Source organism: Cygnus atratus, chromosome 17 (assembly GCF_013377495.2).
Source record: "Cygnus atratus isolate AKBS03 ecotype Queensland, Australia chromosome 17, CAtr_DNAZoo_HiC_assembly, whole genome shotgun sequence".
NCBI lineage: Eukaryota > Metazoa > Chordata > Aves > Anseriformes > Anatidae > Cygnus > Cygnus atratus.
The window spans coordinates 13,961,069-14,083,576 of NC_066378.1; the positions used below are offsets into that span (position 1 = coordinate 13,961,069).

General features: G+C 50.3%; 6 protein-coding genes across 7 annotated transcripts; 4 read left to right on the forward strand and 2 right to left on the reverse strand.

Moving 5' to 3' along the window:
- The first annotated feature begins 22,829 nt into the window (after window positions 1-22,829).
- On the forward strand, window positions 22,830-48,955 carry MYO1H (myosin IH). The gene is made up of 32 exons (XM_035565772.1): window positions 22,830-22,904; window positions 27,257-27,415; window positions 27,978-28,093; window positions 28,883-29,081; window positions 29,535-29,615; window positions 30,051-30,230; window positions 30,560-30,658; window positions 30,996-31,109; window positions 31,413-31,484; window positions 32,147-32,266; window positions 32,599-32,666; window positions 33,422-33,527; window positions 34,171-34,251; window positions 35,015-35,106; window positions 36,449-36,543; window positions 37,144-37,190; window positions 37,734-37,814; window positions 38,278-38,383; window positions 38,610-38,727; window positions 39,013-39,126; window positions 39,716-39,792; window positions 40,412-40,480; window positions 41,129-41,213; window positions 41,763-41,922; window positions 42,814-42,897; window positions 43,360-43,453; window positions 44,307-44,362; window positions 44,966-45,101; window positions 45,666-45,733; window positions 46,131-46,228; window positions 47,037-47,136; window positions 48,080-48,955. Exons 1-32 carry the CDS (start codon window positions 22,887-22,889, stop codon window positions 48,101-48,103), a joined length of 3,117 nt encoding a protein of 1,038 aa, XP_035421665.1. The 5' UTR covers window positions 22,830-22,886; the 3' UTR covers window positions 48,104-48,955.
- Window positions 48,956-49,243: 288 nt separating this feature from the next.
- On the reverse strand, window positions 49,244-60,552 carry KCTD10 (potassium channel tetramerization domain containing 10). Of its 2 annotated transcripts, none has more exons than XM_035565775.1 (7): window positions 60,434-60,552; window positions 59,180-59,393; window positions 55,717-55,886; window positions 55,318-55,404; window positions 54,672-54,724; window positions 53,774-53,969; window positions 49,244-53,173 (listed from the first exon to the last, which is right to left on the reverse strand). In XM_035565775.1, exons 1-7 carry the CDS (start codon window positions 60,434-60,436, stop codon window positions 52,955-52,957), a joined length of 942 nt encoding a protein of 313 aa, XP_035421668.1. In that variant the 5' UTR covers window positions 60,437-60,552; the 3' UTR covers window positions 49,244-52,954. The 2 variants fall into 2 exon arrangements, with proteins under 2 accessions (XP_035421668.1, XP_035421667.1); XM_035565774.1 differs by having other exon boundaries at window positions 55,318-55,407; window positions 60,434-60,524.
- On the forward strand, window positions 56,776-59,129 carry LOC118257622 (uncharacterized). Its single transcript, XM_035565773.2, has 3 exons — window positions 56,776-57,739; window positions 58,341-58,491; window positions 58,757-59,129. Exons 1-3 carry the CDS (start codon window positions 57,150-57,152, stop codon window positions 59,006-59,008), a joined length of 993 nt encoding a protein of 330 aa, XP_035421666.1. The 5' UTR covers window positions 56,776-57,149; the 3' UTR covers window positions 59,009-59,129.
- Window positions 60,553-60,997: 445 nt separating the features above from the next.
- UBE3B (ubiquitin protein ligase E3B) lies at window positions 60,998-81,303 on the forward strand. The gene is made up of 27 exons (XM_035565776.2): window positions 60,998-61,049; window positions 61,465-61,634; window positions 61,726-61,846; window positions 62,931-62,990; window positions 63,332-63,436; window positions 63,547-63,643; window positions 64,167-64,252; window positions 64,925-65,007; window positions 65,723-65,828; window positions 66,504-66,624; window positions 66,969-67,146; window positions 67,527-67,696; window positions 68,425-68,592; window positions 69,284-69,455; window positions 70,216-70,334; window positions 70,904-71,018; window positions 71,454-71,553; window positions 72,153-72,272; window positions 72,606-72,782; window positions 72,871-72,981; window positions 73,297-73,434; window positions 73,859-73,924; window positions 75,679-75,737; window positions 77,740-77,922; window positions 78,262-78,373; window positions 78,744-78,836; window positions 79,293-81,303. The coding sequence occupies exons 2-27, from the start codon at window positions 61,474-61,476 to the stop codon at window positions 79,482-79,484; spliced, it is 3,213 nt and encodes a 1,070-aa protein (XP_035421669.1). The 5' UTR covers window positions 60,998-61,049; window positions 61,465-61,473; the 3' UTR covers window positions 79,485-81,303.
- A 5,362-nt stretch (window positions 81,304-86,665) lies between these two features.
- On the reverse strand, window positions 86,666-91,154 carry MMAB (metabolism of cobalamin associated B). The gene is made up of 9 exons (XM_035565702.2): window positions 91,013-91,154; window positions 90,504-90,556; window positions 90,335-90,428; window positions 90,192-90,249; window positions 89,249-89,321; window positions 88,778-88,875; window positions 88,381-88,445; window positions 87,633-87,692; window positions 86,666-87,238 (listed from the first exon to the last, which is right to left on the reverse strand). The coding sequence occupies exons 1-9, from the start codon at window positions 91,090-91,092 to the stop codon at window positions 87,151-87,153; spliced, it is 669 nt and encodes a 222-aa protein (XP_035421595.2). The 5' UTR covers window positions 91,093-91,154; the 3' UTR covers window positions 86,666-87,150.
- A 77-nt stretch (window positions 91,155-91,231) lies between these two features.
- Window positions 91,232-103,015, forward strand: MVK (mevalonate kinase). The gene is made up of 10 exons (XM_035565777.1): window positions 91,232-91,376; window positions 91,455-91,602; window positions 92,386-92,533; window positions 93,722-93,877; window positions 96,393-96,496; window positions 97,356-97,401; window positions 98,129-98,219; window positions 98,670-98,786; window positions 101,222-101,375; window positions 101,489-103,015. The coding sequence occupies exons 1-10, from the start codon at window positions 91,299-91,301 to the stop codon at window positions 101,638-101,640; spliced, it is 1,194 nt and encodes a 397-aa protein (XP_035421670.1). The 5' UTR covers window positions 91,232-91,298; the 3' UTR covers window positions 101,641-103,015.
- Window positions 103,016-122,508: the final 19,493 nt, after the last annotated feature.

Consider the following 122,508-nt stretch of genomic DNA (forward strand, 5'->3'; position numbering starts at 1 on the left):
AACCTTTCTTATTGTACTTATATGTCTTAGAATTATGCTAAAGTGCTAAATGAAGCCATGCATTTGACAGGTAATTTCTTTTGAGGCTGAAATGATCTCACTGCTGTATTTTTACAGAGCACCTGAAAGAATGGGCCCGGGGCTTCTAAATGCCACGGTAACGCAGATAATACAGAGCCATTATTATATGCACTTTAAGAGCTGGCAAAACCACAAAAATGGGCCCACTAGGAAATACAAACCCTGCCAATCTGTTCATAATTTATCCACTTAAGGCTAAGCATAGCACAATTATACCTGTGTGAGTGGACTACGAGAGTATTTTGCCTTGATACATATCTATTTGGGGGCAAAACGTAGTTTATAGATAGTGTAATTGTGCAGTACAATGGTTGTTATATACAATATTATGAAGCAAGTTTTGTGACAAGAGATTTCTGGTTGGCTGGCATGTGTTCCACCACTTCAAATGTCCAACATAATTGCCTTTATCGCTGTCTGTTAGCAAATTTTAACCTTCAAAATTTCATTAACAAGAAAGTGATCTCTGAGAAATGTAGTTTCAGTGCGTATCTTAATAGCCTCCAGCAAAATAGTTACTTTCAGAGATATAGCATCTAATACAAGCATAGAGAAATGAGAAAAATCAGGATGGAGGCTAAAACGGCCTCCTCGAACCATTCTGTTGTCTGTAGATATGACGGTGTGGATAACAATTAGCACCAGCATGTGTGGAAGGTGGCATCATCTGTCCTTAGATACATGATGAAAATCTGTTGGTGTAAATGGTTGGGATTAAAACGTATCGTTACCCTGACTTTTGAACGTCATTTTGTTTCAAATAAAAAATAGCACCCGTAGAATGTCAGGGTAGCACCGTAAGTGTGTAAAGCTCAAATACAGCATGGTAAAGGACTGAACATTTGATATCCATTTTCTTCATAGCTTCTGCAAATCTTACGTGAATATATAAATACTTCTTTGCCTGTGTTGTACCTCATAAAGCAAATCCACTTTCCTTCCAGTCATTGAAGAGCACTGGCTGTTTTCTGGCATTTCTCATTCTGGCTATGTGAGTATTTGCATAACTCTAACTTTACAGGTGGAAGTATTCTGCAGAAACCAACAGTGTGCTAATTCCTATGAAGTCAGTGAGACAATCCACATGAGCAAAGATAAGCACGTACATATTTTTCTAAGGATCTAAGACTGAAAATGTATAGTCCCTTCCCTTAATAAGGCCATCATCAAATTACCATAACCGCGAAGTGGTCAGTTCTGTTATAAATAGCTTCTCTGGCAGGTGTCTTGCTACCTCAGCATCTCTGTTCTAAACAATATCACAGTGACACAGAAATCTAATTAAACCATTTCTGCACCTTCCCTGACCAAAATTTAAAATTTCAGTAATTAGAAGAGCCCACAGTACAGACACGCTGTTTCATCAGATTTTAGGCTAGGAGACTTAAAACTAACATTTTCAAAAGCATTTCATGGTTTGAAAGAATGGTCAATTAACCTTCAGTTTCCTGTGGGGAACCCTGCAAAGAACTGTCAACAGTTCAGTTTAGAGAGATTTGTCCAGTGACCTACAAGGCCACTAAGTTCATGAATGCATGTAACAGTGTCATCATAGATTTGTTTCCTGGGTTACTATCACAAGAGAATAAACCGATTGTTTGGCAGTTTCTGCTACAGTACGGAGGTGACCAAGTGAATGATGGGAGGTGCCCCAGAGCTATGATGTACTCCAGTATAGCCTGTTCAAAACTAGAACCACTCAACAGGAAAAAAGAAAACCTCCGGTATCTTCAAGATGAATTGTGTGTCTCTTTCTCTTTCCTCTGTAATGTTTTCTTTTTCTTTTTCTTTTTCTTTTTCTTTTAGGATGGGGCCAGGGGGAATTCATCGACAGCCTGCTGAGTTTCTTTGTCTTTTGAAACCTCTTCAAGTGCCAGTGTAAGATAAACGTTTGATTATTCTAGTGGTGACAGTCTTCAGATTTAAGCGATAACAACATCTCACTTTTTATTCCAAATTAAGGGCATTCTGTGGAGCATCAGAAATCGATTCTGAAGATGCACCTGCTGAAGAAAGTCAGGCATATGCACTCTGAGCCCCTTAAGAAAGATTATACCGTCAAGCTACAGTGAGCTGATTTTATTGTGAAATTGAAAAGAAACCAAGGGTCTAGTCCTGGCCACTGAAGTCAGAAGAATCTCTGGTTTCATGAGGGAGGCAGAATTAACCATAAATAAAACTATCTTTTATATGGGATTTGATACATGTACATTGAAATCTGTCAGATGGCATTTGGCTTTGCTTTTACTTCAGTGCTGTATAAACATGTAGCACCATTTTGCAAGCCAAAAAGAAAAGTGATTTTTTTTTCTTTTACTCAGCATCAGAATGTTATGCCTGACCAACCTGCCGAATGGAAGTTTGATGTATTCATTCTCATCCCTAAGAACTAAGAATTTCCACAAAGTTTACAGACTGTCTTTTAGTGCATCATACTTGGGTTTCATTATCTCCATTTCAGGTGAAGATTTAGAAAAAAGAAATCTAATCCGAATGCCTTTTCTCCTCACCTTTTTCATTTTCTTGGTGTTCCCCATGCATATTGAGTACAGGTGCACTGAGGGAATCAGATGCTTTGTTCTTTCTCATTGGTTTTACGTTCTGCATGGGAAAAGCGATCTTAGAGAATTTAGGCTATGGTCATTTTGAGGTCTCCAGTGTGCAGCAGCTCAGAGGCGCAGGCTCTCCTGGGCCTGGCTGTGCTGCAGGCTCTGATCCCACAACATCCCCTGTTGCTTGTTCCAGGCTACTGCAGTAGCCACGTCCTGTGGGATGCCTCTGCTGCTTGTCCTGCTGCAAGGGTAACTCGGGACAGCTGGGGGAAAGCTGCTTAGTGGGAAAGAAAATGAGCTCCTGAGTAAAGAGAAACTGGAGGAAAAACAAGTCTTTAAACTAGTTTATTATTATTATTATTTTTATTTAAATGATTGCAAGTAACATAGCACAAATACAGTTCTTTTCCTGGTGCTGTCATAGACCATATGTATAGCCTTGCACGGTCACAGATTTTCACATTTTCTTAAGTATTTACTAATACTGTATGTCTCTGCTAATTAAGTTAGTAACTCATTATCAGCACATGTCAAAAACTGCTGAATACCAGGCTTTGAATTGAACCAGACACCCAAGGTAGGAACAAGAAAACTAGAAACAGATTTACTGCATGGTGTTAAAAACGTGAACTTCAATTCCTGAAAAATATGTTATTTGGAATTACTCACTGAAGTATCTGGTTAGATGAGTTCTGCAACATAAAAATAGGGAGCAGCATAACGTGGTGAACTGTGGCTTGGCTAATTCTTCTGTAAAGCAGCTAATGCCTGTTATTCTGTGCTAGGACTTCATTAGCTTTTTATAAAATTTTCAGATACTTTGATAGAAGAGGCTGTAGAAATTCAAATATATCAAAAATTTGCTGTTGCAATGAAGGAAAAATAAAATAAATTTCCTTACAGCAAAAAATGATAAATTCAACTTGGCTTGCTTCCACAAATCCTAATGTTAACACTTAAGAAAACTAGGCTTTGACTTTGAAATGTTGCAGAAACTGAACTGTAAGAAACCTCTTCCAGATCAACAGCTTGGGAAATACAGCATCTTTTTGTTACGAGTGCTTTGAACTCCCTTCAAAGTTGGGAATTAAATTCAACTAGATATGAAATCTTCATACTTCAATATGCTAACCCACTTTAAATATCTGACATGATGAAGTGAATTTCATTGTTACAGTTTTTCATGGTGCTTAAACTTGTCTTTCAAAGGTGTTTTATACCTGTGAGACTCGCAGGATGAGAACAAGACAGAGGAATATGAAAGTTTCACGAAATATGCCTCCTGGCATTGACCAAAGTCATAAGGCTCAACTGAGAACGAAGCTAGCAAAACATCTGATTCTTCCAGCTGAAGGGTGCAACAATAAATGGAGGTAATAATGCTTTCTGGGGGTTAAAATGCACACATACATACATGCCTATATGTACACACATGTATACAAATGCATATTTCCATGACATGTTGCCTGTGGAATACTGACAGCTTCCTGAGGTACCTCTGTGTACTCCGAAATTCCCAGCAGAGAGAAACAGCTGTGTGTCCTAAGAGCAGTTTGGGAACTGAGTGCAGGTGATGTGTATTGCTACGAGTAACAGAATTCTCCAGAATCTCTGTGCTTCTGTTTTCCCATGTGCTGCGTGACATGAGCTGGTATGTTGTTGTTTTTGCCTGTTTGTTTTTACACTATATCGTTGCTAAGGATTGTCATTGAAAACTATGCCCAGTTCTTTCAGATGTTACACGGGTGCAGAGAGGGCCGTGGTGCAAGCTCCAAAGATCTTCCTGCCTATGTTAATTCCCATCTGGGTATAGCCTTTGAGTAGTGAACACATGTATGGACCAAGTTAGGGAGGTTGTCACCCAGAGCCTGGGGTTGCTGCCTTTCACTGCATTTAACCAAGAGAAGACACTGGAAGAAGGAAAAAAAAAAAAAAAAGGTCCTTTGTATTGCCAGTAGCTCTACACTGTGTTATAGCAGTGTGTTTGTGGTGTTCTAATGTGGCCGTAGAGGGTCTCTTCTCGATGTTCTTAATATACAGGAAGGGAAGCATAAAGGAAAATAATGGATCAAATTATAAATTTGTGCATTCTTCCAGCACAAAGAGTAAGGCTCATTGTGGAGAAGCTCAAATGCTCAACAATTCTTTCTTCAGAAGTCACAGAGAACAGATTTAAAATGCAAAGCATGACTTTGCAGGCCTGTACATGTAAGGGGGGAGGGGACCAGAGGATAAAATGCCATCGGCAGCATGTTGCACAAGCATCGTTAGACATTGAGAAAGATATCATTAGATTAAAAAAGTGTCTTCACAGAGAAACAAAAGGCGAGCCAAGGCACAGCACGTCAGGATTGCCCAACGCGAACTTCAGAGTCATTGCTGTTGACAATAGATGCACAGGCAAGCTTTGCCTCAGAGAGGTTATGAATTCCAGGCAGGGTAAAAGTGGTTCTAACAGACGCTGACGGTCATTGTAGCCGAATAAACAGTCAACAGTACTCTGCATCTCCCTCTCAGTTCAAGATTAATTACTCATCTAAAATGACAGCTACTGTCTAGTGCCTAAAAGTTGTCAGGGGCTGTATCATCCATTCATGTTTCTTCAGGGACAAATGGCTTCTTTGCTCTCAGGCACATTTTTGAATTTGCCTGACTGTTCAATGACATCTTGGGAAGTGCTTAGCGAAAGCTGACATATTTTTCCTATTTTTATGGCTGAGGCTGAAGAGGAAGTACTCTGTTCATCATAAGTAACATCTATCAAGACAGCTAGGTTTCTTAGTATATCCAAATTAACTTTCCTGGTTTTATTTTTTATAATACATAAAATAAAAGCTCAGCCATTTTAGTAAAATCTTTGGTACATCATATAAAAATATTGGTCCTTCTACACCGTTGAAAACTGGTACTGGAATATGAAGTTAGGCATTTATTTTTGCAGTTTTTCTTTCATCTTGTCAAATAGGTTTAACTTTTCTGCGATAAATATTTTGTTCGGGTAAAGTGGGCAGTTTAATGATTAGATGAATTGCAATATACGTGTATATAACAGAAAAAGAGAATCTGTTGGGGTTATTCATGTGCTTTTGGATTTGATTTACTTCCTACTTCCTTATTTAATAACTGGGTTCCTTAAGACTCCTTAAGCTTGAGTGACCCATGTTTTGTTGCCAGGTCTATTCCAATGACCCCTGCCAAGACCCCTGCCCCAGTTCGTCTATCAGACAAAAATGAATCTATTCCAGGAACTATCAGTTCCCATTATCTCTAATTGAGCCTGACAGTTGGAGACAGGCCTCATTATTTTTAATTGGGCCCTATAGTTCTAGAGTTAAATTAAACACAATTTAATGCAGATAGCCCATATGCATTGGTATGGTAGAGTCAAATTGTATTTTAAGTTTAATGAAACAACAGTTTTTGTTTCCAGGCTTCACTTTTACATCGTTTGATTGGTTTGAGCTCTACATTATTTAAAACTTGCATATTGCACGATGATATGTAGGTTAATTAGTATCTGACCTGAACAAGCACCTGTTGTACCTTATCACTACATATACTTTTATAGGGAAATTGAAAATGTAGGCATGAGGGGCTGATGAACAACTCTTTATTCTCCTATAAACTCAGCCCTTTTGGTGATAGCTTCATATAGAATGGTTAACATAGTTCTAAACAGATTTTCAGGCACTGGTCATGCAAATACAAGAAAATACCGAAAGTTTCCCCAAAACTCCTAAGTGGAAATTTTATTTAGAACTTTAAAATTAAGATATCTGTTTATACCTCAACAAAGGCATTTTTACCACTTCATAACAGAGAATCTATTCTGTTTCTGTCATGAAGCCAGTATTTTTGTAATTATCAAGTAGTGTTTTTCTGTAAGGACACCCTTGAATAAAGAAAGACTTAAACCATCCTGTTACACAGGTGCGTGATACTCTAGATATTATAAATGATTATGTACTGAATTTTGGTTAGGAAGGAACATACCAATCCACACTGAAGAAGGGGTCAGTCTCACAATCCTTACTCTAGTAGTCTTGAGTCATACAAGAGTTTGTAAAGTCCTTCTCTGTGCTCTTTCTTAGCAGCATATAGTGAGTCAACAGTGGAATGCAAGACGTCAATTTTTACTGAATCTTTAGCTTTGCCAGAATACGTCACTCAAGCAAGTAATCCACCAATGATACTCCTCTTTGGATTGAAGACTTTGGAACCAAGTTTCCTAGTTACAGAAGGCTTTGATTAAATATTGGATTTTCCTTTAAACAGGTGAGGTTAACAGATACTTCTTTCTAAGTACATTTGCAGTAATATGTTTGCATTTGCTTTAGCTTCCTCTTCAGGTTTGCTTGAAGGACAAATACATAAACTACAAAACTCCTCTAATAGGATGTGCCAAACATAATCAAAATCAAACTGGACACTTTTTTCACAAAATGTGTAGGTTTAGGAATCCAAGACAAGTATCCATCTATTTGGGACAGTAGTGACTAGACTTCTTAAGAGCTCAGTCATCTTGCATTTAATAATTATATATTGTGTGTTTAATTAACAGATACTTAGTCATGGAAATTATGTCATCAAGCCTATAGGCTGAGTTTGTCCTAGAGAAAAAGAACAAGGATTACCCAATGTTTATATAGTCACTGCACCATTCTAACTGCTTTTCTTGGCTTGAGTGTAGGCATCCATTCCAGAACAAATGTCAATTATGCCATCTCTTAGCTGTCTCTAAAATTTCTTCTGAAGCACGTTATACTTGGAGCATAAACTAACATCTGAATGAATACTTTTTTTGTCTATTATACTAGACAGAACCTCTAGTTCTTTTTCCCTGCTCTGCTTTTTTCAAACAATGGTGCCATCACACATGAAAGGTCTACTCTACCTTCATTCCTCCTATGGAATGCATCTCCTTTCTGCTGTTAGATGCCGTTAGAGTTTTTAATTTTCATTTCAATTTATTTCATTTGCAGATATTTGAGAGCAACAGTAGGGAATATTTTCCGTGCTGAAAGTCTGATGGGAATCTCAGGTAACATTGGTGGAAGGACATTGGCGTAGTTACTACTGTTACACACTTCTCCCCCTTGCAGCTCTTTAGAGAATGCTCCTCAGCTGCAGTGCACACATTGCATTCCCAAACCCCAGCACACAGTGTGTCCTAATATCCATCAGCCTCATACGGCTTCATGCTGCCACATCTCCCTACCCCATACACCCCAAGACCCTGTGTCATGGTGCTCCTCGTGGCTGCACGCACAAGTCCGTGTTATCTGGCCTTCCTGTGCACTGCTGCACCCTTGCAAATCCAGCAGCTGCTGCAGCACAGCATTTCCAGCATGTTCAGTTCCTCCTCTGCCAGGACAGGAGAGGGCTTCAGTAACTCCACTTCGCAGCACGTCCTTCTGTGGCATAGCCACACTGCATAGAGCTCCTCAAACCACCTTGTCTTCTTCCCCCCTGAAGTTAGTGGGCTAAATTGGTGGGAAGTTGGCTTAGATGGGTGAAAAAATTTGGTACAGGTGAGAGGGATGGAGGTTATCAGCAGGGAGAGAAACCAGTGCTAGCAAGTGGAAGGGCAGAGCAGAAACCTGCCAGACATAAGGCACTGACAGTGTTTAGGCAGCAGGGCAGAAGTTCCCTTCCCTCTGTTATAGGGAGAAAATGGAGCTGGTGGTTGTGTATAATTTCTCCACAAAATATTTTTAATTGAAGTAAAAAACATATAAAATAGTATTTTTTTAGTCTAAACAGTCGTCTGAAAGCATATCCAATAGGATCCCTGGAATTAATTTTTCATGCCCACATTCAGTATGCACAAGCTACTTTAGACATAGCTAAATGCATGAGCTTCTCAGCTCCTCTACTCATTAGGTATTTTTGTTAGCTTTAGCTTGGCCAGCAAAAAAACTCTCTTTTCCTAGCACTGCAGGAGGTCCCTGCTGAGACAGGCTAAAATACCAAAAGATACAAGGGGTCTGTCATATGCTGTTGTCCTTTTGATTGAACTTGGAGAGAAAAGGCTTTTGTATAGCTAGTGGCCAGTTAGCCAGCACACTCCTAATATTATAGGCACAGATTTAGTGACCTGTGTGAGAAGTGAGTTTGGAATAGATTTATTACAGCTTTATGTGCCCCTAGAAACCTTATGTCTATCTTTGGCATTTTTAATGGCTTCCTTATACATTGGCATTTGGGCACTGAGCAACAATTCACATTTGAATATTCACAGCAGCCATGCAAGGCAGAGGAAGTATTGTTAGTTGTGTTTTACAGATGTGGAAGTGAAGCTTTCAGGGTGTGTTTGTGTGATACAGCACAATGCTATGGACAGACCGAGATGAGGTAGACCCAAGTGGCTCAGATCCTGAAAAGCAGACCAGTTTCTGTGTTGTTTTTTGTTTGTTTGTTTGTTTGTTTTTTATATACATATGCTTGCTTTGTGCTGCATTGTAGTCATAGGTGCAGTAGGCATAATGACCCCTTTCAGCTACAGAGCTAAAATACTTCACGTGTCACCCCCTCCGTTGCTAGCAGAAGAACAAAGCTAAAAAAATTGCTTCCATATTTGTCAGGCTAATTACCTTGTGTATGTTTCAGCACTACAGTCAAGCCACGGCATTGCTTATTTGGTATATTTCTGTCTGAATGCTTTCCAATTTAGGGTGAAACTGAATCCTTGGTCTAAGAAATTCCCCCTAATTTCAAGTTTAAGCAGAAGGATCTGTTTATTTCAAAAGAAGTAAGTAAGAAGGAGGGTTTATTGTACTGCATGGTGCAATGAAACAGGTATAGACAGCACTTTGTCAGACATGATTTTATCTGTTTTTCTAGATTGCCAAGTCCATGAAAAGACTCTGAGACCCAGGCCATGAGGTGGTAGGTCGTCCTGGATTTTAAAGCTTCCAAATACCATTCTGAGCAATGGCAGTAAGAATTCAAACGTAAACCAAATCCCATTTAACAGGTAGGAGAACTGAGGCATTCGGTGAATTGCTCATTAGGATGTGTCATACTTGTATGGATTTCTCATTTGCCTTGTGAAGATGAAGGTTTTTTTGGGATATGTTTCACAATTCCATTGCTTGCACAAAACTACCCAGTTGCTCCATAAACTTCATGGATTGTCAGGACCTTGCCAGACTGATACTAAAGAATTGCGAGAAAAAAAAGAAAGAAAAAAAAAAAGGCTTCTGTTTGTAACATTCTCTTTTCAGCAGGGCTTTAAAGGTTAAGGCCTTCTGACTGTCTGAGCGACTGCCCGAGCTCTGTCAAGTAGCACTGGGTACAGACAGCACATCTTCAGCTCAGCATTGCTGAGGTTGCTGGCTGCACCTTGGGTGCAATGTGAAAATAGTGTGTGTTGAACTTACAGGGATGGACGAGTCTTGCACCATGAAATATTTGATGTTGTGTGATTGTAATATTAGTGTCAAAATGAAGCACATTTAAAGCACAGAACAGGTGTGAGATCTCACAGAGAGAGCAGGCTTCAGTTTTGCTATGTGTTACTGGGATCAGATTATCTCCTCTTTGTTTGTTTCCTCTCAGCTGGCTTGAGAAGAATGCGGGTTATAAACAAAACGTGTTGAGGATTTAATTTAGCTGATCAAAAATACTATTTTCAGATGTTAAAACAGGCTGAAAGAGAGGTCTGAGCTGCTGTTTTGAAAGGACAGGACTTTTTTCTCAGTGCTCTTCAGCCGTCATTGGCCCAACAATGATGGGAGAGACTCAGGGCCTGATGGATCTGCCCACACTACCGTCTGACATCACAGGACTCCCGTACCTTGTCTGCCAGCCTGCTCTCTGCTTTAAATAATACATACAGGAAAGAGCCGTATAATTCACTCAATAGTTTATGGTTACATAGAGAACAGATTAAAAGGGAAAATGAAAATAATTTGGGGATTTTTAACAGAGCAGTAGAGCAGTCCTATTTATACTTGTGACGTTTGGAGTTAATGAGCTCAGGGTGAACAATTGATAACGATTTTAAAACAAGCAAGAATTCAATTAAATATGAACAAGAGGAGGCTGAGCATGTGGTAAAGAATTTCTCTTTCCCTTTTGACTGCAAACAATCCTTTTAGATCTGGTCACTAAAGACAACTGGCAATGAAATGGGTGTGTGAAAGAGGAGGAAACCAGATATTATGTTACTTAAAAGTCATTCATCATGTCACAGGAAGGCAGCAATCTGAACTCCTGAAATAAATAATCGCTGAAGGTGATCTCTCTACACAAAGGTACTGTAGCATGAAGCCACTTCCAACTGCTAAAATATTCCTTCTGTAATGAGGCCAGTTACCCAAGTGCACTATGTCCAGGGAAGAACAGAACATATTAAAATGATTTCCTTTGTGAGATATCTCCATGAACTATCTGTAGGCACGGACTTACTGCTCTATTGTGCAAGTGGGAATGCAGTGCAATATTCTCATCTCTATTTTTACCAGTATGAATGCTGAAGGAATGCAGGATTCTCAAGACTAAGTTGTAAAAACTGTTTTCTTCCTATTGAAGAGCCCCATTCCTATCTGCCTGTCAGCACATTGATTCCAAGTAAAATTAATTGTCATTTTGCATTTGTCAGCAGAGAGTAGTATTTCCTTCTGTCCTACAATTCCGTGTCTGCTTTATCCTACTTTGTGTGAAACAGTTTTTCAGCATTTCTTACCAAGAATGGATGGCTTGAAAACGTCTATTTGATATTATAGCTGGTAGCAACGTTGAAGCTGTAACTGTCTGAAAGAGTAACGATGCTTTTGTTGGTGGTCAAGGTAACAGCACCACTGCACATTAAAACAAACACTCAGTACCGTTCTTCTGAAAATGTACTGTCTTGTCTTTGTGAAGACAGTGACTTTGGGATGAGGATGGGCACAAAAGCTTTTGTCAGCAAAATAAGTGATTGCAAGGGATCAGTAGTTGTAAACACTTGCTTCTAAGAGTTTAGAAGCACAAGCATTCTTTGTTTTTCCATCTCTTACAACATGCAGTGATACACTCAAGTTCACTCTGACGTCTAGCCCAGCATAAACTGAGGAATTTTCCTAAGTGGTTTCTGCACTGAAGTCAATAATGCAAGTTCATATGTTTTTCATCTATGTATTATACTGTGATACTATATTAATTTTCTATTTCCCTTTCCCTTTCCTGGAATGTGCTTGAAGATCTAAATCGAGTGGCTTTGCAGCATTTATCAGTATTTCCTGTGATGCAAATGTACACAGAAGATACAGAAGTTAGTCAGGACTGTTAGCATCACCTTTGCTGCTGCTTAGTTTTCTGACGTTAGTACTCATCACTCCTTCTTCTACATAGCTATGCACATTGCTGCTTTATTGGGGGAGCATGGACACCACATAAATATGCACATGCACCTTAGATGCTCCATGTGATAAGTAATAGGGAACGGGCTAGATAAACCTGAAAAAAATAATAATTGTTCTCTCTGTCTTTCTCTTTATCTAAGCAGCTGTAGAAATTGATTGAAGCTCAAGGTCTGATTTTTCATCCGCTAATACGTGTGGGACTGAGTATGAGGACAGTGCTACAAGGATGCCAGCAGAGGTAGGACTGCCTGTCCTTAGATCTGGTTGCAACACATCAGGATCCTGTAGAAGAAAAAGAGAGAATACAATATGTGAATGTGAGTGTCAAGTACTCATTTATTATAACATTGTTTTGATTCTGTTCTATTTAGGGTAAGTCTGTATCCACACCTGTGCCCTGCACATTATACAGCAGGGTTAAAAGATCACAGAGGTTGCAGTAATGCAGGAAAGTTAGTGAAATGGACTTTCTGAGTTGGAATCACATTAAAGATTCATGTGTAGTCTTAGCATCTGTTCCTCCTTTGTAGGATATCTGCACTTTTAATTTTTAAGCATGTCTTAGCCTCAACCTGGGAAGAGAGATACTATAACAAAGGGATATACATTATTAACCTTAGAGCTTCCAGCTTCAGTCAGCTCCTACAGACTGATGTTCAGGGTTCTGGACAAGCAGATGAGCACCCACCAGCCAGTCTGCAACACTGGCATGGTCCTGGATTGGGCTGACTCCGGGGGCAGTTTTAATGGAGCAGATATATGCAGTCACTTATTTTGGTAGTTGTAATTAACAGAAAATGTTTATACTGACTAATCAAAGATCACTGGTGTCTGCAGTGTAACCTCAAGGAAGATACAGTTTCAAGTTCTTATCTTGGAAAAGTGGCCACTATGCCTATGCAAGTACCCTAGGACAAAGTCCCTGACTCACAGCGTAAATTATTAATGGTATTCTGTTCAGGTGAGAACGTAGTCTCCTACCTAGCTGCACAGTGTTACGAAGGACCATAAACAAGTTCAAAGCACCTTTTGAATGGTTTAGCTGGAATAATTGTTAACAGCTGAATTTAACAGCATTCAGGATGGATACCCAGGTAACTTTAATTATTAGTGGGTGTAGTGATAGATCTGTTAGCAGCTAGAGATGTAGTTCCGATTTCTATTAACTGCATTAGCAAATATTTGAGTAATGCATTTCCACAGGCTAGGTGATGCTATAATGATTTTGAACTAATATTTTTATAAAGCACACAACTATATAATTCAATCACAAATATCTAGACTCATTTCAAAAACTTTGTGGTGCAAAAGTGAGTGTGTGTTGCATTTATCTTGGACGATACGCCTTCAGCAGTAGGAACTACTTTCAGCCTCGATACCTGTATATTCATAAATGTGCCCTTTCCCTCTCTGCTGGCTAATTTAATTTAGTGGACTTTGACAAAGAAATTTCTTGGAGGCTGTGACTGGGGTGACATCTCACTTGCGTGCTAATGGGGTCTTGACAGAGGAGATGACAGATGGAACTCCAGGATCAAAACAGCTACTTTTTTTTTCCAGCAGGATATTAACATTCAAAGGTTTGTAACAGCTCTTACAATTAAGTTGCACGTTTCTAGGTATCTGCTGATGACTTTCTCTTGACATAGATTGTAGCAAAACTTCTAGGGAAAATTCCGTAATACCTCCATAGATGGCATGCGTCATTAACACAGACTTTTCTTAAATAGTCGAGTTTAGTTTTTCTAAATCCTTTGGAAGTTCTGAAGCTGACCTGTTCAGACAGTGGTCACAGTCTTGATGTGGCACTCTTTGCCTCCAGCAATCTCCATCAGATCTCATCACAACACCTGGTGATGGTTTTTGTAGGACAGACCTCCACGTAACCTTGACATTCTTGGTCCAGAGCTTGTAAGCAAGTGAATGACATTGTGAAATTCCTGTGATCTGCCTGGCAAACATTCCACTTGCTGCAGAATAACTTTGTTAATCCTCCGTTTATTTATTGCGCATCGGTGTGTTGAGACCTGCTCAAAGGGAAAACGATGCCTTTGCACTTCCTTTTCTCCTCTTCCCTGTAGAAAATGGTTCTCTGTGTTTGACAGGGACAATGAGTTCACACTCAGGAAATGTCTCGTGAAGGTCAGTTGTGCAGCAGAGGTGGTGTCCGAAGAGGAACTGCAGTTGGAAAGCTTCGCAGAGAGCTGCTCCATCAACTGATTGGGCTGGAGAGAGTCAGCTTGGCACACGAGGGGAGGGAGGCCCTTGCAGGCTGGGGGGACGCCTGAAGTGAGGAGTGGCACTGAGGCGCTGGGGAGGGATGCTGAAGTGACGGTGGTCAGCTGCGAGCAGCAGCACGGAGGGAGCAGAGGTGTGAGCCGGACTGGAACTGTGCAGCTGGCCCCGTGAGGACCAAATGACAGAGCTCGATGCCGAAGCCAAAGAGAAGTAAGCAAATTATTCCCGAATAAAAGGTGACGGAGGCAGAACGTAACAGAGCATTTAAGCTGCATATTCTGAGACAGAGAGAGAAATACAGTAACCAAAGGCAAGACAGAGGATTTAATTTTTAATTAGCCGTAATTAATTCCTTCCCCATCTTATGTCTGGTGAGAACACACAGTGAAAGGAAGTAATATCAGTTTTGCTTCGATGTGTCATAGTACCATTCAGAGAGAGAGAGAAAGGAATGCATTTTGGTCAGTTGAAGTACTGCCTGCTAAACTCAGAGGTGATGTGGTTGTCTGGCTGTGCAGTGATCCTGTTAAATCTGTTGGGGTTTTGCTTATTGCAACACTGAGAGCTTTTTACTTTCCATGGGATTTTCAGGGCTGCTGCTCCATAGTGCATAGTCTACGTGAATGTGAGACAGCTGAGCCCTCGTTCGGTGATCCAGATTGGCTTGTACTTAAGTGTAAATATAAGGATAATTCATGGGATGTGATAGGTACCTTGCTGTTGAGGTTTTGAACTGATACAGGAATGAGGGAATTTCTTTTTAGTAATAGTTGTAGAAGGCTTGACAATAATTCCTCCCCAGGGGAAAAAAATATTAATAATAATTTTTCAATTAAAAAAAAAAACTTATATTTCCTAGTTAATGTATATTTGTTGGACAGATCCAGACTTATGAACAGCTTTTAGTAGCTGGGGCCTTTTGGAACTGTTGTGAGAGTTCTCCTTTCCACTCTTATACTGCTTGACAGGTATTTGATGTAAATTACAGTTATCAGACAAAAAAAAACAAAACATGCTTGAAAGAAAAATCATTTGCTCATGTCAGATAACCCCGTGCCTTTTCTTTGGCCCTACTGATGTTAAACCTGCTTGTTCTTTATTCATCCTAACCAGGAAAAAAACAGGCAAGACATGCATTTCTCGTTCAAAAAAAAAAAAAAAAACCAGAGCAGAATACCCTGCTCCTTCTTCTCAATTTGTCCTTTTGAAGGTCAGCTTTGAGGACCGTAAAATCAGCACAGTAATCCTAGCGGTACCCCTGAGTAATTCCTCAGGCAATAGGCTTTGTGTATCCTCGTCCTGTATTTCACAAACTCCTGAGCTCCGGTGTTGTGACAGGGCTTGCAGTGTCCCCAAGCCCTCCTGGCATGTCGCATCCTACTTGTTCCTGGAACAGTTCGTTAACTGGCTGTAATCCACCGGGGACAGGAGCAGCATCTTCCTATTGGATAACCATTTAACTTTGGGGTTGCAAAAGAGCTGCAAGGCTGGAGGAATTTCTCCTGTTGAAAAAACAAGCTTTCTGTCCTCTCTGCCTGGCACTGACGAGCTCTGGGCTCTGGTCTGGTTGGACAGGTAGCGAGCGAGGCGGGTGCGGGCGATGCGCTACGGGCTCCTTGGGGGCACTGCTCTAGTGTCTGGGGGAGGGGATGTGGCCACCTGCCACGGAAAGGGAGATTTTACAAACATAATGAAAGGCGAAACAAAGAAGACATTATCTGCCATGTGAACTGTTGAGGACCAAACAGCAACTTGCATATGGTTTGAGTTTGGCACAGCCTTTATTTGTATCCTCAGACAGGGCTCCCTATCTAGTTATTTACTGTATTAATGGCAGGAGACAGAAATACAGCAAGTGGGCTGAGCACGTTCATTACTGCGATAATTGTCGTTTCATAGAAGCCAGGACAGCTGAGCACTGTACAGAGCCCGGACTCTGAGCACATCGATGGCTGCAGGTGGAACACAAGAGCAGATTTACTTTTCAAGGCAAACAGGAACATATACTTCAGCAGTAATACTTTCTGATCCAGCCAAGTGTGTAAATCCAAGAGTTTCGTGCCATCTTATAAAATGCAATAGAGTAAAATACAAAAGCACCTGCTGATATATTGGTCTCAAGTTTGTTAGCCTGCAGTTATGTTACCATCTCACTTCTGAAAGCAGTCATACTATTCAGTTAGGGTTTATTTTTAAAAATTCAAGTATTCTATACAAAAATCTGCTTGTAGCAACCGCATTTTTGCATATTCTTTCTTCTCTTATCCCTGTTAAGCACAAACAAGATAAATCCATATAGAATATATCAAATTTTCCTTTTCTATACTGTTGGTTTATTAAACCAAAACCTTCCTTTCTTCTTTTCTATGGGAGGAGAAAGGAGTAGGTTTTACAGCAACTGCACCCTAGTAGTCATTTTGTAAAGGATCGAGGCTAAGATGGTATTAATGTTTTGCTCCTTTAACACCTACCTCATCACTTACCTATTTTAGCAGGTTTTCCCTGTTTCAAATGATTAAGTTTCCTCATGTCAGGCATTAAGTAGCCTTTTAACCATAACAGCCAACACTTCTCCCTGCAGCCTGTACTGCTGTGGGAATATGCAATGTAGTCAGAGAGGGTAATCTTCTGTTTCAGAAGGTGGGGGTTAATTTTGTTCCTTTCCTGCTCAGCTTGCTTTAGGCTACTTTTTTGTAGCAATACGGAGGAAGTGGGGGTAAGTTCAGAGCTCTTTGCAAGGTTTTATGCTAATATGTGCTTTAAAATGAGAATCTCCAGCTAAATTAGGAGGGACGGCTATCCTGGCAAATTGGGTGCCTGGTTTGTGTTGTGTAGGGGGTAATTATTTTCTTCCTTCTCAAAGGAAAGGAAGTAGAACTGTATCCAGGGTTATTTGGGGTGATTGGTGTGGCCAAAGGAGGAGGGAAGGAGCTAACTTTCACCTGCTTGGAAGTAGGAGGAAAAAAAGGAATGTTTTTCTGATCGGTAGAGAAGGGGACTTGCAACATCTGTATGCACACCAAAATGCCTGGGAACTCGTATGTGACTGCTTGAGGAGCCCTGACCTTTATTTTAATAACAAAACCAGCATGGGAATAATTGCCCCTGGATGGCCCTGACCTGTGGGTCCCGCTGCACACAGGATGGGGGAGACCTCCCCCCACTTCTGTACCTAGCGCAGAGCAAAAGGAACTTAGACCCTCTACGGGGGAAGGGGGGGGTCACAGTACTTCTTCCCTTTCCTTCCCTGTCCCCATCTTGGTAGCCAGTCAACAACAGAGCCCTGTCCTTTTCTCTCACTTGCTTTCAGAGCTGCAAGCAGCCATGGAAGCTCCTCGTGGCTGCTGTGCCCAGATATTTCCTGTTGTCAAAACCAGCTTTCGTGCACTGCAAAGTACCACGAGGGGTAGTAAAGGGACATCTTCTGAAGATAACCCCATTTCTTTCCTTTAGAGAAAATTATTTTGTATTAAGTCTCACCACACTGTTGCTTAATGATGCAGGTGGCTTTGAAGCAAGTCTAATTTGTTAACCTTTCTGCTAGGTGTTTTGGCTGGTGGAGTGTAAAAGGCTCTCTTGTGGCTTCAGGTAGTAGCTTCCAGAATGAAGCAATTATGTGGCCCATTGATAACGTCTTCGTGCTTGACTACTAAATTGAAATGCTTGTTAGCTAAGTGCTTTGTGCACAGAGAGGTCCAGGAAAATTAAAAGCAACAGGGAATGTCTGATAAAGATGTTTTCTGAATCAATTTGAGGGAGGCTTGCTGTTTATTCACAGGAACGCTCCCTTGCTGCACTGTGGCTGCATCTCTAGGCTCTGTTGAAATATTACTCTTGCCAGTAAATCTGCAGCTAGATAATGAGTCTGTTTGCAGCCTCTTCAAATAAAGTCTCTGAGCTCTTCCTACCTGTGTACAAAACTGCAGCCTTGGCATCTGATGCTCCTTCAAGCCTGACGAGCCAGGCCCAGAGCAAGCGCACGTTGTAAATTAATGTGAGCGTTTGGGTGACCTTTGCTGTAATTCACGTGAATTAGATCCCGCGCTGCAGCCGGTGCAGGTGACTGTTTTGCAGGAGTTGTCAAAGGAACCCCTGATTTTTCTTGGCTCTGGTGCAGGGATGAAGACTGCCTTTTGCTGTGGGATGACGAGACAAAAAGCTTGTTTTGGATAGTGATTTGTTGTCCCAGACATTGCTCAGCTTCTCTGCTTTCAGATTCTACACCGATTTGTCACCTCTTGAGAGATGTGATTGTACAGGCCAACGTCTCTTTGCTTTCTGATGTTCAAAGGGTTTTATCATCGGGGCTTGTGTTAAAATGCTTCTATAGGAGATGTGATATCAACGTTCATTTCATCTATGGCCTTCTTGCTGTGTCCAAAATCGTGTGTTTGCATTCAGCTTTCCTCTAGTTCTTTTTTGAAGACTTGCCCCTGTAATGTCACGACCACTTGCTAAATGCCATAATAGTGTGTTCATTTTTTAAAATAAAACAGGACTGCAGCGCTGAGCGATCATGAGGTTTTTGCTATTTTTTTTTCCCATCTGGAATTCTATCCTAAGAGTGAAGATAAAAAATGGATTAGACCTCAAATTTGCTTCTCAAACTGATTTTGACGTATTTGCTAGTGGCTGCTGATAGTAAATTGCCTGTCTTTGTAGATTTCATTAGCCTTCGGAGATATGGCTACAAGTACTTAGCGGAATGGAGTACAGAAGGGCTGTCCGCAGCCCTGGGAGCAGTATGCTCCTCATCACTCGCTGTTCAGACTACAGAAGGAACAATTTGTGCTGCTTGCCATTTTGAGGTATGAGGCTTCTGGCAGCGGGGAAGAACGTGACTTGCTTTTTTTTTTCGTGATTGTGAAAAACCGAGTATTCGAGCTGTGAGAGGAGGAGAAGGTGCCTTTGGTTCCCAGGTGTCTGCGCAGACCTGCAGCCCGGTCGGAGGGCCGGACCTCCTGCCCGCAGCACCACGCAGCTGAGGAAGTCACTCCATCACTGTTCCTATGCCACGTAAGGATAGTGGCGTGCTTGTTCTGAACAGCCAAACTCCTGACTGAGACCAAAGCAAGCAATAATGGTAAATACAGAGGGACTGCAACCTAATCCAGGCAGAAAAGGTGCTTTTATATCTTCCCTGTAGTTTATTTTACTTTTTGAAAACTTTCCAGAAGCGCCCCTGTCCTGCTATGTGTTCTTTGTAGTTACCAGAGTGAAACTGAGGTCTGAGCTGGGCTCTGGCTTACACAAAAAGCATCGTAGCAAGCAAGGCATCTCTTTCTGGTTATCTGCAAGACTTCTAAATACTTCGACTTACTGTTGCTTAATGCTACCCTGTACCATACGGACTGTCAGATGCTCAAGGACTGTCCTTGTCTTTCGTAGAAGCTGAATAAATCTACTCTCCCCTCTTTCCAGAAGTTTTAGCTTTTGAATGTTAGCACTCCACCTGGAAATCCTGTGCTATGTTACCTAGGGAATACATTTTATGGGGCTTCCCAGCAGTTTGTGCTTTCTGAAAATTTGTTCTGTTCTGCAAGTAATATTCAGGATTCGTTAAGGAGCTGCCTCCGGTCCAGCAGCAGTAGATCCAAGAATGTCAGTGCTGAAGAAATCTCTGGCATTTTTATCTAAAAAAGCCACAACAGAGAGAGAGAGAACACGCAGTTTTAACTGTCAGTCTTCTGTCCTAGCAGGATTTGTAGCTTGCTTTCATAGAGGCTTCCATTTCCCAAGTGAGGTGCGATTGCTGTTTCTTTCCTAGCTGATCAAGTTAGCATGTCTGGGGCGAGCTCGCAGAATATCTCCTGAATGCAGAACAAGCTGATAAAGCAAAACAATAATTTCTAGCAGTTTTGTAATGTTTTTGTCGATTTAAAGGTTCTGAAGAGGTGTTTTGTGTTGGAAGTCAGGTAGCCTTAATGCAGTGGTGACTGCTGGCAATGCTGCAACCTGGAAACGCCGATGTTTGCTGGAATTCCTGAGGTGAACTGGGAATTTTGGGGAGAGAAGGGCTGCTTTTGCTAACCTGGCTGAGAGGAGCGGGATTACTGGCAGCAACCCAAAATTCGAGCTGCTCATATTAACCCGACAGGCAATTGTTTTATTAAAGCTGACACGCTGAATGGGACTCTTTTTAATGATATTCTTTACCTGTCTCATTGTGTTAAAGTGGGGAAAGGACAAGGGGGGGACGAGGAGAGAGCAGGCCGAGGGAGGGCGAGCGATGGCAGGTGGAACCGGGTATCAGGACCGGTTTCGTGCATTGAGCCGCCCAGCTTAGCCGATGTAGACCGCATAACAAGAAAGAGTTGCTAAGAACAAATCTCTATTGTTCCTTGTCATCTTTAAATGAGTGTCAAAGTAGGCAGGGGGGCTTTGACCGTTAACCGCACAATTTAGCCTGCCCGTTGTGTCCAGCAGCCCCCACCTCCTTGGAGTTTCTCAGATTAGAAAAGAAGGCCTCAGTCCCTTATAAATGGGCCAACTCTTCTCCTTTGTGTGCAGACTGCCCAGTGTGAAATCTGCAGTGACGTTAAATGTTTTCTAATGAATAATTACTGAAAGGAAATGGAGGAATATATGTGTAATGGATTGTAGCGCATTAAAATGTTTTATTTTGCGCACAAAAATGTTGTCCTTCACAAGCACCACGATTGTTTCAGAAAGCCTTTTGTGGGGGTTTGATTCTCAATGGATTATCTGTGAGCTCTTACATTTCAAATAGAAATCAAAAGGGTCCTTTGGCAAACTAATGTTTTTCAAAATGGCAGCCATGAAGCCCATTTAGTATTTAAAGTTTGGGTTTTAAAGAAATGTTTGAACTCTGGAGATTTTCTCACTTTTTTTCTTTCTTTTGATTTATGAAAGTGAAGTAGTTCACCTCGACCTCTCTTCTATTGAGAAAGACAGACAGTCACCCTTTAACAAGTCTATAGTAGGCTATTCCCTGGATACAGACAAGAGGCCTTAAGAATTGTTGGCGTTTCCCTAGGCTGTTGATTAACCTTAAAACCCTCTTACTCTGTATTCTTTTGAGAAGAAATTAGGTTACAATGTGTAATTTTTTCCACAGTATAATTGTATTTATGAATTCTGCTACCTTGAAAAGTGTGTACAGTAGCTCAAGATGTCCTGAGTGCTGCCTTACAGACCCGCAGCATCACTCTTCTGCAGTGCCTCTGTGTTTTCAAGCACAGTTGATGTGTGGTGTTTCAGTTTCTGTATAAATGTGGAAGAGGCTTCCAGAGATATAGGGGCTGGTCTAACTGAAATGTCTAAAAAAATAATAATAGTAATAATCTTGGGCTTTTTTTATGGTTATGCTGCAATCAGACCAACGTAGCATGGTCACTTGATATAGATCTGATGTGCTTTAATGGGTTTTATATGCAATTCTGGTTTATCTGAAAGTTACTCTGAACGGATTAATTCTTACGAGCCACACCGAAGCTCCCACAGTCGGAGGGAAGCATTTCCCTGTTGCCCTGGGCTTGCCATTATTCCAGGGCGGTAACGCACTGCTTCAAGCCTTATTGTCAGGTGTACGGCAGTACCGGCTCCTCGATGGTCACCGAACCCGAATTCCCTTTGGGGAAGGCAGGACGGGGTCCGGGCTGCTCTCGGAGCAGATGCTGTGCAGGCAGCTGCGTTCAGCCCCGCGGCACGCTGTAATCCTGACCTTGAGGGTGCTGCCAGGGTTGAGGGAGGGCACATGATTGCCAGGGCCCGTCCTCGCCCTCCTGCTGACCTTGCCGACGGGGCAAGCAGGCTGTGCTTTCAGCAGGGTTGTCTGTCTTGCAGAATGTCTTTTATTTTCTTCTATTTTTTAACTGCTTTTTATAATCAAGCTCTGTCACTGCCTTTTTGGACAGCCTCTTCGGAGAGCCTTAGGTGGAGGAAGGTGGAGCGCAGCCTAAGGAGTTTCCTTGGTGTAATTCTTGCGGTGCCTCCGTACCGTTTTGAGGAGCCTTAATGAGCAAATTCCTGTTGAGCACAAGGGGTGCAGGCCTGGGTCAAGGAGCGCTGCCCGTTGCAGTGAGTGAGTATTTCCAAAACAGAGCTCTGACGTTTCTAAAGGAATCTGTTAGCAGTGCTGCTCCAAGTCATCTGTCTTGGGCAGACTCGAGACTCATTTCTATTTTAAATCAGATGGCTCCAGAGATGCCTGCTTACTGCGCGGCATTCTTGTGGCATGAGTTGTATTTGCTTAGATCTCAAGGGTGTAACAACAGAAGAACAGGCAAAAAGGTCATAAACGTTTGGCATCACAATAGATTTTCTAGAATGCCAGCTGGAAACAGAGTTGAACAAATAGACTGAAGTGTGCCTCAGGATCCTTGTGTCCAGCATTAAATAAGGCTCTGATTTCTGGTGGGGGTGGGAAGCCTTATTGCTGAGACTGTAACACAAGTGTGCTCCTGTCAGTAAGAATTATCTTTTGCTGTTAGCAAAAACTGATTCCGTTGGGAAATGGATGGTTTTAAATAAACTGTCTGTTAAACAGGTGTCTTTCCGCTTGTCTATTAGAAATATAAATGACTGAGGTTTTTAATTTTAAGTCTTGAACGTTCCTGTTATAATCAGCATTTACTAGCTGAGGACAAATCAGAAATGTTTTTGCCCTGCTCAGCTCCCCAGATCCTACTGTTCAGCTTTTTCCTCAATGACTCCGAGCCATCAGGTAAGTCCTTTAACTTCTTAACATTGCTGTAAGAGACCAGGCAGAGATATTCTGTGGTTTGGGAAGGGTCCTTCCACTTCTGTAGACCCTTAGGTTGCTCTGAGTTCCTTTCGAAGGACGCCTTTGTTATTTGGTGAGGTTGGGCTTGGGTGTGAAGCTTCTCAAATACAGAGCTGTTACAGGATTGTGGTTGAACAGAAGCGAGAGGTCACTCTCACGGCTACTTGTGGATCACTGGCTGCCCAAATGGAGGGATTTTCTGCTCACCGTTGCTTATGCAGAGGAATAATCATGGGGAGATGCTTGTTGATGTCTTTGACAGGCAGGTAGAGGAGGGGGAGGGAGGGAGGGAGCGAGCAGGCACCGTGTGACAGTCAGCACTGATCACAGTCCAGGCTGAAAAGTCATTTTGGGGTGGCAGGGTGGGGGGGTCCTGCCGGATGCATGTGAAAAAGGGGAAAACCTGTAGAAACTTCAGACAGCAAAATAAAATGGGTTTCGTAGTGACCTCTAGTGGGGAGCGAAGCTGGCAAGGGAAGGAGCCGGGGGTGGTGTGTTTTGTACTCGGCTTTGCTCACGTTAACCATCAGAAGGCTGGAGTCTATTGCCTTGCCTTCAAACTCAGACTTCTGCCCCTTGACAGTATCTTGCAGTACCATTTGATGAGATTTTAAGCATAAACCTCATCACAGCTCGAGCGCTGCTAGCTTGTTAGATAATTCATTAAGCAGCGAGGGTGTTAGGATCTGTGCCCAAGGAGGAAGGCGAGCAGCCAGCGGACACACGATCCCGGGTATCAGTGGGCCTTACCTTCAGCATGTTAACTCTTCATGGCAGAAGAGCATTTTGGAGAAGGAGTTGGCAGGAGATGGCACACTGCGGCTTGGGTGGCAGAGGTAAAGTGGGAAGGAGGCACGTGGGAAGGAAAAAGACTTCTGAATTTGTAGGGCGGTGTTAAGGAAATTCAACGTCTTGGGCAGGTCGGGATGGCTCGGGGGTGAGCAGCGGAGTCCTGAGAAGATTTTCTGCTGTTGCGGTGGGAAGTGGTGTCCTTGCAGACGGACACAATAAATCTCGAGTTTGGTGGCTTGTGTGACCCTTTTCTAGAGGTACGGGTGCTTGCCTGACCGAATGGGTATGAGGACACTCGAAAGATGCTCTGGGACAGATAGTGCCCAACTAAAGCTCTGACCTCTTCTTGTGTTTGCATGGGCAGCACGTAGCATGGTGTGTTTCCTCAGTGCTCCCAAAATAACAGGGGCATCATACCTGATCCCCTTCTTCCCCTGTACATTGATCTCTTCAGTTCAATGCCAATCAAAGAAACAACAAAATTAACTCAGGAGCCTGTCTTAAAACTAAATTCTGAGCCTCTGGCAAAGATAAGTAGTAATTTTGCAAATTTTGCTTAGTTTTCCTTTTCTTTTTTTTTCTAATTTCTTCTTTAATAACTGTTCCTTGCCAGAACTTGTTTTTTTGTTAAAAACCGGTACAAATTTTGTCAAACAAACTAGCCTGTTGCTCCTGACCTTGTTTTAGCTCCTACTAAAGGGCTGCACATCTCATGAATTTGTTTTGATACACTTTAGCTCCTGGTAGCTCTCAGTGTTGATAGACAAATCCCCGTGTGAAACAAAAAAGCCCTCACCGTAGTTAGGGATAGGTTTTCTGGTAGAGGTTGTGTCTCAGTAGGCAAGAAAAAACTCTTGACGCTTACAGCTAAGTGATGAGGAAAGGAAAATAATCCTTTAAAAAGAGCAGTCAGCAGTGTCTTGCTGGTGTAATGCGTACCGATGAGTCCTGCCGAGGTATCTGTTACTGGGGATAACACCAGGTAAGCACAAAACTTCCAAAAGTCTGTCGGGGGGGGGGACAGGGTGCTAAGTAGTGCTGCGATAATAAAATTGTCTGACCTCAGCGACAACAAATGCTCAGAAAATCTGAGCACAAAGTCACCCAGAAGAGAGTATGGGATTTTTAAGAGGGAGCAGTGTCACTTACCCATTAACATACGAGTGAAAGAATTAGGTTAAAGAAACCTGATCAGCTAGATAGCTGCTGTGGTTTCAGCCTTGTTCTTTCACGTTTCCAAGCTTGGAAAGAAGGTAAAATTCTCTTGTTCAGTTTGTCCCCAGTGCTTGCTCAGGACAAATCCACCTGAAGTGCCAGCAGGCATTGTGTAGGACATCCAACAAAATGATAAACTCTAACCTTGTCAGGCAGCCACTGTGCTATGACCAAATCGGAGTGAAAAAGTGAGTATCAACATTTAAAGGGAAAAAATAAGGGAAGTAGCATAGGCTATGATATTGTTGGTTCTGTAATTCCTTAGGTGAATCTTAGTTTAGAGCGTTCTGTTTAAAAATCTTTGCTTGGCCTGGTCCGAGGTATCTGTAGGGGAAGGAGGGTTTCAGAGCATTCTTATTTTGATTAATGCTGTACATATATTTTGAAAGCGTTGAAGCTGTTCGAGTGTTCTTTTTGCTAGTAATAACTCTGTCAAAGAACTGCTTTACCCTAGGACAAAAATCAGGTAGCTTCTTACTCAGACTGCCAGAAATAGCTTGCAATAGTAACTCCCAGGTGAAGGAAAGCAATGTTGGAGGAAGGTAAGAGACTTCGTATGCTATAAGCCCTAAAAGAGGTAGTGTGGGATACTCCAGATGAGAGTGCTCCTCCCGTATGTCGCATTAATATCCAGCAGTTGGGTAGAAATGTCTGGATGGGTCTAATTCAGGACATAATGGCTTCGGTGTCCTGGTACTAGTGGTCTGGTCTGGTACCAGCAGCTGCTTACTGACTTGCCAAGCGTGCCACGTGTGCTTTCATTGCTTGCTGGAGAGACATACTGGGAGTACGGAAGGCTTATGCTGCAGCAGCCAGGCCAAAGCCTCTGTTTTAAAAATGGATTTGCAATTAAATGCGTAATGCTTATGCACTGAAATTTTGCGTCTAAATCGAAGTGTCCCAAGTGCTGTCGTCTTCCACCAGTGCTTATGCTGAAAGCCTGCCTCCAAAGTCAGGGCTTGCCAAAAGTTAGCAGAAACATTTTGCATCCTGCCATCTCTGTCTTTTAATACGTGTTCAAAATCTTACGCACTATCTTCTTGAGCAGTGGAGCAGCAAAAAAAAAAAAAAAATCCAATGTCATGAAGGGCAATATGAGAATAGCAAATGTGCTGGGCTTATGTGCACCCTTCTGGGTCTGAGGAACTGCTGTGTGTGTTCAGCTGAGGGTTACTCAGCCTGTTTCTCTCACTTAATTTGCGAAGCCCAGGAACTCTAAAAGGTAAGTTGCTCAAAACATTAACTGCATTTTTGTCATAAGGAAAGCATTTATTTTATGCCGTAGAGCAGGAATTATTCTATGAACTGTGTAATCTCTGTCTTTTAAAAAATACGTTATTACTATAGAACAAAGAATATCCTATTTGCCTGTTTGCTAACATGAAATTATCAGCTTGGTTTAATTAAAAACAACAAATATAGAATTAATTTGTATAGCCTTTGAAACAAGAGCTGGATCCACAGCAATATTTTCAATATAAAGTCAAATTTCACGATAAAGAATTGGAAGGGGAGCATGCAAAGGGATTATGTTTGGTCACTGATCTCCTTTCTGCATATTTCAGCCTTTTGAGAAGCAGGTTGGGGACGCTAATAAAGATTTAGCTGTTTTTATCCTAAATCAATGTTCGATTACTTTTATCAAATCAGCGGAAATGGCTTTTCACATCACAGATCTCTCGCTGGTGTGTGGAGACACCTGCTGCCCAAATCTGAAAGCTGACTGATCTGCTTCTGGAACCCATTTGTAATAATGAAGCAGTCTTGTTCAGTGTTTTGTAGGATTCATCTTTGCAGTTAGAGGTCTAGTCAAATGCCACCTTTTCAGGAGATTCTCAGTTTTCATAGTTACATCCGTGTACAGTTTTTATCTGTGTAAAGTAGTTTCTACACCACCAGCAAGTACGATATCTTCCACTGTTCCCTGCCAACTTTGTGCTTGCAACTGCTTTGTCTAGATTGAGTTAATGAAGTGTCCCCGATCATACTCAGATCTCTGGAGCTCGGTTTGTTTCAGACAACTATTCTAATAGTGAGGGCTTCCTGGAAGCTTTGGTCTTCCTCTCTGATCACAGTGATGGATCTCTGACTTCTTGACTATAAAGAAATTAGAGCGCAGACTTGTGTGGCATGGAATTGCTGTCTTTGGGAAAGGTGTTAGTAACACCGTGCTGTTATCTGTGCAAGCTTGATTTGGCCCTGTGGTATGGGGAAGGACTTAACTGACCTCTAGGATCCCTACCAGCTGTCTCCTAAGCCTGTATCACACCACCTTTGTGTTGCAGAAAGAAGAGGTGGAAGATAATACCGACGCAAACATGGAAGGGGCTTTGATAGCCCGGGACAGAGTTGGGGTGCAGGACTTTGTGCTTCTGGACTCCCACACCAGTGAGACCTCTTTCCTGAACAATCTTCGCAAGCGATACCAAGAGAACCTCATCTATGTAAGTACGTGGTCTAGTGCGAGAGTTGGTCATGTGGATTCATGCAGCCTGTAGTAGGTTGAAGGGGGGGGTGTGCATGTGTATAGCCCACCTAGATAGGATTTAAGCTAATGCTGCAGGGGCAGGAAGAACTATCAATACAGAGAACACTGAGCACACTCTTCCAGCTTTGGTTTCATTGAGCAGAGAGACAATAAACCTTGTTAGGTGTCGGTAGTAACCAGCAGAGTGGTGATATAAGGCTGTAAACTTGCTTTTGTCATTCTACTCCACTATCAGTGGGGTAGGCTTTGGAAGTTCAGTATTGACTTCGAGGTTTGGAAATGGTAAAGCCAGTAGATGAGGGTTTTCTGTTTTTGGTTTTGTTTTTTTTTTTTTTTGGGGGGGGCAGAGAGTGTGTTTAGGGGGAGGGGGGAGGTTGTTGTGCTTTTTTTTCCCGTTCTGTGCCATCTTTTTCAGTTGTTTTTACGTAATGTCCTAATGTACTTGACTCTTCTTTCAGGAGCTGTCATTCTAGTGATGGTACAGATTTCCTACCTGTATATGGTCTTTCTCCCTGCAGACATACATTGGTACTCTTCTTGTATCTGTCAACCCTTACAAAGAGCTGGATATCTACACAGTGACACAGATGCAGCTTTATCGAGGGGTGAACTTTTTTGAACTGCCACCACATCTGTAAGTAGAACCCTTAAAATTTCAGCTTATATTAATATATTGGATTTCCCCTGTGATGCTGTGTACTAGCAACAAGGATATGTACCCAGAGTCACTAGGTCTGGTGGATGCTGATATTTTTATCTTTCAGTAGGTAAGGTTGTATTTGCTTCTGTCTTCTAGCTGACTGTGAGAATAAAAGGGGAACAGAAGGACTGCAGAAGTGATATTGGGGGAACTGTAGGAGACGAGACACTGAGATAGTCCTGTGCATGCCTTCGAGACTAGCGTAATGTTCATGTACAGAATCTCCTTGGGCTTCCCCGGAAGGGGGAGGAAATCTGAAATTCAGAATTCTCAACCAGATTTTTTTTTTGGTGTTTGGAGGTTGTCAGGTGATTTGAGTTTTTTGGGTTTTGTTTTTGGTTTTCCTCCTTTTTCCTTGCTAATTAGCACATATGATGAAGGCTCCACTACTGGTTATTTTTTTATCTGTCTCTATAAGCAGAAGTTGGGATTTTCCCTCTGCTGGAATCAAAACTCTACTTTAGAAGAGGGAGTCTTTACTGCCTGTAAACTACATTCACCATAAATACATGCAGCCCATTTAAATCCTATAGCAACAGCGGAAGAAGAGAACAAGCCTTGTCTATCCCTCAGAGACTGTTTTTACTGTGAGATTCTAGGTTGTAGACTCTTGTTTTGAGCTCTGCTTTCCCATCACATCCAATGCCTGTGATGTTAACTGAGGCGTACACACCTTTCTGATGGATGCTTTCTCTCTGAATACTTCTTGTGATCCTCGTTCAGATATGCCATAGCTGACAATGCCTACCGGGTGATGTGCAGTGAATACAACAACCATTTCATCCTCATCTCCGGGGAGAGTGGAGCTGGAAAGACAGAGGCTTCCAAGAAGATCTTGCAATACTATGCAGTAACCTGTCCAACTACAGAGCAGCTGCAGATCGTCCGTGATCGTCTGCTACTGTCCAATCCTGTTCTGGAGGTAAAAACTAAATGGACATAATGAAGAAGAGTTGTTGATGGCCTCACTCCACAAGACTTTCATGCCTGTCTATACACTTGCTACCAGGAACGGCCTCTTTGTAGCACAATGTCTGAGAAAATGCTTAGGATTTAATGTCATTTAATATTTAGAAATTTTAAACTTGGTTTAATACTGGAGAATAGCTGAAACTGGGAGTATGAAGAAACTGTACACCATACAAGAGTTCCTTGTGGCTTCAGTTACAGGTTACACTAGAAAGAGACATAATTTGTTTAGCTGAGTTCCAGTTAAAGCTATGGAATACATTAGTTCATGTTTCTTTAATCCCTCTAGATTCTGTAGCGAGTCTCAGCTGATGCAGCAAACCTTTGTAACTGGAACTCTGTCCTATTTTGGGTGTCAGGTTCTCGATAAGATGAGAAGTGACTCAATTTATCTATTTATCCATAGGCTTTTGGAAATGCAAAAACTCTGCGTAATGACAACTCAAGTAGATTTGGGAAATACATGGATATCCAATTTGATTTTAAGGTGAGAACAAACTTAATGGACCGCTATTAAAGCAAGCTGTATCAGTGAACCTCTTGGACACTTACCAGGCAGCAGAGGATTTATTAAGGCTTACTAGCACTGCAGATTTCTGGCCTTATTTTTACAGGTCATGCATTTTGTAAGTAAGGTGAGTAGTTATATATCCTGAAAGCTTCTTACTTTACTGGCAATGCTGCTGGTACTCAGTGGGAACTTAATATATATATTGCAAAGCGTAAGTTGCACTAGAAGGACAGAAAACTCTTTACATACAGCTTGTACTGCTGTTGGATACTAACAGAAAAAGATAGCAGGTAAGTAACAGCAGTAACATGCATCTCCTGATGCTGCTGCTTCCTCCTACGTGTGGATAAACAGCCATCTCAGTGATGTCACGTAGCTTCTGGTGTTGATCTGACTGCTCTGTTTTGCTAGGGAGCTCCGGTAGGAGGGCACATCCTCAGTTACCTGATTGAGAAATCCCGAGTTGTCCATCAAAACCACGGAGAGAGGAATTTCCATATTTTCTACCAGTTATTAGAGGGTGGAGACAAGGACCTTCTTTGTTGGCTTGGGCTGGAGCGCAACCCTCAGAAGTATGCTTATCTCATACAGGTCAGTGACAATTTCTCTCTCCCCCACTTCTGGAATTGTAGGGATCTCCAAATGCAGCTTTACTCACTTACCGAGACGGTGCTCTGCAAACCACTGAGATCATCTCCCTGTTTGTCACGTTAGGATGAAACTCAGAGGCAGATTGTTTGCAAACATCTGCTTTTGTAGCAGGAACTGTTCTAACTGTGATGGCCTAAGGGTGCAGACTGCATCTATACAAGCTGAAGAAAAGTGGAAATGAAAGTATTGTGGCCAGGCTGTGTTTGTTGTTGATGATAAAATTGCTTTACCAACAAATTTTATTAATTTATCTTTCTTTTAATGTGTAGGGTCGATGTGCCAAAGTGTTTTCTATTAATGACAAGAATGACTGGAAAATAGTCCGCAAAGCTTTTTCTATCATTGACTTTACTGAGAAAGATTTAGAGGTAAGAAAATTAAAAGGGAACGAGCCTACTAAAGTGAATACAATGTAAGCAGTGCAGTGTTCTCTCTGAAAGTGATGGAAGCAGTCCTGCTTGGGGGATGTGTTAAGGATGGAATAGGACATCTTTTTCGAGGGGTGAGGTGGAGGGTGGAGTGAGTAAGGAACATTATTGCTTGGTACAGTGTGATACTTTTGGTGGTAGCATATCTGAAACAGATTGTCAGACTCACCTCCTTCAGCCTAGCCATACTCTGTTTATGAGCACGTGCAGGGAAAGTTAGTACCATTCCATGGAGCTGTGGCAACCTGTTTTCTAATGGTGTATTTCTCTTTATTAGCATCTCTTTGGAATTGTGGCTAGTGTCCTGCACCTGGGGAACATTCAGTTTGAAGAAGATAGCAACGGACATGCCATCATTCGCAATGGCACTCAGATCAAATGGATTTCAAAGGTATCTCTCACTTCCCAGGTAGTGTTAGTATTACAAGTGGTATGAAGAAAGACTTAACCGTGCTGTTTCTTTATCTCTTTGGGTCTGTTCCCCAAAGCAGACAGATAGCTACATAAAGACCTGCCTAGGTCTTGCTATAAATGCTCTCCAACTGTAGGGCCCTTTATTTTTTCCCCCATAGCACAGCGTGCGAACGCTTGAATGGGGGGGTGGGGGGAGACGACATATGCCCTAACAATCACACAATACTGTTTAAGCAATCTCCTGTTGGCCATCCTGAGAGCAATATTTATTCCTTTACAGCTACTAGGTGTCCACTTGTCTATTCTGCAAGAAGCCCTCACCCACCGGAAGATCGAAGCCCGATCCGAAGAGGTACTGAGTAGTCCTGTGTAACCCTAGCAGCTGGGAGCCACTGCAGCTAGTGGTAGTGACAGATGAGGAGCTCTGTTCTCAGCAGTGTGAAAACATAACTTTGGATGTCCTTTTCACCCATATTTCCTTGCTGTTCTAGTCTGAGACTTTAATACTAGGAATATATATTTATATATATTTAGTTTTGAATTTTACTGCTGAATGGAGTAGTAACTATTATTAAGCTAGGACAAAACATATGCAAGCAGTGTGTATTTGAGCCAATCTCCTTTTGTTTTGTCCCTGAAGTGCTTCTTGGGAAACTAGACTACATGAATAGAGGAAAGCTCTGATGTAAAGTGTTCTTTAAGCATTTTGTACAGAGTCTAATAAAATAAAACTAAAAAGAATTAGAATACTCTTCCTCATTTTTCTATATTTAATACTCTCTGAAATGTAGTATCATGGTCCTGCTGGCATGTGGAGATGTACCATACTGAAATAATTGAAATAATGGTAGTAGTAAATAAAGATTTAGGTAGTCACAGTTCAGATATGCTGCAGCTTGGTGTGCAGCTTACAACAACTGTTGGTTCTCCAAGCCAGAAATGTGAACTGGTTTTGCAGAAGTTTGCTCTGATCAGTCATGTTATTTGTTGTATCTGGCAAACCTTTATTTTTAGGTCCTAAGCCCATTAAATGTGGATCTGGCATTCTATGCTCGCGATGCAGTTGCAAAGGCAATTTATGGACGGACTTTCACTTGGCTAGTCAACAAAATTAACGGCTCTCTAGCCAACAAGGTTAGTAACTTGTCTAGTGTCCACCTAGACACTGAGTAGAGTTCTTCCAGTGGGGCCCTACAGTGCTCGTTACCAAATATCTTGGGCACTTTGTAATTAATGTAGAGGCATCCCACAGCTCTAAGCTGGAAAACTGTTTAGTTAAGTGTGAAGTGTGGAAGGTGGTATGTTAAATAGTTTTAGCAGTTAACTACCTGCTTTGATGTGGCCACTCCATTGGCGTGTGACATGAAGCTCTGAAAGTGAAAGTTTAAAATTTACATGAAAAAAGAACAGGAAATCATGCAAAGAAGCATCAGCTAAACAACAGTTACAAATGGTGTCTTTAACAGGATTCAACTCGGAAAACAGTTATTGGCCTGCTGGATATCTATGGTTTTGAAGTGCTGGACACAAACAGGTAACAACAGTTCCTGAGACCTGGGGTAATCTGTCCTCATGGCAGGAGCATGTGCTGAATGCTACAGGGCTTCTTGAGCACAGTCTTGTCCCAGCAAAAACACACTACAGGTGTCTGCAAATGCTCTGGATTAGCTGATCCCCGTAGTGAAAGCTTTAGCTAAGTCTGCTTGCCCTGATTTAAGCCATTGCTATAACAGTGTAGAAAGAGTGTATGCAGTATGTACACAGGAGGAAGTTTTAAGGCTTTAAAAACTACAAGCACATTAAAAAGTAGCTTTCTGAAGTCAAATACAGTTCTGTTTTTCCTAATCACTTCAGGCCCATCATAAATTTTCAAGTGAAGGAGTGCTGTGGAGATGCCAGCAATACCAGCTGCCCAAGTTCTAGGTTTTTGTGACCTAAATGAGCTCTCTGATGCCCAGCCTAGAGTCCTGGGTAGGTGCAGGACTTCAGGTTTGCAGCACAGCTGATAAGATTCATTTCTAGTGTAACAGAGGCAGGCCTGACCAATTCTTCCCTCTGTCTCCCCACCCGCACAAGACCTCTAATCTGGTTACAGTGTTAAGGAGCAGGTAGATGAAAGGGAGCAGTTACTTCAAAATAATTAAATAACTTGTTTTTCATTAAAAAAACCTGTGGGGTTTGATCTGCTGAGGAGTAGAGTTTGACTGGGAAACAGTAGGTTGTGGTGTGAGAAATAAGATTGTATTCATGAAATAATTAAAAACTAATTCTCACTTAACAACTCTGAAGCTTTGAGCAGTTCTGCATTAATTACTGCAATGAGAAACTCCAGCAGCTGTTGATTGAGATGACCTTGAAAGCAGAGCAGGAGGAGTATGAACTGGAAGGAATAGAGGTAATTTATTATTCCCCCACCCCTCTTATTCCTTTGAACAGCCGTTACACAGAACGCTTTTGATCATCCATGAAGAAGGCATCTTGCTCTAATCGTCATGTTTCCTTCTGCCCACATGGAAAACTATTCTTTTTGTATATTTATATACTCATTTTAAATACTTCCCCTGTAAATCTATTCTGCTTCAGTGTGTACCTGTCGTTCTTTCACCCAGGAGAAGATTCGCAAATCTGGACAGTTCATCTGTGCGTTGGTCATGTGAGATGTGTAGGATAGCCATGGATCCCATTCTGTAACCATTTTTGTAGTGTAATTCAGCCTAGACTTAATTTGCATCATCTTTGAAAGGAGTAGGATAGTGCCCCAAACTCAAAAGGTTAACAGGCACAATATCCTTGTAGAAATGAACTCCACAGTGCAAGACATTGAAAGAGGGAGTGCACTAACATAGAGAATAAGAGGATTGTCTAGGCTGCTGAGAACAGGAAGACTGTAATGTGGGGGGAATGGATTGCTGGGCTTGGTTCTAATCTGCTATACTGATCTTCAGTGGGATCAGAGCCTGGCCCTAAAGAACTTAAAAATTGCTAGGAAAAGACTTCCCTCCCTATAAACCTTTTATTTTTTCTCCTTTTATTTCCAGTGGGAACCAATTCCCTATTTTAACAATAAGATCATCTGTGACTTGGTTGAGCAGAAGCATAAAGGAATAATCTCCATTCTGGTGAGAACAGAGTTTGTGCTACTTAAATTATCGTGCCTGCCTGTGCTCTATTGTAATGGTTCATAATAACTTTTTTTTTCTAATTATGTGATGGTTCTGCATTATTCAGAACCAAATGAATAACCAGACTTTATCAAAGACCCCGAAGCAGAATATCCACTTGTTAAAAAAAAATTGTGGATTTTAAAAGAACTATGCTGCTTCCACAGCAACTTTCTCTGCTGGATAAAAGACCTAGATATCTCTCTCTCTCTTTCTCCTACCTGAAGCCAGCTATCCAGACTCTTGTAAAAGTGAAGGACAATTCATCCCATTTACGTGCTTATGTGACTTGCTAGCCTTGATGCCTGATGTTTCAGAAGGGCTCAGGCAGGAAGGAAGAATGCGAGCTGCCTTCCTCCTCCTGAGCTCCTGGTCTTGCTCTTGTTTACTTTCCCTTCTGTTGTTACTGCTCCTAAACTGCTGATCTGAAGGAGCCACCCTTTGTGCCTTCGTAGGGATGGCAGGAGAAGTAGGAGAGGCTGAAGGGAACTCTCCCTGGAGTTTTTCATGAGGATCCTATTTTGCAATACCAAATAACCCTTTTCATTTCAATTACTTGTGCAGCTCCACATGGAAGAGACTCGAGCACACAAGTTACTATGATGATGATACTTTCTTGAATCCAAACCCTAATTAGTGAGAAATCCAGTAACCCTCCTGTTGAGTCATATAGCCAAGCTTGAAGTGAAATTAGCACTCGATCTGTTGCCTGCTGTTTCAGGATGAAGAGTGCTTACGACCTGGTGAAGCAACTGATTTGAGCTTCTTGGAAAAGCTGGAAGAGAAAGTAGGAGATCACGCCCACTTCGTGACGTATGCATTTATGCTTTGTATCTTACCACAAAGGAAACTCTTTCCATCTCTCACCCATAACAGAGTACTGGGGAGGGAACATTTTTTTTATACTGGAGAAGGTCAAGCAGCCTGTCCGTTGTCTCCAACTGTAATGCCCTACCCTGGTAGGGTATGATCTTTGAATCTTGCTTCATTCCATGTATGCGTGTACTGCATTTAAAAAGAAAAAAATTAAAAAAAAAAAAAGACCCATCTTGTGGATATTAAATTAGTTTATCCCAAGCTGACTTCAGGGAAAGTTGAAGGTATTGTGAAGAGGAGGAGCCTAGGACCCCAGGCTATGAGGTGTACATAAATGCTTTTGGAGAAGTTCATCTTTGTGTGTGGTCTTTGGATTCGAAGAGAAAAGAAACATGTCCCTGCTAGAATCTCCCAAATGAGTGGCATTTTAGTTAGTACTCAATTTGTAATGTTTGTAGATTTGATTTTGCTGGCTGATTAACGCATGCACACTAGGCTGTTCTGGCAGATTCTAACAGAAGCCTACTGAAAGGTTTTCACTAGTCATCAGTTCAGAGTCATGCTGCTGAATTGTCACTGTTTCTAGATCTCTGATCGTTACAGCTAAGTGGAAAATTTGTAGCCAACTTCCCTGTCACCACCATGTGCCTTAATACTGCTGTGCCTGATTAAAAGCTTTAAATAGAAGTGCTAGAGCTTCTTAAACAGAATCTGTACTTGGTAATGTTCTTGGAAGGAAACTTTGATGCACTAATGTGCTATTGTGACACACAATTCTGTGCTGTTAGTGACTGCTTACAAAGCTGAAACTTAAATTATGAAGTTGCTCTTTTTTTTTTTTCCAGCCCTTGCTTACTAAAATTTTTCTGCTGTTCTCGAAAACTGATTCCTCCTTTGTATTTGTGCTCTTGTTCTAGGGCAAAATATCTCAAACAATCCTTCCCCTTTGGTTTCGGCTTGAGACTGAGGAAGCTGGTGATCTTTTTAGCATGTAGGCAATGAGAATATATTTAAATACATGTTATAAGAGGAAATCTTAATACCATCCAGAAAGGGTGATCATTGCCAAATGGCAATGGATGGGTTGCAGGTATTTTCAGTAGTGTGTGGTAGATGACTCCCATTTTCCAGCACTGGCTTCTGCTATTAGCTGTTAAGAATGAAGAGATAATCTTTTGATTATGGGCCATAACTGTATAATCAGAGCCATGTTGATAGGAACAGACACTTAATAGACTTCCAGCAGTCATGCAGCTGGTTTTTGTGCAGGTCACTTTCTACAAGCTGAGGAAATCTGTTTGCTGCTTTTTCTTTTTGTGTGTTTTTTTTCTCCCTGTAGTCGCAAGCTTGCAGACCAGAAAACACGAAAATCAATCGATTGGGTGGATTTTCGCCTCCTTCATTATGCAGGAGAAGTCACGTACTGTGCTGTTGGTGAGTGAACAAAATGCCAGACTAGCAGTTACTTGAGCATTTAAGCCAATATGGTAGATAATAACTCCACCTGAAAATGAATTACAAAATATCTGAAGATACTGTTACTGGGAGGTCTTAAACACAAATGCAGTGTGAATTCCCAGGATGTAAATTTTCAGAAGGAAAATAAAAATGAATTTATGTTCTCCTGCTACAGAATCTTAGCACTGCAGAGACGATTTTCATAGGAGATGACTTTCATATTCTCACTTACCTACACTGAGTTGTGGAAGGATAAACTCAAATGTGTTGGCCTGTGCTCCTTGGGCAACAGGCTGCCACTGATTAGAGTCAGACTCAGAAAGTATCTGTTGAACTGGTGTTTGGTAGTGGTTACAGCAGGAAATAGCACTATTCCAGTGGCTTAATAAATAATGTTCACCATCATATTCTAAGCAGACCCACTGAGACACAGGGTGGCTGTGGGGAGGGTACCAGGACTGCTGGTATACTGAGTTCTTGCCTCCCAGCAAAATCAGGTCTTTTCCTAAGCTCTTGAAACTTTAGCACAGAAGTGCATAGTCTTCAAACAGACCTAAACCTTCTTTTTCTCTTCAGGATTTCTGGAAAAGAACAATGATCTCCTATATAGAAACCTGAAAGAGGTAAGAGTGAAAAAGGGCGTGCTGTTCTTGTACGCTATCTTGCTTAAAACAGATGTTTTGCAGAAGGTATATTTAATCTCTGTAGCAAACAAGAACATGAATTCCTCCTTTGTTCTTCAGGCACTTACATGAAGCCTGTCTAGATAGAAGAGGGTTATCCTCAGATGAAATCAAAATCAATTGAAAGGCTCTTACTGAATAGATCCGCAAGACAGATGCAGCAACTTTGTGCTGGACCCATAGGTGACCTGATGACTTAAGAGGACTTGAACTTGGAAAGTCAGGCCATAAACTTTGTAGATTGTTCTTTAATATAGAACGTGCTGTCCTTCTAATAGATACATAACTTCTAGCAACGATGCTGTACGTGTGAAGCAAGTCAGATAACTGCAGGGGTCACTTCTACTTTTGACTTTCAGCACTAGAGACTGTCGCTTGAAGTTCTCTGTTAAATATCCTTACAGCCATGCTGCTCAAGCTTAGAAGCATCATAGTTAGAGCATTCATGCTAACTATAACAGTTTCTCATTTGTCCTCTTTCAGGTGCTGTGCAACTCTAAAAATGGAATCATTAGAGACTGCTTTTTACTGTCAGAACTAGACAACAGGAGGAGGCCAGAGACTGTGAGTTCAATGTCTAGTTTTAACTTTGAATATAAACTTAACTTCCCAGGTCTTGATTTAACTGCTGTTCCTGTCCTTAGTCCTGATTTTTTTTTTTTCTTTCTGATGTTATATTCCTGGTAACTTCCTGGTAGTTCAACAGTGATGTTGCTGAAATAGCAGCAAACAATGTGACAGACCTTAATGTTGTTATTAATGCATCATTCTAAAATGAGCTCTGTGCACAGCATCAGTTTCTGAAGAGCTACCTTGCGTGTCCAGATGTATGGCAAGGATTCAAATATTCCAGCTAAGCACTCTGTCCAGTTAACCGATGATTAACTATGCTTCTAAAGCTTTGTGGTACTAATGCATATGTCAGCCTTTTACTTAGTTTTAAGAAGTGTGCAGTGAATAAGTTGATTTCATTGACTGCAGTGCTTGAGTTGCAAAGCTAAACAAGCTTTTTTTAATGTCATCTTAGGTTGCAACCCAGTTCAAAAACAGTCTGATGAGTCTAATAGAAATCTTGATGTCCAAGGAGCCTTCTTATGTGCGCTGTATTAAACCAAATGAGAACAAGGAGCCTGGTAAGGCATTAAGCTGAGCACACAGCTGAGATAATGGAACAAAGAGGGGGAGGCTTTAGCTATTGCTAGGTACAACATGCACATATTTCTTTAGTTAAGATAGCAGCTAAGATGTCGCCTTAGGTAGTTGTGGATTTAATTTTTCCGTATCTGTCCCAATAGATGACTGTGTGAGTGAGCTTTCACAGACAGCATTTACCATTGAATATATCTGTTCATACCACAGGGAAGTTTGATGATTTCCTGATCCGACATCAGGTGAAATACCTGGGACTGATGGAGCACTTGCGGGTGAGACGAGCTGGCTTTGCATATCGGAGGAAGTATGAACTCTTCTTGCAAAGGTAAGTGGGGCTGTTCTTCCCATTAGCCAGGTACAATCTGCCCTCCCATAAGGGCTTTAGAGCAAGGATTGTTTAAACGTCATGTCCCCGTTATGAGATGCAGAGGTATCAGTTTTTCACTCTGCATCAAATTTAACTTTCGTAGGTGCTTTTTGACTATATCCATTTTGATCTGCTTCAGTATCTTGTGCCTTGAGTGAGGAGTAGAAATTGGTGTAGAGGTTCTTCAGTGAGAAATTCCTCGAGTGTCAATTAATTTATGTTGATGTCTTGCTAATCTTTCAGGTATAAATCCTTGTGTCCAGCTACGTGGCCACACTGGCATGGGCCAGCAGCTGAGGGTGTGGAGAGGCTCATCAAGCATATTGGTTATAAGCCTGAGGAATACAAGTTAGGGAGGTAAACTTCCTTTCTCTAGCTGTCATCTGTGCTGGTCAGCTGCATGGTGCTTGCCATTTCTGTTTGTCTATTCTGTCTGTGACAACAAGCCACCACATTATCCTTCCAGACAGCTGCAAGACATGGTAGTGTGAACAGATCCCTTAAGCTTGGCTCTTGCTTACCATGTGAACTGGGCAGACCTACCTGGATCTGCAAACCTGAGGGCTACTGATTAGTGACTTTAAAACAAGTAAACTTAGCCAAAGACATACAGAACACAGGGCAAGGGGATAAATAAGAAGCCCAGATGCATAAATTTCCACTTTATTTTCCCCTTTGTATCTCCATGGAAGCTTGAATCTAGCCTAGTTGCCTCCATCTCTGGGTTATGAGGGATGGGCTGCCTTGGTTCAGCTCCAGGCCTTCTTGCTTGGTTGAGCAGCCTGAGGCAACCTGCCTGCCTTTTTCAGGATGTGCCAGCTAGACAAATGAGGAAAGAGATTAACTTGTCAGTACTACAGCTAGTTGGTGGTCTGAGCCTGATTAGGGCAGCTGAAATGATGGCTTGCTATGAACAAACTGTCTCTTTTCTTGGTCTCTTTTTCAGAACCAAAATATTCATTCGTTTCCCAAAGACTCTGTTTGCTACTGAAGATGCATTTGAATTCAGAAAGCACCTCTTAGGTATGGCTACAGTTCCCTTTATCATATAGTTTGATGGTTGGACCGAATGATCTTGGAGGTCTTTTCTAACTTTAATGATTCTATAATTCTATGACTAAAAAAAGCAGAGCCTGAGTGGGCAGTGTTTCTGGGCCCCAGATCCATGTAGCAGATGAATATGATGAGAGCTGAGACCATCCCTGGTCTGCATAGATCTGGAGATTCCAAGGAAAACTCAGTCTTAACAGGGTGTGGACAAGTCAGTAGCTCTATTGCCTGAGTCCTGGGTATATAACTCCTTTAGAGCTACTCCCCCACTTCGGCCCTACCAGTGATGCTGTTGGACAGTGCCTAGATGCGCTAAGTCCCTTTCCCCAGGGATTGGGATGCCATGGGTCTTTGATCCCAGTATTGCCTGTTTGTACCCGCTTGAAATGGGTGGGACTGCCTAAGGTCACGCTTTCCTACACAGGCTGCTTTTGTTCCTGTTTCGTTGGTCTTTTGGTACCTTTGTTCCTGTGCACAGTGAATGCGACAGACACAGGAAATCCTGCACAAGGTGTTTAATCACTGTGAGATTGAGAAGTTCCTAAATGCAGTGATTCTGTAGATACAAGCAATGTCTCTGCTTTTTTGCCAGTTTCAAGACTACAAGCCAAATACAAAGGATGCCTTGGGAAGAGGGAGTACCGGAAGAAGAGAGAAGCAGGTATGGGCTCTTAAAATCAAGGATTCTCTTCTTAGGGCTATGTTTTCCAATAGGAGTTGTAGCTTTGGGAAGTCTTGAATCCATTTTGCTGTGAGTAGCACTCGCAGCTTCCCCACAGGTCTGTGAGTGTTAGGTTCAGATGCAGGTGATAACTGTGTGGAAAAGTTAGAGGTCCCTTTAGTTCTGTATAGCTCCACACACCACGTACTGCTCTTGGCCTCCCCCAGGCCCTAGGTATTAGCTGTGCAGCAGCAGCACCCTCTGCTGTGCATGTGGGAATGGGTTTTGGGTGCCAAGGGATTGCTCATCTAACTGCTAGGGGATTAAACCTCCTGCTCACAGTGGACAGGCTGCTGTATAATACTAGAGGCTCAAAGGCCAGCTTTCTAAGATGGTCTGCGTGCTTTGCACAGGGTACAGTGGGAGCCTGAATGATGGCAAGGTCTGACACTGCTTTGATGTTGAGCTTTGTAGTGCTGGATCAGCCAGTTATTATGGAGAATAAAATGTTCTCGGCTTCTTACTGTAAAGATCGGCTTATGGGAAGAGCTGCCAAAGAGACGGTTATAATTCCTGCTCTGTGAATTCACAAGGTAGCGTTGTGTAGGACCTCTGATACTAACATAAGTGACTGACTAATTCTTTCAGCTATCAAGCTGGAGGCTTGCTGGCGAGGAGCACTGGCACGGAAGGAGGCCAAGAAGAGGACGTGGGCTGTTCAGATAATCAGGAAGTAACTATCACTGTGTGGTTGTCATGGGGAGGGCTACAGGTGATGGGTCATAGTTTTGACTATCCCCATGCTATCTTCATACCCATTTCTAAGCTATCACTGTAGTTAGGAGTAGAGTTGCCAGCTAGGCTTGATCAGTAAATCCTGTCATCTTTTCATGAATTCTCCAACTTGCACAGATTGCTGTTGTTCTGCTTGTAGTGGTACAAAGGATCTCCAAATTAATCCTTTGCATGCTTATCCTTTCTCTTCAGGTATCTCACCACTTCTTACACGACCCTGCCTCTCCGCACCCTTAAACACCACTTCTGAAGTGGTGTTTATCTTCCTTTTTAAATCCAAGGCACTGTTTTTTTCAATGAAACTTGGAAAAACATGTTAATGTTCAGCATGTTACAGTGCTTAAGATCCCTCGCTATCACTGTAACACATGTGATAGTGCATGTGAATGTCAGTGATCTATTATCCCGTTACGTGCCTTTTATGACTAGCCTAACACTCCCATTGATTTCTGAACATAATGTGTAAGTGTTTGGACGTTTTCTGTAGATTCATAAATGGCTTCATCAATCGGAAGAAACCTCTTTGCCCAGAGAACATTGAATTTGTGCGTCTTGTGCAGTACAGCTACTTCATGAAGCTCAGAGACCATGTTCCAAAAAATGTTTTGGACAAGAGCTGGCTCCGACCTCCTTCTATCCTGGAAGAGGTGAGGTTTGCTGTAGGCTTTGGGCGTGATAAAGATGGCTGCTGTTCTGTGGTCATTTGAGAGTTCACTTCACGTAGGAAAAGAGCAGTGATCTGCTGGCTTGTCCTCTGTTCAGGCAGGGTGGCAGCGCCTTCAAGAGACTTTGAGATCCTTTGTATCTGGGGGAGGATGGGAGCGGGAGGGATGGCACCGTCACTCAGGTTTCCAAGGGGAAGGAGGGAGCTTTGTTTTAAGCGGTAGAATGGAAGATGTACTAACAGAAAAGTGAACTTACAAGCTCTATTAGAAACAAAACATCATGGGATTAATTCTAAAACTGTCAGCACAGATAGATTCGAGGCATTTCATCTTGTGTTTGGGATTTGGCAGGACAGGTATCCACAGTGCGTGAATTGGACAAACTCTAATAGCTTCCAGTAGAATATTCATTTAGAAACAGCTGCTGATATTTGTTACTGCCTCTTTGATCCTGCCCTCAGTCTAGCTTGGGCCCAGAACAGATCACTCCCACCTGGTTGTGGCCAGTATGCAGCAGGGCGGGTGGGCACAGGAAGATAAAAAGCTAAAACTAAAGGTAATGTAAAGAGTAACGCTAATGGCATGTTACCTGCACAGCGCTGCAGTCGGGTGTGGGTGACAGCTGGCGTTTGCTGCTTTCAGTAGCTCTGGTAATAACTCAGCCACTTGGTGTCCTGTGTCCTTCAGCTGCTGTGTGGGCAGTGACCTTGCTCTGGTAATAAAGGTGCTCTGTAGGTCGGGCTGGGGGAGCAGAGATGGATTTGTGACTGGATATTAATAAACTTGCCTGATCCAAGCTGTCTTTAGGACTGCAGGAGCTGTTATCGGCACAGCCTCACTTCTTTTTTTTTTTTTTTTTTTTTTTTAATGCAGACATCTGAGATGCTAAAGAAAATCTGCATTAGGAACCTAGTAAGAAAATACTGCAGAGGTGTCACTGCTGAGAGGAAAGTGCAGGTAACTAATACATGGAATGCTAACATGCAAGTTGAAACACGCTGTGAACACGTGATACGTGCTTGCTGGTGAATTCTTTCAAATGCAAACTGTACTTTCTGACAGGCCACTGTTCCTTTTCTGAGCAAACATTTCTGAGAATGTAATTAAATGTTTCAGTGGCACGTGCAGTGTACAGTGCAGTCCTACAGATGCACATCTTATGGTGTTAAAACTGCATTTCATCGAAATAGAATACATCCATAAATAAGAAAGGATCTGTAAGACTCTTTAGTCCTTATTAGTTTGCTCCTGTGTTATACCAAATAAAAAGGTAAAGATTCTGGAAAAAATGCCACATGAGCCAGGTAGATATTGCATAAGTGAAAGAATGGTGGTGTTCAGTATTGCTGTTTACATTATAACTGCTGATATTACCCGTGGACAAACTCTACAGGGTAACGGATGTTCTTCTCAAAACAGTTACAGCAAAAAGTTGTAGCAAGTGCCGTTTTCAGAGGGAAGAAGGAAGGCTACCTGCAGAGCATAAACCAGCCTTTTGCGGATACTCGACTGAGTGAGTACACACCAAGCCTCCTGAAGGACTTGGCCCTGTGGTCCTTGGTCAGGAAAATGTTGACAAAATAAGTTTCTGTGAGGAAATTCCTGCCTGACAGAGGCACCATCTCCTGCTGGGTTTGGACCCAATCACTTGAATTCCCTTGCCCTGTCATGTTTAGTGGTCACCGGCAATCAATCTGCCAGACTTTGTTCTCTTGCTGGGCGTATCTGGAATATCTATTGGTACACAGCCATAAACCCAAGCATAAAAGCTGGGATCTATTCTCACAGTGTGGAGTGGAGCAGAGAAGCGGAGCTGGATGCTGTAATGCAGCACTGCCAGCTGTGGGGATCAAATCCCAAGGACTGGAGCTGCTGGGGAAGGAGAGGAAGATGAATCTTGGGGATGATTTGTTGGCGTAAAGCATGTTGAAGTCATGAGAGGAAAGCCTGCGTAGTACATTGGTAGGGGAGGGTTCTGGGAGTGTGTGTAGGGGACAGTGGCAGTGGGATGTGTGTGAACTGCTGCGTTCGTTATTGGAAGCTCCCAGACAGCTTCAACTGAAGCACTGTGTAGAAAGAAAAGTGACCTGGACTCTTCTCAGCGCAAGTCCTTTTGTATTAGAGCCTGAACCAAGGACAGATCCCCAGTCAGCCAGCAATTCCCAGCGTGAATTACATATCACGCAGTAAAATCACTGAAATGGGTTTAGGAGCAATGTCTAAACCATCGGTTTAGAAGAAAGTGTACCAATGGGACAAGGATTAATGGGGTTAAGACAACGAATGCAGCAGTTCCATTTTTTGCTGGTGGGAGTGGTGGCAATCTGTCATGTACACTCAGTTTGTCTTTCTGCTTTAATCCTCAGAAGAGAATGACATAAACCCCAAAGTACTGCAGCTCATCCAAGGTGAGAAGATCAAGGTAAGGGAAGAAAGCCGGAACTCAGCAGCCCATCAGCAGGTGCTGCCCTTGAACTAGCTGCGTTCAGATCCTGAGTCCTGGAGCCAGTCACGCAGACTGAGTGGTCCACGATGCCTGAGGCTGTCCTGCGGCTGTTCCTAGGTGGCAGGGCAGGCTGCTAAATAGCAGTGCAGTGTTTCCTTGCTCTTAAATTGGAGACAGGTCTCAAAATATACCTAGACAAAATAGTTTTTAACATTTCCTTTAATAAAAGCTTAAAAAGCATCATTAACCCTACTTGGACTGCAATGAGCTGGAAGAGTGTCGCTGTGTGCATTGCTCTTCCTGTGGTTATGGCAGAGATGGGCACGGGTGAAGCTTCTTTCTCTAAACATGCTTCTGTTACCTGAATACTAAGTATTAAAAAGGAGGGGCAGATGGGCCGGAGGCGGGGGGTGAGGGTGTAGGACACCAAAACCTGAGATAATCTTAAGCAGAGGTTTGCAACAGCTGCTGTGAGCTGTACATTGCAGCTCCTCAGTGCGGTGTTGCTTCCTGCTGAGCTGCCTCCAGAGCCAGGCCTTGCTGGAGTGCCAAATGCTGACACCGGCTCGTTGTTTTCAGTATGCAACCCCCGTGGTGAAGTATGACAGGAACGGGTTCAAAGCTCGAGAGCGGCTGCTTGTTCTGACCCAGTCCTCGGCGTATGTGGTGGAAATGGCAAAGATCAAGCAGAAAATAGACTACGCCACTTTGAAAGGTAATGGTGGAAATCGGTGTGGGGCTTTCCTTCCTGTCAGTGACCCTGTGGTGGGGGAAAGACAAGCTTCTGAATCTTCGAAAGGTCTTTTCTTTTTTCTTGGATTAGGGAACTAGAAATAAGCAGTGGTTTGAGGAGAGGCAGGGGAACTGTGCTGTAGTGGGACTAAAGCTCTCCAAGTGCCTTGAAAGAACACTGCTTATAGTAGTTTCATGATAGCATGGAAGGGTATGGAGCAAATGGTTAATGCTTGTTTGCGGTAGGAAATGTGGACTGGATAAGTGGATGGCAGAAAGTGATCTTCAGAAGGTATTTTAAGAACTTGGAACATAATGAAACAATGCTCCTTTTTTTTTTTTTTTAGAGTATTAGTCTAAGTAGGGAAATGTACTTTCTTCATCCTTCAGAAGATACAGAGCCCCTCTTCAGGAATGTGACTTCCTTCTGTAAACAAGTCAGTGCTGGAGTCACTGCCCGTGAGAACAGCCCCCTTATGGGATGGTGATGATCACGTTGTGTAACTGCCTGGCTGTCTTTCCTCTAACATTTGGGTTTCTTCTGAAGGTATTTCTACCAGTAACCTGAGTGATGGGATTGTAGTCATTCATGTTCCTGAGGACAACAAACAGAAGGTAAGAAGATGAAATGTCGCTACTGTGAATGTGTGGTTAGAAATAAACTCTTGTAGCTAACGCTTCAAATATTTTCCTTTGAAATACTCAGATACACAATTACTGATGTTTACCAATTGATAATCAGCTATGTCCTAAACACTTGTTGTTTTACCATAAAAGCTTTCACTTCTGTTTAGCGTCAAAGTTACTATAAATCCTAAATAGTCCCTGGAAAGGATGTTTAACCAGTCAGACTTGTAGATAGATGGTTGCTGTAATTAATTGTTCTGTACTCACTTCTGTGCAGCAGTTGCTACTCTAGCACTAGAAAGGAGTTTCTCTGAACGTACAACTGCTGGCTGCCGTATGTGCTGGTGTAATGTCAGCTAACCCTGTGCCTCCCCTTTGTTTCCAGGGAGATGTGATCCTTCATTGTGAACATATCTTCGAGGTAGTCAGTAAACTCTGCCTGCTGGCCAATAAGCAAAATCTTGTTAAAGTTGTGCAGGGAAGGTAAGAAAGAAAGTTGAACGGGTAGCATTGTGTAGGCTGTATTTTGTGGAAGTATCTGCTTCGAAGACTTGGGTCTGGACTGCTTAGCTTCGAGACGTGCCCACAGTCCATCTACTTAAAACCCAAATGTGTTTACAGATGACTGTACTTGAAATGCTTTTCATTGCGTTACTGGCAGGCCTGCTGGATCTGGCTGTACCCACTCATCTTCTGCTGGTGTGACCTGGGCCTGAGGTTGTGGGTTTAGTGGCCTCTGTGCAGATCTCATTAGCACCAGCTCTGACTGAGGAAAGCCTGCTGGGCTGAGCCTGTGGGTCACTTCAGGATAAATGTTCCTTTCCCTAGAAGATTCAGAAGGCCCCAAAATGTGGTTGCTGAGCACAGGAACCTTCTCAGTCACACCACCAAGCTAATGGCAGGTGGATGCAATCTGTCTCTCAAATCAATACTTAAATTGAAACTGGCATATGAAACCTGTACTTCTGTTCCAGCTTCTCTCTCTGGCCTTTGCATTTCAATTGTAATTAGATTCTTTGTGTTCAATGGTTTTCTCCAGGTCAGATCTGCTTATCTTCTAATACTTAATTGCACCAGGAAAATTCAAGAGCCCAGACTAGGCAGGCATGCACCATTTATCAAACCCTTCTGGGTTGTATGTTATAATGCAATTGTTTAGGAAATTTACCTAAGCTAGAGGGCTCTGATCTTCTAATCTAACAAGATTTGCCAAGGGAACAGAAATAAAGGGGGCTTAGAGTAAAGCCTATTGTGAGGAAAGCATCTAATAAGTAATTGTCTGTATTTGCAGTCTTCGTTTTCGCATTGGCTCTGGGAAGGAAGGGACAATGGTGTTTACTGTTGGGCAGGAGTCGCAGATCTTTAAAGCCAAAAATGGACAACTAACAGTGGTAAGGCCTCAGCTAAGCTCTGGGAGTGTGACTCACACATTCTCCTCTGATGCTCAGCCCTTGTAGAGAACACAGCTAAGTCCTAGCAAGGGCCCTGTTGCGCGAGTTCAGCAGGAGGACTCGGTTCCTTTTACAGAGCAGAGGTGCATGACGTAACCACCCAGTCAGTATCTGCCTACACATGAAGTATAATAGAGGGTAATTGCTTTGGGAGTTGCAGCTACTCGCCTTGTACTTGAACTTTCACTGCCACTTACTCTTCCAAGGTAGCAAGGGGAGAGAGAGCAAGGTGCTCTTGGCTTGGCAATTTGAAGAATCTGGTCTGGGTCTGAATTAAACTAAACATGCACCTGCAAACGTCACCTGAATCCTCCTTTTTCCACCTCTTCTTGCCTTTATCAACCAAGTCACTTCTGAAACTGGCTGTGGGACAGAGAAAAAGCATATCCTCTAAATCAAGCAGGTTGTCTGAGAAGGAAGGACCTGTCTGACCTAGTGGCAGTCTCAGCAGAACTCCCTGCTTAGCAAAGAATGATTTCTGACTCCATGTGTAGCTATAGAAAGCGGGGGGGAGCTTTGCTCCTGTCCTTCCTCATGTTCAGGCAGGGGGGCCTGCTAAACCTGCCTCTTGTCAGCTCATGACTGCAAAGCATTAAAGAGAAGTGTGGCTGGAAGAACGAGGGAAGATTTTATTTATTTTCTTCTGATTGATCGGTGAGCTTGCCACATTTGACAGTTAGCTGACAGCTCCAAGGAAAAAATACACACTAAGGTGTAGTACCCCAGGGGAACTGGCTAGCTGTCTTTGCAGTCCTGATGGAAGAGTTGTCTTCATATGCCAGTTGTTAAATGGGGACAACACAACCCCCTTCCCACAGCGAGGACACTTCAAGGACATAACATTTGTACCTAACTTACTGATTTCTTCCTTTTCTTGTCCCAGGTGTCAACCCAAGCAAAGTCTTGATGAGAAGCCGTTCCTGTTTCTGGTCACTGTCTTGGCTAGGAACAGAAAGGAGCCTGCAGGATGAGACCAGCACCCGCAGCTCCCCTGAAATCTTTGATGCCATAGGGCTGCTGTGCTTTGAGAGTTTGCTTGTGTCTGTTAGGCACCTTTTTATAGCTTAAAACTACTCAGTTTTATCACAACTCATTACCTTGCTGTAACATTCCAGGAAGCATAGATGCTTGTCACATGCTGTCACAGGGAGATGTTTAAACAAAAAGTTGCAATTCCACTTGTAAAATGTCGATCTCTGCACCACGTATAACCTAAGGCCGAGAGCTCTGACCAGTCAGGAAGGATTCAGATAGAATGGAAGGTTTCTCCAAGCTGTACTTTAAGTGTACTTTATGTCACTGTACTAATCCCACAAACGTGAAATGCAGATGAATGAAGTTGTTTCTCTCAGGCAGCATGCAGAGCTATGTTTGAATGCAGCAGCAAGGCTGGCACTCATCTTTCTGAGTTGATGCATCCTCAGGATATCTCAGCAAGCTGCTTTGTCTACTCTGCTGTGGGGCTAGGAGATTGTTCCTGTCCCTGCAAAGCAGCTGTGCACAGTGCAGTGAGACTCTAGGGGTGGCAACTTGACAGATGACCACAGCTCTTCCCTTTTAAGAGGGATGACATGCTGCCTTGGTGTAATTCAGTTCAGAAGACAGTCTCCTGCTGGTTAAGAACCTTTGTATCTATCAGAGCTGAGATTCTGCTCGCTCCTGAGAGTGGGGTAGGCATCACTGTTCCCCTAAGGTGTGTATTGTGGCAGCTCCAAGGGCAATTCCCTCTGCTCTCTCCTGCCTGGAAGCTGCAGTGGTGCTGTCAGTCTGGTTGGAGTCCTTACTCTGCTGCCTCATGTTGAGGCAAACTTGCTTGGTCTAGGCTGAAACTGCAGCCTAAGGAGCCCTGACTTGCTGACTTCAAGTTCTGCAGTCCTTAGAGTGAGACTAGTGGTGACTTGGCCATGAGGTTACCAGGAGGTAAAGCTAACAGCTGAGTGAGGAGGGTGTGCAATATTGCTTACCGAAAGTTCTCTTGAGCTCCATGGACCCTAAGGACAGCATGCTAGCCAGTGAACTTCAAATGAGTAATAAAGCAACTCCCATGTAAATATGAAATATTTTCTAATTTATTTTGTTATATTAAAAAAAAAGTACATATTGCAAACATCAACCATACACTGAAATCCATCTTAAGCTTTTTTGTGTAGAAGTACAAAATGGGAGGGAATGATTGTACAGAACACGAAACACAACACTGCCGTTAAGACTAAAAGGTTCCACTCGCCCCTTGCACAAAGGTAAGACTGGAGCTTGGAGACTTCCCCAAGGGCTTTGACCAGGTGATGTCCTGCAGCAGGGTGGGCTCCAGAACCTGGCTGTACAAATACAGGAGCGGCTGCTTTGTGGAGCTCCAGCTATTCCGAGAGGTGGGAGCAAAAGCGTTCTCAGCTAGCCTGGGGCTGGTGATTACTCTTGCCTGTTCTGTACACCCCTAACGGTGTCACCAGCTGCTGATTTGAAGCTTTTCTGCATCGTTCTAATGGACAAAAATCACTTCCAAGGGCAAGGCTTCAGCCTGCGCTACTCTAGTGTCAGTATTACTGGGTGCTGGAGGGTACCGTGCACGAATCCCAGGAGCCAGGGCTGCACTGTTTGTGCCATGCAGTACTCCAGAAGCTTAGGCGCTGCTTGTGAGCAGGGTGGCTGCCCTGCACCCTAACTTCCCCCGAGAGCTGCAGTGGCAAAACCATTTAAAGTCAAAGGCTCAAGAGCTAGGAGCATTTGTGCAATGGCAGTAAGTGGCTGTGGGAGCTGGTTTTGTTCACTAAGTCTCAACAAAGCAAGGACAAGCGGCCAGTATGTAAAGGCTGTTGTAACGTGACAGCAATACAGCGTTATTAACATCGTTATTACACAGCTGGGGCAATTAGCTCAGATTGGAGTGTGTTAAGGCAGAGCCTGCCCTTAATCCAATACCAAAACTGAAACCTACTCAAACTCTCCTGGAGTGACTAAAGCAATGCCTACAATAAACAGCTGTAAAAGATTAAGTTAAAAAAAAAAATCACCCCTATCTTTTAAGAACGTAGTTTGCAAGACCTGAACGAGGAAATCCCGAAGCCAGTTACGGATCTATTTACAGAGACGTTAATCACAGAGCTGTGACCTGTCAGGTGCTCAGCACTGGTGTCGACACGTCATCTGGAGCCAAAGCTGCTCTTGCACCCCAGGAAGGGACCGGATGGTGTTTGACCAGCCCCCACTGGCCAAAGCTCCTCTGCCCCTGTGCTGAGCCACCTGCTGGCCCCACAACCGCACACCCAGCCGTGCAGGAGGGTGAGGTGGCCTGTCCCCCACACAGCCAGGACCGAGTCAGTTCTGTATCGCTAACAAAGCGAGCAGGGGTTGCTGCAGGACTTGCGCTGTATTGTACGGGACGCAGCTGGTGCCTTCACCCCCCCCATGGCCTGCAAGAGCACAGCACAGCCGCTGAGACACAGGAGTCAGAAAATGGCTTAAAACGGGGCAGAGCGTAGCCCCCCTCGAGGGCAGTAGGCCTGTTACGGACACTCAGACCCCCACCAACAGCCCCGGAATTCACCAGTAAGTGTCAAAGTACACGGTGCCAGAGAGCAACCCCGGGGACTCTACCTCCATGCTCCCCAGCTTATCGCATGAGGAAGGTCAGGGAGAGGCACTGGGGCCTCCCAACGATCTGCACTATGGACTTGTACGAACCCAGTGTGGCACCGCTGCCAACGCACGCAGGTACGGCTTAAAACAGGAGCCCAGGGTAGGAAGGACATAGCTGAAGCTGCTGAACTACACCGATAGGGCCGGGCACTGCTGAGTTCTTACTTATCAGTAGCTGAAGAAAGATAAGAGGAGACAGGACCAACACTCACATCTGCCACAGACGGTGTCTGTGATTTAGAAAAGTCTTTGGTTACTAGAAAGACAGCTTCGGCCTAACCGTGAAAGTTTTTAGGCTTACATGATGCCCCAGAAGCGTACCACCGAGCAAACAAAAGGCTTTAGCCTTAGCAGTTAGATCCCAGACAGCTTCTCTGCAATTTGAAATAAAAGCAGCGGCGTAACATAGCCGGTGACGCTGACCACACCTTTGGTTTTGGGCGTGTCAGGACGCCATCATCAGCCCTGAGCCAGGAGCAGGACTCCTTGGAGCACGAAGTTTACAGAAGCAAATACCCACCTCACTGCGTAAAGAGCTGCTGCTCTGTGAGACACCTGGCTGTCGAGGCCAGCGTTAGATATTCCAGGTGAAGAGTGAAAAATAATGGAATAAACCGAAGTACTGTGGGGGCTGCCAGGCTGCCATCCTGCCTGGAAGTTTAAGACTCGCTGCCGCTGGTTTCTCTCCCTGCCAAGATTTGCTGCATTGACCATTACAGCCGTAGCTCTTCTCACTATCCTTTAGCATCCAATCCTATTGAGTTACACACGATCTTCTACCACTATAATTGCTACTTGACTCCACACGAGGCAACACGAGACTAGGAGGTAGATAAAACACTCATTTATAATAGAGGACTACTCTCAGGAAGCGAGACGATACAGCTTTCTCTACACATTTCAGCTCCGCCCTTTCACACACAGCTGCCATTTCTGCAAAGAGACTTGGAAATATGCTCAGGGAAAGGCAAACGAGGATCAGCCACCTCTGGGCCACCGTCTTTTCCTCCCCGTGGTACTCGCTGCCCTCACTCAGTGCGAGACAACGCTCCTCTGTCAGTCACAGAACCCAACTACGGCTGCTGGCCTCCAGCCTACGTGAGGCAGGCATGGAGTGGTTGAACCCGCGATGAAATCTAACCCGTGGTGAAGGCAGGACAGCAAGCACGGCTTACTGATCCGTAATTTGATGGAAGTAGGCTCCCCAGTGCAGGTGTGGGGTCAGGCAGAAGTTCTAAGCTCCAACTGGTAGCAACACCCCCAAGGAAAAGCCGTCCGGTGCAACTAGCTCCTGACCCTCCGTCTGGAGGAATTTTAACATCTCCCCCCCAGCACTGCACCGACAAAGCAAAGGGGTTTTTTTGAGACAAAGGCCTCCACAATTCCGTGCTGGAGAAGCTCCACCAAACCGTTGGAGGAGAGGGCCCCGAGCGCGGCGGGGAGCTGCAGGCAGCTGCCCGGCCAGCCCAGCACAAGCAGCTCCCCCGACGCGGCACCGCACGGGGCTCCCTCTGCCCTAGGCACTGCCGAGGCCAAGCCAGCAGACGGTGCTCAGCACCCGGCGCTCAGCACACGGCGCTTGCCTGACCAGCAGCAGTGCTGAGGCACTCCCGAGCTACCAGCACTATTGCCTGCAGGCCTGGAGGAGAGGGAGCTCTGCAGCAGCTCCGGTGCTCGGATCGCCGCGTTTCTCCCATGCCCAGGAGGAGACAGGGCCAGGGAGTGCCTGGAAGGAAGACAGGTGGCTGACTGACCTTTTGTTGCTGTTGGGTTTGTTTGTCGGTTTGTTTTAAAGTGCAGGATAGTTACAAAAGCCAAAGGGAGCCAGCCTTCTTCCTCACTAACCACAAAAGGGCAAAGACAAGAGTGCTAAAAATCCAGGGCATTTCTCCAGATGCTCAACGGGGCCTTACATATCTACCGTACGCCCGGTGACCTTGCTTATTCCTGTCCTAGAACTACTGTGTTTAAATACCCCAAATAACCTAGTTTGTTACAAAACGGAATTTACAGACTTTGTTGAAGAGAAGAGGAGCTGCCCGGTCCTCTGCTGCGGACGATCAATCAGGGGAAGGGCAGCGCCTCCCAGACAGCCCCGCGCAGCCTGCGGCCGTCGGGCAGCTCACTGGTGCAGGTGGGCTCTGTCATCTGGACGCTTAATGTGAATTCTTCGCACGCGCTCGATGCGCTCCCGCTCCTCATCTTCTTCTAAGTGGTGGGAGCGCCCAGCTGCCCCTCCTGTGGCTTCCAGGAGCGCGTTGTCAGGTCCTCTCCCGTCCTGGGACTCGTACAGCAGAATGTTCAGCGTCTCCTCGTAAATGCGGGCTTCTGGGAACTCCACCTGCCCACCGAGAGAGAAGGTCACTGTCAGCAAGTGCCAGTCACTGCAGGCACCAAGTTACCTTGTTTCTTTCCTCCTGATACCTCTCGGTTTTTAAAAAATTCTTAACTGCACACCGGCTGTAGAAATCATTTATGGAACAAACATTTCCGTTTTGTCATTTGCTTTCAGCCACCGAGACCCAGCAACTATTATTTTCAGATCTGTCCCACTCACAGGGCAGATTGCGCCAAATTTCTCCTGGGAGAAGTAAAAAGGAAGAGGGAAGGGATGCCACTGCTCACCCGCAGCTGTCTTTACACAGGACTGGCCACCAAATTTGGGTAAGTGCGCGGGTCTGTCTGAAGACAAGAGCTGGACTGAGCCTGCACTACAGAACGCCACAACTGCCCTGTGTGAAGCGCTACGCCCCAGCAGTCCACGCCCCAACAAACCCCCAGGATGAGCTCCTCTGGGCTGCTCTCACACTGTGAATGGGAAGTTATTGTTCTATTGAGATGCTAGACAATGAAAAGAGCATTCAAAAAGCAACCGATGTCAGGACGCCAGCCCGAGAGCAGCTGGGCCCGGTGCTGGAAGCATTCAGGGGTTCACTCGTACCTTTGTCTGCTTTTTCTCAGTGGCATAAACAATGGAAGTGCAACAGACTTCAGCAATCTTCCGTCCCTGGCCGTAGAAAGACCAGCAGCAGATCTCGTCTCCAATCACGTCTTTTATAAACAGCACCCTCCCGTTAAACCTCAAGGAGAGCTTATCGAACAGCTCGATGTTCTTCAGCATGTTGTCGTCAGAGTTGCTGCGAGACAAAGGCAGGCAGCGGGCACGTTAGGGGCAGAACAGAAGGGGGGTCGGGCAGTGAGCACAGCCCGTACGCCCAGCTTCCTCCGACCTCCTACGTCTCTGCCCAGGGGGCTTTTACAGACAGTCTCCAGGACTGCAGCGGGTAACTCATTTGAGTAGTACAAGCAGGAAAGCCTGCTGCTGGAGGAGCGGTAATATGACATCAACAGCGCTGTGATTAATGCTGCCCAAGGCCGTTCCATTTGCGTACAGAATTCTATCCCGCAGACGAACCCGTTCCCAAGTTCAGGCTTAGTACCAGCTGGGTGTTTCGTCACAGAACTTGCACACAGGCATAAGGAAAGGGGGACACAGTCCCAGCCCTCGCGATTTTACCGCTTATTGAGAGCGCCGCACCACGGAAGGCTTCCTGTGTTTGACTAAGGTGCTGCAGCCCGCGGGGAATGCAGGCCAGCAGCTGGCCAGGAGCCTCTGCGGCTGCACCTAAGCCTTAGGGGAACGCCTGTCACAGAAACCGTGCATTCTTAGCCTTCTGTTGGTGGCAGTAGGCTTCCTTCTGACTCAAGTTTGAAATTAATTGGGAAAAAATTGAGCACATGCCAGCACCAATCTGTCACTGAGTGAGGTAAAAATCAAACGCGTATCACGGAATTCAGTCTACAAACAACTTCAAAGAGCTACAGCTGAAGTCACTTACCTGGTGTAGGAATATTTGTTGTTGCTCCTGTTATACAGCAACTTCACCGCCGGCTGTAAAAGGAAGCAAAGCACAGATCGGTTCCAGGACGCGCAGAACGCGCTGGGGCCTCAGCTCAGCCCAAGACCACAGAGCAGAGGAGCCGCAACATGAAATGGCGCCATCGGGCCCAGACTCAGTGGGATTTCGTTGTTGCCACAGAACTGTCACGCGCTGGCTGGCAAGCGGCCTGCGAGCCCTCCTGATCTCTTCTGTGACTAAATCCTAACTCGTTCCCCCCTGCACCCTCTACCCACCGCAGCCAGCAGGACAGGGGCAGGGGTCACCGATCCACTTTAGCTAAAGAAAGCATCTGTCGTTATTTAGCAGCGAACAAACCAGCAGAAGACCTGCTAGCCCCCACCGCCTGCTCTGCTTCAGTTTGTGCGGAACACCGCCTATTTTATCAGCTTAAGTGGAGAAGGACGTGGCCAGGCCCAGCCCGAGCAACATTTGTCTTTAAAAGTAGAAGAAACATTTCGTCTGGTGTAGATTTCCAGTGCTCTGCAGCTCGGCAGTTAAAGAATATTTGTTAAATACTTGGTCAAGATCCCAAGCAAGCCCCACGGCAGCAGGCCAGCGTCCTCCCAGGCACAGCCTCTCGTACCTTATTGGAAGTGGCTATCAGCTTTTGCTCTTCCTTGGACGACGTGATGACCGGCACCTTGCAGAACGGTTCATACGCATCTTTGTTCTGCTGGAACAAGAAGCAGGCGGACGCTGAGTGCACGCAGACCTCAGGGCGCACTCCTGTTAACTGGGAAGTCCCCGCAAATTCTGTTCTACTGCTGGAGGGCTACGAGCTCAGCGCGCGGTCTGCCTTCACACGGCACCGAGCAGCCGCTTCTGGCCCGCGCCCTGAACCGAGCTGGCGCTCCAGCTGCGGGGCAGCTTCCCTCCGGGACCAGCCGAGCTGGGACTCGTCTGAGCTCTGTGCCGCTCGGGAAGCGCGGGGACCGAACGGCTTGTACGCGCTTAAGTGGCAGGCCCTGGCTGCGCGCCCTACCTGCAAGGCTGCTTGGCACTCGTCCACCAGCCCCTGCACCAGGTAGTACTTCGCCTCGGCCAGCAGCTCCTCTATCTCTCGGCGGCTCTCAGGGAGCGGCACGGCCCCGTCGCGCAGGTAGTTCAGGATCGTCCCAAAATGCTTCCCACAGCGGTCGATCAGGATCCAGCCTAGGGAGAGGGGAAGAGCGCAGTCCAGCAGAGGCAAACGCGGCGAAAGGCCTCGAGCCTGGCCCAGGAGCGCTGCACCAAGCGGGCTCCTGCCAAGGGGGACCAGCTCCGGCTCCCTGCTCGAAGCTCACTTGCTCCTCACCGTCCCCCAGTCACTGACCAGCGGTTATCTGTCACACAGGAGCGAATTCCTCCTGTTCTCAACGCGACCAGCTCTGTCCCGCCTCTGCTCGCAGAGCCCCTGACTGTTTTCTCGCCTTCCGAGGGCCCTGCTACATACACGCGTGGCTCTTTCTTCCAGCCGGCTTACTGCAGCCAGGCTGGGCCATCGGTAGGTCCCTGCACCCGAGCACAGCGGCGGGACCGCCGTGAGCCACCACCTCCAGCAGGCGTGCAAGAGGTCGGAAAGAGAAAGGCAGCACGGACACGGGACGCGTCCCTGCCAACGCCATCCCGGTCTCCGCATCCCGCGGGTGAGCGATTTGGCAGGGCAGCGTGCTTACCGGCACAGCGTCCCAAACTGCTGGGCCGAAACACGCGAGCGGGACGTCCCGCGCGGCCCCTGCCCGGGCTCACCGGCACCGCCGCGCGATGGGAAGGGGGCGAGCGGCACCGCACAGCCGCAACAAACGGCTCTGCGGTGACGAGCTGCTGGCAGGGAGGATCCGAGCCTCGCCTCTCGCTGCCCGACGCGGGCCGGACCCCGCGGAGCGTTTCGCAACGCCGAGACACGGACGAGTTTCCATAAACGAACAGACGGACGCTTGCGGGCTGCGGCTCAGGAATGCAGCGAGTAAAAGGCTTGTGGGGAAGGAGCCATATTTTGGACAAATAAGGGAAGGAGGTCAGAGCAGACCCCGCGCGTTCGGCCGGAATGGAATTACTGGTAAAATCCCAACGTTTGGTGAAGTCTGGAAGGCGAACACGTCCCTTCCGCGCCGCTCTGCGGAGAACCGAGACAGCCTCCAGCAGTCTGCTACAGGCTTCCCATCTCCCTCCTCGCCCTGCCGTCTACACAAAACACACGGCGCGCTCCCAGCTGTAACCGTACGGGCTGCAGGGACAGAATACAAAGCTGGAGGCGGGAGAACTGGAGACAGAAATCAGAGAAAAGCCTGCTCCAGGCTAAGGAGCGCAGCACGCCTACCCAGCCGGCGCAGAAAAGAGCCCGTTTGTCAGCGCGCAGGTAGAAACCTGCTGCAACTTTCTGCTTACAGATGGCAGAAGCGAAGCAGAACTGCTCGCTGCCAGGCGGGGCGGGGGATGCGAAAGCATTTCGAGCAGCATTGCAAAGCACCAGCGGCTGCTGAAGCGGCTTTGAAGAAATCCGCGCGGTTTAACCCAGCGGCCGAGGCCGCAGCCAAACGAAGAGGAGTCGCGGGAAGAGGCTGCCGCCGGGTGAGGGCTGCGCGGAGCCGAAGTAGCGGGGCTCAGCTGGAGCCTTCTAAAGCCATTTTTAATCGCAGTGTTACAGAAACGCGCTGGGATCCGTTTATTGGGGGGCGGGAACACGTTATCCACGAGCTGGGCTACAGTTCCCGAACCCTTTCTAAGCTAAGCTGCAAACAATCAGCTGCCAGCCCCCAGCAGGGAGCTCCTCTTTCCTCCCGCAGCCCGGGCAGCAGCACGTTGGCATTGCTGAGCTTGGAGAAGGAGCTCGGGAGATGGGGCCGGGGTCCGAAGAATGCCCCCGCACCCGGAGGAGGGCGCGCGGTACGAACCGCCCCACAGCTCGCGTCCAGGCTTTGCTCTTCCCCAGCTTCTCCCCAGGTCCGGCTTCTCTTCCCGAGAACCACTCCGTTTTCTGCCAGGCTTCGGGCGCGACCACTTAGGAGCGTTTCGAGGAATTTCAGGTAAAGAGAGTTTCCTCCGACAGCCCTAACGCTATCGTCCCCGGTCCCCGCGCCGTGCCCGGCAGCAGGAGGTACAGCAGGAGCTGCTGCAGCGGGAGCGGCCTCGGTTACGGCGCGCAGGAGGCGTCGCGTTCCTGTTAAAACACGCGCTGGCTGCGCGGAACGCTGCCACGCAGACGCGGCGGGATTCCCGGCAAGATCAGCCTGGGATTTTGCGGCCCAGGCGGGATATTTTAGCCGATGAAAGCCCCACGTAGCACCAGCGGTGGCAGTAACGCTGCCTGCTGCTCTCCAGGAGGCAGAACGAGCCCTCTGAGAGCCGCCAGCTCCGCGCCTCGACCCGCAGCCCACCCGCCGCAGCTCCAGCGGTGCCGCCGCGCGGCTGAGCGCCTGCGGAAGGCAGGGACGCAGCGCAAGAGGGCAGCTTCTCCCCACCCCCAGCTTAAACTCGGGCACTTCCAGCTCCAACGGGGGTGTTCGGACAATCAGCCCGCTGGGCTTTGCGGGCACGTGTGCGTCGGTTTGGTTTTGTTTTGTTTTTTTTTTTTTTTTTCTTTCCAAGCTATTTTTTTTCCTCCAAATCCACTTCCTCCTGCCTCAGGACTGCTCGTCGCCAGAGCCCTGCTGATCCGCCGCGTGTCCCGCGCGAGCCCTGCGCGCAGGCCGCTCTCCAGCGCCCGAAGCTGAGCCCAGCCCGGCCAGCCAAGCAACGCGGCTCCCGTGCTCTCGGCGAGCTCAGGCACAAATTCCAGGTAACGAACTCGTCGGGAGGGAGGCGTTTTACACCCGCAGGATCTGCGAGGCGGGGGCCGCTGCTAAAGACAAGGCGTCCGAGCGCGCAAACGCGGCTACAGGCGAAACGCCAGCGCGTAAGCGGGAAGCTCTGCTCTGAATTAAGCTGCGACGCCCCCACAACGCGGGAACGCTGAGCCCGAACCGCGCCGGCAGCCGCCACGCCGACGCCTTTCGGCCACGCAGTTAATTCAAACCGAATCGTTTTTCATATCTGCATTTCAGATAAGGAAACAAGACGAGGAAACTGCCTGCAGAGCTTCCACGCACGCGAGGCCCGACGCGCGGGTCCTCACCCGCTCTTCTCCCCGTTTTCCACGCGCGCGTGGGAGCTTTCACCGCGGCGTTTCAAAAGACGCCGCCAGCCCCGTGCTGCCAGGGCGTGACAGCACCGCTGGCTCCCCCGTCCCCCCCTGGCACGTAGCCACTCGGCCGGGCCCCGCACCCCTTTTGTTCCCCGCCTCTCCTCGGGTGTAAGAGAGGAATTTTAACGCTAATAAAACGTAGAAAGCTCCAGGCCTGCGACGAGACGTTTCTCTCCCTCCCCTCGACGTTTCGGTCCAGCCTGTTCTAACCCGCTTCCGCCGGCGGGCAGCAAGCTGCCGTAAGGGCCGCCAGGAGCCCCCCCCTCCCCCCCCGCCCCGTTACCTTCGCTGTCGGTCAGCACTTCCATTCGGCCGCTGAACATGGCTTTGAGCATCGTGTCCTGCTTGGTCAGCGTCTGCATGGTGGTGTAGTAGAGGGCGCCGCCGATGTTCAGCTTGACGTACTTGGAGCTGGGGCTGGCGCCCTTGAAGGAGGTGGTGCGGGTGGCAGCCGCCGGCACCGCCGAGCTCACCACGCTTTCTCCCGACATCTCTTCCTGCGGGCAAGGAGTTAGCGGCGGTCAGACCCGGTTTTACCGCACGGCGCCCAGCCCGGCGCCTCTCGGAGGGGCCCTCAGAGGCGTCAGATGTCGGGTCCTGGGTGGCGGTGACAGCGGGCAGCCAAGGAGGCGAAGCGACCCGCCCGGGAAGTGCTGAGCGAGGAGCACCGAAGCCAGAATTCCCCACAAAAGCCGCGCCCGTTCCTCTCGCACCTTTTAAACCCTAAATTCGTACCTCACGCATAACCTGCCTCACAGCCGGGCAGCCCCCGGTGCACGGAGCCGCCCCCGGGGGCCGACAGGCCGCACGCCCCGAGCCCCCTCGGCCCCTTCCCTGCCCCCTCGGCCCCTTCCCTGCCCCCTCGGCCCCTTCCCTGCCCCCTCGGCCCCCTCCCTGCCCCCTCGGCCCCCTCCCTGCCCCTTCCCTGCCCCCTCGGCCCCTTCCCTGCCCCTTCCCTGCCCCCTCGGCCCCTTCCCTGCCCCTTCCCTGCCCCCCTCGGCCCCTTCCCTGCCCCCCCCGGCCCCTTCCCTGCCCCCTCGGCCCTTTCCCTGCCCCTTCCCTGCCCCCTCGGCCCCTTCCCTGCCCCTTCCCTGCCCCCTCGGCCCCTTCCCTGCCCCCCCCGGCCCCTTCCCTGCCCCCCCCGGCCCCTTCCCTGCCCCCTCGGCCCCTTCCCTGCCCCTTCCCTGCCCCCTCGGCCCCTTCCCTGCCCCCCCCGGCCCCTTCCCTGCCCCCCCCGGCCCCTTCCCTGCCCCCTCGGCCCCTTCCCTGCCCCCTCGGCCCCTTCCCTGCCCCTTCCCTGCCCCCCTCGGCCCCTTCCCTGCCCCCCTCGGCCCCTTCCCTGCCCCCTCGCCCCCCCCCCCCCCAGCCCCCCGGCCCCCTCCCTCCCCCCGCACCGATTGAGGCCCCGCTGGGCCCGGCCCCGCCGCCATCCCGGGGGCCCGGCTGCGCTAAGCCCACCCTTCCTGGCGGCTCCGGCCCTGCCCCGAGCCCCCCCCCCGGTGCCGGTGCCGGTGCCGCTCCCGCCCCCCCCCCTCACCATGAAGGGCGCGGCGCTGCCCCGCGGCCCAGGAGCGCCGGGGCGAGGGAACTTCCGGCCCTGCTCCGGTTCCGGCGCGGTGCTCCCCCGAAACCCTTCCGGTGCTCCCCCCAAACCCCCTCCGCCGCTCCTCGCCGCCCCGCCCCGCCCCGCCTCACGGCCCGGCCCCAGCGGGCAGCGGCGGGGCGCGGAGCCGGGTGCGGAGCCGGGTGCGGAGCCGCTTGGTCCCGCTGCGGCCGCACCGCGGCGAGGCGGTGGGGAGCGGGAGAGCGGGCGGAACGGCGGCGCGGCGGAACGGCAGCGGCAGCGCGAGGTTGGCGGCCGGCCCCGCGGCGCCGCACGGGGCGCCGGGCTCGGGCTCGGTACCGGCGGGAGGGGGGGGGGGCGGCCCGGGGACCCCCTCAGAGCCCCTCAGAGCCCCGGGCCCGGCCCTGCGAGGCCTGGCAGCGAGCGGCTGCGGCCGGGGGCGCTGCCGGGGACCCGTCGGTGCCCGTCGGTGCCCGTGGGCTCGGTCCCCGCCGTTCTCCCGTTTCCCGCGTGCAGGTGATGTTACGAGGCCGGGGCCGGAGCTGCACCGCTGGGCCTGCCCTGCACCTGCGGAGGCCGGGCGGCGACGGTACTGCCGTTTGCTCGCTCGTTCCGCGCTTCGGTTCCGCCGCCCTGCCTCAGGCACCGGCACCGAGGCCGGCACCGAGCTCCGCGGCCGCTCCCCCGCAGCCCCGGGGGCCGTGACCGGGCTCCGCCCCGCGCTGTTTTGTGAGCCCCGCGGTGCTGCTGGGTGCTGCTGGGCGCTGCTGGGTGCTGCTGGGCGCTGCTGGGTGCTGCTGGGTGCTGCTGGGCGCTGCTGGGTGCTGCTGGGCGCTGCTGGGTGCTGCTGGGTGCTGCTGCCCCGCCGCGGTGCTGGGAGCGGGCGCTCAGCCCTAACCCGAGCCCCCTCTGCGCGTCCCTGCTTCGTCCCCAGCCCCGGCTGCGGTGAGTGCTTCTTGCCTTCAGTTCGCTTCGTGTTTTCTTTCCTTCCGTTTGTTTTTCAGGCTGTGAAAATGTTCAGCGCCAGCCGGTCCTCCAAAGCGCAGTTCCTCGACAAGGCGCGCCAGGCCCGGGAGGAGCGCAGGGAGCTGAAGGAGCGGGAGCGTGCCGCCGTCCAGATCCAGGCCCTGGTCAGGAGGTTTCTGTGCCGCTGCCGCTTGCAGAGGGAGGTCAGGTGCGTGACGGGTCTGCCCTCCGCGCTCTGCTCTCGATCAGAGCGGCGTGCTGGGGTTTAACCGCCGGTGTCGGTGTTCCCCCTTTCCTAGGGGAGAAGTGGAGGATTTCTTCGGGGCGAATGAATCCGCCTCGAGCAAAAGGAGCGCGCTTTGTGTCTTCAGAATTGCTAGGAAGCTGCTGTTTGTTTTTAATCACAAAGAGGACAAAGAGGTAAGGTTTCTGCTCCGACGTTCCTTTCAATGACGTTGACGTTGACTCTGTTTAAATAGTTACCCAGTGTTCCTGTAGGCTCTTGCAATATCTTTTGGCTTCAGAAACGTGATCTCTGCCTCCTGGTCCTTCTCGGAGAGGTCTTACTGCGGGACTGAAATAGAAGAACCCCTGAATGTTTCAGCAGTGGTTCTGTGCTCGGGGCATAGTTTAACAACTGTTTTTCCTGGTGACCGTGCAAGCAGCGGAAATTGAGCTGTGCCTCATGATTTTGTCAGCTAGGCCAGCTCCCCAGGCAGGCACGTTGTGGCAGCCCACAAAGATCTGTCCTGGCATAGTGCAGGGTGCGGGCTGTTTGTATTGCAGCTGCTGTTCTGACCTTGCCCCGGATTTGTGGCTTCGGGGTAAAGCCCTGTGCTGTAGTGTCTCTGTCCATGAAATGATGATATTTTTTTCCCTAGAAAGCTGTGAGGGCTAATTGAAAAGAAAACAATTGAAAAAATGAAAGGCTGTATTTAAATTGCAGCAGCAGTGGGTGACTTTTTAAGTCCTTGTTCCAATGAACTCCTCCTGTTGACAAAGGGACAAATGCTGCGAATGCATCTTTCTGGATTTACAGCATGAAAACCAAACGTGAATACCACATACAGAATCTTTAGGTGCCTGCTATCCGTTTGGAGTTCTGCGTTACGGTAACGAGGTGCACTGCTGAAATCTGTCTCCTCTCCTTCCCCTTCCAGCAGCACATCAGTCCCCTGGGAGCCAGGGACCGGCCTGTGCTTCTTTGCGCTCTGTTCCTGGGCACCCCCCTCAGTTTGGATACCAGACTGGGAAGGCTGAGGAATTCCTCCTATTTACGAGCAGGGTGGCCAAGGAGAGAGCTCTTCTGCACAGTGCGTGTAGATGAGCCCTCGGGGAAGGAGCCAGCAGCAGTGCCCGTGGGGAACGTGTCTGGAACGCTTGCTGTGTCCATATGTAGCGACCTTGCTCCCTCTGCTGCGCTGTTCCTCGCGCTTTTCCAGCATAGCCCCTACTGCAGTTAGAACTAACATCGCTTCTGTTGTTATTCTGTCTGTTTTTGCAGAGATTCGAAAAGCTGTGCCGTTGTATTCTAAATAGTATGGATGCTGAGAACGAGCCCAAGGTCAGCAGGGCGTTGTTTTGTTTTGTTTTTCTGTGGGTGGGGATTTAGGTTGGTGGTGTTGGAATTATTTAGCTTTCAAACCCCGCTGAACATGGCTGAGATTCCATCGTGGCTGTTCGGACGGGTTCCTCACCAGCCCTCCAGTATTTTTAGTGTCCTTCCGTGGTGGGTGGTGTGCCCTGACCAAGTGTTCTCTGGGAAGAGAGCTAACCTGGCTCCGCTGCTGGGTTCAGCGGGGCTCTGAGGAGGTGGTTTTGTTGCAGAGCTTCCTGGTAATGTATTTAGCCCGTCAGCAGCACAAACACTGATCGCTGCTCCCGTTCGTATCCTGCCTGCCTCAGGTGTGGTACGTGTCCCTGGCGCTCTCCAAAGACCTCACGCTCTTATGGATCAAACAGATCAAGGACATTTTGTGGTTCTGCTGTGAATTTCTCAAGCAGCTTAAGGTAAAAAAAAAACAACATTTTCTTTGCGTTTTTGTCTGCCTGCATCTAACAACTCTGCAGTTTGTCACAGAGGTGATTAGATTTATTAATGCTGGTGCTTCTTTTTGCAGCCTGACATCTTACAAGACTCCAGGCTGGTCAATTTGCACCTCACGATGCTCGTCACCTTCACAGACACTTCTACCTGGAAAATCCTTCGGGGAAAAGGTCGGTGTATCCAGTTCAGTATCTTAAGGCACTGATCTGGGACTTGTTTGTGCAATCTCCTGAATACTGTTTCTGCACCTGCCTTCTCCCCATGCTTACCACAAAGATTTGCTATGCCTGTGCTTGCACAGAGCATGGAATGGCAGTAAGGATTCCTTTGAGATGAAGGAGGCTACTTGCCTTAGAACAGCAACAGCTGTTGCAAGGTTTTTATAGGCCTCCAGAGTCTCACTCACCAGAATTGTTCAGAGGATAAAGGGATGTACATTTAACTCTGTGTTTGTGGAGGAAATACAGAGAAAAAGTGAACAAGTGTAGTGAGGAAATGCGGCTCTTATAGCTTAAACGTTCCATTTTACCAAAACTTGGTGTGAAGTGCTGCTAAAACGGTCCTTTTGCACATAAGGGCAAGGAACTTGTGCAAGAAGGGCTCGTGAACTGACGCATCAATTCATAGTTTGTCAGAGAATAAGCAGTGCAACTGTGATACTGGTTTAGTAACGTCGCTGTTTTAACCCGGAAGGTGAAACCCTGCGGCCTGCCATGAACCACATCTGTGCTAACATCATGGGGCACCTCAACCAGAAGGGATTTTACTCTGTGCTGCAGGTCAGTCTTGGGCACCTACAATTGTCTTCAGTTTAGTCCGAACAAGCCCCAGTCTCGTGCTGCAGTCCATGCTCTGAGGAAGCTTTTGTGATCTCTGGGTGCTGGTTCCTCGGGGAGAGGCTGGGTGGGGAGCACTGGTGATTTGTGTGGGCGTGCTTTTCTTCAGAGCAGCAGAGCAGAGTCTTCCTATCGAGCCCAAATACATCGTCTGCCTTCTGTCGCTACTGCCAAATCTAAATGCTACTTCATCGTCTTATAACAAGAGCAAGGACTTTTGAATGTTTTTCCTAACTTTGCTGCTGACTTACTGCGTGGATTTGGGTTGTGTGCTGTCCTGTTGGGGAAAGGAACTGATGTCATTCTACTTAATCCTTTAAATTAGAATGATACTAAAAGCAGCTGTGAGCATTGCCTGTTAATTTTAAAAGGCCTGGGAATCTTCTGAGTACAGTTCCTAGAGAAATAAGAACTGCAGGCTGCCTGATTTGAATGCAGTTTCTCTATATGCCGTTGTTAACCTGGACCTTTTGGTTTTGGCCAAATATCTAGTAGTTCTTTTTCATTTTTTTTGGTGTTCTTTCCTGGCTCTGAAAACGAACGCAGCATCTTTCACAAACAGTTATAATCTTTTATCTGAGGACTGCAGGGTTTTTTTTGTTTGTTTTATTCCAGATTTTGCTAACTAATGGCTTGGCAAGATCCAGACCATCCTTGTCCAAAGGCTCTTTAACTGCCATCTTCTCCCTCGCGTTGCGGTAAGGCAGCCAGAGCGGCTTGAGGTGATGTGCAGCCAAAGGCTTTCGTGTGCTGTTGCAGACCTCTCTCTGTGCCAGTCTCTTTGTGCCTTTGGGAGCTTCTCCCTGATAAAAGAGCTGCTTTAGGCAAATAGTTCACTTTCCTGTCATCGTTTTTTCAGGTCAGAATGCTATTAAGTTAGTAATAAGTGCTAGCATAAGTCTAGACTTGGGAGTGCAGTTCCAGTTCAGAATACAGGATCAGCTTGCTGTTCTGCTGAATCCTCAGAAGGGACCGGAGCTCTCTGGATAAGTACAGTTGTGCCCCTTCATGATGAACTGCTGTTGCACGCTTATCTGTTACCGTGGAGAGCTCTTGAATATGTCTCCTAACTTCTGCGTAAGGAAAACATCATTTAATTACTGTCTTCATGGCAGTGGGGAGAGGGGAAACTTAGGAGATGAACCGCTTAACATTTGTAGCTCTCTGGGTTGCGTGGATGTGCCGTGTAAAAATACGTTATGCTGTGAACTGTTTGACTTACTATATTCCCTGGAGTCATGATCAATTTTGTGAACTTGCTGTGATAACAGCAGTGTAAGTGAACGCTCTTTTCCAGTCATGCTTCTTGATGGGGGTAGAATCAGAAGCCAGTCCTGAATGGCTCGGTTAGAAAGACTGCTTCTTACTTTGCTAGGTCAGATACCTTGCACTGAAGTATTTTTCTCTCTGTAGACCTGTGATTGCTGCACAATTTTCAGACAATCTGTTGAGGTCGTTTCTGATCCATATCATGTCTGTGCCTGCTATAATGACTCATCTCGCTACTCTAACACCTGAGGTAAGTGGGTGAGGTAACAGTACCAAAAATCCACTGAGTATCACACAGGGCCACTTGTTATTCCATTTTATCAGCTCTTAGAACAGAACATTGGCATTTCTTTTCCAATTTCAAGCTCTGCTGAGGAAGTGCTTGATGCCTCCACATGCTCCGGGCTTCTAATACCACAGGAGTTATCAACACTAGTGAGGTGATGGACTGAACTGTCCTCAAATAAATAAATAAAACAAAGATAAAGAAATATGTGACACGCAGCTTGAATTTTTGCATGTCATTATTCTTCCGTTTCTGTAATTGTAGGCAAAGGCAAAATAGAAATCAGTCTGTTGCATGGCAGAGGATCTCTGATGGGAACTAGCAGGCTGTCCTCTAATTAATTAAACGTGTCTGCTCCTCTGCGTAGCTTGGTGCAGACAGCAATTGTTGCGCAAAATGGGCATTCTGTGCTCTTGCAGACAGTTGAAAGTCTGTCTATAACTAGAAGGTGGCCTGTTCAGCTGCAAAGTTTTTCATTTCTTAGAGCAGCTTCGTGTCAAGGACTTACTCTCTTCAACAGTTTTAACTTTCTGATTTATCTGGAAAGGCGAGTAAGTCCAAATTGCTGATAGCAGATGAGCTATGGTTGTTCTGTGTGGTGCTTCTCAGCCTCACCTGCAGTTAAATTCTGTATTTCAGCGGCTGGCAGTGATAGAATCTCATGAGCTTTTCCGCAAGTTCATCCTGTTCTTAAGTCGTGAAGTGCAGTGCCGAGATGTCTGCGTGTGCTTAGAAGGAAGTCACACTCTGTGTTTGTTGGGTAAGCACCTGTAAGATGTCCTTCTTCTGTGCTTGGAAGAGAGTCTTGACTCGCATCTTCATTCTCCATGGGTCAGATCTGCCTCCAATTCACCAAATTTTACCCTTATTTAGATAGTTACAGATGAGAAGGCTGCAAGAGAATGCCAAAGGGATGCACCACCTTAGTGGTTGATGTGATGGAAATGGCTTCCTGTAGGGTAGCCTCTAACAGTAATTTTTTATCGGTAATCCTTTTGTGGACTTGAAAATCGTTGTGAGTTCTTTTTGTCTCTTTTATCTGTAACCGCTGTCCTGCAGTACTTGTGCCTCTTTTAAGTTTTGCTGTACTGGTTGTTCTGCCAGGTAATCTTGTGTTCTTGGGCTCCTTGAACGATAAAGTTCTTGAGGAGGAGACAGCTCATTTTGTGGGTGTGCTCATTCACATGCTCTCCTACTGCCAGAAGTACGTTTCCCAAAAGAAATCCAATCTTACCCACTGGCATCCTGTTCTGGGCTGGTTTTCACAGACTGTGGATTATGGGTAAGTAAAGACAACCTTATGGTGATAGATGGTTTAAGCCTCTATTTATTTATAGGCTGCAAAGTGCTTTATGATTTGAGATGAACAGTGTGACCCTATCCAGAATAACTTCTCAGCTATTTCAGGTTATATCTGCACAATTTAAACCGTCTCATTCATACACAAATGATTACATGAGGAAATTCAATTGGTATAGTCAGACTGGTAACAGTGGCCATGCTGGCACGCTTGGTATAGGACCTGTATATTGTTTTTTCCTTTGAGGACCATCTGCAGGGTGGGTTCGTACTCCGTTCTGGCTGTGAGCTAAGTGTATCGGAGTATCCCCGGTGTTTTATACCAGCCTGCCTTTTAACATCTCTCTCTGACTTGTCTTTCAGACTGAATGAGTCCATGCCTCTGCTGACAAAGCAACTGCAGCATCTCTGGGGAGTCCATATGATTCGCATCCTCTTCAGTGATGTGCTCAGCAAGAAATTGCTGGAGAATCAGGAAACAGCTCAGCTGCCAGCACAGCCAGCTTCCCCTCAGAACAGCCTCCCTATGAAGAGTCAGTTCTGGAGGGCTGCTTTTGTGTCTACATGCTGGGGGGAGAGGGGTTGCGTGCATGTGTGTGTTTCTCTCTCCCAGTCTCACAGGAGCTGGACTTTTCCACTTAAGCTAAAAGCTTTGGGTAATTACTTGCAGCAGCTGCCGCTGCTTAGGTGGGGATATGATCTAAGTTATTTGTAATTCCAGCTCACAATGCCTCTGTGACCCGGGGCAAGTCTTGTACTTTGGTGCCGTGAAAATATGTGCTTATTTTAGCAGTTTTTTTCTTTATTGTTGCTCAAGTAGCTAAAGTGCTTACTGCTTTCCGAGGCAAGATGGGGAGGCCAGCTTCCCACGTGAAAAGCGAGGTGAAGCTGGCTTCTGGGCCTGTGAAGCATGAGGATTCTGCAGAAGCAGATTTAGAAGAAGACAGCATGTTTAGAATAAGACAGGTAGCTATTTTCCAGCTGCTGTCCATAGCGCTAGATCCTGTGGCTCATTAGTTACTGCAGTTCTGGTAAGGTTTTAAGCTCCAGAGTAATGTCCCCCGCGAAACATTCTTCTGTGTTGCTGGCAGCTATACAGCGTTCTGTGAGAAAAATCTACCAAAACCTACTGTCCGTGCAGTGACCCAGTTTGCTAAAATCCTCTTCACCGCAAGGTTGCCGAGTGGCTGAGGATGAGAAATGGTTTGGAATAGTGTTTCTGTCTCCTGAGCCAACGTTTCACGTGCTTCTCTGTCACCAGATCTTTTCAAGAGAGCTTTCCAGAAGTCTGCATCTGTCCGCAACATTCTCAAGCCTGTTGGGGGCAAGCGAGTGGACTCAGCAGAAGTGCAGAAGGTGTGCAGTATCTGCGTCCTGTACCAGACCACTCTCACAACCCTAACGCAGATCCGCCTGCAGATACTCACAGGTGAGGGCACATCTGTGCTTTTCAAATTGCTTAATAGTGGAGAAAAAATGGATTTTTCTTATTAAATTCTGTTGACTTGTTGGTAGTTTTATTACTGACAACGGTTTATTGACTGGTTGGGTGGAAGGCTTGTTCCATCCTGCATCATACACCTGATCAATAACATTCATCACTTCTTTATCAAGCATTAACACTCCAGAATACAAATTAAAGCAAGTTTTCCTATAATGAAACCTTGCTTACTCCATACCAAACTTAAGACTGAGTCAGTGTTTTCAAGAAGCCTGGCAATATTAATCTTTGTGATGGAAACACTGAATGCTTTCATACGTTTTAAGAACAAATTGCCTGTCTTCCAGATGCGTAGAGGAGGAGATGAGTGCTCTTTTGGTCTGGTGGACGGAGTGGAGGAAGGAGTCCACAGTGGGAGAGGGCTGCAGATATGCAAATAATTAATCCCTCATTAAAAAGCCTTCTTTTTTTTTTTTTTTTGGCTTTCCTGGTGACTGTACATCTCCTCTTAATACAGACAGGCCTGGGAGCCCAGTGTGATGCCAATGTTCCCTTCAAGCAAGGGGTTGCTTTGCAAAAGGATCTGTCAGCTCCGAGTTTCACTTCTCTCTTCGAGTATGCACAAATAAGCAGGCAGAGAAAGCTTTCCTGAGTGTGCTTTGTATTTTTCCATTGCCAGGCCTCACCTACCTGGACGATCTGTTGCCCAAATTGTGGGCTTTTATCTGTGAGCTGGGACCACAGGGCGGGTTAAAGCTCTTCTTGGAATGCTTGAATAATGACACGGAGGAATCTAAGAGGCTGCTGGCCATGCTGATGCTCTTCTGTGACTGCTCCCGCCACCTTATCACGTAGGTAGCGAGAGGAGGGAGCGCTCTAGATCTGTAACGTGAAACTCTTGTGTTTCTTAGGTTTCAGGAGGAATAGTTAATGTATTGCTGACTTTGCTTAAAGACAGCTGGGTAGAGTAAAGCAGCAGGCTTTTCAAATGCAATCCTGAGGAAGAGAGGGCTTCGAAAGGACTTCCCCCATCGGCCTTGGGCTGCTTCAGGAATATACAGCTGGCTGAAGTGGTGACAAAATATTGCAGAACTAGCTAGGGAAGGGACATAAACATTGCTGCTGCTTATGGGCAGCAGTTGCATCAGTCCAAAGCATATTCCGTGTTGGCTCCAGATGAGCTTTTGATGGTGGTTCAGCTGCAAGGAAGCTCTGCAGCTTACGTGCTTCTGTTTGCAACTCTTGCTGTATCGCTCACTGACTTGCACAGCACAAGGGATGGGAGAGGTGGTGGAAAATTGTCCTTGCTGGTCAGTCGAGACAGTTTTCTTAGCTTGGATGATGAAAAAGGTCTCCTGGGGACTAGCGCATAGGTCCTTTTAACTATGAAATACTGTCTGCTTCTATCGTAGACCTTTCATGCTCTTTTCTGTTAGGATCGAATATCAATTAAAATCGGTTAATAGGGTTTAGTTGTTTATGACTTCAGATCCTCGTGTGTGTCAGTTGTCATAGAAATAAGCTGCTGCTAAAGGATAATGTGCCTTTATGAAAAAATTCAAAAGGGAGTTAAATTGACACTTGCACATTTGCATTTGTTTTCTCCGATAGGATTCTTGATGACATAGAAGTCTATGAAGAGCAGATTTCATTCAAACTGGAGGAGCTTGTTACCATCTCATCTTTTCTGAATTCCTTTGTGTTTAAGATGATCTGGGATGGAATTGTGGGTAAGTGCTTTCAGTAGCCTAAGTTGAGGATGCTATTAGAACAATATATGGCATTAATTTTTGAATATGGAGCTTCTGCTAATAATTGCTTTGAAGAAAAACATATTATTGTGTGGCTTGAGAATATGTCCCAGCGCTTTGGTGTCCAGATGCCACTGTCATGCTTGGCACCAAATACAATGCGCTCATCTATTTCAAGTGAGAATTTGTTACCGGACATGATGGGGATATTGACTTTTGCCATCTTGCTAGAGTCTCTTTAGCTATCAGTGTCAGTCTGTATGTGGGAATAATTTCAGTACAGCTCGGTTCTCAGAATTGAATAAAATAGTCCATTTCTGTTGCAACGGCTTGGTTGGAGCTTGCTGAGATGGCCCTCGTGTAGCTAAGAGTTTTTCACTTTGATCAAAGAAGAGGGCGTCTGTCTCCTGGGAGGCACAAAATCTCTTCCTTCCCTCTGAAGGCAGTTAGGAGAAATACACCTCCCCTACCAGCATGGGACATGTTGCTCCTGGACACTCCTGTTACCTACGGTTCCTGCACGTTGTTGCTTTGTTCCTTTTGTTCAGAGAATGCCCGAGGAGAGACGCTGGAGCTGTTCCATTCTGTCCATGGCTGGCTCATGGTCTTGTATGAAAGGGACTGCCGCAGGCGTTTTGCTCCTGAGGACCACTGGTTGCGCAAGTAAGTGTCCCAGCTCGCGGCAAGGCTCCTGTGCAGCTCTCTGCTTGTCCCAGTGCAACAGCTCGCCTTGGGGAGAGTGGTTTGGGAACCCTTCCTTTAGATCGGGTGCCTTTCATTCTGCCTGCGAGGGCAAGGTTGGAAGTGCTCCCTGGGTTGCTTGCATTTAAGGATACCCCTTCTGTTGTGTTTAAATACCCCACAGAGGTGCTTCTCTTCTGTGGTGTCGTGGTAAGCTGCTGCTCGTGGAGGGCGATGCTCTGAAAAGGGACTCGGCACCCAGTGGCCTGCGTGGCTCTGGCCTTCTCAGATGTGTACACCTGAGCACCTTAAGTCACTTTTGAAGTCATTACGGGTTTCATCTCTGTCCTACCCCCAGCTATTTACTGTACCTGGGCGTTTCTCAGGGGTCTCTGAATCTGTGCCTTTCTTTGTAAGGGACCTCAAACCCAGCGTGCTCTTCCAGGAGCTGGACAAGGACAAGAAACGAGCCCAGCTGCTCCTGCAGTACATCCCGCATGTCATTCCCCACAAGAATGTGAGTGGGACAGGGGCAAAGGATGGGGGCTGAAAAGCCAGGGTGACCTGGGTAGCCTGGGATGGAAGGGACGTGTATCTTGAGCATTTTATAGGGTGAAGCGTGTGACTGGGATGCTAGTTAAATAAAGGTCGTCTCCTCCCTCCCCTGCTCTCGCCCATGCATTTCCTCTAAACTATCTTGGTTTCTTTCCCTGGGAGAGAGCTTATTTGTGTGGGCAGCTGCCTGAAGTCAGCCAGCAGTGCACCGTGTGGCTTTGGAGAGAGTCTTGATGCAGAGAGCGGTGTCTTTTTGCAAACAGCAAACCTGCAGAGAAGATGAATTTTTATGTGGTGATGGGAAAGGTGCTTTTACTTTCAATATTGTCGGGACCTCGTCCCTTCCAAAGCAGGGCTTCAAGAATTTCTCTGCCTCGCTGGGGAACAAGGAGGCAGATCCTCCCCGTTTCTAGTGAATAGGTGATGATGGTATAGGGCCAACCTGGGGACAGGACGATCGACAGCTAGTTGTAGCTGTGCATCAGGAACATCTGAAAGCCCTGCTGCATGGGAGGATGAGGATCCCTGTGAGTGAAAGCTTACCCGTGTTTTCTTTTTTAGAGGGTGCTTCTTTTCCGAAACATGGTTACGAAGGAAAAGGAGAAGCTTGGACTGGTTGAAACCAGCTCTGCGTCACCTCACGTCACCCACATCACCATCCGCCGCTCACGGATGTTGGAGGTGAGTGACTTGGCTTGCAGGAGCCAACAGGCCAGCAACTTGGCCTGACAAGGGAGGGACGTGAATATGTTTTTATCTTCTCAGTGGGTGCTGAGGGACCCTGTGGCAGTTCTGTCTGCTTTTTGATGAGTCAATGCTAGAGGGAAATGTTGGACTTCAGTTCAGACTGCTACAGACCTGGAGTTTTGACTAGGAAAAATGCCAGTCGTTTGGGACACGAAAATGCAATGACAAATGCAGATTTGTGTGTTGTACCCCTGTCTCTGCTGCATGTCTGCGTGGGTGTTTCACGTGTCTTACCACGTTTGTCCCGTGGCTCTCCGGTCTGCGTAGGATGGATATGAGCAGCTACGACAGCTTTCCCAGAACGCCATGAAGGGAGTGATCAGAGTGAAATTTGTGAATGATCTGGGTGTCGATGAGGCTGGTATCGATCAAGATGGTGTCTTCAAAGAGTTTCTGGAAGAAATAATAAAAAAGGTGTTCGACCCTGCACTCAACTTGTTCAAGGTACGCTGCAGGGTTGCGGATGCTAACTGTTGTGAGTAGCTGCAAACACAAACAGCCTGGCTCACTGTATTCTTCTCTCTGTGTGCAGACAACCAGTGGTGATGAGAGGCTGTATCCATCCCCAACATCTTACATTCATGAGAACTACCTGCAGCTCTTTGAGTTTGTGGGAAAGATGCTTGGGAAGGCTGTATACGAGGTGAGCTAAAGCAGCTGCACTAGGTTATTGTTACTGGTAGTATTGCACTAAGTAGTTCAGAGGCAGAATGACCTTCTCCACCTAAGGTAGTTCTTTAAAGGAAACAGAGTTCCCCTTTGTGTTTGCCTTTTTGCACCTTTCCATTAGCTAAGGGATTTTAAGAGGATGTGGCTTGCTTAGCTGATTTCAGTGCCTTACATCTCTGCATTTGTCCCACAACACATAATCTGTCCTGCAGGCCTCCTAGGTAACCAAAGATGTTGCACGTAGCAAATACACGGAGTGACTTTCCTTCTGCGTTCTTCTTGTCTGCAGGGAATAGTTGTGGATGTGCCCTTTGCTTCCTTCTTCTTGAGTCAGCTACTTGGACACCACCACAGTGTCTTCTACAGCTCCGTAGATGAACTTCCCTCCTTGGACTCCGAGTTCTATAAAAATCTCACTTCGATTAAGGTTTGAGCATTATTTTTCCTGACGTTCAACTCCCTTACCACTGGCTGCTGCTAGGAACACTAGATTTGCACATGCCTTTAGGGTTCTGATCGCCTTGAAAAACACCCTGAAAGTAGTAGTATTAGTGGAGCTGCGTGCTGATAGCAAAGCAAGTTGGCGTGCAGCGACCCTGTGTTTTTACTGGGGCAAGAGGGATGAAAAAGGAGTCTGAAGGTGTAAGCTTGGAACTGGAAATCAGTCATTCCCGAGTTTTAGCCTCAGATTTTGTTCAGTCTCCCATAACTTCGAGCAAGTCGTGTATTTGTTGTGCTTTTTGCCTAGTTCCTTTTAGGGATCACATAGCGGGAGGGTGATACAGAAATGCAGAGCTGCTGTTCCTGCTGCTGAACGCGAACTTCTTTCCCTCTCTTTGTTGTTCCCGTAGCGTTATGATGGTGATATCAGTGACTTGGGCTTAACGCTGTCCTACGATGAAGATGTGATGGGTCAGGTAGGCTCTTATTCATTTTATTAATTACATGGACCTCATCCCTGCTGTGTTCCCAGCACCTTTCCTGTGCTATCTGTTGATGAACACCGATAGTGAGTCCACAGTCTTGGCTCAGGCAATCCCTCTTGCTCCGGCTAGATCCTAGCTGTTTTCTGCAGGGATTGTCTCCTTTGTCTGTCTGTCTGATGTTTCCAGGAAGAGCCTCAGAAGCACAGAGAGCGATCCTGAGGATCGCTGCCTGCTGCTGTGGGAAAGCCTGTGATGCCCGAAGTGGCAGGCTGTGAATATAAGCAGTTAGCAGCAGAAGTAGGTTTGATCCCTGAGCAGAAGTATCCTATCTTTCATTAGTGTCTGTAGGGCAGAGACACTCACCTGACGTCTGTGTGGCCAGCAGAAGGCATCTACTTTTCTCTGCTGAGCTTTCTGATAGCTGGTTTTGGGCATCTAACAGGCAATCTGTTCAGACTCGTGCTACGCAGAGCGCTTTTCACTCTGATTCTGGGTGGGTAACTTGCATGCTGTACGTGGCCCCATCTGACCGAGAACCTCGAGGAGATTGACTCGTAAATGACCTCGTGTTTGATTGCGGTTAGGGCTTAGCTCCGCTCTCCTTTTACAAAAAAATGCCTGTACTCAAAGGCTGGCTCAGATTCAGAGGTTGTCTGAACTCAGCCGTAGGATTCTGTGGCTTCGTTCACTATTTAGCCGTGGGCAGAGAATAGCTCTTTCAACAAAGTTTGCCCTCTGACCCTTAACTTTTCTAGTGCCAGGATTTTTTCTTTTCTAGTTGAAAAACATTGTTTTATGCTTTCCACTTTAAAAACAAAGTAAGAAACCAGCATATGAGAGCCCAGCAATAAGACATTGAAGGCTGCAGCACTCCAAAGTTCAGGATAAACCCGGGGATTCTTGTTTGCATTGTGCTTTGGCCATCCTGAAGCAGCCGGGTGGGGTAACCCTGTGGTTCCTGAATGCACTTATCCATCCTTGCTAGGTACAAGGCTGTGTTGGGCACAAGGGAGCTGAGCTTGTTCCCTGTGCCAGGCTCCATTTTGACCTTTGAAGTCACCTGGAAACGGAGCACAGAGGACACTGGGAATATGGGAACAGTGAATTCCTGCCTCTCTGGTGGTGCGTAGATGAGCCCTAACTGTTGCTGTAGCAAGCACCCCGAGGGTCCCTGCCGTTATCTGTGAGCAGTGCTGTCGGCTGAGCACCAGGCTTTGGCCTGACAGGGCAGGAAGGATCCTTCCCCCCATCTTGCTTTCTGAGCACGCTCTGCTTCGTGTTTTGAGTGCCCAGCTTGAGGGAGTGAGCTCCGGGGAGCTCTGTCACTCAGGTGGTCCCAGGTGAGACTCGTGGAGCAGATAGCTTCGGACCGGGCTGTTAGACTGGGCCATGCGGAGGCTCTGAGGTTGTTCTGTCTCTGGATTCTGAGTTTGCGACAGTGCCCCAGGGCTCTTTGAATTGATTTGTGTGCGGGTCAGCAGTGATGGATCAGACGAGAGAGGAGGCTTCCTCGAAGATGGGCTGGCACCACCGGTGGGAGAGTTGGAGTTCCCTGCTGCTCCGTTACCGTGTTAATAGTCAAGTGAAACTGGTTTGAGGCAGAAGCAGGATTATTACTTAAATTTTAAATCCTACTGTTTTAGTGTAAAAATAAATGTTTTTTGGGGAGGTAACAGCTTAGCGTGGCATTTCTTTCCATGGTGGTTCCAGGCAGTAATTAGCAATACAATCATTTCTTCCCTCAGCTGGTTTGCCATGAACTTGTTCCTGGAGGGAAGACCATTCCTGTTACCAATGAAAATAAGTAAGTACAGCAATTAGATTTTTAAGGTCATCACTGCAAAATACTTTATTCTTGCATCTGGAATGAATTGAAATAGATTAGAGTAGAAGGAGCCCATAAATATCGTAATAGAATTTACTGGTTACAGTTCATCGGCAGAAATTGTATTAAATTCGATTTGCAAAATAAAAATTGACAATTTACTTCTTGAAACAGTGCTTCTGAGGTCAGAGGCACACAGTCTGTGAGATTCTGCAGGATTTAATGATGGTGATAGATACAGACAGATGGATTCAAAGCAATTCAGGCACACAGTCGTGAACATAGAGGGCACAGATGCTCAAAGACACCTTGGAGCAGACAGATCTTCTCAGAATGATAACATGTGGCAGTTGTATAAAGCACTGTTCTTCAGAAGAGACAGTGTTGAATTCAAATGTAGTCGACAGTCGTACTTTAGACACAGGAAATCAGAGGAGACACTGAGCCCTGTAGCTATTTTCACAGATAACCGGCTTTTTTTAGATAGTTATCGTAAACGTCAACTCCAGAGCCTGAAAACCAAACCCACCTTTTTGTTCCCTTCATTTTTTTTCTTCTCTATACCCTTCAGTGATCATAAAAGCAGGGTAAAATATCTATTAAGCAGATGCGTGTTTGAACTGGTAATCTGGGGGTTGTTCTCTCTAATGGCAAGTGAAAGCTGGGTCCTACCTGAAGATTTATCTTTGTTAGCGTGCTTTGCAGTCTGAGCTTCCCAGTCTTCTCCCCTCTTGAGCTCTGACCAGGGAGTTTGCATTTGAAAGGATCTCTCTGGCTTGTCAGAAATCAGCTCAGGGAGGAGGTTGAAAGTCCTGTGTGTTGCTGTGCTCACTTACAGCAGAAACTTTGAAGCTTTTGTGCAGATGTGCACACAAATTGGTAGTTGAGAGGGAGCGGGAGAAGTATTGTAAGTGAAAGCAATCTGGAAACAGTTCTGTCTCTTAATGGCAGAGTGAGGTTACCTCGCTGAAAAGCCACTCGACGTGATCGTGGTGGTGTCTGCCTAGGAACTGATGAACAGCAGGGTCGGTTATTTCAACTGTTGGTAAGCTGAGGAAGAATGATGGTGCCTCCCTCTAATAAACACTGCACCTCGTCTGTACTCCTGGGATGCACGTGGAAATCTCCTGAGTTTTTTTAGTGTGTTAGTTCCGGCTCCAGTGAAGGCTCTGCAGAGCGTGACTTGTTAATCCCGAGGAACTGAAACCAGGCCTGTATTTTCACACTAGCAAAGCATTTCATATGCATGGTATTTCTAAGGATTGTGAGCAGACGCTGAATCCTCTTTTGCATGTACTGCATAGCAGTTCATGTGTTCTAAGGATCATCTAAAATGTGGTGGACTCTAACAAGATAGAAAACGTGGCTAGTGTAAGGCCTTGGCAGTGCTGCTTCTGTCTACGTAGCCGCTCACAGCAGTATCAAATTATTTTCTAAGCTGCATTTGTCTGAAAGAGCCATGGAAAACTCTGTGCAAAATCATCTGTCGGCTCTTTCCCTTCCAACTATTCCTGCTTACCGGCTTGCTCAGGAATGATACCCTCTTACAACCACGTTGATCAGCCGTGGGTTTCAATGCAGGCAGTACCAGAGCCCAGAGAGCTGATTTTCAGACCTAGAGAAGTTCCTGTCACTGGGGGCCTGATCCTTTAAAGAGGAGCTGCATGCTCCCCCTGTGTCAGCTGCTGTTCAGCCAGGGTTATTCAACTAACTGTTAGAGCCAGCTGGTCTCTGGGTTGGGAAGGAGCTTTGAGGAAGGACCAGGCAGGCCCAGAGACAGGAGGAAAAAAGTCCGGGCAGAGGAACAGCTCCTCCTGCTTAAATAAAGAGCAGGACCCTGGAGGAGAAGAAATAATGCCTCTCCAGGCAGTGCTAGTGCCCGTGGGCTGGAGAGGCAGGTTGGCAGCCCCGTGTCACACCAGCGAGGTGGGTGTCTCTTGCTGCTCCGTTTCCCCACCACCACCTTGCCCCTTGCCCGCAGGATCAGCTACATCCATCTCATGGCTCACTTCCGCATGCACACGCAAATCAAGAGTCAGACAGCGGCGCTCATCAGCGGATTCAGGTCGATCATCAAGCCTGAGTGGATTCGTATGTTCTCCGCGCCGGAGCTGCAGCGACTGATCTCCGGTGACAATGCCGAGATTGACCTCGAGGACCTAAAGTAAGTGGCCAGCTCAGTTCTGCTGCCTTTCCCACTCAGCAAACGAGGCTGGTTTATTGCCTAGTTATTTGGAGGCCTGCAGGAGACTGACTCCCAACTTCCCGCTCCTCCTAATTGGAATTTGAGGAGCAGATGGAAACAAACATAAAGAAGGACAAGTTCCTTAAAGCTAATTTGGAGAAAGTATTAACGAACATGAAGGGTCTTTTCCTCCGCTGGCATGCAATGGCTCCTGCGAGCAGAATTTCTCTCTGCCCTTCCCTTTTCTCTGATCCAGCCCCTTTGTGGGGGCTCTGGCTGCAGCGGGCCACGAGCCTGTCACAACCTTTCTCTCCCCAGAAAACACACGGTGTACTACGGGGGCTTCCACGGGAGTCACCGGGTCATTATCTGGTTGTGGGACATCCTAGCCAATGACTTCAGCCCTGAGGAGAGAGCGATGTTTCTCAAGGTAAATGCGGTCATTTCAGCCCAACTTGGAACTCGGGGTGGTTGGGCCAGCGCTGTTGCAGCCTGTTTTCTGCCCTAGTAGGAGTATCAGAATGCTTAATGCCTTAAAACCCCCACCCTGCTCCCCTGGGCGAGCAGAGGGGCAGCCCTGGGAGCAAAGGTGCCATAAATGCCCTTGCGCTGCCACGAACAGTCCTGCAGAGACGGCGGTTTTCAGAGGCTAGCAGAGCACCAAAGCTCAGCAGCGTTGTACCGCGGGGTGCTCAGATGCCAGTCCAAGCAGCTGTTCACTGCGACTGCATCAGCCACGTGTCTGTGGGAGCCCGGCTGCTCGCACTGCCGCTGTCTTTCACTGTCCATCACTTTTTCAGTTCGTTACCAGCTGCTCTAGGCCTCCACTTCTGGGCTTTGCCTACCTCAAGCCTCCGTTTTCCATCCGCTGCGTGGAAGTCTCTGACGATCAGGTAGGCGGCCTGCTCGCTCGTGTCCCCTGCATTCCCTGCCTCACCTCTGGCAGGCCTCTTTCCCTGCCCGGCCTCCTCATCTCCTCTGTCTGACCAGGAAACTAAACCGCAAAGATACGTGCTCCACGGGGGAAGGTGAAAGCAGCCTTCCACCAATAGGATGCTCATGGCTGCACCCCCCTTCTCCCGTGCACAGCAGCAATTGGGCTCCTATTGCTTGTCTGCAGGGTTATGTTTTCTCCTCGCATGTGACCTCTCTGTGCCACTGATCCTCTTCTGCACCCTGCAAAGGGACCCTGCGTGTGTAATGGCACTTGAAGTTAAAAGAGAAGCTCGTTCCTAGCAGCTGTGGGGAGCAGGGTTTTGGGGTTTGATTCTCCCTGTTCCCAGCAGACGGGCTCTGTGTTAGCACCTGTGTGTAGCCAGGATGAGCTCAGCATTTCTACCCCGTTCCAGGACACCGGGGACACGCTGGGCAGTGTGCTGCGGGGCTTCTTCACCATCCGCAAGAAAGAGCCAGGTGGGCGGCTCCCGACCTCCTCTACCTGTTTCAACCTCCTCAAGCTTCCCAACTACAGCAAGAAGAGCATCCTGCGGGAGAAGCTGCGCTACGCCATCAGCATGAACACTGGCTTTGAGCTGTCCTAGTTGCCATGGCCCTGGACTCCACGACAGGGGCTCTCAGAGCTGCTGACTGCTGCTGGAGGTGGAGGCCTTCACGCACAGAGTGGATCAGCCCTGCGGGAGCTGGCTGCTCGCTCGGAGGCCGGAGAGGTGCAGCTGATAATAGAGGTTTACAGGGAAGAGCTGCTGGGCTAGACAGGGCTGGCTCTTCCTGGGCACTTCTCCATGATGAAGGAGGTGATGGGCCTGCCCCAATACACTTCACTTGACACCCACGTAAATCATCTTTAAAAGCAAACCCCGGGGGAGCATAAAAGGAGCATTAAAAGTGCCAGTCAGTGTGACCGCGATACCCCCAGCAGGCTGGGCAGCTGCCGCAGGGGACCGTTTCTTTTTTCCTTTCCCAGGAGCTGGTCCAGTTTCTTACTGGGTGGAAGTCAGTCAGTGAAAAGCTGCACAAGGGCAGAAACAGGACTGAGCCCCCAAGGAGACGAGCACGAGGCAGCAGCACTGGATGTGCCACAAACAGGCACTCTTTACTCAGGTCAGGTACTGGGGGGGGGGCTTCCCGACACCCTTGCTCTGTGCAAGGCCCTTGCATTCGTCTCGAGAATGAACCACTAGTGCAGACGCAAGAAGCAGCAGGTTAAATGCGAGCAGATGGACCCTGCCACTCTCAGGAAGGCTTCGGAGTGCTGTAGGTTAAGAGCTCAAGCAGCAGGCGTGGGGGTCAGCGTGCTGAGCCAGCTGTGCCTCTGCCAAGCTCTTGCTAAAGCCTGCGATTTGGACGAAAGGAGTTGTTGTCAGAATTTGCTTGGGAGCAGAAGAGGTTTAATTTTATTTAGCTTCCAGAGTTCGGGAGCTGGCACACAGCTCGGGCAGCCCTCGCTCCCCAGCAGAGTGCTGCAGTGGGGCAGGTGCCCCCTGCCCTCTCTGGAAGGGGAACGTGTGGAGCCGCCGAGAGTCCTCTGGAAACCTCCCCTGGCAAAATTCCTCTCACGGGGACAGAAGTTTCACTTTGTCTGCAGTCTCTTTGGTTAGGGAGATGCACTGTTGCGGACTCAGACTTGGCCTCTGTGTAACAGCCACATTCACTTTGTTGCCAGAGTCTTTATTTTGGTTGCTTTGTCTCCTCCTGGCCTTACTTTTCCAGCTGCTGTTTGCCTGGAGCAGGCAGCTTTTTCAGGTGGTCGTGAATTTCAGGACGTTGCGTTTCAGGACAGCGTGAGCGTGTGGGGGTGTGTGCATGCGTGTATGTGTTGGGAAGGGGTGGACCCTTCCTGCTGTTTCTAACGAAGTCCAGAGCCTCATTTGTACAGTGTCTGCAGCTTCCCAGCCTGGATCCCTCGTGCTGCTGCACGCCCTGCCTCAGGCCCGGAGGGAGCACAGTTTGCCGGGCCGCTCGGGCCTTGCTGGGTCCTGGCAGAAAGGAAAGCCACGCACAGCCTCCTGCTCTGGGACAGGATTAAAAACCAGCCACCTTCCCCCCTTCCTCTGTCACTGCTCACTAACAAAACCAAACTCAGAGGCTGCCGGTAGCTCCGCTGGCCTGCCTCCCCCCTCGTCCCCTTCCTGGGGCGCTGGCGGCTCTCACCCTGCGCTCTGGCCCCTCCGCGCTGCACGGCCGTGTTGGGGCCTCGCTGCACGAGTCAGCTCGCAGCAGCCGCTTGGTGTGAGGCTGACGTACCCTGCCTCGTCCTCTGCCTTGCCTTGGTCCGTCTAGCGGGGATTTGCATCCGTGTCCTCGCAGGGAAGGTTCCCTGGGCTCTTTGGAAGAGGCCCTGCTACCCGCCGCGTGTTCGCATTTCAAGCAGACCCAGAAAATACTTGGCAACGTTCAGCCGAGAGGAAAGAAATGCCCTTCGCTTCATCCTTCTCTGTTCTGTCTGGCTTTAGCAGAGTTTCAGAAAGAAAGAAAGAATTTTATTTATTTTTTTTATTTTTAAATCAATGGCTGGAAGCGGCGTTGGGGTCCTTTTTCTGAGTCGTCTCGGTAATATTGAGCAGGAGTGATCGGAAGCGTTGGTGAGGGCAGGAATGTCTGCGTTCAGAGAACTCAAGGTACTGGACTAAGTCCAGAGAAGCTAAAGTTGATAGTAAAAAATAATTTGGTTAGGGTTTTTTGTTTGTTTTTCCATAGCGTTTCGGCATTAAGCTGTTGTTGATTGTGTAGTTGAGAGGTTTAGGCTCTGGGTTGCACCATTCATAGCGTGAAATCTTACGCGAGATCCCTCTTGTAGGAGAACGCAGTGTCTACATAGAGCACAGTGACTGCTCGATGAGACGTTTTGTTGAGCGCAGTGAGGTAAAATCTTTGCTCCCCTTTCCCCCTTATTCCTCAGGAGCACAATTCCTAGAAGAGATCTTAGCGCAGCCTTTGCTAGGTCCCTCCAAACCTGGAAATATTGCACTACAAGACGCCACATCCGATTTTATAGCTGGTGTATAAAACGTGATCGTCTGGTAAATGCCCCGGTGGCCGCGTGCACAAGGATATTTCTCCTGAGTAGCTGACTCCTGGCTGACTGAGAGGCTTTAACACGTTTTTCCCGTAGCAGAGGGCTGTGAGTGTGTCTGGTCCCTGCCTGCGCTGCTGCTTGCAGGGCAGGATGGCTCTGCCGTGGGAGATTGACTATTTTTTCTGTGGAAGACTTGCTGCCGGTGGAGCCTTTGGTACATCCCTTGGATAAGAAATGCAGGGAAGAGAAAAATAAACCTGGTGTGAGTAAGATGGCTGGACGTCTCTTCTTCCTTCCCCTAGGGGCAGGGAAACCGCTGGGTGTGGTGCTCCTGCTCAGGGCGCACGGCAGAGGTGGGAGCAGAGCTTTGGGGCGTTGATACTCCGCCAGCAGGTGGAGGCTGCTGTCACTTGGACGTCCCTTTTGTCAGGCTGGATCCTCTCATGTGCTCGGGTAGCCCTGAGATGGGCTCCTGGGGTGCTACTGGTGGCGATGAGAACAGCTCTGAGCCTGGAGGGACCTGGCAGGGTTGTTGTGAGCAGGATTTGTCCTTGGGCCTTAGAAGGTGCTTGGAGAAACGCTGTTTGGTCCACAGGGTGCTGTGAGTTGGGTCCTCGGTACCTTCAGGAGAGTAGAGGTGCTTCTTGGAGGTAGGGGTAAAGGGAGCTGGGCTGGAAGCCCCTGCTGATTTTCCCGTGTGGGGCCCTTCGCATCGGGCTTTTCCCCTCGCCTGGCTCTGGGAACGCTTCCTTGCAGGAGTGCGGAGCTGTGCCTGTCGCCGCAGGTCCAGCTTCCCCTCGGCGTTCAGGTGGGTACGTACGTGGTGGTGCTGCCCTTCGCTTACCAGCTTCAGAGCCCCACGTTGTCCCCCCCCCCCAAGCCAGGTCTCGCCGTGCTGACGGCCCCGCTCCCCAGCCGGGACCGCGGCGCTCGGGGCAGCCCCACGGGCACTCGGCTCGGCTGGGGAGAGGGCGCTCGGCGGGAGCGTGGAAGAGGGCTCCCAGTCAGTGTGCAAGCACCATTGTTTTGACACCGAGGCATATGGTGCCGTCAAAAACAGCAAAAAGAAACCCCACAGCAGATGCTGCAAAGGCAGAAAGCTGGCAAGAGACAGCCAGGCCTGCAAAATGCCTGCTCCGCCGTCGCTGCGTGGTGAGCCAGCAAGCGGGGAGCTTGCTGGGGCTGGCTCCATGCACGCCAGGACCGTGCCACGTCCCTGACCCGCTGCAGGCCAGTAGTCCTTCCCTCGATACACTCGTGGCCGTGCGCTGGGCAGGGGCTGGCTGCGTGTTGGGACGGAGAGGGAGGACGTGCCCTGCAGCACCGAGCGGCACGAGACAAAGCAGTCCTGCAGCTCAGTTTTCTGGTTGCTCGCACTTACTGAGACACGCACCAGCTCGTGCAGCCCGTTAGGGACCTGTGCAGGTGCTGAGCGGTCAGGCTGCTGTGGAGGTGGGAGAGCAGGATGGATTTCTGCAACACAGCCAGGGCCGAGTCTGCTTCTGCCCGATGCAGGGACTGTGCCTCTTACCGGGGGTGCCTTAACTGCATGCCTGTCCCCTTCTAGCCGGGGCTTACCGTGCTGTAAAACTGGCTGTTTGGGCAGGGAGGGATTTTCTTCCAGACAAAATGAGTGCTTCGGGGGCCTGCAACTGCAGAGGACTTGGCCTGTGGTCCTTCTGGTCCTTCTCGTCCTTCTGGTCCCCCGGCCTGGCAGGAGCAGTGCGGGACCGCTGCTGGCCCCTGGCTTTTTGGCTTCCTTTTCGGATGCAGCCCCTGCACCTCCTGTCGGGGTGGGGGCCCACTTACGTAGCAGCCCTTCCTCCTCTGCGCTAGCAGAGCAAATGCTGCCTTGTATAAATTTACATACAGCTTGGCAAAAATGTATGTTTGTGTCATTTCTGCAAGAGCAGCAGCCGGCTCTGCTGCTTACACATTGTGGCAGTAATCGAGGTGCTTGAGTTATAGTGAAACTTATTTCATTTTACAGCTCCTACAGCGTTAACAGATGTACAGGCGTCTGATCCAATCATGCAGCAAGAGATTTTGGGGCCAGTTCTTCCAGTTTTGACAGTGCGTAAGCTAGGAGCAGCCATACATTTTACAAACAAGAATAAACGACCCTTACCAACATATGTCTGCGCTGGCAGATCCAACATAATCATAAATAAGGCACCCTGCTAGGCAGGAATGTGTCTGGGCTCTGCATACGGTCAGCACGGACAAAGCATCTGCCTTCCTCCCGTTATATTAATGAGGTGCAGGCACCGGAATCCCTGTGTTGTACAGCTGGATTTGCTAGGTGGGGACAAAGGACTTGGGAAAACAACTGCTAACCCAGAGCGCTGGGGCTTTGCTCATTTTAAAGCTTGTACTTAATTCTCACTCCTACTTTGTTCACCTGTCCCCTCTCTTGCTAGGCTCTGATGCATTGCTGCGTGCTGCTCCCTGAGCGTTAGCAGATGCCAGCTCAGCCGCACTGGAACTTTTTTGCTGAGCTCGGTGCGAAATGTCCCTGCTTCCATCCCAGTGGCCCCTGGGAGCCTGGGGACCCAAGCCTTTCTGCAGCATTACGGCCAGCAGTTCCCTTGTCAGGGGGCAGCATTTGGGACAGAGGCGTCCCTTTCATCCAGCCAGGGCTGTGCTACACGGTGCGGAAGCAGCGGGCGAGCGCTGCAGGCTGTGAACTTGCAAAGGGCCAAGCGTGGCCCTGGGGGAGCTCTGCTCTGCTGAGCTGCAGCCGCCTGGGGCTGGGACCGCTCTCAGCCTGAACCACGCTCGTGCCTAAATTCAGGCACTGGCCCACTGCCTGCTTACCCAGAACAAGGGGGGCACCCCAGACATCAGCCCCCCCCGGCTTCGGCTGTGCTGAAACAATTGCACGGGGCTGTTTGGGTAGAAAGGGAGAGGGGGCGAGCTGCAAGCTGAGTGAACTCTAATAAATTTAATCTCTACATCGTATAAAAGTGCGGTAGCTAAATTTATTCCTCCTTGCACTCAAAACAATACTAGCTTTGGTCCCAAAACAGCAGTGAGATTTCTTCCCCCCAGCTGGAAAAAAAGAAAATACTATAAATCCATCCTGGAGCTGATTTATATAGCATTCATGAAGAATTTATATTGCTAAGAATTTTATTCAATTAAACTTGAAAAGCCTCTGGATTCTTAAGGTTCAATAGTGATCACTGAGACAGAGCTATCATAAAACTGGATGGCCTGTCTGGAGCAGGCATTGAGAAAATGTCTGATGTGACATTGCAGCTGACGGTACAGTCCAAATCAAGAGCATTTGTCATTGGGATGTGTTACAGGCTAAGGCTTGGAAAATTACTCTGTGAAAAATGTGCATTAACAATAGCCATGAAATATGCGTTAAAAAAAAAAGGGTGAATAATGAGCCAGCGGTATCTATTAGCGCTGGGCATTCTTCACTCTGACCCCACTCTGATTAAAAAGTTAACACAAAAGCCAGAGACTTTTGGGGAGCAACTTTGAAGTTGTTCCTGCTTAAATAATTGAACAGGGGAAGCTGCGTGACTTAAGAGCTCCCACCACCAAGAGTCGCGCTCTTGGTGCGAAACGAGCGCTCTTAACCTGTGTAATCGCCTTATAGCCCCGTTTTCTGTGATGCTCCTCCACCCAAGGAAGGGACAACCTAAACCCACGTGGAAGAACGTGTGTGAGACAGATTGAACTTCTGAGCTGTAAGAGACTTGGACTTTTAACTGCATAGACTGTAGTCGTCTGGCTGCTCTACCTACAACGTGGGTAGCAAGGCGTTAACTCGTTCAGCTGGCTGTAACGCACTTGTTTACTTACCAGGTTTTTTGGCAGTCCAATCCATCAGGAAGCTGAAAAAGCTTCCAACAGAGCGAGTCTGAGATCTCTGAATTTTAGTTAGCTTGCTCTGTCAACTTACTTGGAGGTGCCTTTGGCTTGCTGCTAGAAGATTGGGCTGCTAAGCTTGTATCATGTAAATTGATACACTTAAATTTACTGAAAATGATAAGAAATGGTTAAAAAAAACAACAAACAACAAAACGTGCAGCTGTTCTGAAAGATGAAGTGTTCGGCTGCCCTAGGTGAGCTCTGCGACAGGATGTCTTCTCTGCTGGAAGCGCCGCATTTTATTGTGGTGTTTGCAGCCGGATTCCCCAAGCTTTGGGACATCCGCTCTGCTGAGAGCTCCACAGCAGTGAAACTCCCAGGGCCGTTAATGTGTGGGGTACGAACATCTGTGGGTATTGGCCTCTCTCTTCCACCTCTAGCTGTGCCAGCTGAAAAGGCTCCAGGCCTCTGCTACTCACCACAACCCCTGTATCTGCAAACTGGACCCGAGTGCCCTGCAGCTGATAGGGATTTGACAACTGGACTCAAACACCTGCAGGCAAAGGGGGATGCTGTGACCAAGGTGTGCCCAAGGGATCTGCGCGCTGGGAGGGCAGCTCTGCACGGAGTTAAGCCCAGCTAACTAAACAGGTCGTGCCTGCACCTAGCCTGGAGGATTTGGCCCTTCCTCCTTGAATCCCCATCCTGCACAAGCCCGTTCCTGGCAGAGGATGCATGGGATTGTCAGCACAGAGACATTTTTCACATGCATAAGGAGAGGCAGCCCGAGCCAAAGAATTCAAAGTGCGTTCCTGTAAATCTACACAGCTCAGCTCCAGCCAGGGCTGATGGATTGAAAGCAACTTAAAAAAGAAAAGCAAGCTGGGCTCGGTATTAAAGCATGACAGTTAGGGGCCCTTTGGTACAAGTAAATCACATTTATTATTTCAAAGCCTGTGGACAGAGTTCCTGAATCTCGGCACAGTAGCTGTTCTGCACGAGCATTGTGCCTTACAAAGAGAAGCTGATTGTTTTCTCTTCTTCATTCCTCAGAGCCCCGTCAAAGTCTTTCCACAGAACCTGCCACTGCCCAGGGAAATTAAGACATCTCTAGAAATCAGCTGTAGTTATTAAAAGTCTCCTGACTCATTTCCAATCTAGGACAAAGAGTAATTCTGAAACCAGCGCCACAGTGTTACTACAAGAGATACTCGGACAAGGCCGAAGAGAACAGCTGTGTTCCTTATAGCATTTATGAACAAGGTCCTAGCTATTTCAGTTGGAAGTTCTCGGCAGCTCACGTTCCCAGTGCAGGCCTGCTCTCTGTTCTATCCATGCCTGAGGAAAGCACTGTCCTGGATTTACCTTTCCATGATCTAGAAAGCAAACGTCCCAGCTCCCAGTCACTGCTCAGACTTTATGTATATTTTCTCTTCCTTCCCTTCCTTCATTGCAGCGTAACGCGCCAAAACGAAGAGGTAGTCGCTCAGTCTGTAAACCAAGGGAAAAGCAATGAGATCCCTTCTCACATCCCATGTACCCAGCAGCGTGCACTACGCAACGAAGCACGTTCCATTACGGCACAAGAAGTGCAGGTAAAGCAAAGCAAAGACAGCCCGTACAAAAAGTGACTCCCAAAAGCGCCTTCAAGAAGAAAGTGAAGGCACTGCCCCTCCAGCACCCCAGCGGTGTCTGCACAGACGCACAGGCCATGCAACCATACTTTTTAAAAAGCTGCTTGTTAAAACTTCAAAGATCATAATCTGGAAGGGAAACTCCTTGAGATGTAAAACCCCGCAGTTCTGTGCTGTGGCTAAGGGAACAACAACAAGCACGCTCCAGTGGTACAGAATAAGGAGGTGGATGGATTTTTTTTTTTTTTTACCTGTTTAAATATTTGGCCACGTTTGGATCTGCTTCCCCTGCTTGTACTAAAGGAACCACGCTAGAACAAGAAAAGTAAAGTTTTAGTGCATTTAACTTGCGAGTTCTGAATGAACAAATAAATGCAATTTGCTGGAGCACCAAACTTCACACCCCAACCTCACGTGGAGCCTCTGTCCTGATCCCCCGTGGCAGGTGTGAGCGCTGTTCAGTTCCACCGGGAGAAATCCTTGGTGGCCACGTAACACAAATCGTTACCATAACTTTCTGGAGGACTGCAGATGTGCTCCGCTAAAGGATACCCATGAGTGAGTTTCACTTAATAATGGGAGCAGCTTGTAAGTGAATAACCTGAAGGATCATTATGCCTTTCTGCAGGTAAACAGGAACCCTTATTTTGGTGAGGGAACAGAGCTGTTCATTGCCTCTTGCCTGGCGTACAGCCCTCATTCTAGCTGTCTTTTGAAGAAACAACTGACTGTGATGTTAGCTTTTTGCAGACTAGGTTGCCCTGCTGTAAGGAGAGCACACCTACAGTAACATCTTCCTTAACATCAGCTGCTTCAGCAGGGAACCCGCAGCAGCTTGGTTAGAGCTGCTGCACGGCGGGTTCAGGCAAACACAAGTGGCTTCACGTGGAAGTCACTTCGATAACAAGCAGATGAGTTTTCTCTCTGGTTTGCTGTTATTGTGGCAGTCTGATCATCTTCTATTGATTTTGTTCAGTTACACCAAGAGCCAACACTCACCACCTCTCAGCTCTGCGGCAGACGGCTCGGGAAAAATGGAGAGCGGCGCTGCTTTTACCTCCCGACTGCAAGGACAACGAAACAGCACATCAGTGCCTGCTAACAGACAGCCGTCCACCTCGTTGGACAACTGCAGCAAAGCTCATCACATTCTACACACATGCAGCCGAACAAACGCTCTGTTATGGCCAGGCAACTGGGAAGAGAGATCTAAATGCAGAAGCATGTGGAAATTTAACTCGGCCTGGTCCTTCTCCGTGCTTTTCTTCGCTATTTGTCAGCACAAATAACAGCTTCACAACCTGTTTCCTCCTGGCTCCCACAGCAAGTGGTGGGGCAGATTTACCCTAACAGAGCCAGCCTTCTCCTGGCAGCGAGTGGCACGAGCAATACCTACAGGCAAGATGAAAGCTCTGAGCGGAGGAAGCTGCTCTGAGTAGCTGTCAATCCACTGCTCCAGCTCCAGGACAGGCTTCTCGCTGAAAGCAGTTCGTTCTACAGAAGGAAAAGGAGAGTCAACTGCAAGAAATGCAGAATCATTCACTCCACAGATGGGGCTCTCCTTTCACAATGCTTGGATTGGTAAGCACTAAGAAAGCACCCCAAAATCCTCTTCCTGCTGGAGCAGGGCTGGCTCCCCATTCAGCAGCTGCGGCGGCGCCCCAGGCCAACTCGCATCGCTCGAGTCACACAGACACAGCAGCAGCAGCTCGTGGAACCACGCGGTACCCGCCCAGCACCCAGCCACACGGTGTGGAGCAGCCCTTGGGCAGCTCTCACTGCCGCACGCTGGGGCAGCCTCCCAGCGCCAGTCCAGCACAGCGTGGGTTCACGACCTGTTATCCCAGGAGAATCCTCTGGGGCTTACTTAAGTGAGCTTCCCTGGCTGAGGAGAGAGGCGTCGCGATGTTGGAGCCCACATCCTGCAGCATACACTGGACCTAGATGTGGCAATCAGGACAAAAATAAGAAGTGTTTACGTTATCCAGCCTTTGATGCTCCAGTACAACCACAGCAAGCTCTGGGAGGCGACAGCTGGTTGTGCTGATTAAAGAGGATCCGACCCTTGTTCTTCATCATCCCCAGCCTGCTGGCAGGAGGGATCAGGTACATGCTCCCTAATTGCTTTATGAGAAACCAGATTATCGCGTGTACTCGTTTTCACTGGCACATTAAACCGCCCTGGATGACCCTGGCGAGAGTAGACCAGGAGCACTCGCAGGATCTGGTTGCTGGTGGGACACCAAGCCAGCGACCTCTGAGAGAATGGCAGTGACAAACAGCTGGAGATGGTGCTGGCTCGGTGTCACATCCACTTCTGAAAGGAGCATCTCTCCATAGCACGGGACGTTTCAGAGGCAGCCTGGTAAAGCTCTATAAGGTCTCCGATTAGCTCCTTCTGAGGTCCTGTGCACAGCAAAGCCAGTTAGTAAAACCCACATAATGCCACGGTGGGAGCAGTCTCCCACCATCGCGCCCACGTAGTTTTGGTGCCCTGATCCCAAACCTGAGGCTCCGTGACAAGGCTTAACTCACGTCCGTGACGTGTGGGGGCACAGATCTGGGTACACGTGGATACGTTTATCCGCCCGCAACTGATCTGCTTGAGCTGCCGGTTTCCTTCCTGGTTAAAGTTTGTCTCTCGGGGGGTAACTGTGGCTCAGAGCCTTACATATTTATGGGATGCTTCGTTCGAATATTTTAATGCTAAGTTTATTAAATTCCTACGTGTCAACGGGAGCATCCTGCCTAAAACCAGCGCGGCACACGGCGGGGCCGCGGGGTAAGGAAGGCCTGCCGGCAGCACTCACTTTGTGAAGCTGCTCCACGAACGCGTGCCCCTTCTCGACGCCGAACTCGCTGGCCAGCCTGCGGCGGGGAGAGGGGGGTGAGCGGGGCTGCAGCCCCCCGGGGCTCGGGGAGGAGGCCGGGGGAAGCCCCGCGGGGCGCTCACCCGATGGCGGAGCTCAGCTCGTCCGTGGTGCCCAGCGCCTCGAAGACGCGGTCGCCCTTGGGCCTCCTCTCCCCGGTGAAGGTGCTGGAGAAGCCTGCGGCAGGCGCGGGGGGCGCTCAGGACCGGGCAGGGCCGTGCAGGCCCCGCTCCCCGGCCGCCCCGGGCCCACCTCCGTCCCCCGTTCGCGTGTAGATCCTCGGGGCGCGGGCACCGCCGGCGGGGCTGCGGGAGGCGGGGGTCGTCAGGGGGCGGCGGGCAGCTCCCGGCCCCGGGCCCGGTGCCCGGCCCCGCTCCCCGGTCCCGTTCCCGATCCCCGGCCCCGATCCCGTTCCCTGATCCCGGCCCCGATCCCCGGTCCCGATCCCCGCTCCCCGGTCCCCGCACCCCCTCCCGGGCCCCGCTCCCGGGCCCCGGCCCCGTTCCCCGGGCCCCGCTCCCGTTCCCGTTCCCTAGTCCCGGCCCCGGTCCTTATCCCAGGCCCCGATCCCCGGTCCCGTTCCCTGGTCCCGGCCCCGATCCCCGGCCCCCGCTCCCGTTCCCGGCCCTGATCCCCGGTCCCGATCCCCGGTCCCGATCCCCGGCCCCGCTCCCCGCTCCCCGCACCCCCTCCCGGTCCCCGCTCCCGTTCCCCGGCCCCGTTCCCCGCTCCCCGGGCCCCGCTCCCCGGCCCGTCCCCACCTGCCGGCCCCGCCGCGCTGCCGCCGCCCCAGCGGCCTCCGCACCCCCCCGGCCGCCGCCGCCGCCGCCCGCCGCAGCATCGCCGCCGCCCGCCGCAAGCCCTCCGGGGCCAGCTCCAGGCCCCCGCCGGCCTCACCCCAGGGCCTCGCCACCCCGCGCCGCCGCCTCCCGATTGGCCAGCCCGCAGCCCCGGCCCCTCTGCGAGCCCCGCGATTGGCTGGGAGCGAGCGGGGCGGGGCCGGCGGCTGAAGCCGGAGCGGGGCGCGGTGCCCGGCGGCGGGCGGCGATGGCGGAGCGGGGCCTGGTGGTGTCGGCGCCGGGGAAGGTGATCCTGCACGGGGAGCACGCCGTGGTGCACGGCAAGGTGAGCGCCGCCACGGGCCTGGGCCTGGGCTTCGCGTTCCCGGTCCTGACTCCCCGTTCCGTCCCGTTCGTCCCGCAGGCGGCGCTGGCCGTGGCGCTGGGGCTCCGCACCTTCCTGTGCCTGCGGCCCGGCGGCGAGGAGCGGCTCCGTGTCCGCCTGCCCGGCGTCGGCGTCCTCGGGAGCTGGGACCGGCCCGGCCTCCGCGCCCTCAGGGGTCGCCTCGAGGGTGAGAGGGGAGCGGGGGGTCCCGGGGGGTCGGCACTGGGCTGGGGGGGGGGGGGTATGGGGTTGGGTTGGGGTGGGGTTGGGGGCTTGGGTTGGGTTGGGGTAGGGGTAGGGGGGGGTTCATCAACTGACGGGGGCACGGGGTGAGGGGGGTGTCCCGTCCCTCACGGGCTGGATGGGGCTGGGGGGACCCGGGGTTGGGGCAGGGGGCTGGAACCAGGGGGTCTGTAAGGGCCCCAGCCAGCCCCAGCCACCCCCGGGCGCTCAGCGTCTCGTGCCGGGTGACCCCGTGGGTCCCTTCCCGCTGCAGGTCCCGTCACCAGCTCCCCTGACCCTCACCGGCTCTGTTTGCTTAGCAGGACAAAGTCTGCAGGGTCAGCGCGTCGGTAACCTCGGCACCGGCCAGAACTTCTCTTGTGCTCATCCCTGCCCTGGCTGTTGGATCTCAGACACGTCTGAAGCACCTCAGCGCCCCTGTTCTTTAATAACCAGCGTTTGGCTTGCCAAATTCTGCCTGGTGGTGGATGGGCACACGTGAGAAGTGAAGGCAAGGAGTCTCTGTCAGACGGTGCAGGTGTGGGGATGGAGGAAGATCAGGTTCTCGGGGTGGTTGGTGGTTTTGCTTTATTTTATCCTGAGCAGAAAGCTTGTAGGTAAAACGTGAAACTAGTTCATAGTCCGTGTCTGCCTCCTCTAACAAGAGTTGTTTGTGTAAATGCAGCTTTCAGGTTTAACAATTTCCTGGCTTCTAAGTGTTTGAATTCTCCCCTGCTTGCCTCCCTAGCTGACTTTGATGAATCTAAGCCCCCCAGCGCAGAACTGCTGGAAGCACTGAAAGAGTTTGCTGGAATCCCTGCCGAAGCCTCAGCTCCTGACAGCCTTGCTATTCTTGCCTTCCTTTATATGTGCCTGGCTATTTCAGCTAAGTATGGGTAAGGCTGTCCTCCTGCCCCAAAATAAACGTGTTTTGGGCGTTCAGCGTTAATTGAGTCTTTAAGGTCACAGAAGGAAACCAAATCTTTCAGGCAAAGTAAGAAATCAAAGGGAATCGCACTTTATTTAGGTTCTGGGCACCTCAAGAGACCCCTTCAGAGCTGGTGTATTTGGTGGGTGGGGTGCCCCAAGCGGGTGGGCTGGGAGTCGTTGGCTCTCGCTTACACATCTGGCTTTGAGATGCTGCAGTCAGAGCGGCTCATCCCACCCTTCCTGCACGGTCAGTAGGAGCAGACAGACAGACAGGCGTCCTGCCCTGCAGGCGGCTCATTGCATACGGGCTTAGCGTAGGTAGGAGAAACACCTACGGAAACGAGCTGTGAATTGAGTGGCTGATCCCTCTGCTAAGCTGGGTCTCCTTCCAAATTTGAGAACTTGGGGTCACCACAGCTCACGGCTGTTTCAGTTTCTAAACTTGATCAGCGCAGTTGGTGATAATCTAAGTTACTGAAAGGGTGTTTGGGGCGAGGTGTGATACGTGCAGCACCATCACAGCCTGTTTCCAATACTCTTAGCCAAGGACCGAAGGCTGAAGGAACGTGACAGAGACTTGCTTTGCAGTCTCTGCTGCTCGGTGACAGCGCTGGGGCTGTGACCAGCCTGCTCTGAAACCACCAGGTTGTGGTTCCCACCGCTCACCTGCCGATAGAGGCTCCTGGCTTTGATGCTGGGGTCCGTAACAGCCCTGACACAGTCGGTGGAGAAGAGGCCACGTGGACACGGGCACGTGCGCCCTTCATCATCCCCGGCAGCTTCTTGCTCCAGCGAGGTGTAACGGTGCGGTTGGGAAGTTGTGACACTCGGTCTTCACTTAAAATATATTTAAATTCACGCAACAGTCTCTGAAGGGTCTCTTTATGGTGCTACTCAAGTATTTGGTTACAGGGTGCCCCTCCCAGCTGCTTGACGAGCTGTGCTAATCATAGATCCGATTCAGCCAGGCTTTGTTCTGGTACAATGGCTCGGTGAGGCTACTCAGCTGCCTGCGTGCGGCGGGTGCGTGTGCTGATGGTGCCGGTTTTCAAGCAGCTTTTCCTGTGATCGGTCCTAAATGGCATCTTTTACCTTCGAAAGGTTGTTTCGAGATGGGATTCGAGGTCGCTGTAAGCCTGCCCTTTGTGTTTCAGAGATGTTCCCAGCGTGGACATCGTGGTGTGGTCTGAGCTGCCCACGGGAGCCGGGCTGGGGTCAAGCGCTGCCTATGCGGTGTGCTTGGCGGCGGCGCTGCTGCACGCCTGCGGAGCCATCTCCTGCCCTCTGAAGGACGGAGAGACCACAGCCAGGTAACTAATGCCTTGGAAGCACGCCGCGGGGGCAGCTCTGCTCTCTGACAGCAGCATGGCACAGTGTGGGGTCGATGTCCCTGGCTGGGGGGGTTCTGTTTGGATCAGTACATCCCGCAACGTGACCGCTGTGCCCCTGTCTTTCCTTTTATCCGAGCAAATTCTGGCGCTGGCGCCTCTCCTGGGCTGTCCGGCCGTCTCTTGGGCTCAGGCTCTGGCTGTGGCCGTGGCTGTGGCACCCTGAGCTCGGCTCGTTTCCCTTCCCTCCCTGTTGCTGCCTGTGCTCCAGCAGCAGAGGCGTGTCTTGTCCCAGGGCTCTGACCTGCGAATCGTGTTTACAGTTCTGTTCTCCTGATAAAAGCACCTGGATGCAGAGACTCGGTCAAACGTGCACATTTAACCCACTGCTTACTCTGTCTAGGGCAAGGTAGCTTTATTTTGCCAAGAAAATAAAACACGTGCTTTAATGTGGTGTTTTATTTTTTTTACCTCTATTTCTTCTCTGTCCCTGAGCATCTTTTAGGTTTTGCTTTGAGTTGTCAAAGAGTCAAAGATCCTTTCTACCTTCTTTTTCCCTGCATCTTCACGTGGATTTTTTTTCTGCACGTGGTAGGTTTCCTTCTGATTTCTTGCCTGAGTCTGCCCTTTATCAGGGGCTGCTGAAAGGGAGTTTCTTTCCCTCTCCCCTGCGTGGCTTTCGGTTGGAGTTGAACCTTGAAAAACTGCTCTGCTCTGCTGTGTGTCTGAGGAGGCTCTGCTTAGAGATGCGTATCGCAGCTGGAGCTGCAGAATCCTCTATTGTTCCTTCCCTGCCAGGTGCAGCCTTTTATGGCTGGCTCTGTGGATTTTGGGGGGGCCTGAGAGTGAGACCGTGAGAGGGGGTAGCTTCAAACCCTGAGCTTGCAGACTGACCCAGAAACACGTTCCTAGAGCGGGTTTGTGAGCTGTGACCACGGGGAGGTTTGCCCGAGCACACGACGTGAGAAACGAGAGGCCAGTGCTAAACCAGCCAGTGAGCAGCAAGGATGTCTTCATTCCCTGCTCACGCTTCTTAGCTTCAGCTTGAATACAGCGTAATTTTTTTCTTCCAGCTGGCGTGCAGAGGGGTAAGTGAGAGATGGGGGTGTCAGACTTCAGAAGGTTTTTGCTTAGCATTGCAAGAAAAGAACAGCGTGATATAATGACTCCTGTGTCGCGAAGAATCGCAGCCTCTCGAAGAGGATTAAAAACAAGTGGTTTACAGCAAACTGCGCTTCTATTTTGAGTAGCGGTGGTGTGAGCTGTTTTCCTGAATGCTTCGCAGATTAAATATTGGCAAGTGAAATTAAAGATGTGTGGAGATGGATGAAGATGTTCAGCTGCAGCCTGGGAACGTGGGAAGTTTGAGGAGGAGGCTTCCAGGTAGCAGGCGGCTCCCCTAATTTCTGCCCTACCCTAGCAGGGGTCAGCGGCTGTTCCTTATTTCTTGTAGGGCTGCTTGGTGCTTATCTAAAATCTACGTCTGTGCCTCTGCCGCCGTCACACAGTTTGTTTCCTGGGCCCCGCGGTCCAAAAACCGAACGTTGTTGCTACACCAAATGCCAGCTTTGATCTCTGCAGAAGGTCCCTGATCTCTGCAGAAGGTCCCGGTGCTGGGATATCTGATCCCACGGAGCATTAGAACCACTCGGGCAGCGCCGTGGGGCGTGCGGGGGCTGTAGGGCGGGCAGTGCTGTGTGCCAGGAGAGGGATAGACGCCTGCCTGCGCGTGTCCGAGCGTGTTAGAGCAGGGTGCAGGAGCACCCGCTGGCTCTGCAGGACGTCGGGCTTCCCTCGTGGCTGGGTTTGGGAATCGGGCGAGCTCTGGGCTTGGCTGTGCGGGTGCACTGGGGGACGCTTGGGAAGGAACCAGCGTGGTGAAGCTGCAGGCAGCAAGTGCTCTGTAACCGGCAGCTCCGTGTTGGCTTTTTGTGCTGCTACAGCCCCTTAATTGGTGTGTTCGGTCAGGGGCCTCGATCCTGGCTGAGCCTGACCCAGCACCGAGCCCTTCAGCCAGCGTTTAACCTCTCCAAGCACTTACCAGTCTGCGTGACTGCTTTCAGGGCAACAGAGAGCCCGTTCATGTGTCTCTCAGCATAAACACCTCGGCATTTGCTTCCCTTTTGTGTTTTAAGTGCCAGCACCCAGCGTGGCTTGAAGTGTTAGGAGTTAATCCCTAAAAATCAAAGCCTTTGCTCGAGCATCGCTTCTAGTGACATCTTCTGACCCGATTTGTGAGGCTTCTGCGGCTGAGCAGCTGGCAATTAGAGGCTGGAGCTGCATGTGTGGGGTGCAACTTTTGGCGTTCTCATCTGCGTGTAAACTCGCCGTCCTGCGTGTCGCTGAGCAGGATCTCAGGGCAGTGTGTGGTAACACGGTGTTGGGAGGTGTGGATGGGGCTGGGTGCGCAGCGAGCTGACCCTGATCCGCTTCTGTGCTTGCTGTGCTCCTTGTGTGCCGTTTTTCGTGGTTTTGAGTCTTTTCTCTTGCCTTCCAGGTGGACGGGAGAAGAGATGGCTCTGATCAACAGCTGGGCCTTCCAGGGGGAGCGGGTGATCCACGGCAATCCCTCGGGTGTGGACAACGCTGTTGCCACTTGGGGTACGTGCGTGTGTGCTGCTCCCCGGCCCTAAATGCGGGTGCTGAGGGGCTGTTGGGTGCCAGAGCAGCAGCCACGCTTCTGTTCTCCAGCGCAGGCTGCGTGTCAGCTCTGGAGGGTGGTGAGCCCCGTCCGTAACTGGGACTGGAGCCAGCCGGGGGGCTGGCAGACCTGCGTTTACACCAGGGATCTGCGTCCCCCGGGCAGGTGCTGTGGGGCAGAGACCCTGCTGCAAAGAACCGAGACGTTCTGGTACGAACAAAGAAACGTAATCCTGTCCCCAGGATAAGGCAGGAGAAAATGCACTCGGACAGCTGTCACGCAGTTTCAATTAGCAGAGACTTCCAAGTGTTTTGGAAGTGTCCTTTTCCTTTTAATAATCTTTCTAATGAGACCTTTGCTTTGGTAAAGCCGGAGCCAGGCGAGAGAATCCTTCAGGACAGGGAAGTTCCCTGCTAGCGGACAGCTGCTGACACGAGCACAAACGTCCAGTCCCGTCTGAAACCAGCACGCTTGGCTCTACCCCGGGGAATCGTTGCTGGAGTCTCTTTTTCAGCAAAGATTTAATGCTGGCCAAACTCTTTGCCTTTAGAAAAATAAATAAATTACTGTGATCCTGAGGTAGAGGGGGGCAGAGGGAAAGTCACCGGGTTAACCGTGTCCAGCGAGAGCCTCTCATTAAGTCAGCGGGGCCGGGCAGATTCATGCTGCCTGCGAACATGGTTCATTTAGCTGGTGTTCCTTGCAATTACTGTCATGTGCTCTGGGTGAGGTTCTGAAGATGAAAGACCTTCTGTCTCTGACAATACCGCCTTATCTCGGCTGGCTGTGCGCTGAGACAATGCGTGTGTTTCACTTTAGGTGGAGCCCTGAGATACCAATCAGGAAAAATCAAATCGTTAAAGAGGTAATACTGGAGCTTAAAAATAACTCTTACGTGCAGTGGGTGGAACATGTCAGAAATGCCTCGGGCGGATGTGGCACTGCATGAGGCTGCGAGCCGCGGGGCTCCGCGGCCCCGTTTCGTCCCGGGTGTGGGGAGCTTGAGTGTCGTCTTGGTTTGGGGTGGGCGAGAACAGCAAAATGTTTGGTCATTATCCGACATCAGATGAACACAGCGCAGAGGATCGATATTAATTTCATGGCATTATGGGCAGCAGGAACGGATCTGCTCCTGGTAGCAAATGACATTGTGGGGAGGGGGAAACTTCTTGCTTACCTGATGGCAGGGCTGTGTAAAAAGCGAGCTGCAGAGAGCAGGTCCAGGCCCTGAATGCCTCCTGCCACGGGAGGATAATCATTAAAATCTTCCCCAGTGCATGAAATTGCTTTATTAGCAGCTCATGGCTACTGCTGGCCAGCCTCGCAGTATTTCAAAGGAAGGATTTTACTTGAGAACCACAGATTTCAGTAAATACGCTAGTCCCGTTTATCGTGCTAGCGCAGTTGTTCGTTGTAACCGAGAGGAACAAGTCTGAATCCAGCCGGTGCTTGAGCACCTGCCTAATTTCCCCCAAACTAATGGGACCCTTATCTTTGTTGTGCTCAACTGAAGGCCCCGAGAGGCCCGGTGGGCTTGGGAGCTGCGGGGCTTTCCCGAAGGAAGGAGGCTGACCGTGTCTTGTTGCTTGCAGGGTGCCGATGCTGAGGATCCTGCTGACCAACACCAAAGTCCCGCGAAGCACCAAGGTCCTGGTGGCGGGGGTCAAGGAGAAGATCCTGAAGGTGCAGCGCCTGCGTGGCCACGGGGCTGGGGGCGTGCGCTGGGGGGAGATAGGAGATAACCCTAGTGAGCCCTGACCTCCTTGTGCAGGGCTCGCAGGCAGCTCTCGTGGTTGTTGTGTTCAAACTCGCTCCTAGCTAGCGCCTGGCGACTGGAGTTGAGCTTCCTTCCCTCCCTCCAGCACACAGGGCTCGCTGCAGAAATCACCAGTGTGCCACCATGAACAGAACAGCTCCTTCCTCTGGGCTGCTTCCCTCTGTTTCCCTCTCTTCCTCCAGTTTCTGCAGGTGTGAGCGTCTGGGCACTGCCCTGCTCTGCGCTGGGTTTTTCTGTGAATTAGAGCCCTGAGGGGGGCAAGGAATTGTGCAGCTCCTAAAGGCCGGGGCGGCTTTATCAGGGTGGCCTGAGGTCCAGCAAGCAGTCTGCTCACATCTTGCCTCCCTGCTTCTCAGTTCCCGGCTATAATGAACCCAGTGCTGGACTCCATCGATGCCATTTCTCAGGAGTGCCAAAGTGTTCTGGAAGCGATGCCTGCAAATCCATCACCGGAGTATTACCCTGTGCTGGAGGTAAGGGGCTTGTTCGCCAGTATTTTTAGACACTGTTACTGTTGAACATCAAAATGTCATTTAAAGACCATTAGGGCTAAGAAAGAATTTGATAGCAGGAAGTATTCAGGTCGGAGTGAAATTGTGGTCTGCGTGCTCTGCTCTTAATGCCCTTCTGGGAGCTGGGGGACAGAAAATGCTCTTTGTGTCTTCCCGCAGCACAGAGGACGGGGAGGGAGGGAGCAGACCTGGTGCTCTGGGGACTCGTAGCCCTAAAGGTTTTGTTTCTGTCTGAAAAGTGTGGGGTGTGTTTGGGCTGCGACGCCAGCCTCGCTCGTCTGCTGCTCTGTCACTGCCGGGGCTGGAGCGGAGAGCAGAGAGCCCAGCAGCCCCCGGTCGGCGAGGGGCTGGTCGCGAGCCAGCTCCCGGCGCTCGGCGCTCGTCCTGGCTCCAGAGGATGACAAACGGAGCTGTGCCCAGAGCTGACCTGACGTTGATGCATGAGGTGCATGCGGAGATCTGCGTTCGGCTTGGCTTTGTGCAGAGGGGGAGAGGCTGCTGCCGTGGGGGGAAATCGCTGCCAAGGTTGGGGGAGCTCGTTGCGGTGCCGGGAGCGCTGCAGCACCGCCTCGTGCGGGGCGAGGACGCGTGGTGGTGCCCAGCTGAGGCAAACCTGGCCACGGGTGCTGAGCGACCCGTCCGTACCAGCGGTGCAGTTCCCCGGGGCTGTCCCGTGAGGGGCAGAGCTGCAGTGAGCTGCCTTCTGTACTGAAGCTGCGGGTTCGTCTCGAGTCTGAAGAGCCCACGGAGGCGCAGTTTATCACGCGCAGCATGGACATGTGCACACACATCTGGCTGCTTCTGGAACGTGCAGTTCTGGGCAGCCCTGCATTCGAACCGTCGAACTAGTCTACTGTGTCATAAGCTGTCAGCCGACTCCTGGCAGGTCTTGGAGCAGATGACAGGTGTCTTGGATCGTCACGGGGAGCGCTGTGCCCTCGCTCAGGCATGTAAAGAAGCCTCTCGATGGGCGCCCGTCCAGCCCAGCACAAAACTTGTGATACGTGCGCTGTGCTTGCAGCGGGCTGGTTCGTCTTCCCACGTTTGTTCCAGCACAGAGCAGAAATGCTCTGGAGGTGGGTAGAGGGTTATTCCCGCATCGTCCTCTCCTGTGTGGTGGTGGCAGGAGACCCGAGCGGAGCTGAGGGATGGCAGTGTCAGAGCTCACAGCTCGCACGCAGCACCCCTCCCGGCTCAGCACCCCTCCCTGCTCACCGTGAGCTTGCAGCAGGCAGGGAGGTGCTGGGAGCACGGGGTGCTGCTGGGTCCCGTCCCAGCTGGCTCCTGCTTGTGGCACCCTCCGGGACAGCAAGAGGGGCAGCAGGTACCTGTAGGGAAGACGACCGAGTTCTGTGGTGTCAGACCAACACTGTTAAGAGCGAGCTTCCCCCGCTGACGGTGCCGATGAGTTGGGAGGATGCTGCTGTCATTGGGGGTCTGATGTCCTTTCATGGCCCAGAGTTTGCTCTGTGAGAGGTAGCTGAGCGCTTCCCCCTGTTCCGCAGCTCTGCACCTCCAGTACGGGGCAGAGAGAAGCTGCAATCCTGACCCCTGCCTGTTGCTGTTGTCACCTGGGGCGTTCGGGCTTTGTCCCCACGGCAGCTTTCCCCAGGAGCAGCGGCGCTGGGGGCTGGCTGGCACAGAGGCGTGCAGGCAGCCCTGCTGGGAGGGCGGCATTGCCTGCGGGGAGGCTCGTGCTGCTCCCGGAGGGCAGGAGCTCCTCTTGACCCCTCTTGTGCTGGGTGCCAGGTGCCCGGCGCGGTGCTGGTGAGAGGCCCCTTGGCTTGCAGCCCACACAGAGGGGGAAGCCTTACTTCCCTGGGCTTGCAGTGTGCAACTCCATGTCTCCTCTCCAGCAGGGCTGGTTCTGACCTGGCTGTGTTAGAAGAACCCTGGATTTAGTGATGCTGGGTGGATCGCAGGGCAGGTGACAGCCAGCAGTGCTGGCTCAGTGCCCTTCCCACAGCCAGCAAGGCGCTCGGCACAGTCTCCAGCTCAGCACTTGTGTGACGGGGAGAGGGAAAACAGCCAGGAGGCATCGGGGAGTTCTGATTTAGGGCCTGGAATAAACATCTGTGAGCAGCTTGCTGCGACCAGGATTTTCTCCCTCCTGAGTGAGGAGGTCCAGAAGCTGCTGTACCGCTGTCACGGTGGTGGGCAGGAGCAGCGCAAATCATGGGATGGGGTCAGATGAGCAGCACGGGGCTCAGGCTCTGGCCTTAACCTTGCTGGACGCCAAGGTGTGCTGGTGGCCAAGCTCCCCGCAGACACGAGGTGGCTGTCGGGTGGCCGGGAAGGCAGGGCAGCCCCCCGCAGCTTCCCGAGGAAGGACCCATGGCCGGGAAGAGCTGCTGCCACCACGCCTGCTCATCTCCTCTCTGTGCAATCGCTTTTAGGAACTCTTCGATATCAACCAGCACCACCTGAACGTGATCGGAGTCGGCCACCCCTCCCTGGACCGGCTGTGCCGGGTGACGGCCTCGCACGGCCTGCACAGCAAGCTCACCGGCGCTGGCGGCGGCGGCTGCGGCATCACCCTGCTGCGACCAGGTCAGTGCCCCTCTGCCCGCCCGGCGTGGCACGGGGGCGAACGTGGTCGCCCCTCCCTGCCTCCAGGCACGGCCTGGCTGACCCGCCGGCTGTTTTTGCCTCCCTCTTGGCAGACACCACCCCGCTGGCCGTGGAAGCAGCCAAGCGAGATCTGTGCGCTTGCGGATTTGAATGCTGGGAGACCGACATCGGGGCCCCCGGCGTGACCCTGCACTCCTCCTCGTCTTTAAACGCCCAAGTGCTGCACGCACTCTCCGAGAGCTGAGCCGCTGCCCCTGGCCAGGCCGAGCTCTTGGCTGGCTCTGCCCTGCTGCCTGGGAGCTTCTCCCCAGTGATCCCGTCTGGGTGTCTCTGGGTGCTGGGGTTCAGGGCCGGTGTCTTGGGGAGCTGGGACCGCGACGAGGACCCAGGAGCAACTGCTCGCACTTGCGCTGGGTCCGAGTCCGACCCAGCCTCTCAAAAATCCTCTCTTGAATTTCCTTACTCAACTGCTGTGCTAATCTCGAGGGGCAGGAGGAGAGCTCTGGGCTGGATTCCAGCACGGATAATGACACTCTGCTTGGTTCTCCTGCTTCAGATGCATGTGGTGTCTCTCCGCGTCTCCCCTGGCGTCCTGCGAGGGCGTGCAGCGAGGCTGGCGAGGCGGATGTGCGGAGTGCTTTGACATTTTTGGGTGAAAAGCATCTTGGCAGCTCAGGGCTCGACACTTGGGTCTCGGTTTTTCCTGGACTGCAATTTACCGCGGAAAGGAAACATTTAAATAGAGCTCTTACCTGTTACTAATTAAGGCTTGGATAATTAACATGAAAAGACAGCACAACTCTAATGAAATTATCACTGTTTTCACCCTGTCTGGGCTAGTAAACGGGGTCCTGTAACCAGACCCTTTTCTGCTCATGTGCCCGAGGTCTGGTTCAGACTCTGGCTGTTACCTGCAGGGAGGGTGGCTGAAGGCAAAGGCAGTTTTAGAATCTCTAGAATTTAGAATTTTCTTACAGTAGCTCTTCTGGGATCTGTCTGGGGAGCGTGCTCTCACACTTCTTCTGTCTTAAATGAGCACGTGCTCGACCCGTGCCTGCTGGTGGGGGTGTGAACTGTGCCTCCTGTCGGGGGGGGTAAAGGTGGGGGAGATGGGGGGTCAGCAAAAGCAAACACGGATTTGTTCTAGTTTAAAGTAATTGGTTTTAAGTAAGGAAAAAATACTTTTCAAGAGCTGACCACCGTTTGCAATTGGTGAGGTGTAAAACCTAAATGTTTCTTCTTCTGAAATCTTAACGGTGTACTGGTAACTGCATGGAACCGGGAGGTGAGTACGTGACCCCGGAGTACCCTGAAGTAATAAGCTGACTCTTAGTGGCTGGGGTCTCTTCGATACCTGCTGAAGATTTTGTTGTTGGTTTTTTGTTTTTTTTAAGTGTTGCTCTGTTCAAGAATTAACTTCACTGAAAGCCAAATAATACAGCGTCAGAGGTGGGGGAGCTCGCTTTCCCCTTCCAGTGCAGGAATAAGAAATCAAGTGTGAGAAGCTGAGGTCTGCTAGCTCTAACATTTTGCCATCCTCATGACCAGGTTCAGCTCACTGATGAGGCATAAATAAAACTGTCTCTGTTTTTAATAAATCGACATTTTATATGTGCAAAGTGTTCTTTGATAATTACGCTGGCTACAAAAGGAAAAAAGTACCGTACACTGCTTCAGTAAAACCCGGTTTCAGATGCTGGTTTTCTACATGTCTAATTACAATTCCAATTTGCATCCAAGAACAGCTTTACGCTAATCACAAGTCAGAAAGCCTGATAAATAATTTACCGTTTTCTAATACAGTGTAATCAATGTGAGGATCTGGATGCGTGCTGCCTTCATAACCACTTAAATGTGTCTGTAGCTTCTCCTGGTGAGCACAAAGAAATGCCACGTTCCCTGCGAAGAAACTTCACTTCAAAACAACGTCTCGGGGGTTAATCAGCGTTAGCTGCTTTCCTTAGAAGAAGGCCTGGCAGCTCTGGTAGGAAAAGAACTAAAAAATGTTGATTTGCTGCTTTAAATCATAACTGAGACGTGTGGGTCCTCCCGATACCAGCCCGCTGAGCCGTACGAGTCCTCGAGTCCTTCAGCGAACGTCGCCCTGTGCTGGCTCTGCTCCATTTCTCATCTTTCAGCCGTGCCAGGCCCGTAGCTGGAGGCCTTGGCGCTCCCTGGCACGAGCTCCGCTGCAATCTGTGACCTGCGGCGTTGTTGTCCGCGAACTTTCAGCCTCGTCTCGCGGGCCTCTGCTTCGCTGGGGGGTGACGGAGATGCAGAGGTGACGCGGGGAGGGGGGGCTGAGCCCGGAGGCCGAGACCTTGGAGGGATCGGGGTTGAGGTGGGTGCTGCGGGGCGAGCTGGGGCACGGCCCCCTCCCCAGCTTTCCTCCTGCCCCGCGGCCCCAGGCTCCCAAATGCGTCTCTGCACAAGGCGGGGGCTGCAGCATGGGAGGATGCTGCCCCCCGGGCCGCCGGGACCAGAATTGCGTAAGTCAGCAGCTGGAGCCAGTCCCAATTTGTTAGCAGTAGGCACGGGTTTAGCATCCATCTGCGAGCGCTGGAGTGCCCGCGCTCTCCTTCATTTATTCCTCCCTCCCAGGCTCAATCAGAGGCTTCGCAGGCGCCTCGCCGCTCTCAGCGGGATTACCGGGGGGGCACCGGGCATCAGCCTGCTGCTGGCATCCGCGCGGGGCGCAGAAATCACCCGGCGGCAGCAGCACCAGCTCGTGGCCACCCCTCGTGCTCGTTTTACGGAGCAAACAGGGACACGGGGTACCCCAAACCCTGTGCTTCACTGCTCGGGGGGCGCAGCTTGAGCCCAGCCTGGGTGCTCTCCCCGGGGAACCTGCCCCCCTCTGCTCTCCTCTCCTCTCCCCTGTCTGGTTTTACGGATGTGTAGCGGAGCGGCGATTGCCGCTGAAGGATTAGCCTGGTAATTTGGCTAATTTTTCTTGAGCTTCATTTTTCACATGATGAGCTTTGCAGGAAGACTAACGAGCCGGGGTTTGCCTCTAATAGCCGGGATGGGGACGGGCAGGGGAAGCCACGCTCCGTCCGCCTGCAGGAGAAGATGTGGGGAGACTCGGGGAGCGGGACGGGGTCCCGGATCTTCCCCCCCTTCAGCAGGACCCGGCACGGACGCTCTCGAGGGGTCACTTTGCAGCCCCAGCTACTCCAGCAGTCAACTGCCGGGTTCCGGAGGACAGGGGTGTTTTCCTTGGCACCGAAGCTCCAGCCGCAGCGGGGGGACACTGGTGTTTCTTACACGAAAAAAAAGGAAATCCCGTCATATGCCCCTGCCCCCAGTGGTTTTCCCCCACCCAGGACGAGGCCGCGTGCTCTTTTGGGGCCGCGGTGGGCGCTGCCCTGCCCCGCGAGGCACAGATGGCATTTTTTTTTTTAATCCGTGTCAGCGGTGGCTTCTTTCTGCTCTGATGAATAGATGCTAAGGAGGCAGTGACATTATTTGAGAGAACAGAAAAAGGGTCAGGGACAGCAAGGAAATGTCAGCGTGCAGCCGCTGTGGGGGGGGGCTGCTGGGGGCCCTCCAGCCATGGGGGCTGCCAGGACGGGGAGCCCCAGCCCCGTCCCGCTCCGTGCACTGCCAGACCTCGCAGAGCCCCCAGGCAGTGTCCCCAGATGCCATTGCCGTCCCAGACAGGTGGCACTGAGTGACGCCAGTGTCCCCCCTGCAGCAGCATCACCCCCGGAGCAGGATCTTCCCAGGAGGGGCACCCCTACGGATCCGGATCCAGCCCCAGGCAGCACCCATGGGTGCATCCAGCCCCGTCCCTTCCCGCTGCTCCTCCCGGCCACGGGCTCAGCGTGGCCGGGGATGCTCGGAGGCAGCGGGGAACAGCCCCCGTCGCCGCCCCGCGCCCCTCCCGGCATGCCGAGAGGTTTTGAAAGTTAAGTATTACTGTCTGCTTTGTTGTTGCCTAACTACGACAGACAAATTGAGAACTAGTTGTCAAAATGTCAGTGCACAACAAATCAACATTCAAAATGAGTCTCAGCACTATGTGGTGTATAATTAAAAAAAAATCCTTTTTAGAAATTTCAGCAAGCGTTGGCTCCGCTTTATATTTGTCTGTGTGATTAATAAAGGCAGCTAATTTTCAGACTTTAAAAACAGCTAGAAAATAGCTCCTAATTACATATTAGGTTCCAAGCGGCCCCCGCTGAGCGAGGCTGGTATTGGTGGGCCAGAGAATTTGGCAGGGGCTTAATTACATTCTGAGCATCATCTAATTTTAGTTAAATGTAATGTAATCAGCAGCAGATGTCTGAAATAAAATATGAATTATGAATATGATGAAATTTCATTCTTGAATAAAAAAGTAATTTGCTATTTAGTTCATTAAAGTCGCAGAGGTTTATTAGGGAGCAGGTATACGGTGCGGCTGGCTCGTATTGAGATGATATTTCAGCGAGAGGAGGAAATTGCATTAAAGGTGCTAAAATATTCCACCGGGACGATGCGCCGGTGGGGAATTAACATTTGTGAAATAACGGAGCCCCCGGTCCGGCGCCAGGCTCGGAGCTTGGTGGGTGCGTGGCATGCGGGGAGCGCTGCGGGTCCCTGGGGAGCAGAAAGCCGCGGGGGGGTTCGGGGCCGGGCAGCATCCCCCGGCCACGCACACTCCTCCGAGGGCTTGTGGCCACCGAGGGCTCGCAGGCACCAAGGGCTTGCAGGCACCAAGGGTTCGTGGCCACCAAGGGCTTGCTGCTCCTTCCTGCCAGCCCGGCCACGAGCGCCGAGCACCATCCGGCGGTCGGCTCCGCAGCGTGTCCCCGTGGGACGCCGCCACCTGGGCAGCTGTCCCCGCAGCATCGCCTTCGATCTCAGCTCTGAAGCTCAAATTGCTTTTCGCTATTCCTCGGTGGCCCGGACTGACAGCTAAACATCTTCTGGAGAGGGAGAAGGATGGCTTGTTCGTTATGCCATTACATCACGGCTGCTCTCATTTTAATCCAGCCCTGATGCCGGGAGGAAGCCTGCTGCCCATGCACCGGCCTGGGGAGCGCCGCCTCGCTCCTAGGCGTGCTCTGGGAAGAGCAGACCGTGCCCAGACCCTCCTGCAAGCAGCAGCAGGCCCAAAATACCACCCAGAATACAGAGCACGGGGCCCAGAGCTCAGCCCGTGGTGCACGGCAGCGGCCGGCAGCATCCCACACGCGTGCCGGGCCCGGCGGCTCCAGCACAGCCCCATGGCCTGGACCAGCCGCGCCGCCGCGCTCGCCGGCATGGGCTAGCACGCCTCCTGTTCTATTCATCAAGGGCATGACAGCTAAAATTCATTTGAAGATGAAGAAAGTGCCGGCTAATCCTTTCTGTGAGACAGTGATAGACTAGCGGCTCAGGAAGAATTGCACAGCGGTAATGAAATTAGGCTAAAACTGCTGGCGGATAGCAGATAATTGCCCTTGTCTGTCACTAGGAATAACATCTCCCAAATCCAACACAATGATTGTTAAAGTTGCAGGAATTTATTTTATTTTATTTATTTTACGGTTTGGGGTTTTGCTTTCTTAAGGCCTTCCCTGGGAAAAGAAACAAGCCTCCCAGTTCCCCGGGGTGCGACGCTGCCGCCCTCCAGCACCGCAGCTCGTTAGCCTTGACGAAGCAGGTGCCCCGGGACCAGCACCAGCACCCTGCAGTGCTGTGAGGCTGAGGTCACCCACACGGGGTCCTGGGGAGGGGACGGGCACAGCGGTGCAGGGCTGCTTCCCAGGGAGGAGGCGATAAACCAGCCTGAAAGTGCCTGTTCCCCGCTCCTGCCAGCTGCCCCCGGTGCTTTTTAGGGCAGGATCTGGCCCCATGCACAGGGTTCTGCCTGGTCCTGGGGCTGGGCAGAGTGCTGGTGTGACCGGCCGAGCCCCCGCAGCGTGTCAGGACTGACCAGCATCCATTTATTTCATAATTTATCATGGGATGCAGACAGCGCGGTGAGTAAGTGCACTGGCCAGCAACTGTAATGTTTTATACGCGAGGGCTGGCACGGGTAATTTACTGCGGCCAGCAATAACATATTTCACTTCCCGTCTCCCAGATGAAGATTACTTGTGTTTGAAAGTGCCTGAATACACAGTCAATTCTGCTTAAACGCTCGCAGCCAGCCGAGCACGGATCGTCCCGGCACACGCGGGTGCTGCTCGGCACGGCGAGGCGCAGGGCCGGGCATGGCAGTGCCGGATCAGCCCCCCCTCACCGTGCCGGGGTCCCCTCGGGGCACCCACCCGTGGCCAAGCCGTGCCCACAGAGGACCATGGAACTGCCACCACGTCCCGCTGGATTGCGGCGTGGAGCCTCCCCACTGGAGCTGCTGGTGGGTAATTTCTGATTAAGGATTACTGTACCATCGGCTTCAGTTTGATTGCAGATGTTTTTAATTATATCGTATAAGATCGTATTATGTAATTGCATTTATCTGATTGAAGCCTTAATTGTAGGATTTCATAATGGTATGACTGGGTAAATATACCATTGCGTCTGTTGTCCCCCAATGAAAATTAGGTGCTTCATGTCTTTATTGCATTATCCTGGAGAGGAGTTTAAATTGGGAAGAAAGAAATTAGAAGAGAGAGGAGGAAGGAAAGGGGAGGTGGTCTTCCCCGTCCCGGTGAGCGTGGTCCCCAGCCCGGGCAGTGGGGAAGGTGTGGGATGCACCGTGGTGGTGGGGTCCTGCTGGAGGCTGGCTGGGAGCTGCTGGAGGCTGCCGGAGCAGCGCCTCCTGCCCAGGCATCGCCTCCCACCCGAGCATCACCCCCTGGCCAGGGGCTGAGCATCCCGTGCAGGCAGGGCCCAGTGCCAGGAACCATCCTGTGGGGGAACGGGGATGCAGGCGGTGCAGGCGGTGCAAGCGGTGCAGGCGGTGCAGGGGGTGCAGGAGATGCAGGGGATGCAGGGGATGCAGGAGATGCATGAGATGCAGGGGATGCAGGAGATGCAGATGATGCAGGGGAAGTAGGAGATGCAGACGGTGCAGGAGATGCAGGGGATGCAGGAGATGCAGGGGAAGTAGGAGATGCAGACGGTGCAGGAGATGCAGGCGATGCAGGAGATGCAGACGATGCAGGACTTCTGGTGCCAGCCGGGCTCTGCTGGCGGTGGGCTGAACTGCCCTTCACCTCTGTGTGAAAACGCGGCAGCCCGTGTTTTCTGCAGTGATTTTTGCAAGATCGATGTTGCAATTATCATTTTGTTAACGGCGGCTGGTACAATACATTAAAGGCGATTACAATTAAAGAACAGGAGGCCGGGAAGCCGCCGCGCCATCGGCTCGCAAGGTGGAAGCTGCAATTAGATCTAATGGGGGAACAGAGCCAAAAACCCTCCTGACACATTCCCCTTTATTACGGAGCATCCTCGGAGCCGCCGCTGGCTCAGAGCTCAATTAGCTTTTAATAACCAGGTGAGGGAGGGCGGCCGGGTGCAGCCCGGAGCCCAGGAGGTGCCGAGGAGGTGCTGAGGCCGAAGGGCTGCGAGCGGAGCTGCTGGGCAGCGGGCGCCCAGCGGGGCCGGGAGCGCTACAAAACCTGCTTTTTGTTAAGGGTGGCGAGAGGCAGTTATGTAAAATTAATAATTCCATTAATAACGGCACACGGCAAAATAATTGGAAAGCCCTCCGCCTTAATTGCAGGCCACGCGACGCCCGAGGAAAGAGCTAAGCGAGGGTTTCCAGCGGGGCGAAGGGGCGAGGAGGGGGCACTGGGGTTGGGGCTGCGAGGGGCTCGTTAGCAGGGCAAAGGGCTCTTGCGCCTCCCAGCAGGACCCGAGGGGAGGCCCAAGATTTTTTTCGGGGCTTTTTTTTTGGCCGCAATCCGCAACATGTGGCCCGCGCGGCGCCTCCCCGCTAATGGGTTTAGGATTACTGGAATACGCGCAAATCCGGAGCTCACTGTCACTCCGCTCGGTGCGCTAAGGTGATTTCATTAGGATTTGGGTTTAGAGAAGAGCCTCTCTCTCTCTCTCTCTCTCTTCTTAATATTATTTTTATTCAATTACATCAGCAATTCATGAAACTTCAAAGACGTTTCATCAGCACAACTTAAATGCTGCCGGATTGCATTATTGAAAGAGGGGAAGAAAAAGAAAACATAAGCTACCGCCTTAATGGAATTACTGAAAGGGACTTTTTAATTAAAAACAAAGGTTGGGGACGAGGTCTATCCATAATTTAGTGCTGCTGGATGTAATATCTGCTGGTGGTTTAATTTTAATAAACGTATGTATTATTAACGGCGCGATCTATATTTTCCAGCCCGGCAGGAAGGCCGAGCCGACCCCACAGGTGTGGCTGTAAATGTTTGTGCTGCGTGCCGGGACCAGTTGAGGGGACACTTGGTGGCCACGGGGCAGGGATGGGGATGGGGACACTCGGTGGCCGCCCTGTCCCTCACTCCCGGGAGGATTTTGGAGCTGCTTCTTGCCAGCCAGGAGGTGACGGCGCCGTCTCCGGAGAGGCTGTGCCAGCAGCGCTGGGAAAAGCCTTAAAACTCCCTGGCATCCTTTGGGGTTTTGCAATTAAACAGAGCACGGCATGGCCCCGGGGAGAGGGCTGGTGTCCCCTGTGTCCCCTGGGACTGCCCCGCTGCGAGGGGGCTCCCAGGGACTGGCCGGGGCAGGAGCGGGCACAGCAGCCGTCGTGGCCCTGACAAGTTAATTACCGGCTAACCCCACCGTGGGTTATTTAGCACGGCTCTTCGGATTTTGCTCTTGATGCTTTCCTCTTAATTAGCCTGTTAACGAGCTATGACCTCGTCCAGCATCCTTTGGGCTGGGGCACTGTGGAGATGCTGCTGCCCCGTCGGCATCGCCCCGCGGGCTGGTGCGCCCCCCGCTCCGGCTCGGTGCTCCCTGGGGACGGCGATGGCACGCGGCTCCCGTGGCTGCCCGTCCCCGCGCCGGGCCACATCCATGCTGCCAGGCGAAGTGCGCTAATAAAAACAAATTAACTCGAATAAGCATTAATTTTTCCAGCATACATACATCCCGGCCTCATTATAACGGAGCTCCCAGGAGCCAGGGGTTTTGGCATATTGTAATGAGGCACATGCGGTAGTAAAAGTACTTCTAATCGGATTTATTTACTGTAATTGTGATTCGAGGCACAGTGCCATCACCCGACGAGCCGGCAGGGCCCAGGGAGGAAGGGGCAGTGTGACAGCTTGGTGGCAAGTTTGGAAAACTGCAGCAAGACGAAGGGCGAGTGAAGGGGGCACCGGGCTGGCGGGTCCCCTGGATGGGGACAGGGCTGTGCCCCAGTGCCACCGCCTGTCCCTCGCACCGGGAGAGGTTTCCCAGAGGATGGGCACCAACCCCTCTGAACCCAAACTGAACAACAGCCCGAACTGGACGTCTTTTCCCCCAAAAGCCCAGCAGGCTGCAAGGGTGGGCTGGGGAAGGACGGGAACGTTGCTGGCACCTCGGCTGGTGGCAGTGCGGTGTGGATTGGTGCTAACAAGGTGCTGATTGACTCTCTCTGGAAGACTACATATCGCCCTCTCTTAAACCTCCCCGGCACCCCGAGGGGATTTGCACAAAGCTATGCCCCCCCCCCGGTGCCTGGTGTGGCCCCGCTGCCAAGAGGAGCATCGCCCGCTCCCAGCTGGGGCGTCAAGTTGATGTTGCCGGAGGTGTGCTCGACTGTGGTTTCATTAAGGGAAAGGTGAGAGGGGAGAAATACAATTCAAATGGGATAATTAAAAACACAGATTAGCAACTACACGCGGCGCTGCGTGCTGCAGGCGGGCGCTGGGGTGGGGAGAGCCTGGCCTCGTGCCCCAGCCCCGGCCGTGCCACCGGTTGTCCCCGGACCCATGGCCCTTGCAGGACGGCTCGGTGACAGCAGGCACAGAGGTGCTGCAGGGCTGGGGCGATGCCTGGGTAGGGCCAGGGCCGTGCAGGTGGGAGCAGCCCGCGCACAAACCCCGGTACGGGTGCAGGGAGCCGAGGTGCAAGGCCCGTGCCCGGGGCTCGTGGCAGCGCCGCGCTCCCGCAGCCAGCCCCGCGCGCTCGCAAATGCGCTTCTATCGTCGGAAGTACCCCAAACCGCTAAAAAGTCCCAAGAGGAGGGAGCGGAGCCATGAGAGCTTTTCTCTCTCTCTCACTTCATTATTGTTGCTAAGGAAACCTCTTCCCAGGATCTCATATTTAACATGTCTGCGTTCGCGGGGCCGCACATCCATCTCGCAGAAACTTCCCCGGGCGCGCGCCCGGAGCAGACAAAGGCTGGACCCGAGGAGGCGTCAGCGCTGCGGGGCCGCGTCCCCTCCTCGGGTGGGGGACCCGAGCTGCCCTGGCTGTGTGTGGAAGGGTTCACCCTGCAGAAAACTTGCCATGGATCAGGACACAAAAATATTCCCCTGCACACCGCCAGCTCCAGCTCGCAGCAGGACAAGGAGCCCGCGGGGTGTCCTTGGTGGGTGGCCCCAGGGGACGGTGCAGTGGCAGCAGCACCCAGCCAGGCCTTGCGCTGGGCCCCCAGATTCACTCCTGTCCTGCTCCGCTTTGCTCCCCGCTCTCGTTTTGTCCCGTCGTTAATTTTGGTCCCGGCTTGCAGCGGATGAGCCTCGCAGCCGCGGGGGCACAGCCCCCGCCCCGTGTGCGGCCCCCAAACCCTCGGCCGAGTTCCCATCGTTAGGGATCGGAGACTCGTGCGTTGATTTGTAGCTTCCTTTTCATGCAGCGAGGATTTATTCCTCTGGAAAGTGCTTTCTATAGAAATCAGGGGGGTTATTGATGGCGTTGAACTCGCCTGCTGCCCTCGGCACTGCCGCCCTCCCTGAGCGCAGCGCGGTGCCCGAGGGACGGGGTGGGGACAGGGGCTCCCCGCTCACCAGCACGGTGATGGAGCTGGGCTCATGCTGTCCAGTGCCCGCTGGGCACCAGCTGCTGAGCTCTGGGAAAAACACAAATGGGGCTGGAATGGGAGCCGTGCATCCCCTCGGCGACGCCGTGGGCCCAGCACCCACGGCACCCGGGATGTCCGTATCCGTGGTGTGGCACCAGCACGACGGGAGCTCGCAGCGCATGTGGCTCAGCCCTCGTCACGCAGCTGGTTGTGCTCATTAGTGCCATGAGCTCCTCCTAACCACAAGTGCTTTTGGCAGGACTTGCACGGCCTGGGAGTGCACCGTCCCCTGGCAGTGTCACCGTGTCCTCCAGCGCCCCGAGCCACCGAGGGGCCTTTGTCTCGCCCTCACCAAGTCGCTACCTCTTCTTCTCCTCCTCTCTATTTTTTTCTCTGCATTCCTCATTAAAGAAGACTACAGATTTCCCAGCCTGTCTCCTGGTTTTATATTGAAAAGGCTAAATGATATGCTGACACCTTAATTATACCCTATTGTCACAATGTAGCATGGAAGTGGTGTGAGTGATATGAGAAGAATGGGTTGCAGCGTGCGTGTCAGCTCCTTTGATTCGCGATGGCAGGTTGGAAATGACACAAATGGGGGCTCACGCGAGCCTCACCCCCATGTGCGGCACCCACATCCCAACTGTCCCGCTGGGCTGCAGGGCCCCGGGCAGCTCCGGTGCCACACGTGCCCGAGGTTTGGGGGAACACGGAGGGACAGGGGTGGTGACATTGGCACCGGGCCCCTTTCAAGGCTAAGGGATGTGACCAAGGCTGTGTGCAGTCGGTGGTGGAGCTCGGCTCGGTGAGAGCATCTGCCAAGTGCCCCAGCCCTCCTGGGTCCCCTGCCCTCCTCGGGGCCACCCCACCATCCTCAGCGTGTCCCCAGTTTGTCACCAGCCCCACGTCACGGGACAATCCCTGCTCTGCCTGGGGAGCGCGCGGGAGGCTTTAGTCCATGGCTGACGGGAGCGGAGAGGAACCCTCTTTGGCAGAGACCCCAGACAGGCAGAAATGTGCCAATTAAGCAATCACTCCTGATTAGCAGGGGCTGGGGGAATTCATTGTGCTGGAGAGTGGCACTCCGCTGCACGCGATGGGTTTAAAATAACCCTGTCCCTGCTGCGGCCGGGCTCCCGTGCGCCGCCGGGATAAAAATAACCCCGCGCGCTCGCTGCCCTCCTCCTGCAGACACGGAGCTACCCGAGGCAGCGCCCTTGTCACGATTGTCACGAGGTCGGCAGCTCTCAGGCTCGTCACACGCTTGGCTGAGCCTCCCCGGCGCCTGGGCACGTTCCCCCGGGGGCAGCAGCGCCGGGTCCCCATGGTCGAGGCCGCGCTCGCCCCCGTCCCCGCGTGGCTCTGCAGCAATTTGAGTGGCCTGGTGCAGGGGTCCTGCTGGGGACAGCGGTGCCACCAGCTGCTTCACCCTGCTGGGGACACACGGGTGGCCCTGTCCTGGCACACGGCGCTGGGACAGCCGGCAGCAGGGCGAGTGCATCTGGCACCCGCGGGGACACCACAGCGGTGGCACGGGGACAGTGTGGTGGCACAGGGCTGGCCACGTCCGCTTGCCCGTCCCGAAACCTGCCCAGGATGGAGAAAGAGGAGCAGAAGGAAGAGCCCCGAAGTGTTTTCCATTAACAAAATGTTACCTTTTAAACTGACACGATGTGGGAATGACACATCAAACCCAGCCAGACGGATTGCCCAACTGAGAGGCGCTTTTCCATATGCATTCAGTGAATGCATTTGTTTTTGAAAATTAAGTCTCCGGGGAGCGCAGGCTCGGAGAGGGGAGCTTGTTCAAACAATTGTAAAATGGTTTTATACAATAAACAGAAAAGTAGTCATTTCAGAGGCACTTCTCAGTTTGACAGGATAGGATTTCAGAGCCGACGTGCGACACACAACAGCGGCACGCTGTACCCCGGGCACCGCGGGCTGGCGGCTTCCCCAGCGCCGTGTCCCTGCCCTGTGCCCCTGCCCCATGTCCCTGCCCCACGTCCCTGCCCCACATCCCAGCCCTGCAGATGTCCACAGCTCCAGCTGACCACTGCAATGCAACGTGGGGATGGGGGGGCTCAAAACTTGATGTGCCGTGCCATGCAATAGTACGCGTGCCGTGCCGTGCCGTGCCGTGCTGTGCTGCAGGCACCCAGGCCTGGCAGGGCAGTGGCTGCAGGGCCGGGGGAGCTTCAGGTGGGGACAGCCTGGAGCTGCAGAGGAGCTCCTAAGGAGCCAGGAGGCAATTTGCATGCAAATGCCCTTATTAATCAAGGACAAGAGGAGGAATGAGCAGAAAACACCAAATACAAGGGCAGAGCGCTTTTTACACCTCATGCTTTTCAAAGTTGTTAATGAGGCATCAGCAGCTCTTTTCAGAGCCAGATTATTTGCTGTCTGGGTCCCTCAAGGGTTTTCTCTGTCCCAGCACACCCAGCAGCGCCAGCCCAGCCGGGCGCCTCTTCCCAGCCCGTCCTCAGCCCCGCCAGAACCCCAGCAGCTGCAGGGAGCCCAGAGCAGCCACACAACAAAATGCAAACGATAAACCGTGCCACCGTGCCACCGTGCCACCGTGCCACCGTGCCACCGTGCCGTCGTGACGCGTCGTGGCTGAGCCTGCAGCATTTTGCTCAGGTGCATTAGGATGTCACCCCTCTCGTGGCACTTGCCCGGTGGCTTTCCCATGGTGCTGTCCCCAACGTCCCCAGTATCCTCACCGCCTTGCCCAGGTTTGTGTCCCTACCACCATCACTCTTGCAAGGCTTCTTCTTCTTCACCCCCAGACAGGGGGACACAGAAACCCTCCAGAAATAGCTCAGCCACTGGGGAAGCTGCTGGCTCCCTCCCGGCTGCCCACGCGCCCGACCCTGTCGCTGAAGGCAGGAGGGACGTGGGGACCGACCCCCCAACCTCCTTGCCCCAGGGATGCCACCAGTGGGGCTGGGGACATCCAGGGCAGCGGGACACCTGGGGACACCGGTGTTAGTGGGATGCTCAGGGACACTGCTGGCAGCGGGATGCTCGGGGACACCGGCCCTGCCGATGTGCTGCAGCTCAGAGAGGGGATTAGAAGTCCTAACAAAGCACCAAACTAGTCAAAATAAAATAGACTTGTTACGACGAAACCAACCTGAACAAACAAACACGGCCGTGATTCAATTAACGGAGCGGGTAAGCATATAATATCGTTAAGCAAAGCAAAGCAGCCTTTTGATGTGTTAATCACGCTTGTGCCAGGCAAAAATATTGGAAAGCAAAGAAAGCTGGGGGTGCTGCAGCATGGGGGGGACAGCTGGTGGGCTCGGGGAGCGAGGTTGGTGCCCCCAGGGCCGCGGGGACCCCGGCATCGCCCCCCCAGCCAGGGTGGGGATGGAGCAGGGGAGGCAAAGGGCCCCCGCAGCACCACGCCGCCCGCCTCTGCATGTCACACACGTCTCCGATTTTATTCCAATTTCATTTAACCGAGGCAATTTCTAAGTAGCCCTGGGTCGGCAGCTGACAGCGCTGACTACAGCCGTTTCTCTTTAATTTTATACAAAATGTTCTCCCAGTGGGAAAGAACCAATATTGTAGATCTCGGGCAAAATCTGCCTGTGGCTTCATGCACAAAAATAAAATAACAGCGGGGGTGAGCGGAGCAGCAGCACAGAGCTGGGGGGGGGGGTGAGGTCCCCTGGGAGCTGCCCCACGCCGGGGCAGGGCTTGCACCAGGAGCACTCCTTCAGCACAGCAGCGGGGCACCGGGGGCTACACGTGTGTATCTGACGGAGACGACGTGCTTCACCTGAAACTGGTGTTCGTTTCACAAATTGGCTGTTTCAGGCCCTGTGGCTGCCGCACCTGGAGGCTGTCGGAGTCATCTCCTCCTCCTTCCCATCTCACCGGCAGTCCCAGCTGGTGAAACTGGCGGGGCTGCAGGGAAAAAAGGGGCCTCAGGGAATAAAAGGGGTGCAGGGAAGAAAGGGGCTGCAGAGAATAAAGGGGCTGCCCTCTTTCCCCCAGGGCAGGTAGGTGAGGGCTCAACCCCATATGAGCCACTGGAGAATCCATCACCAGGGAACAGCCTGTGGGTTGTCCACAGCGAGGAGAACAGCTCCACGCCATTCGGCACCCCCAGAAATGGGATTTATTTTTCCCCCAGCAGCACCTCAGCCCCAGCACCCGGTGCCCTGCAGGACCAGCACCCCTGGGGACGGCACCGGTGCCCCTGTGTCCCCGTGGGGTCCCGGCGGTGGCCGCGTTCCCCGGCCACCCCATGGCACAGCGCTGGCTGCCGGCCCCGGCGCGCACCACAGCCCACCGCAGATAGTGCCATAAATCACCGTGACACCTCCTCTTTGCAGGACGGGGGCGATGACAGGGGTTATTTATCTGCGTGTCACCCGCAGTAAACCGGAGTGGGGGAACAGGGGGGCGGCACGGGGGTCTTGGGGCAGGGGAGGCGAGAGCGGGGCTTTGCCCTGGCAAAAGGGCAAAAAAGCGATGGGGAAGCTCCAGGGGCAGAGACTGCCTGGCTCTGCCTTCAGCATCGCCCGCACCAGGACCAGGTCCTGGGGGGGCCGGATGGGGCCCAGGCACCAGGAGCCCCCCCTCTCGGAGCAGCAAAAGAAAACGGGCTGCAACCCGCGGCGCTGAGAAATTGCCATCAAAGTAAACAGAAAGTTTATTCAAATAATTTCCGCCGCAAATTGTCTCCTGAAATGAATTTGAAAGTGTTTTTGAATCAATTCATTGGTTTTATCAGAAGCCAAAAGTACAGGTTAATGGAACTCAAATGGATCCCATCTGAATTTTAAATCCTTTCGGAAGGGCTGGATCATTACTGCTCAGCCATTGTGAAGCCTGACTTCACTTTCTGAGCAGTAGAAATTGAATAATTGATGTAATTTGAATAACACTAGGATTTGTAATGATATTGAAATGTAAAGATAAAAAGGAATGTAATCAAAAGCTGATAGCAAACAGTTGTTAATATGCACTTTGGGGCAGGCATGTTGCAAGCAATGTGCCATTTGAAGTGTGTGCTGCGAACGCATTTAATGAGGAGGGAAAGGGAAGGCAGCGAGTGACTAAAGGAAACCATATTCATAAATAAGATGCAAAATTTTCACCCGACTCAGCAGAGCTAACAGGGGGAGAGTGGATAATTATTTAAATGCAAAATCATTATAATCCCAAATCGTGGCTGAAGGAATCGATTGCTTCGCTTTGCGTTCGGCGCTGCGGCGGAGCAGGGGCAGGCACCCGCTGCTGCCGGGGCACGTGGTGGCTGGCCCCGTCCCCAACCCTGCGCTGCTGTGTTGGGGGTCCCCCACCGTCCCCCACTGTCCCCTGCTGTCCCCCACTGTCCCCACTGGTGCTCGCAGGGCTGGGCTGCTGCATCACCCCTGTGCCTGCAGATAATCAGGGATTTCCCTGGCACCACCAACCTGCCGTAGCGGCCCCCCTTCAACATCACGGGTAAGATGCGAGCTGCTGCACCTCTGCCACGTTTCCAAGCCAGGAGCCTCTCCCCTCTCTGACAGACGTACTGATGGCTCCCGCTGCCACCTCCCCATGTCCCCACGTCCCCACGTCCCCACGTCCCCTCGCCCCCACCGGCCTCTCTCTGTGGCGGGGACAGGAGCCACATGCCGGTGTCGCGCGGTGTCCCCAGGCGCTACCCGCTGCAGCCTTCCGGCCATCTGCAAATCGAGCTCATTCCATTGATTTTTTTTTTCCCTTTTTCCTTTTTCCACGCTCAATGAGCATTAAAATTAAAGCTGTGCTCAGCCCCTTGGTGGCGGAGCCGGGGGCTGCCGGCCCCACAGTCAGGCTCCTCCCCGACCTGGGCTGCACGGCCCAGGGAACCAAGCGGCTCCTCCAGCCTCTGTGACAGCCGGGCGGCTGTCCTACGTCGAACAAAGTTTGCTGAATAATTTATCCTGCGAATTGCATTATAGTTCAACAATAAATTATTCCCTGGGTGCCTGCAGAGCTGATCCGGGCGGTGAGAGCGCCGAGCGGCTCGCCCAGCGGGCACGGCCCCGGCCATGCATGCGCTGCACCGGGGCCGCCTGTGCCCATGCCACAGCTCCCTGCCTCTGCTGCCGTGCTTGTACCCCTCACCCGGGGAAAACTCAGGTGTACTTAATTACCATATGTGTTATTTTCAAATCTTAGCAGCATTTTCAGCTTCTTCCCATGAGAACAGAGGCAGCACAGCCCCATGCAGCCCCTGCAGCCCGTGCAGGCAGCCCCAACGCAATGCGCAACCCACGTGCACAGGAACGAGAAGGAACCAGGAGTTTGGGGCTGTGTTTGTCTCACAACACAGGTGATTTTCTCAGCTTGATTGACACTAACTCAGGCACCCAGCAGAACACAGGCAGGGGCTGTCGTGGCACTGCTGCTGCCCCCTCGCAATGCCCTCTGTGGCTCACGGCCTCCTCCAGCACCCTTGGGACTCAGCGCAGCACAAAGGACTCGCCCAAGTTCTCCGAGCCGTGCTTGCCGAGCAGCCTCCAGGCACTGTTTGTGAAGAGAAGTTATTAAATTGATTTTTTCTTTTCCCTTTACATGCTCGATGAACATTAAAATTAAAGTTCTGCTCAGTCTCCCCGGGGCGAGGAGGGCCGGGGCTCGGTGGAGGTGTGCGGCCGCGCCGGCACTGCGCGGGAACCGGAGCGGCCCCACGGCGCTGGGCCGAGCCCAGCATCACCAGCACCAAGCCGGCTTCCAGGAGCTTGCCACTGACTGTAGGGAGGCAATTTCAGATCACCACCGGCTGCGTGGCACTAGCGGGGGCAACGTTAGCAGCATCATAGCATTCACTCCCAGCCCACCTTGCAGTGGGTCTGTGGATGCCTCCTGTGGGGATCCCTGCCTGCATCCCCCCTGCATCCCCCCTGCATCCCCCCTGCATCCCTCCTGCATCCCTCCTGCATCCCTTCTGTGTCCCCACCCGCGTCCCTGCCACTTCTGTGCCCCTGGAAGCAGCCACCAGGGGTGCGCTCAGCCTGGGTTTGGGGCTCTGCCTTGGCCCCGAATGCCACAGGGCTCAGGGACAGGCAAGTGCCCCAGGAGAGGGGCCGGGAGGGGGCAACGGATACTGGGCTGGGGCTCCCCCACTCCGGGGTCCTTGGAGCATTTGGAGGTCTGAGAGGTCCCTCTGGGAAGCCGCTGTCGTGCCCCATGTCCCCACGCTGTGGTGACGTCCCCGGCGGCCAGCCCCCCTCCCGGCATCATCGCCAACCATCAGCTCGCCGTCAGAACGCATCAGGCTCGGAGGAAACGTCTTCAGCTGAGAGCCAGCTCCGTCTCCGATGGCATTAAAGTAACTATTGACTGAGGACGCAAGTGGAAGTCAGTAGCAATTTAATTAGGCTGACTGATTTCTGACGTCTGCCTTCACGGCAGGAAGGGGGCTGCTGGTGCTGTGCGGGGACCGGAGGGGGCAGCCAGGCCACGGCCCTGCCGCTGGGGCACATCTGGTGTGGGGGGGAACCTGGTGGTGGGGCACATCGGGTGGTGGGGCACATCTGGCCCAGGGGTACATCTGGTGATGGGGCACACCTGGGAGCTGCTCAGGGCAGTTTTTTGCAGCACCACAGATGTCCACACACCTCCTGGCTATACGGGGAGGTGAGGGGTGGCAGGGCTTCATCCTGCCAGGAACGGGGTGCTAGGCATGAGCTTGGCGGGTTGGAAATAGGCTCCATGTGCCCTCCCCTTCCTCCTCCTCAGCCCCATCACTTCTCCTCCAGCTCCAGCCACAAGGACTCAAATCATTGCCTAATTTAGAAAAATGACGGGGAGACGGTTTTCCACTGACACAGTCACTACTGAAAATTTACTTCAAGGTTCATTGTTGGCAATGTCAAAAGTGATGAAAACCAATAAAAAGAACCAGCACAGCATGAATGTCTGGGTGACAGCGCGCGGGGGGGCGGGGGGGCGGCCCCAGCCTCCTCGCTGCAGCCTGAGCCTGTACAGATAAAAGGTAATTGAAATGTTAGTTCCATTAATATTTCAGCGCGCCCCATATCTGACAGCCGCGCTCCTTAAGTGCTCCCAGCCCTGTCTCTTTAGCTTCCTGGGGTGCTGGGGGGGAGGCTTCCCACAGCCCCGGCCCCGTTTGGGTGCTGGGCAGGGCTGGCTGACACCGGGGGTGGCACCGGGATGTGACGCTCGTCCCCTCCCAAGGCACAGCCTGGTGGGAGCTGGGGTCACCATGGCACAGGGCACATTGCACATGGCGTCGGCACATGGCCCATGGCACACAGCACATGGCACAAGGCACATGGCGCATGGCACACGGCACAAGGCACATAGCACATGGCACACGGCACAGGGCACATGGCACATGGCACACGGCACACGGCACAGGGCACAGGGCACAGGGCACAGGGCACATGGCACGTGGCGCATGGCACACGGCACGTGGCACATGGCACATGGCACACAGCACATGGCACGCCAGCACGTCACACAGCGCAGCCACCCCCCACGTCCAAGGGAGTTTCTCGTCTCTCTCCGCGCCTGCCGAGCCGCGTCCTCCTCGATATCAAAGCATTAGGCAAATTAAATTGTTTGCAAAGCACTGTCTGCGCGTCTGCTTTATGCCTGCTTTGGGAGAACACGTCGCCGCCGCGCCTCTGCGGCTGTGCCATTTTGTTGAGCTTTCCCCGTAATGCCTGTTCAAAGGCTGCCGCCGCCCCGCGCTGCCGCGATCAGCCCAAGTGCCGCCGTGCCGCGAGCATCAAAGCGCCTCCGATCCCGCTGCCGCGAGCACCTGGCAGGGAACGCAAGCGGGTGGTGTGCCAGGAAGGCTGCTCTGCCTTCCACCTCGCTTCCCCTCCGCTCTGGAGGGCGTGCGGGTGAAGGGTGCTGGCCATGGGGGGGGGACGGGGGCAGTGCAGGGGCCACTGGATGTGTTGGGGTGGCCCAGGGGTGACACCGCCTTGTGCCACCCGGCTGGCAGCCCCACACCCCGCTGCTCCCCGGGCCCCGGCCAGCGAGGCAGCAAACCAAATAAACTCTCTCCACCAAATTGCTTCTCATAAATCCTCCGCTCCCCGCCACGCTCTGGAAGAGGCGCTTCTTCCTCCCCGCGGACTGGCGATGGCTGAGAGTGGCCACATCCCACAGCCCGCGTGCGGAGCCGTGGCCGGGCAGGGACGTTTGTCACCGGCTGCCGGAGCCGCGGCACGGGGAGAGCAGACGGGAAATCAATATGGGGACCAGGAGCTGCAGGACCCTGGGACCTGCTGCGCCAGGACCTCTTATTGAATTTGCCATCTTCCTCATTGTTCCTCCACTGTCCCTTATCCCCTTCTTGCTTTTACGGTGAGGAATTGGATTTGGTTTGATTTTTTCTCTTATCGCGCTGCAGCCCGCGTGCCCGCAGCACCAGCGGCCCCGCCGGCAGCACCGGGTGCCCTGGTCCTGCGGTGATGGCCAAGGCCTGCAGCCACCGCCCCGCTCTCACCGGGCACCTCCCGGGGCACAGGGGGTTATTTGTGTAGCAAAAACCAGATTAAAAGGCGAGGGAGCAATTGGTGGCTGCTGAATTGCCAAGGCGCTCTGTGCGGCGGGATCTGCTGCAGTTGTCTTGGTCCTGAGCCACGGTAATTGTATTCTATGAAATATTTATTCATTTTCATTTCAATTTCATTTCCAACATGTATTTCCTATAAAATGATGTGGAAGAAAAAAAAAAAAAATCCCTTGGTGAATTTATCATCATCACAGGTTCCTTCCCAAACCTTTCCCGAAGTGGCACTGCCGGCGGGACCACACAGGCGGGCAGATCGGATTTTTGTAAAAACTTCAAACTCTATTTGTCATCGTGCTGGCAGCCGGGGCCGGGCAGTGCAGGATCCTGCCCATGAGGGCACAGCCTCAGCGAAAAGCACCAGGGAGCTGCAAAGTGCACCCAAATCCGTCGCGGACCCCCAGGACTGGTTCTGGGGGGGGGGTCACATCTGCTGGCCGCTGCCACGCACCCCCGGGCTGTAAATTCCTGGTGATGACCGTGTAATCTCAATCACAACCTATGTGAAACTATTCCCCCGTTATTATTTCCAGGCTGATCGTAGGCGCTGTCTGATAAGCAGCTGATTGCTTCTCCTCCCAGCCCCGTGCCCCATTTGCATACAATAAATATCACCCTCGGAAGCGTGCAGGGGAGCGCCGAACCCCGGCTCATGCCTTATTTATGAGAAATAAACACGAGATCAAGTTTGCATAATCAACATGTATTTA

Bases quoted from the DNA above. Each gene is read 5' to 3' on its own strand.
- UBE3B (XM_035565776.2), top strand. From the start codon at position 61,474: ATGTTCAGCGCCAGCCGGTCCTCCAAAGCGCAGTTCCTCGACAAGGCG. The intron at 66,625-66,968 runs GTAAGCACCTGT...TTGTTCTGCCAG, and splicing joins TCACACTCTGTGTTTGTTGG to GTAATCTTGTGTTCTTGGGC. The intron at 77,923-78,261 runs GTAAGTGGCCAG...TTCTCTCCCCAG, and splicing joins ATTGACCTCGAGGACCTAAA to AAAACACACGGTGTACTACG.
- MVK (XM_035565777.1), top strand. From the start codon at position 91,299: ATGGCGGAGCGGGGCCTGGTGGTGTCGGCGCCGGGGAAGGTGATCCTG. The intron at 98,220-98,669 runs GTGCAGCGCCTG...CCTGCTTCTCAG, and splicing joins TCAAGGAGAAGATCCTGAAG to TTCCCGGCTATAATGAACCC. The intron at 98,787-101,221 runs GTAAGGGGCTTG...AATCGCTTTTAG, and splicing joins AGTATTACCCTGTGCTGGAG to GAACTCTTCGATATCAACCA.
- MYO1H (XM_035565772.1), top strand. The intron at 34,252-35,014 runs GTGAGAACAGAG...CTGCTGTTTCAG, and splicing joins AAGGAATAATCTCCATTCTG to GATGAAGAGTGCTTACGACC. The intron at 41,923-42,813 runs GTGAGGTTTGCT...TTTTTAATGCAG, and splicing joins CTCCTTCTATCCTGGAAGAG to ACATCTGAGATGCTAAAGAA.
- MMAB (XM_035565702.2), bottom strand. From the start codon at position 91,092: ATGCTGCGGCGGGCGGCGGCGGCGGCGGCCGGGGGGGTGCGGAGGCCG. The intron at 90,250-90,334 runs GTGAGCGCCCCG...TCCCCGCCGCAG, and splicing joins GAGCTGAGCTCCGCCATCGG to GCTGGCCAGCGAGTTCGGCG. The intron at 87,693-88,380 runs GTGAGTGTTGGC...TTCTTGTTCTAG, and splicing joins TGCCGCAGAGCTGAGAGGTG to CGTGGTTCCTTTAGTACAAG.
- KCTD10 (XM_035565774.1), bottom strand. The intron at 54,725-55,317 runs GTACGAGAGGCT...TTCCTTTTACAG, and splicing joins TGATAGCCACTTCCAATAAG to CCGGCGGTGAAGTTGCTGTA. The intron at 53,970-54,671 runs GTAAGTGACTTC...TTTGTCTCGCAG, and splicing joins AACAAATATTCCTACACCAG to CAACTCTGACGACAACATGC.
- LOC118257622 (XM_035565773.2), top strand. From the start codon at position 57,150: ATGCGAAAGCATTTCGAGCAGCATTGCAAAGCACCAGCGGCTGCTGAA. The intron at 57,740-58,340 runs GTAAAGAGAGTT...CTCCTGCCTCAG, and splicing joins AGCGTTTCGAGGAATTTCAG to GACTGCTCGTCGCCAGAGCC. The intron at 58,492-58,756 runs GTAACGAACTCG...TCTGCATTTCAG, and splicing joins AGCTCAGGCACAAATTCCAG to ATAAGGAAACAAGACGAGGA.